We start from the raw sequence: 142,399 nt of genomic DNA, 5'->3' as shown, positions 1-142,399 counted from the left end.
CCTAGGTTTGCTACTGGTTGACTGGTGTCCGACAAAGTGGGTGGAGTTCCCGATTTTTTGGGAGATCAGAAACAATATTTGCATTGCTCTTGGCCTGATTGGAAGCAACGCAGAAGGTGTTGCGTCAGGAGGGCGTGGCCTGGCTAACAAAACATATAAGGTGGAGGTTTTTTTTCTTTAGTCCCAAGAGAAAGGGGTTCCCATCCCGTTGCTCTCAATAGGTTCTCAATTACATGCGATTTACATCAGCCAGACACAGGAGAGTAGACAAGAGCATCTCTTGTGCTCAGGACTGGACTGGCCATCTGGCATAGCGGGCATTTCCCGGTGGGCCCCGCACCCTCATGGGCCCCTTTATTCAGAAATATTTTTTTAAAAACACTTTTTTTTTACATTGCTGAAAATAGGGGTCCACGAGGGTGCAGAGCCCACCGGTGATTCAGTTCTGCGCCGCTAATTATGAGGGGCCCCATATTGCCTAAAGTGCCCGGGCCCTATTTCTACCCCAGTCCAGCTCTGGATAGATACACTATCCCGGCGCGGCCCGGCATCATTAAAGCCCTTGGCTGAGGGCCCGGGTGCTGCCTGCCGGGGTGAAGTCATCGTCCAGTCATGTGTCCCCTGCTCCCTCCTGAGGTGATGACACAGGGGCACGATTGTGCCGAGTGGGCAGATTAGCTCCATTAGCGGAGGGGCAGGCAGGACTGCTCAGTGTTTCAGAGAGAGGGGCGTTGGTCTGAACAGGAGGGTAGGGGCAGGGGAGGGCAGGGGAGAGGGGCGTTGGTCTGGACAGAGAGAGGGGCGTTGGTCTAGACAGAGAGAGGGGCGTTGGTCTGGACAGAGGGGCAGGGGCAGGGGAGGGCAGGGGAGAGGGGCGTTGGTCTGGACAGAGGGGCAGGGGCAGGGGAGGGCAGGGGAGAGGGGCGTTGGTCTGGACAGAGGGGCAGGGGCAGGGGAGGGCAGGGGAGAGGGGCGTTGGTCTGGACAGAGAGAGGGGCGTTGGTCTGGTCTGGACAGGGAGAGGGGCGTTGGTCTGGTCTGGACAGGGGGCAGGACAGGGCAGAGGGCCATTGGTCTGGACAGGGGGTAGGCAGGGCAGAGCAGGACAGGGCAGGGCACGGGGGCAAAGAGACACCATTGGGTGAATGGTGTGAGATCAGGGGCAGAGCTATAGGGGGGGAAAGTAGGGAATTTGCTCCGGGACCCAGGGCCCACCTGTATTAGAGTTAGGGGCCTTATTTTGACCATGGCAGGGACCTACATGTGGTTTGCCCTGGGGGCCTGTGTGCGATTGCTCTGCCACTGGGTGGGGTGTGTATGTGTGTGTGTGTGTGTGTGTGTGTGTGTGTGTGTGTGTGTGTATGTGTGTGTGTGTGTGTGTGTGTTTGATGAATCGTTCAAGGCCATGCAGATGTGGAGTGGAGAGAGAGGGAGAGGGAGGGAGGGAGAGAGAGAGAGAGAGAGCGAGAGAGAGAGAGAGAGCGAGAGCGAGAGCGAGAGCGAGTGTGTGTATGTGTGTTTGCCAGGGCTTTCCTGTGGGTTACCTCGTCACTGTGGCAGAACATGGGGGTGAAGACGTTCTCCAGAAGAGACAAGACGTGTTCATAAGCTTCAAACAGGCACCGCATGGTCTGCAGCTTCACCACCTCACCATACGGACCCTCAGCGACTGATAGGGAGGGAAAAAGCAGCCACAAACCAATGACGTCCGTAACAATGTTGGGATCTTTGATGATGATGATCAATACCCGTAATCTCTCACAAGTGTATGAAATTGAAAAATAAAGAAGGGGTGGGGGTCCTATGCATAATAATAATAATAATAATAATAATTCATTTTATTTAAAAGCGCCTTTCAAAAAACTCAAGGACACTGTACAGAGAGAGGCAAAATAAAACAAGACAGATAAACAGATTGTAAACAAAACATAAATATATAGAAAATAAATAAAAAATAAAATAAAACAAAATACAGTTAAAGAATCATAAAGAATAGGCTAATTGAAATAGATGAGTTTTAAGTCTTGATTTGAACAGGGGTAAAGACTCAATGTTGCGGATGTCAGGGGGAAGCGCATTCCACAGCTGAGGAGCAGAGCAACTGAAAGCTCTGTTCCCCATGGTGCTGAGACGGGCAGAAGGGACAGAGAGGAGAATGGAGGAAGAGGAACGGAGGGGGCGGGAGGGAATAGCAATATGAATAAGATTAGATAGATAAGGAGGGGCAAGATTGTAGATAGCCTTGAAGGTGTGGAGAAGTATTTTAAAGTGAATTCTAAATTTGATAGGGAGCCAGTGGAGATGTTGGAGTGCAGGGGTAATATGGTGACAGGAAGGGGTTTTGGTTATGATGCGGGCAGCTGAGTTCTGGACCAGTTGGAGCTTGTGGAGAGATTTTTGAGGGAGACCAAAGAGGAGAGAATTACAATAATCAATGCGAGAGGTGACAAGACTGTGTATAAGGATGGAGGTAGAATGGGAGGTGAGAGAGGGGCGGAGACGGTTAATGTTGCGTAGGTGGAAATAGGCAGACCGTGTGATGTTATTAATGTGGGAGAGGAAGGATAGAGAGCCATCAAGCATGACACCCAAACTCTTAACTTGAGGGGAGGGGGAGACAGGAGAGCTATCAATTGAGAAGGAGAAACTATTTGCTTTGGATAAGGTGGATTTGGTGCCTATAAGTAGGACTTCAGTTTTGTTCGAATTCAGTTTCAAAAAATTTGAGGTGAACCAGGATTTGATTTCAGAAAGACAGGTGGTGAGGGAGGGGGGAGGGAGAGTGTCAGAGGGTTTTCCAGATAAATAGAGCTGGGTGTCATCAGCATAGCAATGGAAATTAATATTGAATTTGCGGAGGATATTACCAAGGGGAAGGAGATAGGTGATGAACAGGAGGGGCCCCAGAACAGAACCTTGAGGCACACCAGAGGTGACAGGGGAGGGCTTGGATTTAAAAGACTTCATAGATGTTACGCATAGATGTTACGCATAGCCTTGGTCCTGGGGATTGATGTAATGTTGAAGCTATACACTTCCCCCATATATTCAATACAGTAAAAAAAATGAGTTTTAAAAATATGAAAGATACAGCACTTCAAAACTCTCCTGAAAACAAATTGATATGAATTGATATGAAAAGACAGTCTACCCCAGAATACAACAAATTTACACTTCAAAAGTCAAATCGGCTCCTTACTGTTCCTGATTTCTTCCACAATGAAAGGGTCAAAGCGAATCTTGTCAATGCTCTCATCCAGACAGTAGGTCGTGTAGATCTTCTTTACCTCCTCGTGGAGCATCAGCTTTTCAGCATCCGTCAGTTCAGGACACAAGATCTTGTCATTGAACTCCTCTGTAATAAAAGGGGAAATGTAAAATCTAGAGTTAGCGTCCATTTTGGCAAGCCATGGTGGTCAAGAAGAGTTTGTTGTTTAAAATTTCTCAGGTGCGCTAGATCAGATGATCAATTCAATTCTCCTCGCTCCTCATTGATCAGTTTATAATTTGGCGCCTTTTAAAAGTTTTCTGTTTTGTTCCCAACTCTTGGCTTGTCTCTTCGCAACCCACCGTCTCCCCAGTAACACCATGTCATGCTATTTCTTGTCGTGTTGCCTGCTATGTTCATGCGGGGATTATTTGCTCTAGTAATCTTAAATTAGGTGAACATTCCCTACGCTGCTGCTGTCCCTCAATCTCTATTTTCCTTGGTGCTCATGGAAAACCAGGGTACTCCTCTGAACGACGCCAAAACCAATTCAAAACTATTCAATTAAGAAATTGCGTTCAGAATTTCTTGTCTTGTTGCGTTTTATTGACTGTAATGGACCTGACAGAAAGAGTATTTACAAGCTTAGGTCATAAAGTGACTCATGTCACAGAGTAACAAGTCATAACATCCAACATTCAGCTGTAACTCTGTGTGAAGCCTGTGAAGACTTTTCTTACAAAAGCTTTCCTTCATAACAAAAGTAACTCATCACTAATCTTTTTTTTTACCTGCATACTCACATTTGTGAGACATTTTGGATGAAAGCATCTGCTAAATGTAACAATGTAATGATTCAAATGTTGAATAATAGAGACTAATTAGAGACTCGGAACCATACCTGTCAACCATCCCTAATTTCCCGGGAAACTCCCTAATTTTGACTCATTTCCCGGTTTCTTCCCGATTTGACATTTTTCCCGGAAATATCCCAAATTTTCACATCATCAAAAAACACTGTCAATCTCTGGTAATTATCCCCACGGCCCTGTCAGATAGTCCGACGAGCCACACCCCCTTTTGAAGAGAGACTGAGAGGATCTTGCTTATCAAGCTACCTGCCAGTAGATTGTATGCCAGATGCCACCAAGAATTGAAGTTCCTTGAAAATACGAGCGAATCATGTGATTAACCTAATCACAACCTGCACCAGCACAAAGTTTTTGCACGAGCCCCAGACAACTATAGCGACAAAACAACATGGAGAAACTAATATTTCATTGTTTTTCACTGCTCATTTAAAACTTGCGCTGGGGGATTTTAGACATGATTCGTCTTCACACGCGAACTGTTGTGAAGAGTAGAGTAGAACGCACCGTCTCTATTGCCCCGTTGACTGTCATGATTTGGCCTATAGAAAATTTCCAGAATTTTGTCTTAAAATATGGGGATTTCGGTTGCTCAAAGTTGACAGGTATGCCCGGAACTGCCAATATTCTTATTGCTGCTTATTGTGCATCCACTGTTTTCCACAGCATGGCGCTGTGTGATGACTCAGAGGGCACCACCTCACCTACGGTCAGGCAGAACTGCAGCACGTGCACGGCCCCCTCCTGCTTCAGGAAGTTCATGAAGCGGAACAGCAGGTCCTGCTGCTCACGGATCTCCTTCAACTCCAACTTTAGCACCTGTGGACAACATGAGAAACCAGTCAAGCCTAGCACCCACCAGTGTTGATGATGACACACCTGTGGGTGTAACCACACTACTACCATATTGAAGTGCAAGTTTGTGGTTAGGTTAAGTTCATATTCAGTCACAATCAGGTTAGGTCGCACATAGGGTTTTCAGGCTGACCAGAACGGAGCCGGTGCCAGTGCCCGCACCAGTTGCGTTCAGCACTAAAGTGCTCATTTGCGAACAGCCCGTGTTCATACCGGGCTCTGACCCTTTTCCGCACGTGACTGTGTTACCCGGATGAACCTGCTGACGGCCACCTTGTCGTGACGGTTCGCGGAGAAAAACCAAGTATTATGCGGTTCGCATTGCGAACCAACTTTACGGTTCGCGAACGCTAATTTCTGTGGCGTGAACACGACGGCTGGTTCGCGATTAGGTGCAGGACAGGCACCGGCGCGGTTCTCAGTCGGCCTGAATGCGCCCACAGTGGCAAGATGGATTGTAAAGTTTACACACCTCTTGAAACTACAGAACAGCATTTATTTGCCTTTTCATTAGTACTATATCGGACGTTTTTACAAACATAAGCACCCACCTTTCTTTCTAATACCACTTGACCACCAATGAAAATGTATTGTATGCGTGACGCTGAAAGTGAACCACTCACTGAGACTTTATTGTTGCGGACATCAGAGTACTTCTGCAGGAATGGCACCAGGGCTGAGGCTTCCTCTGTGGCCTCCTCTGGCTGCGCGCGCACACACACACACACACACACACACACACACACACACACACACACACACACACACACACAGTATTATAAAGACGATATTACCATACAAACATACAATGACATCTATTGACACATGTACTCAGAAAGATGACAGGCAGGCACCTCAACTTTTTCCACTTACCGGAGAATTGTCAATAAATATCAGTAGTAGGTGATTGACTGTATCCTAGTGGAGTAAACAAAACAAATGTATAATCAAAAAATCATTGTTATACTTAAGACTTATCATGACTACATCGAAACAAATATTTGACAAAGACTCTGTCTTTTAAATGTCTAGCATGACCAAGCCATCACAATAAAGGCTTTTTAACTTTTTCTAAAGGAGAGTGCCTGGGATTATCTTCAGTTTTTCCCTATCCAAAGAGCACCTCAACCAAACTTTTTCAGAGTCCAGGAAGCACTCCTAAACAAACTATTTTTGAATGTGACAAAGTAAGTTTTAGTAGTTCGGGGGTCTCTTACAGGGTCTGCCAGGTAGTCCATGGAGGGAAGGAAGACCGAACCAGACAGCACCTCCCTCATCAAAAAGGTTAAGGACCTGTTCAAAAACAACATGGCTCATTGATCAAGAGTACATCTGTGTGTGCATTCCAATATGCACACCTACGTCCTCCACTTGTGCTTGTGGCCTTGCATTTTGCTGAAGCCCAGCCTCCGTGGAGAAAACAATAAAGTTTCCTCACTGTCAGCCTAGCTACAACAATGTTTGAGGGACTGTTCTTCATTCACCATCCCGATTGCAAATGAGGAAATTACATTAGAAATGTGGTTTGGCAAGATACTGAATTAATTTTCTGTCGTCAGTGACGTCATCATGAGGTCATAAGCAGGCAAGTGAGCAAGGGAGGACGGAAGTCTGCATATTGGAATCCACCCTGGGTGCGTTCCAATATGCGACCTTGCTTCCTCCACTTGTGCTTGTGGCCTCGTACCAGGAAGTAATATGTCATGATGACATCACTGACAACAGCATTATATTTCAATATCTTACAAAAGCTCAATTGTGAAGTCTTTTTCTCATTTGCAATTGGGATGGTGAATGAAAAACAGTCCCCCAAAAGAGGTTGTGGCTAGGCTGACAGCTGGGAAACTTCATTGTTTTCTCCACGGAGGAGGGGCCAGGAGGCAGGGCGAGGCCACAAGCACAAGTGGAGGAAGCAAGGTCGCATATTGGAACACACTCCTTGTGTCTCAGATGGTGCACTTGTGCACTTCGGGCGCTATGTTTTAGTGCGTAATTACTAATTAATACGTCATACGCACTGAAACATGAACACTGAAGTGCACCATTTGAGATCCAGCATAAGCGTTTTGAGAGATAAACATAACAGTGGAAAACATACAGGCTATTTTTTTTACACTTGTGTATAAGCTGTAGTGTCATTCTTCCACCTCTAAGAAGGTGTGCACGCTAGCAAAGCCAGACTTATGGACTGCTTTATAGTCGATTCAAAGATAGGAGTGCAAATCAAGAGAAGCTAAGACAAATCTTTTCATGTGAAAAAAATAGGCTTACCTGCAGTCGGTTGCCTTTGGCGGCAGGATGTAGGGGAAGAGCATCTCGGTCAGCTTCCTCAGGTACAGCAGCTCGTCCCTGCGGCTGCGGAGCGCTACATGCAGGTCGGGCCCATACTCTTCCAGAGCAGCCTGCTGGAGGTACTCCGTGTTCTTCACTGTGCAAGTAGAGAAGGAATCGAAAGGAGCTTCCAACACAAAGCTCGACAAAGAACTTTCCATTCTGGTAATAGAATATTCATCAAAGACAGCTGAAGAGAACTGTCCCTGAATCCAAAATGGATCAACTGACTCAGATTTGTAAATGGATTTGCTTTTCTTAAAGCATAGATTATCACCAGGCACCAACCTTTCTGCCTCGCTTTGGCAATGATTTCAATGTGCTTCATGGCAGCTTTCAGTAGTTTCTGTGTGATGAGCGAAGGGACGTTCACCTGAAAATGATGCAACGGAGTCGCATAATAAATCAAACAGGATGCCGAAAATATTACTTTTTATGTGATGAAGTGATTATAGGGTTTCACTACCTCTAAGAATGTGATGCGAACATAACTGACTGGGGTCATTTGACATGACATCAGACACTTTGAGGATTTAATTATACTTAGTCTGCCTTGCTAGTGGCAATGTAGAACCCCAAAACAGCATTTGCATGAATCTGGCTCCAATATTAACCCATTTAAGCCTGGAGTGACAAATACGCTGCATTCAGGCTCTTGAGATTTGAGGGTTTTTTTTATTAATAATGTGGGTATGTTAGAGCTGAATGAACACATTCTAATCCAAAATGAGGGCCCTTTTAAATGCAACTTGTTTCATATTTGTATGTGCTTCAGAGGTTGAGATATTTAGGTTTTAATAGGCAGCACCTTTTCCCATAAAGGGTTTAGGGAGAAACAGACTAAGAAAGTCTTAATTAATAGGGTAGGACACAATATATCAATTAGATCAATTTAAGTCACACAGAGATGGTTTTGACATTTGAAAGCTCCTCTCTGTCTCTACAAATTACACAAACTGCATTGGAACACACCAGTTATCCGAGGATGAATATTTGAGATATTGGGACATTGAAAATTGAATATAAAAAAGCTATATTTTAAAATGGCCATGCAACCAAGCCTAGCGTGCAATGTCGTAAAAAATGCTAGAAATGTTGTTTTTTGGTTCTTGAGTCATTTCAGAGATTATGTGACTGAAAGGTTGAAAGGAGTTAATTAAAACTTTTCCGTTTCCTTCTTGATATTCATGCAAATACAGTTCTGCGGTTCTACCTTGTCACTAAAAAGGCACACTAAGTATTATTGAAATATGTATGTGCCAGTCCCCAAAGTGTCCGATTTCACATGAAATGGTCCACTGATAAATTAGCATGCAATACGTACTACATAACTAAAATTGCTTTTTAAAATTACCTTCTGTATCCGTCGTACCAACACTGCAGCAAAAAAGCGTAGGGTGACTCTCAACTCATCCACAAAGGCTTCATCATCTGTGATATCTCTGCCAAAGAAAGATTTGTTGTTCAGATCTACTCTACGACATCTAATCAAGAGCCATTACTTTTTATTAAAAACAGAACTATTGGGCTTATGGGCCTACCTGTACCATGGATATACGAAATTTTCCAAGACCAGCTCCAAAATCTGATAAACAGAATATGGTTAAAATCTTGACTTGACTTGACTTTTTGTGCTACTTAAACTGATATACTTACTATGTAATCAGGTATGCTTTCTCAGATATTGTATGCCATTTATTATATTTTTTAATGTAGCTTCTCCTGATTATGATGCAGCAAAGAAAAATGTTTGCACACTTAAATCTGTTTTGTTCTTTTACTTGCCAAGCTTTTGGCTAAAGACATTCCTCTGGCACCGTGCAGCATGGCACAAACGCGTACAACATATATTTCTCTTTTAATTTTCAACGTTTGTTTATGCCTTTTGGTCATGATATCTTTGACACATTTTGGTCACAGATATGTAAAATACATCATATCTCTGCATTTGTAGGGTAAAATGAGGCTAGTATACCATATTGTTGAGGCCTGGATAGGTAAATGTTCTCTGCATTATAGAGGTGATTTCTTTGCATTATAGAAGTGATTTTCCACCAGTTTACTGTATGTAAAAGACCATTAATAAGTAAAGCTCTGACCTCTGATAGGGATGCATCCACCTTGGAGTGGACCTTAAGATCGAGCCACGGTTGGTAGTTTTCTAAAAGTAACGTTGGCCTGCAAAAGACCATGGATTAGTATGGAGGGTCAATTATTAACCTTGAATGCACATTCAATGTGTCTAAAGGCTCTTTTCCACTGCCGGTTTTCTGGTAGGCCTACAGCTCGACACAGCGCGACTCAGCTGCCACTTTTTGCTTTTTGATTGGGCATGACACAGCTCAATTGTAAAGCAAAAAGTGGCAGCCGAGTCACGCTGTGTCGAGAGCTGTAGGCCTACCAGAAAACCGGCAGTGGAGAAGAGCCTTAAGAGGGGTTGAAAAAGTAAAAACCCTGGCAAAAATTTGCTTCAATTAGCTGTGAATCAGATGATCATAATGATCACTCCAGACAGACAGATCAGTGATATCTCCAGGGGTGAAAGTAGTTTTCGTTTCTTACCTGTGCTACAACAAGCACATCAAGCATCTGTAGAGGATAATGTCAACATGGACCTAAGTACATTGTGACAAAAAACTTCCGAAACACAACTTTCAAAAAGGGCATTTTTTTTGTTCAGTAGGGCAAAGGGGCAGGAGCTTTAGCATCACCTTGTCCTAATCTGTGCACAGCTATGCTACTATCAGTTTCAAATGCATTGAATGAAAGGCGTCTGGTGTCATATGAAAAGGCCCATGGTCATCTCTATTAATAATAACTTTCAACGCTGTTAAAAAGGTAAAAACCCCGGCACAAATTTGACCCCCTCCCCCCCTTTTTTGTTTACTTTTTACTTTCTGTGTGAATTCCAATATGCGGACTTCCGTCCTCCCTTGCTCACTTGCCTGCTTGTGACCTCATGATGATGTCACCGACGACAGAAAACGAATTCAATATCTTGCAAAAACAAAATTCTACAGGGAATGTTTCCTCATTTGCAATTGGTATGGCGAATGAAGAACAGTCCCTTAAAAATTGTTGCGGATAGGCTGACAGCAGGGAAACTTCATTGTTTTCTCCACACAGGCGGGGCGTGTCAGCCAAATGCGAGGCCACAAGCACAAGTGAAGGACGGAAGTCCGCATATTGGAACGCACCCGCTGAACACAGCCTTCACCTCTGCACATGATGACTTTGAACCGTGTTAAACCTCACCCTTAACAGATGTGTTGTAAACAGCAGCTGTCTCACCTGTGTCTTTTGCACTTTATCTTGCCACATACTGCACAGCTGTGACCAAGTGGAAATAGTTCCTGTTGGTCTTGCTGTTGCAAAAAAACGAAAAAACAAAAAAAAAACGGGTTCAAGCAGGTCAAATGGTCAAATATTGTACTTTGCCTCCATTTAACTATTAGCCATGTGCTCAATCATAGCAGCCCCACTGGGGAAATCCCAATGTGTGTAAAATTCAAATAAAGCTCAAAGTCCTTGAATAGATATTATGCCCATACATTGGGCACTGCACACGATACTATAAATTTAATCTGGAAAATGTGCTTAATTAGGCCTAAGCTTCATTACAGCAAAGGAATAAATAAAAATATCAGTGTAATAACAAATACATTTTTCAGATTTAGGCCTACCGCAATAAATTACTAAACAGATAGGTCATGTAGGCCTATAATTTATCACTGTTTGTGTTTTGAAGAATTGAGATCTAATAAGCATATAGAGCTCGAAAGTCCCGCCCCTTAGTTCCGCGTTTCACGGGACCTAAGCTGACCATCTAACAACATGGTAGAGAGTAAATATCTTCTGATCTCAGTCATGATATGCGCTGGGCTACAAATATGCTGTTTAAGAGGCTAGATAAAGATTATTAATGCAGAAGTATCAATGTTTTGTTCCGAGGCCGTCGGCATGAAAAATGTGAAGAAACACAGCTTTCTAAAAAGTTTGGGGGTTCATACGAAAAATTAAGCAAAAATATCAGAAACAACATACATGGAGCTCGTGGCACAACTCGAAGGGGATCGAAATATCATTTTAATACCGCCATTGGATTACATGCTACGATTTTCGGCTAAAAACGCCGTTGAGGTCCCATGAAATCGGGGGAAGTGACGTCACTTTCGAGCTCTATAGTCCACCAAGGCACCAACTTCAATGTTGTGTAAGCCTACATGGTGGTCATTGTTTTGCATCAGATGACAAATTTGCTTTGTACAGTAGGCCCCTAAGGAGCTTTCTGTGGAATTAACTGGGTAGGCTGGTCATCCCTTTTAAATGTGTTGGTCTCGCACCAGGATGGTGATCACTGATTTGTTATTTAAATTTGTCTTTAAGTTGGAACATGGTCTCTTTTTTCCCTTATAGTGTGCAAAGCCCAATGCATTAATGGACAGGGAAACAATCAATGATGCATTCATGAGCTTTACACACACTGCTGGGACTTTCCCCGGAGGACTGCTCTTTTGTACATCTCAGTATAAACCCATATTGATGTGGGCTACCAACCTTTACTGTTGGCTTTATTGACGAGAATATGTTTGGCAGCAGAGTGTCTGGTCCCAGTGAGCAATAGAACGTCACAACTCCAGCCAGGAAGGACCAAAACACCATGATAATGTGAATGTATCTAAAAACAAGACAAATATTACATCGTCATATCATTGATGAGAGAGCATTTAAAGAAAGCAGATGTTGTAGAAGGGCATATACCTATTCAGGAGAAGAGTAGATAGAAGCAAAATAAGCAGAAGGAAGCAGAAGACTGGATACTGCCGCCCAGCTTCTTTGATGAGGTCCAGCCTCAGCCTCCGTCTCACAGCTGACAAGCGTGCCTTGATTCCTGTCATTTTCATTCCTGCCGAGGAGCCAGGTACACATGGATGCGTTTGCATAAAGAATATGCGACTGTAGAACTAATATGCGCGTGTTCTTGCAGCAATGCAAGTGTGCATAATAACGGTCTGCTATTGGCAATGCTGTAAAGCTGCATCTTTAATCCGGCCATTTCATTATGAGACGTCACGGGTCCGGATGGATGTAATCAAGGTTTTTCTTCAAAACATAATTAATCTGATCACAGTCCACAGTCGAATAACTACCATTTAGATATACGTATTTGTTTACCTACCACTTCACAAATCCACGGAAAAGATGTTCTCTGTAGTGATCACGGCATTTTGCTGACCAAAAATGGCTAAGCTAAGAGGTTAGCTGGCAAGGCTTGGCAGCTGAACATTGCCGTTCTCCCCATCTGGCGCGCGTAGCCTACCCAAAGCGCTTAGATTCTCTTGTGCGCTTAGTAATAATAACACTACACTGTTATGATGCAGCATAGTGACACTACCACGCAGATCAGAGGCGGCATGTTATTTCTTGTCACGGGGTTTACAGTCGTGTTCCTCGCTGATGTCACCTCCGGTCTTTTGACTTGCCGCTACTGTACCAATGGCCCTGAGTAACCCAGTCATGACTGACACCATTCAGTTAAACGAAAGGGATGGATACCATGTGAAAATGCATTTCCCCCTTACACGTGACTTGACAGTATCTTCACAATCTATGGTCGTCGTTACTTTGCATATTTCACTTAACAAGGAATACACAAACTGTTAAATGTCTACCAGAGTAAACAGTTTAGGGACACAGATAAAAATCAAACAACTTTATTACAAAAATAAGTTACACTCAACCTCATTGTACAGTATAAAACATTTATTTGCAGGAATGCAAAAACGTTGTTGGCCACCAACAATAGTTTAAAACTGCTAACATCTTTTTCAAAAGGTTGTATGGATACAGCTTTATTGACAGGGAGTTAATACCTGTGTACAAAACCGGGTGTATGGTTCAGTCTTCCTTTTTGGCTAAACATGGAATAGAAACCATAGCTGCAGCATCCCTTTTTCCGTTGAATGACCCCATACGATGCCAGTCAACTGAACTGCACCTGTGTATTATTCCCTGACGGACTAAGACACAAGCCTTATTTCAGCCAAAAAGAGGCCAAAAGCACAGTCGGCTGAAGAGCGGGAGTGTAATTACCAGTTGTTCATGATTAAGATTTTTTTGTTGTTTTTCTAAAACCTCAAGACAAGATGGGACGATTCCATGGTGCTGGACATAATTGTTTGTTTTCTTTTTTTTCTTTTCTTTAAACTGTGACCGTCACAATGTTCCACTGCTATGGATGATAACGTAAAAAATAAAAACCAAAAAAAAAAAAAAAGTAAAAACCTGTCAGGCTGAAGGAAGAAAAGGGACACTGCAGGGCTTTTCTCAAAAGCACTGAGGTGCCTCTGTGATGTTTTGCGAGCCATTACAAAAAAAAGTAACATCTTAATCCAAACTATTTTACAATCATACACCAGTAACTACAGCTGAATAAGCAAGGCAGCTAATTCAGTTAAAAAATACGATGAAAGCAAGGCTTGTTTATGCTCATCTGATGAGATTTTGCATGCCCAGTTAGACTGTTTGCAGTGTCAGAGCGGCAGCTAGAGGACTATATTACATTAAGTACATCTTCCTAGCTGCCGCCTTTGTGCATATTTATAATGGTAAACAAGCCTTGCTTTCATCTATATAAGTTTCCCTATATACAGTACAGGCAGGGTAGTTGATTCCTCTGTACTGAGGTAGTACACCAACCCTTTAAAGACAAGTTCTGAAAAGAACCACTTTCCTGGAATGCCTGACTTATCCATGCAAGATGGTTACACCAAAAACCTGCAGTTTCTTTTTTTAATTACTTAATTTTCTTAAAATTCAATATCAATTTTGATTAAACATGGATATTTCTGACAATAAAATTGCAATTAGCACAAAAATATACAATAGCATCAAGCTCCTTTGAGCCACTTCAAACTTAAAAACTTTAAAAACAAAAAGTGCAAAATTCATTTGACATTTCAGCATCCTTTAGGATGACTGAACTTCAATGATTTGAAATGGCATCCTTTGGGGCTTTGGGGGCGGGGCAGGGGCAGGGACAGGGGGGTGGTCTTGGGGCATTTGACAGAGGGTGGCATGTTTATATCATATTTTTTTGTTTTCTTTTCTTTTAAAAATGCAAGGCTTCCATCATTGACAACAGTAAGTCCAAGCACGAAGCTTTCTGATTTTTTCCGTTGATTCTTAGGGTGGCAGTATGGGAGATATGCTTCTGTAAGGCTGGAAAATCATTGGACCATTGCGTTGACCTTACCATCATATCACTGGCAGCTTCCGGTGTAACCCCATGTAACAAGTCAGTCTTCATAACTGGTCAGGACCAGCTTCCACCCCTTTTCCCTGCTGAGGAGACACACAAGGAGTTAGGAGTTAGCTTCCACCATAGTTTCAGTGCTTACCACACACACGCAGAGACGAAGTATAAGTGAATGAACACGTAATGCTGAATAAATGGAATGCCAGCATGACATGATATACACAGACCACACATTCAGAGATAACATGAAGGGAATAGCAAAGGAGAGAACTCATGAGCAGGCATGAACAGTCTTGGCAACTATGTACATATATGGCCACTTTTTTTTTTTTTAAATCACATGCATGTGGCAAACACCCATGGACATGACATTCCTAAAAGAAGCACCTGTGACGCACAACTCAAGTGACCGAGTGATAATTAAGGTGGGGGAATGAACGATGGGATATAATGTGACAGCATGCTACCAAGTAGCAAAAGCAAACCTTTGGTCCATTCCTTCCACACGGTGCCTTCGACAAGTATGCAAAAACGGGAAAAATCGCCAGAATAAAAAAAGTTTCAAATCAGTAGTAGAACATTTCTCAGTAGACTGAACTATAGCTGTTATATGTGTAGCCAACGCACAGAAGGCGCAAAAATCAAAAGAATGATGAAATTGATAAGAAAATGAAATTTATCCTATGGTTGACATGTCCCATCTTAGAGCCACTCCACATATCTGCCCATCTTCAATGGTAACAATCATCTTTTCAGAGAGAGCTCAGGATTCTGCTGTCGAATTCCCCCCCCCCCCCCCCCAAAAAAATGTGACATCTTGCCATTTTTTGGACAGCAAATAAGTCAGAATGTATAAAAACACTCTACAGTTGCTAATAAACCTCCCAGTCTGAGCCTCCAGTTATCCCAAATAGAGAAAGACCAAAAAAAAAAAAAAAGATACAATGTCAGCCGGGGACCTTTCGCTAGTACCAAAACCTCGCCCAGTCAGAGTGATAAGAGTCTGCCGTCAGCGCAGAGACCTTGCCGGGCCACGACGCCCATGAGCCCTCCCCACCCCAGAGTCCACCATCACCTACCACACGGCCTCTCTGCTGGTTGCCGCCCCTGGAGCCGCGCGAGCCCCTACTGGTCCCAGGACCTCCTCCTCCGCGCTGAGACAGGCCTCCCCGTCCCCTGGGCGTGGCGCTGGCTCCCCCCCTGCCCCGGGACATGGAGGGCCCGCGGGCGCCTCGGCCTCCTCCTCCTCTGCCCCGCCCTGTGGCCTGGAAGTCGTCGTAGCCGTAGTAGGGGTCCTCGTAGCCCCCACGGTAGTTATGATAGTCATAGCCGTAGTAATTGTAATAATCTTCATAGCCGTAGTAGTCGTGAGGGTAGGAGTAGCCGCCTCGGGCACCGCCTCCACGTCCTCGGCCTCTCGTCGGCGGAGGCATGTGCGGTGGGGCGTAGTAATAATACTCGTCATACCTGCGGACGACAAAATACCATGACACTTGTTTTTACAAGAAAATCTTGCATTCATACATACATTACACTCAAAGGTGCACTGTGTAGGATGTGGCCAGAGTAGGTATTGCCACTACCCTGCTCATTGAAAATGTGCTGCTAATTGCCAAATATATTTTCATGAACATTTACTAGGTAATGAACCAATATTTACTAGTACGACCAATGTACAGCAATTTTTGCAACTAAAAATGGCTATTTCTTGACATTTAAAATAGCGGACCATGGGGAAGATCCCCTTTTCATGTATGACAAGTGCAATTCTGTCAAAAAGGTAACACTTGTGAATGGGCAATATTACGCAGTGCACCTTTAAGCCAAAATGTCTGCAACACATCGCAAATGCCTCGCGGATATTTTGCCCCCGTCAGACACACTGCGCGCAACTAAAAAAAAAGTAACCCTCTGCAGAGCTTCGCAGACAACCGCAGAGCAGATTTTACTTCCAAGAGAAAGGTATAACTCAATCATTTAACTAAAGGGAGGGGTAATATGAGCTTATTTCCAAAAATGGTACAGTATCGCTTACATCTGTGTCTTTGCTGCCTGTCTCTGAGCCTTGCGCTCTTTCCTCTTCTGGTCTGGGGGCTTGGCGAAAACTATTTCGATTGGTTCTCCCTCCAGCTCCTTGCCATTCATTTCAGACAGCGCCTGTAAACAATACAGAAGAGCCAAAAAAAACAAAAAGTGTTACAAACACCAGATTTCCCATAACAGACAGCAATCAAAGTTCCAAAAGGAAATAAGAAGCACCTTGACAGCTCCTTCTCTGTCCTCGAAGTGGATGAAGGCGTAGTCTTTCAGCTTCTTCACCCGTTCCAGTTTACCAAACTGGCTGAACGTCTTTTCAAGTATATCTTCTGTTACAGTACTTGCAAGGTTTCGCACGAATAAAACCTTCACCTAAGAAAACAAAGGGAAACGAGAGAAATCAGACACCAGAAGCATTCTGCTGAAATCACATCTATGCTGCTGACTGGTGCCTAGTGACTGAGGTCAGCCCTCATGGGCATGTCCTCCATGACCTACTGAACTTCTCACCTTGGCCATGACCTCTGGGTCAGGGTCCTCAATGGGGTCGGCCCACTCCACGGTCACCACGTTGCCCCAGACCTTGACTTTGCCGCTCATCAGCCTGCGGCGCGCCTGGGCGGCAGTCTTGTGGTCTTCGTACTCCAGGAAGCAGAAGCCCCTGTTCTTCTTCTTGTCATCTGGCTGGTGGTACAGGATGACGTCGTTAAGACCCTCTTTGGAGAGGAGACAGAAGGGGAAGAATAAGGTGGTTAATCGATAAGCAAAGCAACACTTCCAAAGACAAACCCTGGCACTCACATCTTCACAATTAAAAATAACAACACCCACATTATTCAGTACTAGCACAGAACATTTTATTTTTCACAGTTCCTAAGAACAAAATGCAACTAACTGGAGTGTGTGTGTACTAAACATGCGATAGCTTACCGGTGACTTTCGCGAACTCCTCCACAATCTGATCTTTTGTTTTGCTCTTCGGGATCGAGCCGACAAACAGCCTGTTATTGGCTACCGAGATGCACACGCCGATGTGTTTGCCAGGTCGGATTTCACTGTTGTTACACTGTGAAGTATCAAAGACAGCAAACAGCCCGTCATCAAAACACTGCCCTGTGATCTTTTATTCAAAAAAACAACCTGCATTGTAGACTGGGCAACCAACAGTTGTCAGCTACTGCATGCACACAACAGGGTAAAGCCTCACCAGTTTGACAGCTGCCTGTGCAGCCTCTTTAGTGCAGAAGGTGACAAAGGCATAGCCTCTGTTCAGGCCACTCAGTGGGTCCATCATCAGACGCAGGTCCCAGATGGGTCCAGCCTTCTCAAACAGGGGGACCAGCTCGTCCTCAAAGAGATCCCTGGGGATTTTGCCCACAAATATCTGGCAATAAAAAGGCAGGGGACAAACGTTAACGTCCACACAGTAATTCAGTGTTTTTCCCCTCATCGATGTGCCACAAACGCAAAAATAAACCCCATTTCAAAAGGGACAGTCCTTCAGATCTTTGAAAATCAGAGCATCAGTAACAGCAGTAACTCCAGGCTAGCATGGAATTAATCTAAACAAGACACGCAACGTTTGTTCGGCAGCGAGAGCGTGCAGCGCCCTCTCACACACACACAGCTGTTGCTCACCTCCGTGCCGACAGTCGGCTGCGCTCCTGTGTGGGTAGACTCTGGAGGTGGGCCGCCATACTTCCTCTGACCCGTCGTCACATCAAGTGTGTAACCAGTCCTCTCAAGAAGAGCCTGAGGGCCGAACAACATCATTAAGATTCATACTATATTGGTCTGTTTGTTTAGTTAGTTGTAATGTGCACTCAATACTCCCACTGACAACCAAACAGGAGGCAAATATAGGGTTCAAGACTAATTATGAGCATGTGCAACGGCCACCAGCAAGCTTACTTTAATTTTAGTTTCATCTGGTCCTTTACTGGATTCTGACACTTTGGTCCCCTGCTTCTCCCTCTGTCTGTATGTCTTCATCACTCCACACAGAAAGGCACTTTTGTTCTGTTCAGGTGACAGAGGTATACGCATTACTGGATGTAGACAAGAATGCAGGCAGAGGCTCACAGTGTACGTCAGTCAATGCATATCGCATGCTGTAAATGATAACACAACGGATTGTCCTTCTCATCAATACTTGCAATGAAAAAGAACACGACAAAAGCATGTGTCTGGCATCAATTTGACGACTTGGGAAGGTCTGAATCTCAAAACGGTTACTGTCTAGAATGACTCAGCTTAAGGCTCCGTCACCTTTTAAGGGAAAGTCATCTTGCACCATCAGGTCACATTTTCATAAATAAATACCAAGGAAGTAGCACATATGAGTAGTTAAAATCAAGTATGTGCACTACCTGAACATGTGAGAGATCGCTATCCTTAAACTGTAGTAGTACTTGCAGGGCACCCTCCTCGTTGAATTCCTTCAAGGCTTCGATTGCACGGTCATCTAGATCACTGTGTGATACCAACCCTGAAGAATAGATAGAAATAGAAATACAAAAAAAGAAGCTAATTTTACAACAGTTGAACCAATCTGGTTTCCTATATCTATATCATAACCTGTTCAACCTGAAAACCATGCCATGTGTCTCTCTCTCTCCCTCGCTCATGATCTGAGACACACCCACCAGGTGAAAATCAGGTGGGCACGACATGCTTGACGTACTGAGGAACGCTCCATGGCACTCTGCATAGCTAACGTACATGTGTAAAAAAGGTGGATTTACATTGACAGTTCGCTCAATTCATTTTTCCGCAACTTGTCCTTCACCTGTTCCACAAACAGCTGCATGCATTATGTGTTTAGAAAAGTCAGCACATGTGCATAAGGCAAAATGAAAGGGCCATCTTCGTCCAGTTCTCAGTTAATCCATTGACATCATATGAAGGAGCCGTTTTGCCTTATATTTTGACAACAAACCGGATATGTTTCAAATGTGTAATCCCCATGGCTTCACATGACTGTGCACTTTCAAGACCTTCAATTTTGTTGTTTTTTCAATTTTAACACTGCAGTACCCATTTTGGTAGGAAACCACAAAAAGTTGCTTGAAAGTCAAGAAAAATATTCCATTAATCCAAGATCGTATTCTGGGAATAACATGCAATTAGAAACAACAAAATGCGAAATGTATGTGGTTGAAGCTGGATGTTTTGGTGGGCCTTACCTGCTATGTAAATTTCGTCTAGTTTTTCAGCAACTTTTTTTGGTAAACCAGCGTCTAATAAAGTCTGGAAGTGCTCTGAATGGGTAACTGCAGCAGTGGTCTCCATTGGTTCTTCAGTACCGTTGCCATTTATATGCTCTGTGGCCATGTCTCCAGATCTGCACAGATGCAATCAGCCAAATTAATCCAAAACTGGACAAAGGTGAGGTGCTCTGTAATTGAATCCATGCTGGGAAGTGTAGAGAGTATCCATTGACCAGCGTTTTATACACTGATGCTGGGGATGGCACACCCACATTACAAGTTACTGGTGTCTCTACCTGCACCTTGCAAAACATATGGCTTGACAGAACATTTATGGATCAAGTTATAAAGCAAACATGACACGTCCCCCTTCAACTCCGATTGCTTAACATGTTCTTGAGCTTACAATGAAAGCGTGTCTCCTAGAAAGTGACTCACATATTCCATCAAAACACAACACTCAAGTCCGCTAACAATATCACGCAAGAACACTTTCAGCACGCGCCAAATACATTTCAAACAAGCTGGAGATGCACGCTCAAGTACCTGATGTCTGCCTGCAAATGACGCTTGCACCGGGAGAAATTGACGGGGTAAGGTAAGGGCTGTAGCACTCCCTGGCTGCTAATACACGTGTTCCTTTAGCACAGTTTCCGGTGATGTTACTTTGCTAGCGAGCATGTGCCGCGCCACAATGTACGGTAATGTTAGCATTCCAAGTTGTTAGCTTGTCAAATTCTAAGATCAATGCATAGATTCCGTTAAGTGCACATTGGGAGGGGTTGGCTACTTTGTGTACTCAGTACATTGGGTATGCTTGTGCAAACACGACTATGTTGATTGCAGAGCAAATTGGTAGCTTAATCCAATTAGTTGGCTAAATTGCACGGACTGCTTTTGTATTTCCATCAAGCTGCACCCCTTGCATCACATCAACTTAGTCACAGAAAGTGTTTGGGCATTCTGCTGGTACTCCCCTTCTCTAGGGCGAGTGCAACCACAAACCATGCGAGAGCCTCCGCTAACCTTAGCATCTACAAGCTGCACAAACTGACTGGACACCTAAACGGTTAGCTGCACTACACGCAAACGCTAGCAAAATTGAACACTCACCAAGCTAGCTACAGTAACTTGGGCAGGCAATGAACCCACATAGCGAGCTAACTACGTGTGCAATACTACTTAGTAGGCGGTGTCTGGTAGAAAAACAAGCCATCTCAAGACAACCTTGTGCACCGTGGCGTCAATATCATGACTCTACATTACACACACCACCCCAGACAACTCGCCATTGAAATGCCGGACAACTTTATGAAGTTTGCAAGCTGATGTTGTTAGCCAGCTAGCAAATGTAAGAAAACTGCATTGCTAGCTTGCTAACACTAGCTTACTTATCCTAGTTTCCAGTGGCCACATGACCTTCTGCTGAAAACAATTCCCAACCTTTAGTGCGTCTCCCAAATTCAACACCCTCGTTCGTGATTACTTTATACACCTACGGGAAATAGTTAGTCGCTTCGACTGTGAACGAGTTTGCCAACGTGCCGCCACATAGGGGAGTCCATTTTCAAAAAGCCGGTCTGGAGAAAGGTCCCAACCAGTTCCCACTTTGTTTGAAAACACAACATATCCTGGACTTGACGATAACTACAAAACAGTTCGTGTGACCAATGCGTACGTTTTTTTATCATACCTGATAATAGACCACAGTGTTGTACTGAAAGGGAGGGAATAGAGAAAAAAAGAGTCGAAATCCCCGCCGCTGCTCCGGCTCCACTCTTTCACTCTGGAGGATGTAAAATGGCGGCTACATTCACGCCGCGAGTTTTCCCATCTACGGGGTTTCTCAAACACGTATGCATGGAGTAGCTTTTTCAGCTTTGTAACAAATCAAGAGCGATTACAAAATATACCACTAGGAGGAATCATTGTATCAAAACACATCAAGTGTGTCTGCAGTGCATATAACTTCAGTCCTCAGCAGCTTGGTCTAAAAGAGGTAGGCCTACAACAACAAAAGGAAAAGACACTAAAGGACAACACTAATGTAATACAAAGAAGAAGCTGAACACATCTTAAATAAACAGCTGTTGGGTCTATGAAAATGTATAGGTCTAGTAGACTAATAACCCAAAACAATCAGCAGACGTTCAGCTGATAGTTCTGCTTCTGTTCCAAACTTCACACAGTATTCAACTCTTGATGTTAGTTTGCAGCGTTGATATTGGACGTCCCTTGATAGGCCAAGTATACAGAATATAGCAGTCTGCTGTACTTTCCCAAGTTACTATAATTGTTGTGGGTTGCAAATGTTGTGGCCCACAGAGGCCCCTCTCTCAGAGACATTAGGCTTATTCGATCTGCTGCAACGTCCACATGCACATGCAGAGAGCAATGCATTTTTGGATGAAAATGTTGCATGATGGTTGTCCGACAAATTTCAGTCATGTTTCGGCAACAAGGTGACTTGTCACATGGTGTCAAACTATCACAGGATCAACACGACTGCAGATGGACCGAGTGTGACGGGGATGTTCCTGCACAGTTTGTCCCCCTTGGGGAGGCAAACCTGTCGCCTCGTCAACTACATCTGTTCGGCGATGGGAGGCACACGAGCACGCTGAGCTAAAGGGCCGGTCCGATGGCCCAACGCTCTCTCTCTAGGTCGTCCTCAGACGAGCCTTCCATCGTTGCTTCTAGTCATCCCGATTCTCCATACATCTTTTCAGTTCGCTGGTACTCTGATCTCCCTCGTCTTTCTTGAGTAGCCTATGTCCACATATGTTACTGTGGGACGTCCTCTTAACCGGGACCCTCGTGATGGTTCCCACAGCACCAGTTTGCTGGCTGGCAGTTCTTGGTGCCTTTGGCAACCTGTCACGCACTAGCTTTGCATCAGTGGTGGCAGATGCCTTGCCCTCAGCAAGCGTGCTTTCCTCACTCGATGTTGACACTGCTACAGATTCGCTCAGCTCCACACTGACCTCCTGCCTCGACAACCTGTGCCCACTAGTCACTAAACCTGCAAGACCTTCACAACCACGACCATGGCTGACAGAGACCATCCGAGCTCTACGTACCACCCTCAGAGCGGCAGAAAGGAAATGGCGCAAAACCCGCAACCCATCTGACCTCGAAAAACTTAGATCTCTACTAGCCTCCTTCTCCGCTTCTGTAACAGCTGCCAAGACGACCTACTACAACGACAAGATCAGCAACACTACAGACCCACGTAAGTTGTTTTCTACATTCAAGTCACTGCTCAACCCTCCCCCCTCCTCCGCCCACAGACCTGAACCCAGACAACTTTGCCACTTTCTTCACGGAAAAGACGGCAAATATTAGCAAGCAATTCTGTGAGCCGCCCTCCCGCCCAGAAGACACCCCCCTGGAAAACACGCAGACTCCTGCAACACTCCATGAATTCACTCTGCTCTCTGAAGAAGACGTTTCCAAACTCATCACAAGAAGCCGTCCTACTACCTGCCTACTAGACCCAGTGCCCACGAACCTTCTTCAAGACATTGCCCAAACAGTGGTCCCAGCAATCACATCCATCATGAACTCCTCACTCTCCTCCGGCACTGTCCCCTCCGCCTTCAAACAAGCAAGGGTGACACCACTACTGAAGAAGCCTACACTGAACCCTGCTCATGTTGAAAACTACAGACCTGTCTCACTGCTTCCCTTCCTATCCAAGACGCTAGAAAGGGCAGTAGCAAAGCAGGTCACCAACTTCCTAAACCAGAACGGATTACTGGACCCAAAACAATCTGGTTTCAGAAGTGGACATTCAACTGAAACTGCGTTACTCTCAGTGACTGAAGCTCTAAGGACTGCAAGAACGGAAGGATTATCTTCGGTCCTCATACTACTAGACCTGTCTGCAGCCTTTGACACAGTCAACCACAAGATCCTCCTGAGGATACTCACAGCCATGGGAATCACAGCCGTTGTCCACTCATGGTTCAACTCCTACCTCTCTGGACGCACCTTCAGTGTGTCATGGCAAGGGAAGCTGTCTACGACTCACACCCTCTCCACAGGCGTACCCCAAGGATCAGTGCTGGGACCCCTTCTGTTTGCAATATACACCTCCTCCCTGGGACGTGTCATTCAAACACATGGGTTCTCCTACCACTGCTATGCTGATGACACCCAGATGTACCTGTCGTTCCGTCCAGAGGACACCACGGTTTCGGAACGCATCTCTGCCTGCCTCACCGATTTGTCAACATGGATGAAGGACCACCACCTACAGCTGAACCTGGCCAAGACAGAGCTCCTGGTGATCCCAGCTAAAGAGTCGCTCAGTCACAACATCAACCTCAAGATAGGCTCCACCATCGTGACCCCAAACAAAGTCGCCAAAAACCTTGGCGTCATGATTGATGATGAGCTATCATGCTCCAACTACATCAACTCGGTCACCCGGACCTGTCGACTCCAGATGTCCAACGTACGGAATATCAGACCTGTGCTGACACAATATTCTACACAACGACTGGTCCAGGCCACGGTCCTGTCCCGCGTTGACTACTGCAACTCACTCATGACAGGTCTACCTGCTTGTGCGCTGCCTCTGCAGCCTCTGCAGATGATCCAGAATGCGGCGGCACGGTTGATATTCAATCAACCCAAAAGGACCCATGTTACTCCTCTATTTATTGAGTTGCACTGGTTACCGATCGCCGCCCGGATCAAGCACAAGGCATTGACCCTTGCCTACAAAACCATCACAGGAACGGCCCCAGCTTATCTGAAGGACCTACTAACGCCTTATGTTACTGGACGAGAACTGCGCTCATCCAGCACAAGCCGCCTGGCTCTGCCATCCAGTCGCTCTAGGTACTCCCAGTCAAGATTGTTCTCCGTTGTGGTACCCAAGTGGTGGAACAGTCTCCCAGAGGCAGCAAGACTAAGCACATCTCTTGCAGCCTTCAAGAAACAACTAAAGACATTCCTCTTTCGAGAGAATCTACTAGACTAATGCTTGAACTGGTCTTGCCCCAGGGCAGACTCCTGACATGATGTTTAGTTTAGTTTAGTTTAGTTTAGTTTGTGTGTGTGTGTGTGTGTGTGTATGTGTTTGTGTGTGTGTGTACTCGTTATTTACTCTTTATGATAAAAAAAACTAACCCTCTTTGCAACTGCACTTGTTGTTCTGTATATCTCCTGTGCACTTTATTTGCTTGTGATGTTGGCTTGATTATGTCCTCTTTTGAAAGTCGCTTTGGTTATAAAGCGTCTGCCAAATGCAATGTAATGTAATGTAATGTAATGTCCTACAAGTCTCATTCTCCTTACAGCAATCTTCTCGCTCACCCTTTTTATTCCGCCATACAGGGTTTCGTTGGTTATATGTGCGCTATTGCAGATGTTAAGCACTGCACAAAGCATCCTGATATAGCACCCATCAAGGGACTTCTCTAGGGTTGGCTTAAGGGTCCAGCATTCACTGCCATAAAGGAGAAATTACTCTACTGAAGAAGAAGAAGCTAACTTTGACGGGGGAGATTGGAGTTCCATACACTGGCCATACCGTTCAGGGCCCTCCATGCAAGTGCCTTCCTCACTTTAAGATCTTACTCAGTTGAGTTGACCCATGAGCCCAGGTATTTGAAGTCGTCGACTTCTTTCAGCACAGTGCCTCCTGCTGTAGTAAGAGGTTGATGTTCTGGTGGAATGTAGGTAATGACCTCAGTTTTCTTGGTCTTTAGCCTGAGGCCGACCTTGGTGCACTCTAGCTCTACCCTGTTCAGTAGTGTTTGTGCTTGTTCCACGTTGTCATCCGCATAGTCAAGGTCTGTGAGGACCACTGCAGGGTATCGACTCGACCTCCCTGGAGATAGTGTGAAGCCAAGTTCCTGCTCTCGCCCACTGATTGCCTTCTTGAGCGCATAGTCAAGGACTATGATGAAGAGGAAGGGGGCCAGTGTATCCCCCTGCATAACTCCAGCCAGGATGCCAAACTCTTCACTGTTGCCGTCTGGGGTCACCACCCTGGCCCTTGGTCCCTCGACATGGACTATTGCTCGGAGTAGGTTGGGGGGGAATACTGTATGCCTTCAGGATCTTCACCATCATGCCTGGGTGGATAGAGTCAAATGCCTTTTTGAAGTCTATGAAGCACAGTACTGCTGTCAGGTTGTTCTTCCTCAACTCCTCAATCATTCTCCTTAGTGCCAAGATCTGGGATGTAGTGGTGCGTCCCTCTCGAAAGCCGTTCTGGTTCGTCCTCAGAAGAGGGTCGATTGCCTGCCGGACCCTGTTTAGGATCATGCGGTTGTATACTTTCGCAGTGATGCATGTCAGGCTGATGCCTTGATAGTTGTCCGGCTTCGAGAGGTCCCCAGATTTAGGCACTGGCACAATGTTTGATAGAGACAGACCACATATCAGGCAGCCGATTGTGCAGCAGGGCAAGGTTGCAGCACTCCAAATTGATGTCATCCATGTTACCACACTGTCACTCTCTGCTAGTCGGCCTCCGTTACACTCTCCCCCCTAAACCTTACTCCCATTCCTGGTCAATGGGATCACTGTGACGGAGGTGTTCCTGCACAGTTTGTCTCCCTCGGGCCGCAAACCTGCTACCTTGTCAACTACATCGGTTTGACCATGGGAGGCAAAGTACGAGTGCGCTGAGCTAAAGGGACGGTCCGATAACCCAACGCTACCGCACTGTATTGAGGTTTCGGGAGGAATGTTTACTAACGTTCCACGCCACTCTCTGCTAGTTGGCCGCCGTTACACTACCAACTCCTGCAGTTGCTTATCCCCGTTGATGCTCGTCTACATACTCTGTGGAGACGCACCCCTGAACTGGCTGGCCAAAAGTTTACTCACGTCTGTGTAGGCAGGCACGTTGCCCCACACCCCTAAAAAAGTTTACAAAAGTGTCCCCCTGAAATTTTTACCGTCCGTGTGTAACGGAGGCTAACTAGCAGAGTTGGCGTGGAACGTTGGTAAAACCTCCCTCCCATAGCTTCATACAGTCTCGTGCCGTTAGACCGAGAGACTAGTCTCTTGGCCCAGCGGTATCGTACTGTGTCTCCCATTGCCGGACCGTTGTAGTTGACAAGGTCGCACGTTCGATCCCCAAGGGGGCTGAACAGGTGCAAGATGACCTCAGTCACAGTGGTGCCGTTCGACCTGGATTGGGAGTGAGGTTTAAGGGGGAGAGTGTAACGGAGGCTAACTAGCAGAGTTGGCGTGGAACGTTGGTAAAACCTCCCTCTGATAGCCTCATACAGTCTCATGCCGTTGGGCCGAGAGACTAGTCTCTTAGCCCAGCGGTATCGTACTGTGTCTCCCATTGCCGGACCGCTGTAGTTGATGAGGTCGCACGTTGATCACATGTCTAAACAAGTAGTAGTGACCATTGGTTTATCAATGTTGCAGGTCGTGCAGTGACCAGACATCAAGGGTAGCTCCACGCCAGCCTAGGCTGCTTTTCTGTTGTCTGTCTTCTTTCCAACTCTGTGTGGATGGCTTTGGGATACAAGTGAAAGCAGTAGCCTAGCTGACGACCTATCAGCATTGCCTCCTCAGCCTGTTTATTGTGTAACCTTGAGTTTGTTTTGTCTGTTCTGTTTTCTGTGAAGGATTATAGCACAGGTGGCAATGTGACTGCATACCCCTTCCTTTGTCTCTTTAACTTTTATTTTATTTATTTTTATTGATGGCTTGGGCTACTGGATACCTGTAGGAAGGGCTTAGCTTCAAGCCTTCAACTAGCCCTAGTTGTATTCAGTTGTCGTGTGTGTGAGTGTGTGTCTGGCACCTGCAAGTGTGTTTGTGTGTGTTTGTGGGTGCAAATAGTAACAATACTATTAGCAACAATGGCTATTCAAACCCAGGTGTAAATTACAAAAATGGCTATTCAATCCCGGGTGTAAGTTAAATAGCAAAAATGGCTATTCACATCCGGTTGTAAATAGCAAAAATCTCTATTCACACCGGGGTGCAAATAGCAATAATGGCTATTCATGCCCGGGTGCAAATAGCAACAATGGCTTTTCACAATTCACACGCGTGTAGCATTTTTTAATAGCAACAATGCAGAGGCGATTCCTTCATGAGTAGGCCTACAAGGGAGGCGGAGCCTCCTGTACGAAACAGTGTTATTTTTGAGTAATCCTTTATCCAACATTGCTATTTCATATCAGTCTCCATAGATGCATGTGCTCAACTTGATAAAAGCAGGCAGTAATAACATTCTGTGGTTCATGTAACGTCTGCTTGAAGTTTTTTTTCCTTCATGACAACGCAGTGAGTGGAGTCTCACTGGACTTCAATGGCATGTATGAATAGTGCTTAGTCAATGGCAAAATGCTTAACGCTCATTGGTTATTGTTTAGCCTAGCGCAGCCAGACCCGTTTGCTAGCTGTTTGCGGTCGCTAGGGGCGTCTAGATTTCTAGGCTAGTTATTGTTCAGATATTTTTTTGATTTGAATTTTCTTTTCTTTCTTTTTTTGTGTGAATCATCTTTTCATTTCTTTTTTTTTCTAAGTCTGTCTCTTTTCCTTTTTTTTGAAAGTGTTATCAGACTTATTTTTTGTGAATTGTATTTTTTTTTCATGTTCACAGGTTTAAAACAGTTTTCACAGGTCCATTGTTGCTGTTGGTCTCATGACACGTCCTGATCTTGTGCTGGAAAGTGGTGTGCGTGTAGTATCAGTGTCTGGTTGTGAATGTTCAGGTTTAGTGTCTGTAGGGTCAAACCTGTGTTGCGGTTGAATCTCCTCCATGCTGGTGCTGTCCTCGGCCGTAGGAAGAAGGTGACGCCTGTTGCGCCGAAGATGCTGTCCTTCACTGGTGACGATGTTGTACGACCGTGGTGTGTCGGCTGGCTGGATGACAGCCGCAGGTTTCCACCTGCCGTCTGGAAGCTGATGACGGATGGTGGCACCGGCAGGAAGTGTAGGCAGTGCTTTGGCGTTCCTGTCGTAGTAGTGCTTCTGTCGCCGTTGACACAGCTCTCTCCTGGTGCGCACTGTGTCGCGGCAGGCGAGCTCTGGCTGCAGCTGTTTCGCGGTGGAGGGCAGGACTGAGCGCAGATGCCGGCTCATCAGCAGCTGTGCTGGTGACTTCAGTCCATCCACTGGAGTGTTGCGGTACTCCAGTAAACTGAGGTAAGGGTCTGACTTTTGTGCGTGCGCTTTGTCCATGATGGCTTTGACTGTTTGCACAGTCTTCTCGGCCAGCCCGTTGCTCTGTGGGTACAGGGGGCTGCTGGTGATGTGCTCAAAGTCCCATGCATGACTGAAGGCCTTGTAGTCCTGAGCGCTGTAGCATGGTCCATTGTCACTGACAACGGTCTGAGGTATGCCCAACCTGGCGAATGTTATTTTCAGCTTCTTGATGACTGCTGAGGCTGTGAGGCTGTTGATATTTTCTACCTCAAAGAATCGGCTGTAGTAGTCCACTGTTACGATATACTCACTATTGTTCCAGGTGAAGAGGTCTGTGGTTATACTACTACCTGCCAGGGCCGCTCTGAGATGGGATGTGCGATCATGGGCTCTCTCTGGGTTGAGTTCCGGCGCTCGAGGCAGATGAGGCATTTTCCGACCATCAACTCAATGGCTTTCCGCAAGTCTGGCAAGAACATTACATCTCGTGCCCTCTGATAACATTTCTCCATGCCCAAGTGTCCTGAGTGTATCAGTGTTAACATTTCAGTCCTGAGTGAGTGTGGCACAATGATTTTCTCACCTTTCAGCAGGACGCCGTCAGCCTCTGAGATTTCGTCGCGGTGGTTCCAGTACTCCATGATGTCAGGTGAGCACTTTTTTCTTGCTTCAGGCCATCCGGAGTGAATGACCTGTCTCAGTAGTGAGAGCTGCTTGTCTTGGGCTGAGGCCATCCTGATTTGTGCCATTTTCCGGTCGCTCACGGGGGCGTTCCGGACAACTGTGTGAATGTGATTGTCCATTCCCTCACACAGAGACTGTTCATCACATGCGATTGACTTCCTGGAAAGTGTGTCGGCAACTGGGATTTGCTTTCCAGGCTTGTGTATGATGTTGATGTCATACCTTTGTAGTTGCAGGATCATGCACTGCAGTCGTGGTGGTGCTGCTGACAGTGGCTTGCGCATAATTGACTCAAGTGGCCTGTGGTCCGACTCGACTGTCACCTGACGTCCGTACAGGTACTGGTGGAATTTCCTGCATCCGAAGAGTACTGCATACAGCTCCTTCTCGATCTCTAATTAATTTGTTGCCTTCCTTCAGCAGCTGTCGGAGCAGTTCTTATGTTTCTGACAGTTTGGGAGCGAAGCGGGAGAGGTAGGTGACCATGCCCAATATGGTCTCAAGCTCTGCTTTGTTGTTTGGTGGTGGCATCTCGTTTATGGCTTTGATCTTGCTGGAGTCGGGTTTGATCCCGTCTCGCGTCAGCTTGTGCCCGAAGTAGCTCACCTCTGGAACGCAGATGATGTTCTTCTCCCTGTTCAGCTTTATCCCCCTCTCTCTCGTCCTCTCGAGCAGTGTGCGCAGGTTGGCGCCGTGTTCTTCTCTCGTGCGTCTGTACACCAAGATGTCATCGACGACCGCTGCGACGCCTGGGAGCCCCTCATACACCTCGTCCACTCTCCGCTGGAACTCGTCTTGCGCTGAGATGATGCCGAAGGGAAACCTGATGAATCGATATCTCCCGAAGACGGTGTTGAAGGTGGTCAACATCGACGACTCATGGCTGAGCTTGATTGCCCAGTATCCGGATCTGGCGTCCAGCACTCTGAAGAAGTTGGCTCCAGCCAGTCGTGGTGTGATGTCGTCCAGCGTTGGTAATGGGGTCGCTGGATGGCTTTGTTCAGAGGTTGGGGGTCTAAGCACACTCTCAGCTGTCTTGGACTTTTCAACTACGACTTATGCATTTACCCACTCGGTAGGTTCAGTCACTTTTTGTATTACCCCCAGCCTCTTCATCTTGTGTAGCTCGCAGTCGCTCGCAGTGCATACGGGATGCGGCGGGGTGGACACACCACTGGTGTGACATCTGGCTTCAGGCGTAGGGTACACTCACCGAGGAACAGTCCGATGCCGTCGAAAACGTCTGCGAACTCCTCCGTAATGCTGGTGTGGGGCTGCGCAGTGGCCATGTGTACCAACTTGACCATGTTGAGATCTAGGCAAGCCCGCATTCCGAGAACAGGTGTTGAGTTCTTTGCGTGGACGATGTCGAAGCCTAGCGTGACTGCTTTGTCCTTGTACCTGCAGGTGAGTCTTCACGAACCCTCGATGTCCAGCCTCTGTCCGCCGTACCCGGAGACAGCACCTGCTGTCCTCTCGCCGTCCGTCGTTCGTCCCTGCCGTTGTCGATCTGGCTTGTAGGCGTACGCGGGCTTTCTGCTAACTACATGGGCGGAATGGCTGACTGCGCTAGTGCTAGCAGTGTGGCTATCATCCATTGAACGTAGCTGTTGGTGGGATAGCTTGTGCGTTCTTGCTATGTCGATAGCTTGCTCTAACTTTAGCCCAGAACCGTGGCATAACAGTTTTTCACGCACCTTATGGGAGTTGGTGCCAACACAATCCTGTCCCGAATCATGTCGTCCTCATCACGAAAGTTACAGTCTTTAATCATCAGTCTCAAGTCCATAATAAACTGCTCAATGCCTTCCCCTTCCCCTTGCACTCGCTGATGGAACTGGTAGCGTGCAAAGATGGGGTTAGCTTTTGGCTTTACGTACGTGTCAAATTTTGTCGTAGAAAGTCTTTATTTTCTTCCTCTGGTCTGCTGTAAGTGTCCAGGTGCTGTAGACATCCCTGCCTTTCTCTCCGATCCACAGGAGTAGATAGCTGCACTTTTCCTCTTCAGTTTTTTCCCGGAACGGTCCGCTGAACATTAGCTCGACATGCTGACGAAACTTTTTCCATATCTGAGGTAAGTTTGATGAATCCCAGTCCATTCGAGGCACAGGCACGTTGAAGTGGTCCATTTTCGTCAACAGAAAATGTAACACTAACTATTCTGACACCATGTAATATTCAGTTTTTTTCCTTCATGACAACGCAGTTAGTGGAGTCTCACTGGCAAAATGCTAAACGGTCATTGGTTATTGTCCAGATATTTTTTTGATTTGGAGGACTGAGCCTCAGTGGAAGTGAAGGGAGATGGGCATGAGTGCCATCGGGACAGGAGACTGAAGCTCCGACTTGTGATTGGGTGAACCCTGAAAAAAAAAATCTGTGTCAGTAGTTGACATGCGTAGGCCTAGATGTTATTAATTTGACTGAGAAGTCTCGTCATGGTAACCAGTGATATTCATTGAGGTATATTCCAGTTTTGTGTACATATTCATGTAAACCTAGTGTTGCGAATAAAGTCTTAATAGTGGCACGTCCTTATCCTTTTTAATCTCCCAATTTCAAAATTTGAGGTTGCCAACTTTTCGAGGGGGCTAGCTCGCAAGAAAGCTAGAGAGCTATGCAAAATGCCAAGTGTAATATTCTGTTGTGTCTATTGACATATAAGTGTCCAAATAAACAAACAGTAAACGAAGTGATCACTGATCTCAATCTAACTGATTTATTAACTGGTAAAATACACTGGGCCGCCAGGGGCGCACTCAATATGTAAGTGTAACAGGGCGCACTGTCTGTTCAGTAAGGTGTGTCCCTCAGCAGTTCCCATACCCCAATGACGTCACGGGACTCAGGTAGCCGCTCAGTGGCTAATCCGTAATTGGTGGCTATGTCATTGTTTTTATAAAATCAGATGAATTAGACCGGCTCATTGGAGCCTTCCCGGTGTGCCAGTATTCGCTGATGATGCCCGGTGCCTTTGCTACGGGTGCAGCAAGGTATGTGTGATCACAGTTTTGTCCAAATGATTGCAACCATCTAGAGATGTGTATTTAAACATATATTGTTCATTCTTAGGAGCCAGAGTTCCCGTGGCGTCTAACCCCATTCTTGTGGCTTCCCCCCGCCCTCTCAGTGTTGTGGAGGTGAGCTTGTAAAGATCCCTTGTCATATGCGTAGCTCATGTTAAACATTGTCCACTGTATGTAACATTTACTGATTCCGTGTGTGTGTTCACCTGTTTCCAGACACCTCAGAGTACGTCGAGGGTCTCTGTGGGCAGACTGCTTGCGGCAGCTGCTCACCGCTGTTTTGCCTTTACGAAATTGTTTAGCCTTTCTGTTTTGTTTGTTTGTTTAATTTTCTTTTGCCTGTCCGCCGCTTTAGCTTGTCACTTGTCATTATACGGGGTTTGGCTGTCACAGTTCTAGGCCTATGTACGCTGCTCTAGTCGGGCAGGGCCATACAGTAGACTAGTTTTGAGTGTGATTATACGGATTTATTCTGTGTGTAGTGGATATCCACACTTATTGTCATTTAATCACTTACATAGCGTAGTGAGCCTATGAGCGTGTGTGTGACTGGCGTTTACCATAGGCCCTTGGTTTCGTGCACGAGTGGTGAACTAATTTATTCTCAACTAGTAAGCCTGCCCGGCTGGCCTAGCTCGGTGAACCCCTTTTATCCTGTGGCAGCCAACCCCGTTCCAATGAACATTACTGTTTTTATCCCAGCGGCGCAGGTTTTTAACTATTGACTTTGTATTAATAAAGAAAATATTGTTATTCCTTTAAACAAAGGTACGTCTCTTGTGCATTCTATCCGAACCTGTTGTGCCTTATTGGTTGAAATCAAAATATACTCTGGGGTGGAAGTCCCCCAGTGGCGTAGTCGTGCAATTACAAGTATCAGTTTGATGATCATTATTTTTGGAAAAGTAACATCTAAAGGTCCACTCTGCTACATTTGGCCTATAGTCGGCAGAGATAGATGTATCAAAGAGACGTGTCCTTTTTTAGCTTTGAGTTTATTTAGATTTTTTTGAAAGGCTGGTTGTAATTAGGGGCAAAACAGCGGTGGGCACAGCGTGGGGTGCCGAGCAGCAGAACACTGTCACCATCTCCCTGTGCATTGTTGTGGCTTTCCTGACCAACATGGAAGACGATTCCCAGGAGTGGCTGGAGATAAAGAACACCATGAGGCGGCAACAGGAGCAGTTGCAACAGATATCACAGTGGGTGGATGCTCTGCATCGGTCTCCACCAAGGTCGCAGGCAAGCCCCATCATATGTTGGCGGTGCCAGGAACCGGGACATTTTGCACGGGACTGTGATGGGGTACGAGCGCCATCCCGAGCACAGCCATCACCGACAGCACATCGGGGGGGCAATGGACGGCCTTCCCCTCGTCAACCCACGGGAGCACGGCCGTCTCCAGAGCAGAGGAGTCGCTGTTCGGGTGGGGTGTGGCTGGGCGTGAGGAGCTGGCCACCCATGTCCACTCCCTCAAGTTCATACTGTGTCCTCCTGCAATGTGCGTGCATGTGTGTGTGCGTCGCCTTGATGGTGATGACCCAATTGTTTTCCACGTCATAGATGGAGTGGTGACCCAGGTTGGTGTGCGTACGGATGTGCGCACGCCAGGGAGTGTATGCATGTGCGTGCGTTTGCCTGTGTCTGAATGCTGCCTGCGTGTATGCACCTGCCTTCCCACATGCTTGTGCTTACCAGTGTGAATGGGTGCGTCTGCCCTGTGTATGTGCTGTGGAACCACCCGTGTGATTTGTCCAGAGTGAGACTGTTCTCTGACTGGAGTGTAGGCCTATGCGTGTGCGTGCGTTTGCCTGTGTCTGTCTGCGGGTGAAAGCTACCTGTGTGAGCGTGTAAAGGAATGGTCACCCTGTGACCCGATACCCTAGGATGGTTGGTTAGCATCGGGGTGGGTTAGTTGTAGTGTGTTTTTGTGTCGTCGGGATGACGACAAGAACGCTGGGGGAAAATGTAACAGGGCGCACTGTCTGTTCAGTAAGGTGTGTCCCTCAGCAGTTCCCATACCCCAATGACGTCACGGGACTCAGGTAGCCGCTCAGTGGCTAATCCGTAATTGGTGGCTATGTCATTGCTTTTATAAAATCAGATGAATTAGACCGGCTCATTGGAGCCTTCCCGGTGTGCCGGTATTCGCTGATGATGCCCGGTGCCTTTGCTACGGCTGCAGCAAGGTATGTGTGATCACAGTTTTGTCCAGATGATTGCAACCATCTAGAGATGTGTATTTAAACATATATTGTTCATTCTTAGGAGCCAGAGTTCCCGTGGCGTCTAAACCCAGTCTTGTGGCTTCCCCCCGCCCTCTCAGTGTTGTGGAGGTGAGCTTGTAAAGATCCCTTGTCATATGCGTAGCTCATGTTAAACATTGTCCACTGTATGTAACATGTACTGATTCCGTGTGTGTGTTCACCTGTTTCCAGACACCTCAGAGTACGTCGAGGGTCTCTGTGGGCAGACTGCTTGCGGCAGCTGCTCACCGCTGTTTTGCCTTTACGAAATTGTTTAGCCTTTCTGTTTTGTTTGTTTGTTTAATTTTCTTTTGCCTGTCCGCCGCTTTAGCTTGTCACTTGTCATTATACGGGGTTTGGCTGTCACAGTTCTAGGCCTATGTACGCTGCTCTAGTCGGGCAGGGCCATACAGTAGACTAGTTTTGAGTGTGATTATACGGATTTATTCTGTGTGTAGTGGATATCCACACTTATTGTCATTTAATCACTTACATAGCGTAGTGAGCCTATGAGCGTGTGTGTGACTGGCGTTTACCATAGGCCCTTGGTTTCGTGCACGAGTGGTGAACTAATTTATTCTCAACTAGTAAGCCTGCCCGGCTGGCCTAGCTCGGTGAACCCCTTTTATCCTGTGGCAGCCAACCCCGTTCCAATGAACATTACTGTTTTTATCCCAGCGGCGCAGGTTTTTAACTATTGACTTTGTATTAATAAAGAAAATATTGTTATTCCTTTAAACAAAGGTACGTCTCTTGTGCATTCTATCCGAACCTGTTGTGCCTTATTGGTTGAAATCAAAATATACTCTGGGGTGGAAGTCCCCCAGTGGCGTAGTCCTGCAATTACAAGTATCAGTTTGATGATCATTATTTTAGGAAAAGTAACATCTAAAGGTCCACTCTGCTACATTAGGCAGGCACATACATTGCATTGACATGGTGGGGGCACAACGTAAACATGCATATGTTACACCAAGCATTGTGGATTAAATTCTGGCGAATTCCAGTCGTCCTGATGAGGAGAAAATGAATATCAAGGAGCAGAGCAGAGCATTGCCTAATATTGACTTGGTGAAAAAGGTAGGGAAGAACAACAGTTTCTTTTGAGCTTTCGTGGTGTGTGATCAACTGGTTAACTGCAAAGTCCCGTGAATGACGAGTCCTTGCCTACTGTGTTGGCAATGTCTAGTAAATAATTAAAGATTTGGCGCCCCCTAGTGGTAAGCTGTGCACCCAGTAATGAACAAAGACAACGAAGACAAATTCAGTCACATCATTATGTGGCGGAGGTAGGCCTAATGATAATAAAAATATTTGTATTTTTATTTTTTAAATAACATTTCCCTATGAATACAAGGTGGATAATGATTTATTGAATTACCGGTAGATATTGTGATAGCACCAGCTCTCTGTGAGAATCCCCACCACAGGTCAGTTCCTGTATTTATTCCAGAACAGACTGCTGCAAGATTTCTCACAAAGAGCTACACTCAAACCCCCCCCCCCCCCTTTTTTCCGTTCTGGACATGTTTGACAGACTGCCAGCCACCACTGCAACAATGGCTAGGCCTATTCACATTCGGGTGCAAATAATAACAATACTATTAGCAACAATGGCTATTCAAACCCGGGTGTAAATAACAAAAATGGCTATTCAATCCCGGGTGTAAATAGCAAAAAATGGCTATTCACATCCGGTTGTAAATAGCAACAATGTGTATTCACACCCGGGTGCAAATAGCAACAATAGCTATTCACACCCGGGTGTAAATATCAACTATGGCTATTCAAACCCGGATGCAAATAGCAAGAAAGGTTATTAAACAATGGCTATTCACAGCCGGGTGCAAATAGAAAAAAATGGCTATTCACACCTGGGTGCAAATAGCAACAATGGTTATTAGAAACAATGGCTATTCACACCCGGGTGTAAATAGCAAAAATGGCCATTAGCAACAATGGCTATTCACACCTGGGTGCAAATAGCAACAATAGCTATTCACACCCTGGTGTAAATAGCAACAATGACTATTCACACCTGGGTGTAAATAGCAACAATGGCTATTAGCAACAATGGATATCCACACCCGGATGCAAATAGCAACAATGGCTATTAGTAACTATGGCTATTCATAACCAGGTGCAGTGTTGGGTGCAACACGTTACAAGTAACGGCGTTACAGTAGTGTAACTACTTTTTTGGATAAAAGTAGTGTAATGCGTTACTACTGAAATTTCGGTAACCAAACGCTGTTCTTTTTCAAATGTGGAGGGTCGTTACTTTTGCGATTGGACAGATAACTGACCCCCTCTCTCTCAGACACATATGGAGATCTATTCGGAGGAAGAGAAAGGTGACACCTCTCCTTCTCACAGTTTCACTGGTTTTGAAGATGAGGAGCACTGATGAACCGTGTGTGCATTTATTAATCCCAATATCCGAGGGCTCCTATTTCGAGACAAGTGTGGTTTGAAACATTTTCGGAGCTTGCGCTATTGTGGAGCTTGCATATCATAAAGTCACCCAATTGTAATGGGTGGGCTGCAGGGTGCCTGTTGTATTTCGCCACAAGATAGCTGCTCATTGCTTATTTCCCCGTTTTGGGTAAAATGCGGGCTTTTTTTTGCAATTATGCCAACCAACAAGCTTAGGAAGATTGCCCTCGAACACTGTTTCGAAGACGTGTCGATCAGAATAACCTGCATGTTTGCTGATATGAATATCTCCGTGTTTTGAAAAGTTGGCCTCGCAATGTCAGTTAGCGCACAGACTCACCAGATTTTTTTTAAATCCTGGAGATCCATCCAAATATAACATAAAAGTAACGACTAACGCAAAAAGTTACTTTCCACCACGGGTAAGTAAAGTAAGGCACTACTTTTTTGAGTAGGTAACCAATAACGAGCACACACTACTTTTAAAAAGTAACTTCCCCATCACTGCCTGGGTGCAAGTAACAATGGCTATTAGAAACAATTGTGCAACAACGGCTATGAACACCATAGCAACAATGGCTATTTACACAACAATGTAAATTACAACAATGGCTATGTCTCAAATCACGCACTTGTGTCAGTGCATAGTGCACACAGTGCACTGAGGTCTTATGGAATATGGATAGTGTCGTGGAAAATGTTGAGCTCTATGCACTGTGCCCTCGCTGGAAGTGACTGCTGGGCATGGCATTAACTTGCCAAAAAATTAGTTCGCTTGTTTACAATTCACAGTGTCTGGTGCTTGTATTTACATTTCCTTCACCCCAAAGGGCAACAATCATACAACACTTTGGTTGGCATGAAAAGGTTGGTGCCCCATCAACATTACTTACAGAATTAGGAGACTGTTGACTCTTCTACTGAACTGAAGGCCACATTTCCTCTGTGTCATTGTCAACATGGCCGCCGTTTAGTGCGTGCAGTGTCCATCTTTCAAGCACTGCATTTTTCCGCCATTTTTAGAGGATCGCCCTGGCACTTTCAGTGCACTGGCTCAACTGAAATTTTCAGCGTGAGCGCCCTAGGCACTGAAACACAATGCCCGAAGTGCACAAGTGCATGATTTGAGACACAGCCAATGTCTACTCACACCCGGGTGGAAATAGCAAAAATGGCTATTCATACCCGGGTGCAAATAGCAGCAATGGCTATTTACACCTGGGTGCAAATAGTAACAGTGGCTATTCACACGCGGGTAGCATTTTTAAATAGCAACAATGGCTATTCACCTTCGGGTCACATCCGGGTGTAAATACTGTAGCAACAATGTCTATTCACACCCGGGTGCAAATAACAAAAATGGCTATTCACACCCGGGTGTAATTAGCAACAATGGCTATTCACAAGCATGTGTAAATAGCAACATTGGTTACTGACACCCGCGTGTAAATAACAATAATGGCTATTCACACGCGAGTGCAAATAGCAAAAATGGCTATTCACATCCGGGTGTAAATAGCAACAATGTCTATTCACACCCGGGTGCAAATAGCAACAATGGCTATTCACATCCGGGTGTAATTAGTAACAATGGCTATTAGCAACAATGTCTATTCACACCCGGGTGCAAATAGCAACAATGGCTATTCACATCCGGGTGTAATTAGTAACAATGGCTATTCACACCTGGGTGCAAATAGCAACAATGGCTATTCACACCCGGGTGCAAATAGCAACAATGGCTATTCACACCCAGGTGCAAATAGCAACAATGGCTATTAGCAACAATGGATATTCACACCCGGTTGCAAATAGCAACAATGACTATTAGCAACTATGGCTATTCAAAGCCGGATGCAAATAGCAACAATGGCTATTAGAAACAATGGCTATTCACACCCTGGTGCAAATAGCAAAAATGGCTACTAGCAACAATGGCTATGCACACGCGGATGCAAATTGAAAAAAATGGCTATTCACACCTCGGTGCAAATAGCAACAATGGCTATTACCAACAATGGATATTTACACCCGGATGCAAATAACAATAATGGTTATTACCAACAATGGATATTTACACCCGGATGCAAATAACAATAATGGTTATTAGAAACAATGGCTGTTCACACCGGGTGCAATAGCAAAAATGGCTATTAGCAACAATGGCTATTCACACCCGGGTGCAAATAGCAACAATGGCTATTCACATCCGGGTGCAAATAGCGATACCTTCTCACAGCCAGTGCAAATAGCAACAATGGCTATTCACACCCGAGAAAATGCAAAACAATATGGGATTACCCAGGCTATAACAAACCATCTCCTACTTCTATCATCTCTACTACAACTGAATTCCAGGGGGTGTGTATAAGTGAAAGGGGGTGGGTGGAATATGTGTGTGTTTGTTTGGGCAGACATTGCCAACATGTGATGTCATATTCAAGGCAAACTTGCATTGGTCCATTTTCTTGAAGCTACTAAAAAAGAGAAAATACTCCAAATAGTTGGTTTTGGCAGTGGTCCTATCTCAATGCCCTTTGTTCTAGCCTTGAGGACGTGAAACGCCCAGTGATTGGAGACTCCTTGGTGAACTCTGCGGTGTATCCAATCACTGGGCATTTCACATCTTAGCAAGGCTAGAACATTGGGCATTGAGATAGGGCCACTGCAGAGGGGATTAACTCACCGGTGATTCTGAAGCCTAGTTAGTGTTCGCAAGCAAGTCAATGGATGTCAATGGATGTCAATAGGGTTTTCACTTGCCCGCGTTCGCCCCCTAGTGGGCACCCAACAGGAACTGCAAAAGCCTACTGGCTACAATGGGAACCAATGAGAGTGAAGCTTCTCTATTCAAATTTCTTGTGGCAATCCAACAGTGATTGCACACCTCCATCGCTGCCCCGCCCCCAATGAAAGAAAATGCCACCCTGAGGAAAATGTATGTAACATGCTAAGAAAAATGTGTTATTAACATAATAGTGTGGTATTAAAACAGTCAAACATGTTAATTTCACTATATCTCTTTTTTTTTGCAACATTGCAGTATTTCAATGTTTTTGTTGTCAAATTCCGATTAGAGGAGAGGAAGGTGGAGGCACTCTGGTGATGCCTTCATCAGCCGTCCTGGGAATTGAATGTTCGTCGTGCACTGGCTCATTGCTTGCATTTAATGGAGAGTCCCAGCCATTTGAAAGTAAAAGTGAAAGCCCCTTGGAAAACTCCAACTGCCATTGTCATTGTGACACTGCACTCCACAGCACACAAGTAAACACTGCACACAACAAAATTGCATTTATGCCTCACCCGTGCAAGGGGGCAGCCCTCAATTCATTCTTTTCTTCCTTTTATATGCTGTCTTGTATGGTGATGTCATGTTTGTCTTGTGTCCTGTGTGGACCCCAGGAAGAGTAGCTGATGTGTCTATAAAGTATCAAAATATCATATCAATGGCGCCCCAAGGGAGCAGTGCGGCGGGACACCATGCTCAGGGTACCTCAGTCATGGAAGAGGATGGGGGAGAGCACTGGTTGATTACTCCCCCCACCAACTTGGGGGATCGGGAGTCGAGCTGGCAACCTTTGGGCTACCAGTGACGCCCTAACCGCTTACCCATGACTGCCCATATGGAATATAGTCAACATCTTTGATCTATGACATCTATGATGACAGTAGGATTCCATACATCCGATGAAACAAGATTGCCCAGTTGAACAGTGTTTCCGAGGAAACATTCTGCTTCGTGTGACCTGTTCTCGACAATGAGCCATTTCCTTGTTCCAAACTACCGCGGTGGCTGCTATTGCCATTAAAAATGCATGTGACATTTAATAAATGTTTCATTTTCATTGGTGTCTAGTCTGTGTAACTATGTACCTCGAAAGCAACAGACACGTCAAGTTTATTCCTTGTATTGAAGGCAGTTCGAACTGTCTGCGTACTGCGTTGACGTGTAGGCGACAGGCTGCAAAGAGAGTATAACCAGCCCTTAAGTCGATGGTAGAGAGAACAGTAACACTGCATGTTGAAATTGGCCGGATTCCCCTTTAAGCAATTAGAACGCTTGTTGTTCCTACTCAGAGCCCTCAGCTTTGCCTGTGGTGAGACCCCAGAGTATTCATCTCATTGGCAGGCTTTTGTCGGGCTACAGGAAAGCCATTCTGGGGCTGACATTCTATCCAATACGATATACCAGTAACTGTAGGCCTAAAAAAATACATATTAATGATCTAAACAAACTGCTCAACATCTTGGACATTGGATATTATCTCACACCGTCCTCCAACAGAAGAGTCTGTTGAGCTGGAGGCTGAGGGCACTGAAATGCAGAACTGGCAGACTGGGGAAATCGTATGTGCCAAGAGCCATCCAGCTCTAATTTGTCAATTAAGGACAAAGACTAACACAGTGACTTGTCTGTGTAGTGTTCCCTCTTGTTTATTTTCATCTATTTTTATTTGTCAATTTAGGACAAAGACTAACACAGTGACTTGTCTGTGTAGTGTTCCCTCTTATTTATTTTTATCAATTTTTATCTACACAGAGCAACCTGAAACATGAATTTGCCCTTGGGGATAAATAAAATGGGTGTGTGTGTGTGTGTGTGTGTGTGTGTGTGTGTGTGTGTGTGTGTGTGTGTGTGTGTGTGTGTGTGTGTGTGTGTGTGTCTTTGTTTGAGTGTGTGTGAAGGGGGATGGTGTAGTATGTATGTATGTATGTATGTATGTATGTATGTATGTATGTATGTATGTATGTATGTATCTATCTACAAACCCTAACTCCGGTGAAGTTGGGACGTTTGGTAAACTGTGAATAAAATCAAAATGCTATCATTTTCAAAACATTCAATCCATTCATGGAGAATAGTGAAAATATATATAATATATATTGGCTGTAGTCTCACTCTAGCACTCCAAGAATTACAGCTATTGAAAATGGACCATATTAAGAATGCTTCATGTATGCAAATGATAGAGGGGTTTAACATTCGCCTATGCACCCGAGCCCACTTGAAATAGAACCAGAAGACATGGGAAACTGCCCTTTGCTTACAGAAGTCGCAGAAGTCAATTCTTTTTGAAAATAATAGAGTCTTGCATCCTGTGCTACAGTGAAAATGGATCATCCAAATTGTTAAATACAGTGCTGAATGATATAAATGGGTTTAAAACACCATGAAAAGCCACTCATGCATTATATTTTGAAGTGAAATCTTCAACTACAGCCACATAGTAAGGACAAATTACATTCTCTACTATGTTTTAACAGTTTAACTCCATCATGAGGACCAGCAGGTGATAAAATGGTGGGCTTTTGGTCAAGACCTGCATGTCACACTGTAAGCACTAAAGACAGGAAGACATTGCAAAACATAACAAGGAATACACCCACCATTAAGCTGGTGAAATCATGTAGGAATTAACACTGTTTTTTATATAAAACCATCTCATCGGTTAATGTACAGTATTTAACTGTTAAGTGTTGTCTTTTGTTCTGTTTTTAGTCTTTCTCGACATTTGCTGCCTTTCATTGCCCCCATCCCAACTCTTTTGAGACGTGTTGTTTTTACATATTCATGAATATCCCCCAAAACAATAATTTTGGTCAGTTTTGATGGTTGATATGTTTTCTTTGTACCGTTCTCCATCTAATGTAAGAATCAGACGTTTTGAAAATGGCAGTTTTTTGTTATTATTCACAATTTACCTTGTGTCCCAACTTCTATTGAGTTGGGGTTTGTATCTATCTATCTATCTATCTATCTATCTATCTATCTATCTATCTATCTATCTATCTATCTATCTATCTATCTATGTTGAAATATTACAGCTCATCATACAATAGTCAATCCAAAGGTAAAAAAGGTCTTGGACTGAAAAACAATTCATTTTTAAACTATCATTTAATCATGGCTTTTCTACTTTGATGATGTCTAACATGTCACCCTTCTACCGTTAATGCTGAAAATAAGGTCTAAGGGCCAACACAATATCTTCCCCCAAATATCTTACCTCCAATATCTTATACCTCCCGTTAGCTGTTGACCTAATTTTCGCTGACGCCCCGGCCGCATCTGTAGGCCTAGAGAAAATAAAGTTTCCTCGCTGTTAGCCTATACGCTCAACAACTTTTGAAGGCTTTTCCCCATTCATAACTCTCATTGCAAATGAATACGAATGACCTTCATTGTAGGCTACTTTTGCGAGATATTGAATAAAACTTCTATTCTGCCCTACAAAGGCAAATTGTAGTAACAACGCTGACATTGAAACTGAGAAAAATGCCTTCAAAGCCCTGATATTAGGTTGGATATTCCTGCAGATATCTGCAAAACGGGACATATTTGGACCATAAGGCTTTGTCATAAGATCAAGGAGGTGTAATGAAGACCATTTTCAGTCTAAACTCAAGCTTGACAAAATTATGTAGGCCTACCGGTAGTTAGTTACTGCACTTTGCCTTTGTAGGGAAGTAGGGAAGTATTGTCAACAGGGCACGATGCCATCCCCCTAAAATGAAAATGATCTAAAATCACCCCCCTCTAAAACAGGCATCCCTCTTTAACATATTGTGTTAAAATCACACTTTTAATAACTACATTTTAATTCTCCCAGGGGACAAACCCCCTAACCCCCAATAATCAGATTCCATCTCTGACCACCCCCACGCCCTACTTTCATTTTACAACTCGACCACTGATTGTCAATGACGTCTTGCCTCACATCACAAGGCCACAAGCAAAAGGAGAGGACAGGAGGTTAGATATTGAGTTTGACCCTAGTGCCACACATTGAGAAGGCTGGCTGGCTGTTTGGCCAAACAGGAACAGGCAGACTTGCTGAAGGGCATTTTAAGTGGCCTGACATTCACCTGATTCCTTTGCCACCTAGTTTATATTCTGCTCACATACAGAAGCATCCATGTATGAGGTTGTTTGCACTTGATGTAAGCAATTCTCTGGGTGCAGGTTGCCAGTAATTGAGTTTCCAATATGCCTCCACCCTAATCACCACAGCTATGGGGTCTTTCATATAGGGGCTTAAATTTGAATTTCCTCATTAGCAATTCAGATTATCATCTGATAATAACCGTGATTTTATTCAGCTCTACAATAGGCTAGGCCTATAGGCCTATATCAAACGAACAGGGGATGCTCTATTCATTATGCCAAAGTGCATGTTCATTAGAAAGCCATTAGCCAACCTTTAGTTCTTTAGGTCTTTAGTTCAATCTTTAGTTTCAAATGCATAATTTATTATCCAAAGTGAGAATGGAAAATGAACGGCTATATTATTGTTGTTGTTGTTGTTGTTGTTGTTGTTGTTGTTGTAATTATTATTAGGCCTACAATTAATGTTGTTATTATTGCTTAATTATTTGAGTCTGTGATTCAGCTGCCTGTAGGCCTATCAATCGTGGTTGCCATTTGAAGTAGGGGTTTTTATAAGTGATGATCAGAGTTATAACAGGAGCCCCTGGAATGCGGCTCCGCCTCCTCACCTCGTCAATGCAAGGTCCCATTTGGGGCATTCATCCCTCAAACGGGCATCCTGAAATGGTGCTGACTGGAGGATAGCAGCTTCACCCCCCAAACACAGGCGACATTTCTCCGCTCAGCTTCACCGTCTTCGAAGTTCCCATCGCGAACTTCTACGATTTCACCAAGAGGGAAGAGGCAACAAAACAGCGAGTCCATCGTACCGATTTCAATTTGGACACTTTCCCACTCTCTCCAGGATTACTGAATGACATTACCAACCGCTGCGCGGTGCGCGCGCAAATTCCAGTGTGGATTTGATTGAACAGATGCTGCTGGCTGACCGGGTAGAGCGCTAGTGTCGAAGTAGATCACGGCAAGTCTTGCATCTGGAGAGACTACAGACGGTTTGGGATGAACGCGATGGAATGTGAATGAAGAGGTGCTGCGTCAAGACAACTGATGCTGCTGATTTTACCTATCGTCATCTGCTATCTACCGGTGTTCAAGGTACACACCTTTTGTGATGCTGCTGGTGCAGCATGTCGCCTAGAGAGGTACAAAGAATTACGATAGCCTGTTCTATTACATCAAGCCTTTGGTGTGCTTAGAGAGCGGTTGTAACCTTTTGCGTGAACTTTAAAGACTGCACACAAATCCGCTGGTCGTAGAGAGTTATTGGACGCGTGGGTTTCATTTGAATTAGAATTGTTTAATTAAACTTAGATACCCAGATATTCAGCGAATGCTGCAAGTATTGTTTCCAGCCTCCATGCACCTGCATGCCAGCTATTGTTTTACGAATCTATTGACTTGAATGGGCTGTTAATGAAGGGAGATTATTGGAATTTGGGTCACATTCCAGACACTTTACGTAGTTTTTTCACATGAGGTGTGAATGATATTCTAAATAGACTATGTGTGTGGGAAAGGTTAGGGCTATGACATCCTCTGCATTGTAACCATACTATAGGCTATGGGTTTGACAGGCACCAGTTATAATGGGTAGCTATTTTCATAGACATCTCCTCTCAGGGCACTTTCTTGCAGTCAGACTTGGGACACAGTGTGGAAATAGACCTGTCTGTGTGATTGTGATTGATGGTTCATCAAAATGCCACTCAGCCCACTCTCTGGCTGAACAAAATTTAGCTACATGGTGATGATCAGAATTATCAGTAGCCTAAGTATGCCCCCTTGAGCAAAAAAAACAAAAAAACAGCAAAACTACAAAATCTGTTTGTGCAGGACTTCACACATTGCTGCCTGCTGCAATTAAAGTAATTTGTAACAGCGTTATTATTGGTAGGCCTATTTCGAAGGCAGCACCATGCCCCCTATGCTAACCACTGAGTTTTCCTATAGCCCATTTGAGTGTGAAATCGAGCAGCTGGCCCAGTAAAAAGTAACCATCAGCTCCCTGGGGAGGAGGAGTGCATGCAGTGCAAAAACAAAAAAAGAGAAGAAGAAAAAAATCCAAGACAGACATTGTTTGCATTGAGGGAAATTCTGTTGCGTATTCTGTTCTACTTTCTTTTGTTGCTATTGAAAAGCAGTGACAAAGGGGAAGGGGAAATTTTGTGTAGAAACAAAATCATATTAAAACTTGTTTACCTGATAATGTGCACTTAGTACAAGATTTTCTACCTTAACTTTTGTAAGTTGCAGTTTGTGTGTTGCAGATACAGTAATACCAAAATGAAGACAAATGTCACTAGAATACCAAATGGGCAGGTCCATCTCTATATTCCAGAATGTGTTTATGTATGACCATCACGTTTCAGAGACTGACGTTTTTCTTCAGGTAACCGAAAGGTGGTAACTTGAAAGGACGACAGATCCAGCGCTGGAATGATTGCAATGACAGTATTGGGCTGCATGCAAATCAGTGTGTCGCCCTGATTGATGTTTTCCCGTTTTGATATATGATAATTTTTTCATTATTTTTTCACAGGGTCGTATGACAAGGACGATTAAAGGAGGAGGGGGAAATATGCAACTAAGCAAAATCGCCCCAACGCAGCTGCCGCTCATGGATTGGCCCTAGTGGCAATGATGAACATTAGCAGCAACTGTTCAGCATCAGCGGCAGAGCAGAAGCCACTTGACGCGAGGACATTATTGATCGTGGGCCTCCTGATCGCCCTGACCTTGGCGACAGCTCTCCTAAACTGCACTGTCATCTTGGCAATCTGCACCACCAGGAAACTCCATCTGCCGGCCAATTACCTAATATGCTCGCTGGCGGTCACCGACCTCCTGGTGGCCACGCTGGTGATGCCCCTCAGCATCCTCTACATCGCCACGGAGATCTGGATGCTGGGTTACGTGGTCTGTGAGGCGTGGCTGAGCATGGACATGATCTGCTGCACCTGCTCCATCCTCCACCTGTGCGCCATCGCCGTGGACCGCCACTGGTCCATCACCCGCGCCCTGGAGTACACCTGCAGGCGCACCGCCCGCATCACCGCTGTCATGGTGACAGTGGTGTGGACGCTCTCCATCCTCATCTCCGTGCCACCACTCTTCTGGAGGGTGGATCGCTGCGCCACTCAGTGCACCATTGAGCACGACCACGTCAGCTACACCATCTACTCCACCTTCGGAGCGTTCTACATCCCCATGGCCCTGATGCTGATCCTGTACTGTAGGATCTTTGTGGCTGCTAAGACTTTGTATCAGAAGCGTAGCGTTGGCGGCGGCACCAATCTTTGTGCCAACGGAGAGGCCCATGAACACTACCCCAGCGTTCAGTTTGTCTGCGTGTCCCAGATGTCCCCTGTGCCTAATAATCCTGGAAAACCGGTAGAGCTTGTGGCGAGCAAAGACATTGATACCCCCAGTCCAAATGCCTCGCCAAGGACTCTGGAGGATGATAAAGAAAGGAGTCACCTGTACTCTGTCCGAGAGCGGAGAGCGGCCCAAACGCTGGGGCTCATTCTGGGAGCCTTTGTGCTTTGCTGGCTGCCTTTCTTTGTCAAGGAGCTGATGGTCGGATTTGGGCTTTTTCAGCCGACGCAGCACGTGTCCAACTTTCTCACTTGGCTCGGTTACGCCAACTCTCTCATAAACCCGCTGCTCTACACGAGTTTTAATGAAGACTTTAAACAGGCCTTTAAAAAATTACTGCAGTGCAAAAAACCATGAGTGATATAAGGACGCTCTATAAGTCGGACAGCTAATCTCTTGTCAAAGCTGAAGCTTTTAGCTGTGCTATTTCCGTGTTATTTGAGATTTGTTGACACAAATTGCCTTATACTGTTACAAAAGTAGAAACAGATGTCAAGGATTGCATTACTGTAGTCATTTAAATGTATGTCTCTATGAAATGCTCTCTATAAAACTAAAAATCTGAGACCGTCTGTGTAATTTCTTTTTCTTGTGCTGGCTGAAGTGATGCTATAACTGTGAAACCTCTACCACACATTTGAAAGAAAAAGGCTGGGAAAGTCTGGCTATCACAACTGCAAAGCTTAGTTTGACCAACCTCTCAAACTAAATTATGTTGGAGCTGAATTTAAGCTGTGTCTAGATTAAGGATGCAAATTATCGATTAATTATTAGTTGATTGACCTTATCTAAATTAAAATTAATATCTTTATTTAATTATTTAATCCAAAAGTGATTGAAATGTTCCCACTCTTTACACCCATATTCACACACACTTTGCCATGTCTATTTTACATGGGTGGCATGCCAGTCTAGTTGGCGATTAATGGCAGTTGATTTGTTTTAATAGACTAAAGACACTTAATCAATCAATTGTTGTCATCCCTAGTCTAGATGTCTCTGTACTGTATGTTACTGGCCAAAAACTTCAAGACCAGTCATGTGATATGTGTCAGAGACGATCTAACAACTTAGCAACAGTATTTCTGTATGTGTGCTGTGATTTAGATTTTCACTCGAATCATTGCATTAAACAATGACGGTGTGTCTTCTATATTTCCTATGCCGCTGCCTCAACGGTGCAAGAGTAGAAACTTGATTTTCATTGGCTACTTTTCGGGGAAGATAACTGATGTGGAAGAGACAGTCAGCTTGGCCAGTCTTGACGCACATCACAGACCTTTCTGCATCACAGGAAGTATTGCATCGGCCAAGCCCATTTTCCATTTAATTTTCTGCATGAGCGTCAGAAGTAAATCTCTACATTCCATTTTCCATTTGGAATAACTTCTGGGTCAAGTGCATTTCCAAATATCAGCCTAGGGCTATGTATGGTACACCACATGGACATGGTGGAGGATAAATAACGACGACACTGCATTTGCATTTTTCTTTTTGTGATCCTTTTCTTACAAAGACAATTCATCTTATCCATTTTAATGTTTGACATAGACATTAACTCCATACATAAAAACAAATCTGATGGGAATAAACTTTCCGTGTCATGACAACAGCCCTAGTTGCCTGGAAACGGTTGCTCCCCATCCATCAGACATGTGGCCTTCACTTCCTATCAGTGAAATCAAACCAGGGCTTGCCAATAAGGTTGTATCAGACTGATGGGGGAAAATGACTTTTTGAACCGCTGAGCTTCATACAGTATTCACTTCTCATTCACTTAAAGGATTATGGGTCAGGAAGACAGTGAGTGAGTCATGCTGATCGCGGCACTAAACAGCGCGTGGATGAAGGTCTTTCTCTAATCCATCTGCAAGAGGAGAAGCGCTGGGTATAAAAGTGGTTGGCAGGGACTCTGTAAACTCACTCTCAACGACAGCAGGTGAAGACCAAAGGTGATGTATACTGTGTCTTTTTGTGAAGTTTTGAACTGAGGTTTATAAAGTAGAAGTACAAGTAAATTCATGATGTATGACAGTCAGTGGTCGAGTTGTAAAATCAAACCAAGCGGGGGGTGGGCAGAGATGTTTTCTGATTATTGGGGGTTTCTCCCCCGAGAAAATTTTGAAATTTTTAAAATGAATGTTAAAAGTGCAATTTGTGAAGAATGGATGCTTGTTTTAGAGGGGGTGAGTTTTGACCTATTTCATTGAGGGGGGTGATTTTAGACCATTTTCATTGTAGGGCCTGCGATCCCCCTACAACTCGAGCCCTGATGACAGTACATGATACAGTTCAAATACAGTAGTATTGCATTATATTACATGGTTGTTACACCAGTTATTCCACTGTGTAACGAATGAGGGTTTTTGCTTTTCTTTTACTTCTGCTCCTCTGGTTTTGACTGATGTAAATGTGGGAAATGTTTTGTATTGTGCATACTGACCCTCAACACTTTGCTCTCTCTCCTGCTTGTTTGATAGATACTAATGGTCATCATGATTGGTCCTCTTAAGTCATGTGTGGCATCCTGTGTGGTTCTACTAATGCTTATTCACATGGGTGACTTTTATCCCAATGGAAATATGGCAAGTAAGTAATGCTTGTAAAAGACTACATTTGTAATTGATTAAAAATGTACCAAGTCCATTCAGCTGCAAATAGCTGGGCACTACATATAATCATGATATGAAAACAATGGAAACACATTGATCTAAATTCAATTAAATACTAAGTCTGTGTCTAAGTCAAGTACTTTTGATGAGTTTAATCGCAAAATGACGTAAGCACCATTTTTTCATTTTGCATTTTATTATTGGAAATTACTGTTAAGAGGTCCTATCATCTTTGTCTTCATTCTTGCCATTCAAATATTTTGAGAGCTTTTTAAACCTATATAAAATGCCTTTTGCATTGCAATGCCCAATACAAAAATATAAATTTCACAAAATGTTCCAAAATGGATACGTCTTTCTGCAACAAAGCTCTTTGTTTATGAACATTGTTAGGTGTTACACAGAAAATGATGAAATACTAGAGAGAGAGAGAGAGAGAGAGAGAGAGGAGCAAGTTGTGGTATGACCTTGTGTGTGCTGTGTGTGGTGTATTTTATTCAGAGAGTTGTGAGTGTGAGCTGGTGAAGAACAACTTCTTCTCCAAGCGTGACGCTCCAATCTACCAGTGCATGGGATGCTGCTTCTCCAGAGCCTACCCTACGCCTTTGCGGTCCAAGGAAACGATGCCGGTCCCCAAAAACATCACCTCAGAGGCAACGTGCTGCGTGGCCAAAAACCCAAAAGATGTATGGCGTCTTTTGCTGAAGAGATTTATATAATGATTTTCAACACAAATGTGCTTTGGAACCTTTTTCATTCGAGGGGGGCCACTTCAAATTCATCAGAAGGCCGTAAAAGCCCTCCAAGGGCCGTACTAAAAACACAAACCAGGATTTCCCCCTGCACTTTAGACCTATATTGAAGGCAGCCACCTTTAAAATAGACCCCACCTTCTCTAGGTCCCCTGAATACTTACTTGTATTGCAAATGTAATTTCTAAGATTCTTTTACAAAATTTGTCATATTTTATGTGAAGCTGCATAAAATTAAAATTACATCGGGGGCCGGATAAAACAGCCTCAAGGGCCCTTGAGACATAGGTTCCCCACCCCTGCCTTAGTACAATGTAATGCAGGTGGTTCTAGAATGTTCTAGAAGGGCAGCCAGCGTGGACCGGGCCCGTTATGGCCCTTCTACTGAAGAAACGATTTAAATATCCATTTATAATTAAAACAAATGTAAAGCTTAAAATAGTATGGAACAGAAATTCGATGAACTTATACCAAATGTGTCTCTAAAAACTCATTGGCCCCACCTCGACCAGCTCCCTGGTAATGTTGGTCTAGAATCGCCACTGTATAAAGCCTAGAACCCAGAATGGTTCTAATGTAAAAGCGCCTTGTGTTTTGACAATACCCTACTCATTGACATATCTGTAATATTGAAATATAATATTGACAATTCTTTGAATAATATTAACATATTCTTTTCATGTCTCCTAGGTGATAATCGATGGTCATCTATTGAAGAATCACACAGACTGCTACTGCGGCTCATGTCACTATCACAAGTCTTATTAGAAACTTATGAGAGGTTTATGAGAAAGACTCTGTCCTCCTAATGTAGACCAATAAAGTCATTCAATGCACCATATTGCCATTTTAATTCTGAGTAGTCATTTTTCAACCCCCTTTCCATTTTATGTTTTTCATTGTTGATGTTATTTTAAATTAATAAAAGGTAGATTGAAACATGCATATTAAAGTGTATTTCTGCTTCTTGCTTGGTTGTTTTTTGGCCTGTTTTTCGCCCAGTTAAAATAGGTTAACAGATGGGATGCCAAAATGTGGGGTAGGCCCATGACAGAGACATTCTCCAAAACTCATATTGCTTTTGCTCATTCTAACCCAAATATTAGCTGACAAATATACATGATGTGTGCATGGTTAAAATTGAGTCTTTTCTCCCAAATTCAATGGAAAGTGGTGGGCAAGGTTACAAGCTTTGCTCTATGTGGCTCAGTGGGTCATTCGAACACCCCCACGCCCATGCGTCACTGTGCGTGAACGAGTACGTGAAGGTCTATCCGATCCGAACGGGGCCGTGATTGTTGTGAAGATGGCGGAGGAGGAGGCAGAGAGGGAGAGCAACACAAGGGAAGTAATTGTGGCCCTCCGCAAACGTTTCCAGGAATTGATCACAGCATTGAAAGAGAGTTCGGAATCGCCAGTGGATGCCTCGTCTAGCTTTTGCCAAGAGTTTTGCCAGGTCTGCAGTATTTCCCATAACGCTACAAAGACCGCAAGCTTTCTGATTGATGATGTTGCTCTCTGAGCTAGCACGCTAGCTAGTTAGCCTGCTATCTTGATTGCTAACCATCAAATGACCGACTGCAAAAAATATCCCGCTTGATGTATGGTTGAAATTCACGGTGTTGTTAATGCATAATGAAATGGTTACCATAACCATTTTGAAGTACCTACAATCCGCGATTGTTCTTCAAAGAGCGCAGTTTACTCAAGAAGTTCTGAATGTTAATTTTGATAACTGCCCAAATTTACTGGTACCAGGTTTTGGCCACTGCTCCCGTTCCCTGGCCGAGCGAGCTAGACGCTAGCTAGCTTTTTGTGCAAAAATGTACTAATTGCATGGTTGACTTGTGACTTAATGCAGAACGCATGAAACATTAGTCACCACTCTCCTTGAGGTGCCGAAATATTGCAAACGAAAGTTATTGCACAGAGTTTGCAAATTGCAATTTGATATGGCTTGGGCAGCCATCAGAGACAACGGGAATTTTGCTTTGACATATTATGGCTTGCCTGACCCGACGTGTGTTGCTAATGACCAGGGATAATACACTATACAGATTGGTTAAAGCCGGGGCATTGATGCAAGATAAACATTAAGACATTTCAAGCTCATATTGAAAGCACAATGTTTCAGTCTTCAGATTAATTTGCATCAGCAGAGCAGACGAGAAATCTCAGTAAATTGCATGGTGGGGTGGGCAGTGGCCTTAATTAGCATCTGTAGGAAAGGCCACTTGAAGATCATTGGCTATGATGGAGTCCAGATGTACACCATTTTGGCTTTACATGCACATTTACATTTACATGCACGGTATTAAAAGCACTAAAGTGTTTAGAAGTTTTTCTAAAATTATTCAGAAATAAGACGTGGAACACATTACAGATATTAATTACACTGGTGTTGTGTACATTATGCACTTGTTTTTTGCAATTTGCTCTGGTAATATACTTTTTGGAATATTTCTGTCAAAAGTTGAACAAACTTGGCCATGTGCATCATCAGGTCCTGGTAGAACATGGGAGTCGTTGGAAGACGGAGGAAGATCGCCTGCCTCTGTTGGAGATGTACACAGTGGCCATCCTCAGCTATGCAGAGGCCACCCCATCACTCTCACCTGAATGTGAACAGTCGTCCCTTGTACTTGAGAAATTAGGCCTGTAAGTGGGGTTTTTTTTTTTAATAATTATTTGTAAATTAGTCAGACAATACCATGCACATGGTGTGTTTGCTGTGTGTGTGGGTACACATTTTCATTTGCATTGACAATAACATGGTGTCTAAAACACTGCATTTCGTTCAGCTAATTAAAGTTCCTAAAATTTGCACATCAAAAGCAAAAGTATTACAGAGTATATCAAAACAGATTAGGAACCTCGCAATGTTGTGCCTGTTCAGTTTTACGCCGTTCATGGGCCCTCCTCCGACTGGGCAGTCATGGGTAAGCGGTTAGAGCGTCAGACTTGTAACCCAAAGTTTGCCGGTTTGATTCCCGACCCGCCAGGTTGGTGGGGGGGAGTAATCAACCAGTGCTCTCCCCCATCCCCCTCCATGACTGAGGTACCCTGAGCATGGTACCGTCCTGCCGCACTGCTCCCTTGGGGCGCCATTGAGGGCTGCACCCTTGCACGGTTGAGGCATAAATGCAATTTCGCTGTGTGCAGTATTCACTTGTGTGCTGTGGAGTGCTGTGTCACAATGACAGTGGGAGTTGAAGTTTCCCTATGGGGCTTTCACTTTTTCACTTTCACTCTGTCGAAAACACTGCATTTCTGTCAGCTAATTAAAGTTACTCAAATTTGCACATGAAAAGCAAAGGTATTACAGATATATTAAAACAGATTAGGAACTTGGCAATGTTGTGCATGTTCAGTTTCACTTTTTCACTTTCCCTCCTCTGGTCTGTTCTGCAGGAACTGCATGGAGCTGCTGCTGTCGCAGTCTGAGATGATCCCCAGTGCCTTATGGGAACGCTTCCGGTCATCTGTGAAGGTCAGACTTGGCACTTTATATACGTATAAACGGCCATCCGGGTACTTTGTTCGTGAATGTGCGTTGCGCCCCTTTTTGGGGGAAAACAAACCGAATGTCTCATTAATTTACATGCAACTTTGGCTAGCCTAAATTAACACCTTCCATGCTTCACCCACGGCTGTTTGGCTATATATATATTTGAGTAGCAGGTAACACAACATGTTTTCAGCATGTTGAGCGTGAACAACGCTTGTCTTCAGGTCCTTGTCTTTCGTTTATCCTTTCCCAACACCACCAATTGACTTGCATTGGCTTATCCCCCAATGTTTTCTTCCAAAAAGGGGCGTAACGCATATGGCACACCTCACACCTTTCACAACTTTGTAGTTATGTTAAATTTGCTCATGGACATGGAAACCGGCATATCATAAGATGGGTGGCAAGGGATCTTGCTTTTCAAGACACTGTCTTTAAAACTAATGTCATTCTGGTGTGTGTGTGTGTGTGTGTGTGTGTTTGCGCGTATGTCTGCAGGTGGCACATGGCATTCTGCAAGGGAGTGGGAACTCTCAGCTTCAGCCACTGTCAGCTGTTGCAGCCGAAAGTGGGATCTGGACAAATTCTACTCTGAACAGCATCCTGTCCAACGAGTTGCCTGAAACAGAAAAAAGTAAAGCCTTTTCAAGAATTTTGTAAATAAATCAGGTTTTTTTTCCCCCAACAATCACTTTGTGCATCATATGCTCTTTTGGGTTTTCCAATCCAATATCATCACTTATCAATCATCAGTTATCATCAATTATTTTTCTTGTACATTCTGCCTCACTGTCATTTGTAACTAATTGGTCCAAGTGATCTTGTTAGCCAGTAGAATGGTGTAAATTATTGGCCTATCCCACCTTGTTACAGCCATTAGGAAGTTGTACAAAGCCAAAGTGTAATAACTACAATTATTTTTCTTCTCTGCGTTTGTTTTTCAGTTAACGAGTACCTGGCTTCAGAGGGTCCAGCTCTCATTGACATGCGCATCAAGCACCTTATAAAACAGAATGAAGTAGAGAAGGCCGCCCGGCTGGCCAAGGTCTGCACAGAGTTTCCTGAGTTTTCGGGAAAACGAAACTTCAAACAAGCCTACCTGGTATGCCTTTGTGCAACAAGTTCAGAGGAACACCTGAAGAAAGAGGTGAGTTTGTGGCAATGTGAATTAGGGCTGCACAATTAATCGAAAATTATCGTCAATCGTGATTTAATCGTGATATCGAAATTGTGATTTCAGTCAGGATTTAATCGTAGCATTAGTGCCATCCTTGAAGCCAGAACATACTATTTCATTTTGGTATAATTTAAAAGAAATGTGATTAATAATCATGATTCTGATTTTGACCCAAATAATCGTGATGATTTTTTCCATAATTGTGCAGCCCTAATGTGAATGTCCAATTAAATTTGTGTGAGTTGAATCAAGATTTTGCAGAATGTAGAACTTGACTGGTGGTAACCAAACTTTGATCATATCTGTCGATTTGTTTATGTGTAGCTATGTATGCATAGTCACTCATAGCATTGCATTGCGCAGCATCAAGTGATCCCGGATTACATAACTAAGCCATGATGAAACTAAGGGTGATATTTTTTGAGCAATGTTTCTAGGCAACAACACTTTCAGATGTTGTTTTGACCGTTTATCAAGATCACTTGAATTTATCAAGAAAATTTATCAGCAACCAATCTTGATGTTTCCCGGCAACAATGCTCCAAAAGTTGCCCTGTGTTAGCCTGATTATAATCGACTTTCAAATCTCTTTGAGACTTGGTCTGACCAAGAGCATAACAATTAACATTTCCCAAACGGCATGGTTGACCCACCTCCCTTGGTTTGCTTCTGGTTGTTTGCTACCGAAAAAAGTGGGAGGAGTTCCCGTTTTTTCTGGAGCTCAGAAATTATATTTGTATTGCTCTTGGCCTGACTAGAAGCAACGCTGAAGGTGTTGCGTCTCTAGGAGGGTGCGACCTGGCTAGCCCTGTGTATCAGATTCATTCGTGTCTGGCTGCAGCATCACAGCTCTGGGTTGTGATCAGGGCTCTAAATTAAGACATGCCAACTGGCCAAATGTTGGTGAAAATTCAGTTTGGCTACTAGGAAAGAAAACTTACCAACCACTTTGACCCATCAATGCGTGTATGTCTGGCCAAGATTAACGTCTACTAGCCATTTTGGCTAGTGATGAAAAAAGTTAATTTAGAGCTCTGTGTTGTGTTCACAGATTGCTGAGGTGGACTGCAAAGACGCCTTGGACATGATCTGTAACCTGGAGTCAGACGGCAATGAGAAGGGGGCCTTCAGCATGTGCTCAGCGTTTCTTAAAAGACAGCTTGTCCAAGGGGATGTGTACTGTGCCTGGTGAGTCTTGATCTGCGTTTTTTTCCTCCTTTTTTCCCCAACGATAAAAAAATGGCCTTTTAAATGAGGTCACAGCTTTTCTCTTTTTTTTTCCTCAGTGGGCTTGGGATAAGGTCCAGTGGAGATGGTGCTTAAAATTCGGTCAAGATATGTGACCTATTTCAGCTGTGCCACATATACTGTATACATATATATTTGAACATGAAACATGCATTGTTATTCAAGCAGTGTATTGTTTCCAAAAAAAAAGGCACAAAGTTACTTTTGCTTGACACACACTCTCTCTCTCTCTCTCTCTCTCTCTCTCTCTCTCTCTCTCTCGCTGAGATAATCCACTAAGGAATTGGTGGTGGGTTTCATCAAGGTGACCCAGCGGAAGGGTCAGAGTGGATGGCTGGCTTATTCCAGTGTAGCTAGCGGTGTGGTGTCCATGGTTTTGTTGTCACATTCAGGCTACTCAACCCAATAGTTTTGTGTTCTGGGTCAGACAGGCTATGCAAATGTGCTAGGAACTTTACAGACTCTCTCAGAGATGCTAAAAACATCACCACTGCACTGTGCTTTATTCTTGTATGAGTTATAAAAGTTAAGAATTGTCACAAGGTTGAGAAATAAACAGTCAGCAGTTTTGGAAGTCAAAGCAACTTTTCAGTGCTTACTTTTCCCCCCTTCATTACATTTTGCTTTATGTGCAGTCCGGTTTAAGGAGCCAGTTTCAAGCAGTGTTCAGCATGCTTCATTTTCTTATCTTTTTCAGTCAGCAATTATCAGCCAATACAACACGGCTTATTTCATGTTGTACCCTCATAATGCACACTTTTCCATCAGTGGACTGTTCTAATAAGCGTTGCACTACACTATATTACTACACCACTATGACAACACACAGAGTCCATGTCCATGTCCCCGTTATAAATGTGGTGATGCCATAATGGCAACGACCAAGTGGTAATGCGTTTCTGAAGTTTGTGTGATGTCATAGTGGTGTAGTAATATAGTGTAGTCAGTAGTGTAGTGTAGTTTCCAGTGGATGGAAACTACTCAGGTCTTTGTGTGACTAGATACAATACATCCAACGGTAATATGCAGTAAGCATCTTTCTTCGTATGATCTCATTATCGTAATTCCCTAAGCTGTGTAACAGGGACTTGTCAAGGAGATAATGCTCTGCTGAATATCCCACAGAATCCTGCGAGGTGTTTAATGATCAGCAGCACCACACCAAATTCTGGCCTACCGCTTTGAATAAGGCTGAGGCCACAGTTTGTTCAAAGTTAAACGATTTAAAAGAAACGTAGCAAAGAATATATGCCATTATTACTGCATACGCAAACAGACTTTTTTAAAATTATTATTATATTTGACAATCTGTTGAAATTATTTGGCAATCACAGTCACAGTCCTGAACACAGAGATGTTGTTAGTCAGCCATATTTGCACTAGTCTAGAAGACGTTTGACCAACCTAAACAATACAGAAAAGCAGCGACCACAAGTAAAGTTGGCTGTGGCAGGCCTGCGAGTAAAGAGAGGAGGGATAGTGAGTAAGAGAAGAGATTAAAACAGGTTGGCCCATTGCCCAAAAAATAGGTTGGCCTACATTTTTTTTAGTAGACAACGTCCTATTCGCAGCTAAATGTAATGAAATTAGAGGACACCTGCTCCCATCCAAATCAGCAGCAGATGAATTAGTTACTGTGTATTTGTTACCATGGAGAGAGGGGGGGTGGGAGACAGAAGGGGGGAGGGAAAAGAGGTAATGATCCTCCTTGACAGACAAAATGAAAGCTGAAACTTGTGAATTGAGGGAGAGCATGTCCAGATTAATGTTTTGCACTTGTATTTGGCCGCTATTCCTGTTGCTTTTTGAGTGTTGCATTTCCTTTCCAAGTCGGTATTTATTTATTTTCTCCTTTCTCTTCTGTTTACTGTCTTTGCTCCCCCCTCTCTCTCTCTCTCTCTCTCTCTCTCTCTCTCTCTCTCTCTCTCTCTCTCTCTCTCTCTCTCATGCTCTCACTTGACAACCCCCCCACACACCCACACACATGCACACACACCTGTGCGCTCTCTCTCGCTCTGTCTTTCTTTCTCTCTCTCCCTCTTTCTCTCTCTCTCTCTCTCTCTCTCTCCCTCTTTCTCTCTCCCTCTCTCTCACTCTGACACACACATCTGTGCAGCTTCTTTTGTGAATAAAACACAGTAGTTGGTTTCAGATAAGATTTAGGTTGCTTGATTGTTTTTGTGCATGCTTGTACATTTGACCATTTTTGACAATTGATGTAGGCTAACATTTATGTTCACTTGAGAGTTCAAATTCTAAATTTCTGCACAATTATGACCTTGGCATTTAAAAAAAAATCCTCCCTACAGCCGTGCCTGTCTCTTACACTACTGTTCTGCTATTGTAGGTTGTTATTAGTTGAACTGTCCCAATGTTACTGATCGCAACTTGAAGATTTGAACAGATTTTCCCTATTTTTCACCAGTATTTGTCTTCTTCGTTGTTGGGAGATAAAGTACGCAAGGAAGTTGCGTGGTTTATGTGGGTTGGTTGGTCCGTCAGAAATTGGTTTGCTCTTTGACAAAAGTCACTTGAGTGTGTTTGCACTAATTTACCATAGTGCATATCCTGAGAATCTCTTGTTTTTTTTTTGTTTTTTCCCAGAAATACAACATAAACTTACCACAAAGAATTGTGATTATTCTCAGTACCTTGGTGTTTATTCCATAGACCCTGACTACAGCAAGCCAGTTGAGCCTTTATCACAGTAGAGTAGTGTTACCAAACAGCCTAAAATGTCACTTGATGTTTGTGCTGTTTTTCATTACAAGAGTAGGCTATAACTTTAGTATTCAGGCATGCGGTCTGTGCAGATTACTGTGTCATGTTGTACTTGCTGTATTGTGGCTGTGAAGATGCTGAAAAGTACACCACAAACCTATGTGAGGTTTGTGTTTTGGTGGTGGTGTCTTGAGGTTGTTTGTCTATTTCATGTGGCCTACTCGACAGGTTGAACTTTGTCTAAATTTCATGTGGGCTATCCAAATGTTATGCCCCAAATATTTTATTGACATAATATCTGAGTGTTTGTATACATAGCCTACTGTTACTGCCAGTATAGCCAGTTGTAATAAGCATGTATTAAACAGCAGGCACACTATTTTTTTTATATTTTCACAATATTTGTCTACCACTGTGATTCTGAAACTTACTGTGGCCTGTTGGAGGTCATTTCAAAATTAATTAGCATTTTGTCTGGACTGAAGCTGCATCAGCAGTGGGATTTATCATTCTGTGTTCATAATGAGAATTTTATGACTCACATGAGATTGTTTAAAACAGATGACGTAACCCTGCTCCTGTATCACTTGGTCAGCTCCTGCATTGCACATTTATGACTACCTTAAAAACCTTTTCATCTAAGACATCAAAACTACTGCTAGAAACTTTTTCTTTTAAGCAATATGTAAACGTTTCTTGTTAAATCTGTTTCATGAACTTAACCTCCTGTTGAAAAAATATAAATGGAAAGCATGTCTCACAGTTAATCAATGTGAGGGTGAACAAGTCATTATAGTCGAGGTAAAATAATCACGTCAGATGTTTTCTGTACAAAAAAATATATTTTATTGTAATATACAATATATATTTTCTCTTCTTATCCTCCTTGTAGGGAACTGACGCTGCTGTGGAGTAAGCTGCTGATGAGGCTGGAGTCTTCGCAGGCCTTCCTGGACCAGTGCCGAGCGCTAGTAGTGCAGGCCACCAGTGTCTACCACATACTGCTCCTCATCAAAGTCATCCAGTCTGAAGTAAGTAGTTTCAAAGAGTTAGTAGCTGTAGCAGTAGTAACTTAATTTGGCCTTGGTGCGTAATTATTTGTAACGTTATTACACATTGCAAATCCACACATGCCTTCATTCCTGCAAAATATTACAAGAAATACATTTTTAAGATGATCAATAAAGTAGAAATACAGGATTAAAAGTTCTATTCAGTTACTGACACTGCCTGAAATGTTGTTGTTGCTTTCTCTCTTTCTCCCAGGTTGAAAATGCTGGACTTCCATTGTGCATTGAAATGTGCATCCAGGCCTTGAAGATGGGAGATGGGAGTGATGGCGAGGACAGCCAGGCCACCATATGCAAGACCATCTCCTGCCTGATGCCCACCGACCTGGAGGTGAAACGCGCGTGCCAGCTCACCGAGTTCCTCCAGAAGCCCACCGTGGACGCGTACTATGCTGTGGAAGCACTCTACAACGAACCAGACCAAAAGCTAGAGGAGGAGGAGTCGTCGTCGTCTTCGTCGTCGTCGCTGCCCATCCCCATCCCCAACTCCCTGCGCTGCGATTTGCTGTTGGCCTTGAAGACACGGTGGCCTTTCGACCCAGAATTCTGGGACTGGAAAACGCTAAAACGGAACTGCTTGACACTGATGGGCGACGAGGCCTCGATAGTGTCTTCCATCGATGAACTCAATGACAATGACAACGACGACGAGGCAGAAGGGAAGGAGGACACAGAGAGCGGGCATAGCTTCATGGACATGGTGATGAGCCCCTCTGTAGTAGATCCAAACGATCTTATCGCTGAGAGAAAGAAGAAAAGGGAAATCAAGAAACTGAGAGAGCAGGGCTTTGTCTCTGCACGGTTTAGAAACTGGCAGGCGTACATGCAGTATTGTGTATTGTGTGATAAAGAGTTTCTTGGTCACAGAATTGTAAAGCATGCACTAAAACATGTCCAAGACGGATTATTCCGATGTCCGATATGCGCACAGTCCTTCGAGACCCGACAAGTTCTCGAACCACATGTTGCTCAGCATGTGAAGCAGTCAAGCAAGGAACGACTAGCTGCTATGAACGTCACCAACAAGAAGCTACCAAAATCTCCCACAAAGTCCCCCATAAAGGATTACATTTTGAAAAAGTCTCCCAAAATCAAAGTGAATCCTGAGGAAAAACTCCAACAAGCAGAGTCAAACACTCCAAACAGCAGTCCAATTAAGGTTACTTCTCCGAAACAAGACAACCAACGTGTTGCATGTGTGGCAGAAAATACTGAGGATTGTTCTTGCCCCGTTACCAGCTGCCAGAAGGTCTTTAAATATTTCAGGAACCTTGTGGCCCACATGAGAGTGCATAAAGACGATGAAGAGGCGAAGTGTTTCCTTGAGACTCACTGCCAAAAGACCATTTGTCAGTATTGCCGGCGGCAGTTTGTCAACATGACTCACCTGAACGATCACTTGAAAATGCACAGTGGCGAAAAGCCGTACTATTGCATTCAGCTAAATTGCAAAGCTGCTTTCTCCTCCCATGCCGAGCTGCTCATGCACAGAAAACTGCACACCCGGTTTGAGGCCCAGTGCGTGTTTCCAGACTGCGGCCGACTCTTCACCGAAACCTACCAGCTGTACGACCACGAAGCGCAGCATTACATAATGTTCACCTGTAAAGTGACGACCTGTGGTAAGATCTTCTACTCGCAGGCACTTTTAACCGCACACCTGAAGGAGCATGTTAAACAGGAGATGTCCTCCACATTTATCTCAGAAGAGGTAGAACCGAATGTGACGCAGGGACCTGAAAATTCTCCAAGCAAACCTGAGGACGAAGCCACAGTGGAATCTGCCTCAGTTAAAATCAAGCACTCCGTTGAAAGCATGCTGAATGAAAACTCTGCTGCTGCTGTTGCAGTTGAAGTCAGTGCTGCTCCTCCTACCACAGATGTAGCCAGTGCACCGAGCGTCACCGAGCCAGAGGCCCCAGCTGCGGTTGTGCCTGCTGTTCAGCCTTCAAAACCGGCAGCTCCACAGGAGTTGAACCTCAAGGGCCCTTTACCCCTTACGCAGCCTTGTTCTGTGCAACTGAAGCCGATCCCAATCACCTCCTTGGAAGCTGTAGGTTGTTCTAGGTCTGAACTACAGCCTCCGACAATAATCCAGGACAAGAAACTCTTTTCGTGTCCGAAAGGCGAGTCTTTCATGGCAGAAATCAAACGAGAGCAGACACTTGGCTCTTCAGTCCCTACGCAAAGCCGCACCAGTCCAAGTGATGATAAACTAACCCACGTCTGCCCATTTGAGGCATGCACTCGAAGGTATTCCACATCGAAAAGTCTGGCAAGGCACGTCAAAAAAGTGCACTCCGAGGCTTTTGAGGAATGGAAACTGTCGAACAGGTACAAGCGGCTTGCCCGCATGTCAGTTAGGAAGCAACTGCATCTAAACATGCAGAGATCACCTACAAAGCAGGGTCGGAGGATGAGCACTACAGGTCTTGCATCTCCACGAAAGAATGCAAGCATAAGCCAGTCTCCTTATTCAGCACAAAGTGACGCTGTACTCTCACCATCCTCCTTTTCTCCCAACTCTATATCTAACAGTTCCATGCCCTTTTATTCCAGTTTCTGTTCACAGTCAGAAAACTCTTTTTGCGACACTTTGCAAAATCCAGATGGACTGATACATTCAGACATTTCTCAGCTGTGGAATTCACCTACAGCAAACGGTTTCAGCTGTGACTACACCCAACAGAGTGGATGGAAGCCAAAAGTTGAACCTGATGACTTTCCAGACTTCCCAGACTTCTCGTTTCCGTCTGAGATGGAGAGGGCTCCGGTTGCACAGGTGATATGTGACACTACAGTACCACACACCACAGTCCCGAGTGACAATGGGAACATGCCCCCCGTGATGAGACAAGACTCCAGTGTGATGACTCAAGCATCAAAGTACATATCTAGCTCTCTCATGGTCTTACATTCACCAGACAGCGGGCAACAGTGCGATATCCCACAGCCAGACAGAAACGTGGGCCACATGTTGCAACCCATGCAGAGTCATCATGATGGAAACGTCTCATCGGGCCAAAGTCTCCATTCATATTCATCACATATGCCTGCTCAACTGCACACTCCATCAGTGGAAACATTAGGGACCAGTAACAAGTCCATGACCTTTGACCCCCCTCACGATCCATATGTCAGTAACTCGGAGGTTAACAATATTGCTAATCTTAACTCAACGCCTTACAAGAACCACACTAATGATTTGACAACCACTCTGCAGAGCTCAGCAGAGGTCCTTAACTGCTCTAATAATTCTTATTTCAGTAACACAAGGGAAACGTCGTCAAATTCACAATTGCACGACATGGATTATAATGTCACCACATTGCAAAGTGCAACAAGCGCAGACTCCAAAGACAAAAAAGAAACATCAACTGACGAGGTGAAGAAACAGAAAAAGGTACGGTCATCTAAGAGGACGAAATGGCCTGCCATTATAAAAGATGGCAAGGTGATCTGCCGTAGATGTTACAGAGAGTTTTCCAGCACAAAATCTCTTGGTGGTCATCTGTCAAAACGGTCCCAGTGTAAACCTTTTGATGAAGTGGACTTGAATGCGGATTTGCCAACATCTTTCCTTGATTTCTTGAACGATCCTGACGTTTTAACTGTCTATCAGCCATCAGCTACTCCAACTCCAACTCCAACTATTAAGACTGAAGGAGGCTATAATGGTAAACCAGACGGGTCATGCATGTATAATCAGACCACAGAGTCAAACTACTTGCAAAACGGTAGCTATCCAGAAATTTACGAATCAACTTACAACATGAGTTATCCAAAACAAGAGCCTGGTATCGCCCCTTCATCATGCATGGCTGACTCAGTACAGCCCACATCGATTGGTCAGAGTAGATCTGTTCCCACGGCAGCTGAGTCTCACCCTTTACCTGTGAACACTGGCCAGAGCAGAAACTCTGAGGTAAACGCAGACTCAAGACCGATGCAGACTCGCAGCACAACTTTAAAGGACTCCGTAGCAAAGACGATGGATGTGACGACCACAAATAATAAAGAAGACTTCAAAATGTTGGAGATACAGAAAGCCTTGCAACGACTGGCTTTGAACGATGCAGCGTTACAGGATTCTCTGAAAGCCAATGAGAACTCCTCCTTAAATGCATCAAAAACTGCGGATCCTGCTAAGGAAAGACCAAATGAAACTGTGCTGCCGAGAACTCCTATAAAGGAGGTTGACCTGAATGCCAATAAACCATTTGTATGTGAAAAAGATGGCTGTTCCTATGGTGCAATGACAAAAGAAGCATTATTTAAGCATCTGTACAAAAGTCACGACTACACAGATGACATGATCAATGAGTTGAAGAAATACCCGGACAAATTTTGTCCTTACAGCTGTCATATATGTGCAAAGAATTTCACAAGAACAACTGGTCTCCGAATACACTATATGAACGTTCACCGCCTGGCCAAGGATGAAATACCCAAGATAAAGGCAAACAAGGGCTTTCGAATCCTCAAAGCCTCGACACTAGGTAACATATCCTTAGCCTATAAATCTGTTAATTGTGTCGACAGCCAGTGCAATGGCTTGAAGGTGGAAAAACAGGAGTTAGTCCAAACTAAAACTGAACATTTCAGCCAGTCAGCCAGTCAGTCCCCTGAGAAGCTGCATTGTTTAGGAGTCACTAGGCAAGGAAGTCAAGATGCAGCATCTAGCACCGTCCATTCATCAGTGGCCAGCTCTGTGCATTCCCCAACACAGCCATCAACAGCAGGGCCACTCCAGCCAGTCAGTAGTAATGAGAGGACCACAGAGGGACATGTCACGATAGACCCACAAACTTCCACAAAGACCCACAAAGTCCCAGACTGCAAAGACATGAAGATAATTAAAGCTGAGGCAGGTAGCCCACAACATCCAGAAAGTAACATGGACTCAACCAATGTTCGCAGTCCTACCAGCATCCATAGTCCAGCTAGCATCCATAGTCCAGAGCGTAAAATTGGCACAGCCAATGTCCGTAGTCCAGCCAGAGTCTATAGCCCAGAGCGTAAAATTGGCACAGTCCATGTCCATGTCCGTAGTCCAACCAGCATCCACAGTCCAGCCAGAGTCTGTAGCCCAGAACGTAAAATGGACGCAGCTAGTATGAGTGATGTGTCTTGCTCATTCAGACCTTACAGGTGTGTACACAAAGGGTGCTCAGCAGCGTTTTCCGTTGCACACAACTTGACTCTCCATTACAGAGCGGTGCATCAGATAGAACATGTTGCTGACCGTGGTGCAGCATCAAGCGTTGCAACATCAAGCGATTGTGCTGACAGCACACTGAAAGTTACAGAATTGGAGTGCCAAGTAGAAAACTGTTTGAAAGTGTTCCCAAAACCCACTGCCTTGTTTAGACATTACCTGTTCTATCACAGATTCACTGTCCAAAAATCAAATACCCTGCTGACAGGCGTAGATGTAGGAACCTTTCCTTGCGACCAGAACAAGTGCCCCGCATCCTTCACGTCGTTCTTGAAATACATTGACCATGTCAAAGACGATCACAAGGCAATAAAATTATCTGAAGGCGGCGACGGGTCCTCTGCAAAGGTGGACTTGTCGTTCAAGTGCGACTGTGAGGGATGTGATCGTAGCTACACCACAAAGTCTAATCTTCTCCGACATCTAATGAAGAAGCATGAGGAGGTGTATGAGGAAATAATTAAGACAAAAAGCACCATGAACGATCTGACAGACAAGAAAATGAAACAAGGACTTAGTCCTAATAATGGAAAAGAGAACATGGTGAACAGCAAATTGAAAATGAAAAAGAAAAACTCCAAGAAGAAAGGAAAAGTATCACTCAATCACTGGACAAGCTTTGGCAAGCCGTCACTGAAATCTATGGATGAAGCCTCCGCCATGTGCACCAGAAGGTTTTCGTTGCAATACCCATGCATGATAAAGGGCTGTGATTCAGTTTCAAGTGCTGAGCGGAATATTTTTAAACATTACGCCACCCACGGTCTCACCGAGCGATACATTGAGGATCAGAGAAGTCAGTTCATATTCTGTAAGAAATGCCCACGGTCCAGAAACATAGACTCAGATGGGACATCAACAGAGAGTTCTGAGGATGAGGAAAGCGACAACGATGAAAGCTCGGGTGAATTGGCAGATAGCACACTTGAATCCTCTTCGCTAGCTGGGAGCCCAGACACAATGTCGCCTGAAAAAAGGCTAATTGAAAGTGAAAATGACCAAACGACACCTGATGAGATGGAGAAATGCAAGACGGGCTGTCCCCCAAGTGAAGTCCACACAGCTGAAAATGCAATAAAAGGACTGGAACCAAACACTAATGAAAAGCAGACAGATGATATGGCGGACTCTGAGGAAATGCTTCTGTCATTATTAGAGGACTCGACCGATTCTCTTAAAAGAAAAGCAGTTGAGAGTAGCAAAACGGAAACCCCCCCCAAAAAGCAGCGCACTCTTCAACAGCAGTCCCCTATCATAATGGACGAAACGCTGAACGACTACGACTACATTACAAGTAGTGAAAATCTTGTTAATTTCAGAAACCCCTTAAACATCAAATCTGTGAATAACGTTAAGATAGTGATGGACAAAGCTTTTTCTAACGGTGCTGATCTCCTACTGAAACAGCTTCAGGATATGCGTCCAATGGTCATACTGAAAAAGTGGCTCTATAGTTGATGCTTTATTTGTAAGCTTGACGTCTCCATTCATATGCCTTGCACTCAGGACTAGATATGCTGCAGAGTGGTACATAACAAAAACAAACACCTGATCCATAATTTTCTTAACAGGAAATTAATTGCAAGTAGGTCATTGTTATTGGACAACTGTCTTAGGTTTTTAAATAGGAAAATTATGTCGACAGATTTTGCTATATCATTATACAGTATATGTTGGTGGAAAAGTCCAAGGAGCAGGTAGTATGTAGGGGTTAGTCCTAGAAACACATTTTTATGAAGCTTCTTTTTAAAAGTATAATTTTGTTTAAAGAATACAAAAGGACATTTTGATATATCCCTATGGGATTTATATTCAAGTTCGGATTTATATTCAACTTCTCCTCTTGTTTGGTATGTATTTATTTTTTACATTAATGTAGTGGCTGTAAATTTTACTTGTCTTCCACAAAGTATTCAATAAAAATGGAAATGTTTGCTTTTGTAAACTTTGTTTACATTTCTTACCACAAACACCAGCAGTGTGTATGGTGAATTGTGTAATGACTTTGACTGCACTGTGTAATTAAATGTGTTTATTATCATATTCAAGTTTTCATCTCATTTCATACATATTCCTCTCTAACACAAAACGTTCAGTGAAATTACGATGGGCTGTGGCTAATTATTGGGAAATATAATCCTAAAAGTGAAAAGGAGATATTGCTAATAATTAAGGTATACAAGTATTAGAGAGGCGGGTGGGCTCAGAACAAGCAAGTTTATTGCCATCACCATTAAGGCACCGGCTAGATATGACTGCAGCCTAGGGGCCCCACCTGCCAGGATGCCACCAGTTGGGCAAAGGGATCGATACAATTGGAGAAATGAAACAACATGCTGTATTCGGCCCTGCTGTGGCCATCTGACAGGGCACTCGCCTGCCATGCGGCTGACCCGGGTCCTTTGCCAACCCCTCCCCGTCTCTCTCCCCATTCGCTTCCTGTCTACCTCTCGTACTGTCCTGTCCATAATAAAGTCTAAAAGACAACAAAAAATCTCTTTTCAAGCAACTTTTTGACATTGAACCTTGAACCAAAGAGCACCCACAAGAATATTTTTTTCATCTTTCTAAAGGGACTGAGCACGCCTCTGACTTACAGACAAAAAATATCTTAACAGCATCTTGTTTCTTTTTTTTTTTTTTTTCATAACCTAGTCTGCTGTATCAGGTACAGTTTTAAATCTTATTAATACTAGTCTGTGGCTGGAATTATGTTGCAGTCTAATTATTATTTTGAACGAAAATTGACTTCCATGGAGGCCTAACCTGTAGCCTTGGGGCCCTGGGCCCTCTTAATCCTGCACTGATTTCTGTATTTCTTGGAAACATCTCAGCATTAAGTGGGTGCGTAGGATACTGGATTCTGGGGTCAGGTGGCATAATTTGCTGCCAGAAATGTTGCTGTGTGTGTAGTAGTAGTAGAAGTTTGAAATTGATCCGCCGCCTGGATATTGTTTAATATCATATCAAGGGAGTCTCTCCTACATGGGATATTTTGTATAATTCATTATGCATATTAATGAGTTAATTCGAAGCCGAGACCCGCCCCCAAGAGGGGATAGGGTGACTTTATAAATAGACAAGAGAACAGACCAATCACGTTAGGCACTGGCGTCTCGATTCTGGTGACGTTTACGCTGTCGCGGGAAACTCACGAGGAAGTATCAGCACCAGTGAGTTGACCAAGAAACCTGTGGGAACTGCATTTATCAATTAATAACTGTTATTTTCTATAAACCAGAGGACCATAACTGCTCAAAACATTGAAGTTATGGCGACATCGTCCGTATCGAAGGTAAGTAGGCCACTTATTTATGTGGCTGAGCGTGAATCAACTGCTGTTGTGCCTTCTTGCCTGTTAAATTGAGATACACATCTGTGATGCATAAACTTGACACGTTATTCTTGTACCTTCGTCACTAGGGCTGTTTTGTTTTCAAGCCAAGTTCTAAAAAGAAGAAGAAAACAGCAACAACTTTTGGTAGGTATAAGAACTGCAACTTTCTGCTCCACCTCCAAAATAGGAGTTGAGCCGTGTTCGAAATGAAAAGCTCCGTGTACCCCTATCCGTTTCACAGACGACCATTTCGCTAAGAGTACTGATGATGGCGAGACTGCCTCAACACGACTGGACATCTGTCAGAAACTTTGGGACATGACAAAATCTGAGACGGGGGTAAGCACAAGTTCCAGAGCCCCCATGCTTGTGTGCATGCTTGTTGATTCTGGAGCCTATTCAAAAAAACATAAACCATCTACTTCTATAATAAGTGTAGACTCTTCGATCAAGACATGGCTATGGGTTACTTTCATTACTAGATTTAGCACTTGCTTGGAGTTAACATACCCTGTTTTTCTGGAAAATTCATATTGGGTGAACTATATTCTAAATACATTCAGACGTCTACTCATAGAAGATGAAACATTTGAGTCCCATTATGTTGACTGCAATGGTCCAGAAACATTAATTGCAGGATGCTGTATTTATACTTTGATTTGAAGTTATTTGTCAAATTGAAATATAGTAGGCTACACAGCAGCAGTATATGTACCCCACCCCACCCTCATTTCAGTTCAGGCAAGAGGAGTTTTCAATGTAGGCCTACAATGTTCAATGCACACACCCCAAAGATTGGAATTGATACTCAACAACTGGGATTGTCTGGCACTGGTAGTTTAACATTCTAACAGCCTTGTTACATTGTCCAACGCCATATCTTGTCTCCACAGATGTTGCAAGACGAGCTCAACAAAAAGATCTTAGACAGCTTGCTGGACTTCATCAAAAAGTGTGCCTCAAACTTCCAGTCACAAGCCAATGACTGGGCATCTCTCATGAGGGCCAGTGAGATTCCTACGGCTGCTTTGGTGCTAGGTAAGAGAGAAGGACTCACTTGGGGGAGGTGGCCTTGCAAGATTGTTGGCAATGCATATACATGGGTTCACAGTGTTTATAAGCACGATGTTGTGAGGAGGGGCAAAACGCTGGCAGCCAACCATGTGAGCTACATTTTTGACCAACAGCGGTTTCCAACAATCAGAGGTTGCGTTGTGCGCAGCTAGTGTCGTGCAGCCAGGAGAGAACAAAAATGTAGAACCCATGTATTCAGGATCCAGTCAGTCTGCACATCACTAACTGCATGCAAATAAACACTCTACCGAAAGTGAAATCCTTTGTTAAATAACACAATTTGCATACAGAAATAAGTCATGTGTGTATTTAACACCATGTGCCTAAAGAAGAATCTTTTGTGAAAAAATGTATACTGTGTACATTCATAAATACACACATCACTACCGGGAGGGGGGGGGGTCACGTGGTTATCTAAAACTATAATTCATCTTCCCTAATTAGGGGTGAACGTACCTGACCATGACATGACGTTCCAGAGTCTCTCCGAGCTCTTGCAGCAGTCTGTGACCCCATTCGTGGTGTCTGTGCAAGCCAAAGAGTGTGCAGGTGTGTATGCCCTTATTATAACTGTGTGTGGCTTTGACAGTCTGTTAATGCGCTCTCTCTCTCTCTGTCTCTTTCCTCCAAGTGCATTCTGAATAGTGAAGAGCATGCTTTTTGTTGAAAATAATGTCATCCAAGACCAGGCTTGCGTGTTTCAAAGTGACTGTTGTAGTGGAGAGGCGGTCTTACATCGTGGCAATACAAAATCAAGAAAGACCTCTCAGGATGGGGTCACTGTAAATGTTTGCACTGTTTTGTGGCAGGCTGTAAAACCATTAATACCCATCTTTTGTAGGGGCATAATTTTTCAGGTTTTCAAGTCAAGTCATGGCAAGTCGACTTTATTGTCAATTTCTTTACATGCACTGGTCATACAAAGAATTGAAATTATGTTTCTTACTTTTCCATGCAGACATAGACATACTTTTACTAAGTGTGACATTCAGTGTTGAATATAGAATATCTTTTTATTTGTCATTGTGACGAGAACAACGAAATTGAGTATTCCTTGTTGAAGCAATAATAAAGAATTTAAAAAAGAAAGAAAAGTATGTATACACTATGCTTTGGTAGCATAATTATATGCTGTAATGACCGCTGGGAACAAACCGTTTTTTAGTCTGTTTGTCCTTGTTTTCATAGACCTGTATCTCTTGCCAAATAGTAGCAGTTCAAAGACCACAAATGGTGTTCCCATTCGTTAAGCACGTTATTCATCAAGAGATTATAAAGTGAAAGGTGATGTTTGAATACTTACCATCCTTGTACCACTCTCCAGCTTTGAAGCACCTGATGCAGAAGGTCCTGGAGAGGCTGATGGGTGTGGATGTCGCGATGGATGATGATGAGGAGGAAGATGGAGGCCAGCGCAGTGCCCCGACCCACCAGAAGAGGGTGCACTGCTCCCTTGGTTCACTCTGCGAGTGGTACAATTCAGTCACAAAGGTAAGCGTGGTTGGAAATGTACAATGTACTACCTTTTCAAATATTGCACTGGAAACGCATGTTGTGCTTATGTTTTGCTGCACACCTAATTGCTCCTTTAAGGGACAATAATGTTGAAGTTGAGGCATGTTGAGGTTAAAAAAACACTTCTATGCTTTTAGAAGCTAAAAGACCCACATAAAACAGTTACAGAAAGTATGTCTGTAGGCATCATGATTTTGTCTTTATTGTGTTCTTTTCCCCCCCCCAAGAAATTGGTGGCATCTCCAGGCAAGAAGCGTAGCTCCACTGCTATGGATATGCCCTCCAAGCCACCCATAGTAGTCATCTTCAAAGACCTGGAAGCCTTCAGCCCTCGAGTACTGCAGGACTTCATTGTCATCTGCAGGTAAGCTTATTAAAGTGAAAGCCCATTGGTAAACTCCAACTCCCATTGTCATTGTGACACAGCACATAAGTGAATGCTTCACACAACGAAATTGCATTTATGCCTGACCAGTGCAAGGGGGCAGCCCTCAATGGCGACCCAAGGGAGCAGTGCGGCGGGACAGTACCATGCTCAGGGTACCTCAGTCATGGAGGAGGATGGGGGAGAGCACTGGTTAATTATTCCCCCCACCAACCTGGCGGGTCGGGAGTCGAACCGGCAACATTTGGGCTACAAGTCTGACGCCCTAACCGCTTACCCATGGCTGCCCTTATTGTGGAACTGAACAAAGATAAAATTGGATAATAAAATGAATAAATAGAAGTAAAGCATTTCCTTCATTTCCTCTCAGGAGAGTTTAGATAGTGTGTTAGACCTGAAGCTGAACCCTATCATTATTCCGTTTTATTTGTTGTTTACCAAACGGTGAGTGGAAGAATATACAATGGTGGAGAAAAGATAGGAAAATGTGTTTAGAAATGATGACTGCCAACTGGACTCACTGAAAACTGAATAAAGTAGAAAGTACTGGAAACGCATTGAAGTATGAATAAAGAAGCTGAACCCTGTGTATTGCCACCTGGGGAGTATTCCAAGAAGCCGGCTCAGTAGTAAACTAGGTTAAGTTAACCTTGAGATTGGGGTAAATCACCCAATAGAAGAGCCTGGAGTCCTCATTTTCTTAACTAAATGACACATGTGGACTATCTATTATCAGATTTACCACTTCCTGTAGCTTCATTTGTCCAGGTTTCGCACTTAACCATGTTCTTGGAATACCCCTCTGTTCTCTCCTCAGTCGCTATGTCCAGAAGCTTCCGTTGATGTTCGTTTTCGGCATCGCCACGTCCCCCAGTACCATCCAGCACATGCTGCCCCACTCCGTCTCCTCCCTCCTCTGCATCGAGCTCTTTCAGTCGCTCTCCTGCACACAACACCTGGCAACGGTCATTGACAAGGTGCCCCCCCATTGTTCTTCATCATTTTTTTTGTTCTCACTTGTTTTTGTTTTGCTAAATGCATGTGGGCTCTGGACAACCATAATGGTCTTTGATTGTGAAGAGAATGAAATCACTGTTTGAGTATTTGGCAAGGTTCATACCCTAGCCTAGCTGATTTGGAGGAAAGTGAATATGCAACTTTGACTATCCTCTCAAAATGTATAATAAAGAACAAATCAGTTGGCTCCTTGCAAATAATAATAATAATCCTTTGTTATATTACATAATGCCTATGTGTTTCAACTTTAAAGACTTTGAGAGCCCAGTCCCCCTGAGGGAAAGTGGGGGAAGGGTGACACTTCTGGTCCGTTTGCCTATAAATAAATAAAAACATAAAGAATTCTTTGGAACATAGTGCTTTGACGTCACTAATGGCAGCCTCTGAAATATTACTGTCCTGAGCTGGGTGTGCTTCATGAATAATAATGTCATAAAACTATTCCTCCTTTTTCCAGCTTGTCCTAAATCCAGACTTTCCCTTCAAACTCACTGGCAAAGTGCTGCAGGTGCTGGTCAGCATCTTCCTCTATCATGACTTCTCAGTTCGCAACTTTATCAAAGGTTTTCAGGTGAGTGTGGCCTGGGGACTCTCAACAACCTAACACACTAGGGGTGTAAATTATTATCAAAATGTATCAATATATCGCGATAGGGCATTCTTATGTATCAAAAGTAATCTAATCGCATTGAAAAATAAGATCTCGATATTGAATCGTATCGTCATGAGGCTGTGATTTACACCCCTACAACACCCTCCCATCTCTTTTAGATTCATTTTTCTTCTTTGACAACTGAGTGTGTGTATGTATGCAGGTGTGTGCCAATGAGTATGTTGGATTTATGTAGTGGTAATCAGTGCATGCTGGTTGACGCCTTCATTTTGGGATGAATAAAGTATCTCTGTTGCTACTACTGTGCTCAGGTATAGTTCAGACATATGTTTCTTGTCACTGAACACATGCTGTGTTCACAGTGCACACACAGCTATACTCTGTGTGTCAGACATGGGGCCTATACCAGAGATTCTTAACCATAGGGCCGCAGTCAACTTTCAGTTTCGCACCATTGGGCCGCTTGGACCGTGGGACCGCTTATCAAATAGACTAGTGTGCGTCTTCCCTCAACCGCAACTAAAATGACTACACCCCGTATTTGTGTTGTTGGGGGGAGATTAATTAAGAACAAGACAGTAACACAGCCTGTGATTGTAACACCCTTTGCAGTGGGCTATTTGGAAAAAGAGAAATTACCAGCCGGTTACGGTTCCCAGCTGATTTGGCGACGTCTTCTGTGTCCTAATAGGCTATCCTCACATTTTAGTAGTTAGAAATAGGTGTTCAACGGTAAGGCTACTCAAAATAACTAGTCTAGTTACTGAATCTTTATCCCTTTTATACTTGTCCACGTGTCCCCAACATGACCGTCACGAATTTTGCGTGATACTGGAAAGTTTTCCGTCCAGCGCTGGAATTTCTGTTGTTCCCGCGCTGCGTTTCCACTAGAAAAGCGTCTTAAATTTACGATCAGCAGATTCATTACAAAGCACAAGTCAAGAGCTGTCACGCAAACTTTGAGCTGTCAGAGAGGCATTCAAATGTGTGAATGACTCTGGCTTGCTATTTCTATCAATATTAGGCCTATAAGCCTATATCATAATATAATTTAGCCTAATATAATGTCATATAATCAGGGCTCTAAATTAACTTTTTCCACCACCAGCCAATTTGGCTAGTAGACATTTTTTCTTACTAGCCAAATGGAAGGTCAACTAGCCATTTTTTTCTCACCAAAATAAACCATGCGTTAATTATGTTGCTTTTAATTATTTTATTAAACTAGGCTATGTCCTCAACACAGATAAACAATATAAATATTATACTCAATATTATTTTTCATTCCATTTCCATATACTGCACAGACAGCCAAACACTAGCCTATTACCTCACACACCATCACCCAAACCTCATACAGTATAGGCCTACAACTCACACAAACACAGCATGCCTTCAACACTAATGTCACACACATACCAGACTTTCAACATACACTATAAACACACACACAACCAAACACTGCAAAACCACAAATCCCCTACACAGCATCACTTCACACACAGTGGGCCAAATACCATGGACAATGCACAGAAGACAGGTGAAGGGGAGAAGAGATGAAGGGAGGAGAAGGAGACGGAGAGGACAGGAGACACCCGCGCGCGCACACACACACACACACACACCTACACAGTGCGTGAATGATGTCTGCATTGTATGTTTATGCTGCTGCTGCGTGACACCTTCAAGTTCCTCCAGGTCAAATTAATATTAGCTTTACTTACGATGCGCTTGGAATGACAATTATCGTTATGCTATGTCAATATCCAATAACACCACGGACACCATGCTTACTTTGTTACTTTCTTCGCTAGTTTTTGTTATCATTTTTCACTTACTCGTATATCCATGTCAAACTCGTGCAGGGTCTATGGCGTGGGCGTTATTAGGAAACGACAACTCCATCGTTTGTAGTTGCGAGGACCTCGCAAATATCAGACGGCTTCTGACGGCAACGACACTGTTTTGACAATCAGCTGTCCTGTCCCTCCACTCCTCACGCCGTTTTCGCTCCACCAATTCTCTTTTTCACCGTCACAACAGTTACTTTGCATTCATCGTCACATAACCGTGCTTTAACCACTGCCACATTATTTTTCATCTGACCAAAACCTACAAAACCAAAGTAATCCGCGCTAGTCCGCTCATTGAACATATTTTATCAACACTAGTTCCAGCGCGCGGGTATCAAACACGCAGCCAATGGATGTGAGGCTGCCTTATTGTGATTAACGGTCAGCCAATGGGTGTGGGCTACATCATGACGGTAGGACTACTGTTCATGGGTAATGTAGGCGACGTTTTAACGTTCATCAGACGGCAGCTACAGATCTGTGCGGGCAGCTGTCTAACGTTCAGTCGGGCGCGCGCTACCGGCCAATTTGGCTAGTGGATGATATCTTCTACCAGCCAAAATGATTTTTCACCCGCATTTGGCGTGTTGGCGTGCGTTAATTTAGAGCCCTGTACATGGGTAATATGGGCCCCGGGACACTGTGCACTGGAAAAAATGGGCCTCGACGTCAAAAAGGTTAAGAATCCCTGGCCTATACTACAGTAAGAAGCTGGTTCAGGAGTAAACCAGGTTAAGTTAATTAGATGATTTACTGTACCTCTTAAAGTGGGACTATTCAGGATTAAATTAATCACTATCCCGAGTCAGCTGGTGCTTATTTGAGTCAATAGTAAGTGAACGATGACTCTTGCAACCACTTTCCCGATCCGCTGTCGGAGAACCCCGAATGTAACTTTTGACAGAGCAACCCGGTCGAGTGTCGTGGGAAACGCTTCTCATACAAAAAAACCCCAAAAACACTTTACATACGGCCAGATACATATATTCATATTTTTTCTATCAACTGCTGGAATTCTTTGATGAAAACATCTCACAGTGAGCTTACTTTAGCAGCATTTTTCATGACAGTGCAGATTTTGAGACCGGCATGCCACGGGCACCACACAAACTACATAATCCTACATTGTGCCCCTTTAACTTCACCTGGTTTACTCCTGAATCAGCTTCTTGGTGTAGTCCCATGGTTGTTTGTCAGTTGCAATCATGTGTAACAACATGCGTGATGTGATGAGCTTGTACTGTGTTCTGCTCAGCTGGCCCTGGTGGAGCACTTCCATTCGCAGCCCCTCAGCGTGTTCTGCTGCTCCAAGAGAGAGGCACTGGCCCGTGCCCAGACGCTCAGCCATGAGGACGTGGAGAAGGTCCGACAGCTGCCTTCATTTATGAGGTGCGTATACACACTTGAAAACATTCAACCCTTCAGTGGCAACTTCTATCTAGACTATTTCCGGCCCAAAAATATGTCTGCTAAATGTTTGTGTACAGTTGATGTGTAACTAGGAGTAAGATGCATTCATGCTGCTCAGAATTACATACCAATGTTATAGGGTGTGTTCTATGTTCTTGAGTTAAAGCACTCACTTTTTATTGGAAAGGAAGAAATATCTTAGTAAAATTGTAGATATTCCTCTGTTCCCTTTTAACCAGAATAACTAATATTGAGTAGAGTAGAGTAGAGTAACTTTATTGATTCAGGTATCCAGTAGCTTACATAAATACACAAATGCCCACCTGGACATTTCAAGACACAAATGACACAGGAATAGTCAGGGAGGGGGAAATAAAATAGTAGATACTAAATGTAAAAAAGGTAAATGTGCAAAAAGACATTCTGTGAGTTGGGATAGACCAATGCAGCAAAATACTCTGTCAGTTAAGGTACACAATCTTAACATGACCTGGAACAAGTGTTGATGGATACATCTATGATATAGTATAGTATGTAGAAATAGGCAGTGTACAGAGTATGATGGGGTTGAAAAGTCTCACAATGTCACAGTAAAGTACAGGTAAGTGTATTAGACACACACACACACACACACACACACACACACACACACACACACACACACACACACACACACACACACACACACACACACACACACACAAAGATGTTCCCCAGTAACTGGGCCAGCTCCGACAGATCACAGTCTTTGTAAGTATGCAGTATAGCAGTATAGCATAATATTGAGTAACCATGATATCCCCATGATAATCGAGGCCCATTTTGCTTTTGCAGGTATGTGGAATCTCAGGAGCCACAGAAACAAGTGGAGCTGCTGACCAATGACCAGTGTGTGAAGGTAACAGCCAAGTAGCATTCTATGTTAACCGAACAGTGATGTCTTGCTGCTCAAATAGCTGAGAATGTTAACCAACCTGCCTTTGGAAACATTTCAGGAAGTGTGTCAGAGTTTGCTGAAAGGCCTCAGGAAGTATCACAAGAACTACTACCCCATCCTCAGATGCCTGCACACCCTCACATCCTCTCTGCCCAAGTACCCTCTGGGAAAACAGGTGCAGTTTAAATTCAAAATGTTTTCGGGGAGCATGAAATAATTTTTCAAATAGATTATAATATTCTAATGATTATGGGGCAGCTGTGGCCTAATGGGTAGGGAATTTGTCCTGGAACCAAAAGTTTGCAAGTCCCGATATGATATCCTAATACCTAAAATAACCAACTGGTTTTCAATTAAAGTGTCAATTAAGTGTAATGTATTACTAATGAGGTTTCCACTTTCCCATATCAGATCAGAGAGCTGCACATATCTTGTTTGGAGAGGAATGTTTGGGAAACTGAAGAGTACGACAATGCAATGCAGCTTCTCAAGTGAGTCAGCGTGCTAACACTCCAGTGTTTACAGACACTGGCTGTTTCTCAATGTCAAGTGTATGAGCCTTGGAAGTGTGTCAGCCTAATTAGTCACGCCCAGTGATTGGATACTCCGCAGAGTTCACCAAAGACTATCCAATCACTGGGCGAAAGCTGATACACTGGGAAGGGTGCACACTAGACTTTGAGAAATAGCCACTATGCCTGTTTTAGATTTTCTGAAGATAACACATTTTTGTCTCTTCTCAGAATGCTGGCCAAAGATGAGCTTGTGGCCGTCTTACAGAAGTGTGTGGTGATTCTGAGTTCCAGCCAGTCAAAGAAAATGAAGGCAGCCCATGAGCAGCTGCAGAACTACTTGGCGAAGTTTGATCAGCTTGACAGTATGTGTTCATATGTGCAGGCAGTTTTTTTACCCATTTTCCTCGACATACTTGCAATCAACCCATTTGTGAGGTGTGATGCATATCATGAACCATCAAAACACTTAATTTTTTGTTTGTTTGATTTTTTTTTATTAGGTCTCTCAGCAGAGGAGCTCATGCAAGATGCTGCTGCATCTCCAGAAAAAGACCTTCAAAAGAAGACGGATCTTTACCAGCTTCAAAAGGTACAGCACAATTTATGGTAGAAATAACACCGCATTCAAATAGAATCCAAACAGACACTCAGAGCAGTGTGATTTGAAGGACCGATGTTTTTCTAACACGACTCTCAAAACATCTTTTATCAGACTCTACTAGAAATGAAGGAAACGAGGAGAACCAAAAAGAAGACTCCTTTTGAGGTGCTCCGGAATCAAATTCTTGAATTTGTGGACAGTCTTGTAAAGTAAGGAGCTCCTTCATCTACAATACAGTATTTGCACACCAGTTAATAATTACAACAACAAAAACATCTGTTTCGGTGGTGGTCAGAGTGCAATAGATTTTATTGTATCTTTTTCTAAAGTAGTGATAGGTCACCGATCGTCTGTTTAGAAGGTGCAGGATTCAGATGAAATTTCTGTATAAAAAGGAGACAAGTAGGTAGCAGGCTTCACTCAGGTTTCTTGATAACTTTTAAGGGTGCTGTCCCAAATGAATACTTAGAATCAAAGAAAAGGGGGGCGCACATTGCATCAATTTTTTCTTTATTTTTCTGTATAAAAAGGAGACAATCCGCACTCTTCAGGTCTTTTATTTGCACAAAGAAAGAGCTGAAGTGTGCGTATTGTCTCCTTTTTATACAGAAATTGTATTTTTTCCCCCCAGATTATACCTGGTTCCTCCTGAGACACAGCCACTGAGTGAGGTTTGCTACTACGGTGCCTCTGGAGTCCTAAGGAGACACCTGAACGCCACCCCTCGCACCTCCATTCAAACTGCCCTCAGCAATCCCTACTGCTACCTACAGGTAAAGTGTAATTGACAAGACTCATTTGAGGCGCATCTCAAAAGCATATTTGCTCGCCAGTGAGATGGAATGGAAAAACTGCATATACTCCTATTTCTGAACTTTTGGACGGGTCACAGGTCCAATTGCATCACATGAACACCACGCTGTGCGTAGCAAAATCGCTTGTCATTGAAAATGTACAGGGCAGCGCAATGTGATGGTCCAGTTGATTTGTTGTGGATCAGTACCCTAAGAAGTCTCTACACTGTTGGTTTACAGAATGAGGATCTGAAGACAGATGGCAGTGCTGTCTCTAACGCAGCTCCAGACATCTGCATTGTGTACAAACTCCATCTTGAGTGTGGAAGGCTAATCAACCTCTTTGACTGGTTGGAGGTAGGTTTGATGCATTCATGTCAACATCATTGACTTACTGAAAACATTTATTTTATTTAACCCTTCTTTAATCAGGAAGTGGTCCCGTTGTGTTACAATGTGTGCGTTCCAATATGCGACCTTGCGTCCTCCACTTGTGCTTGTGGCCTCGTACCAGGAAGTAATAAGTCATGATGACATCAGTCAACAGCATTATGGCCGTGTCTCAAATGCCGCACTTGTGCACTTCGGGCACTGTTTTTCAGTGCCTAGGGCGCTCATGCTGAAAATTTCAATTGAGCCAGTGCCGGGATGATCCCCTAACAATGGCGGGAAAATGCAGTGCTTGAATGATGGACACTGCACGCACTAAACGGCGGCCATGTTGACAATGACACGGAGGTAATGTGGCATTCAGTTCAGTAGAAGAGTTTGGCCAAGAGTCTCCTACTTCTGTGAGTAATGTTGATGGGACACCAACCTTTTCATGCCAACCAAAGTATTGTATGTGTGATTGTTGTCCTTTGGGGTGAAGGACATGGAAATGGAAGCACCAGACGCTGTGCATTGTAAACAGTAGCCAACTCATATGTTGGCGAGCTAATGCCATGCTCAGCCGTCACTTCCAGCAAGGGCACAGTGTATAGCGCTCAACATTTTCCACGACACTATGCACTAAAGACCTCAGTGCACTGTGTGCACTGACTGTCAGTGCACTGATAAAAGTGTGTCATTTGAGACAGCCTGAATTTCAATATCTCGCAAAAGCTCAATCATTTCTCCAGAGTTGGGGCATCAGCAAAATGTGAGGCCACAAGCACAAGTGGAGGACGCAAGGTTGCATATTGGAATGCACTCAATGACTCTGCCAGGGATTCCTGGCCAAGACAGGTGGGGGGTCAGCTGGTCCCACAACTTATTCCTGCTGCTCCATGTTCCCATATTTTTAACAAATTATTCAAATATAGGCCCTATGTTCCACAACTCCATGTTCCCTTATTTCTGAATATACTAAGAGAACATGCCTTTCTCCTCGCCATGGAACATGGGGCCTAAATTTTGAATTAATTTATAGAAATGGGTAAACATGGAGTAGCAGGTATATGCTGTGGGACCAATGGGCCTAAAAAATAATGTTAAGTCTTAGTGTTGTGGGAACATCGACACGCTTCCACAGGCGGCTAACAACATACTGCTAAAAACATTGACACATTTGAAGTAACCACATAATTTCTTGACAAGGCACCAGATTACTTATTGGAGGTTTTTTTCCCCCCTTTAGGCATACTCCACAGTTGTCAGTGCGGGCGAGGGCAAGGATCCTGAGTCCAGCGATTATGGCAAGGTGGATGAACTAAAGCAGTATCCTTTCAGAAGTTACTCAACGTTCCAGTTTCAGATTCCAGATTCTGCACCAACACTGGCTTTAACTGTATCTATGCAGCTTTGGATAATTAGTGTATGTATCCTGTTAAATACCAGACACTCAAGTTAACTCATACAAAGGAAATCCCCCTCTTCTGTGTGACGACCCCGAATGCCATGGGATGCTGAAGTCTCCGAACAGTTCATAGGCCTTAGAATTCAAACATTTTGATTTGAATGTAATAACGGACAGACCAAACCTTTTTCTGATCCACCTCGCCTTTCCCCCTAGATCACTCATTCTGTACCTCAGAATTAATGCTAACCAATGGTGTGATTGACAACTTCAATTGTCAAGCCATTTGTGAGTTCTGTGCGTACAAAAATGGGCAATTACCTGGACTACACAAGAAGTTGTGTGCTGGCTGGCTGCTTGCTTTGATTCATGTCAAACATGTGAGGCACACATTGTAGTCTATTACCTAGTCTCGCAAAAAAAAACAAAAAAAACTTGCCTGCCGAAGACGAGTGGTTTTCCAACACCTCTCGAAATCTTTTGAATTCACTACCATCACATGTGAAACCCAGAGTACATGTCAAATGGAATTAGGATTTAGCTTAACTCACTCCATTCACTTCTATTCAAAATGTTGCATACTTGTTCAACCAATTTCAGATCTGACTATTGCAATGCCCTCCACCTTTCTCAGTCTTCCTTAACCTTGATTTCAGCGCTCGATTTATCCAAGCTGTGTCAGAGCTGGAGTTCCTGGGATTCGTCAAGTCCACAAAGCAAAAGGCAGATCATGTAGCACGACTCACTTGGGGAGGGTGCTGATTTTTCACACGAGTGGAAAAAGCCTAGATTCTAAAATAATGACAAGCGCTGTATAAACATCTGTATTAAAAAGTTTTATTGTTTACATGTCATCTATGTAAGCAGGAAAAATGAACAGGATAAAGATCAAATAAATATGAGATGGTATTGTTTGATTCAATGTTTTCTTGCAGTTGCTTGTTACAGTACAATGTATTTAAGGCTCACACTACCCATAACAGCAAGTTTCAATCTTCACTGCCGTAACATTAGAAGTGAGACTTCTTCCCCGAATTTATAGCGCAACCACGGCTTGAACCAGAAATGGCCATCACAATACTTCGGTCTGCATGTTTACAAACTAGGCATTGCCCTTTGAAGGGAACAAGGGGAGGGAGGGGAGTGTGGTATTGACCTAGGATACCTTTTTCTGATCATATCAACCTGCATTCATTAAAATGGCTGATCAGTAAAATGTTACATGGCATTCTGAATAACTTCGATATACAAGTAACAAAAATAATATAAAACACAAAAGGATGTGGAATGCCAAGACTAAAATATCTGAGAAAAAGGCTTTACAGCAAGTGATAGGTAGGCCACTGGTAGAAAAAAAAAATCAGGAAGGGTCCAAAACATAGCCGTACACCAAGAGGCACCTAAAATGCTTACGGAGAGGGCGTAAAACCACTGACTTTAGCTTTTAAGTAGCCTTTGCCAACATGTGAAATATGGCACTTTATTTTCAATCAAACACAGTCTCTGGCATCGATGCCGTCAGAGGATAATTTCCAATCAGTCACAGCAGTACATCAGCTTGTGTCCTAGTGGTGGATGGGTCTGTCTCAGGAAACATCTACAGAAAAAATAGAATATTTAAATTACGACCTTGTATTGCAATGCATTTGGGTTTGTCTGTCTAAAGCCAGGCGTACCCCTACTACTAGTACTACTCGTACTCCTACTACTCCTTGACCTGTGTTACATGTGTTTTGAAATGTTCATGTCCACGTGGGCATTATGTGTATTTATGTTCAAGTTACTTGACATCTTAATTCCCCCTGGAGAGCAATGAAGCTACTCTACTATTCTTAAGAAAATGGTACTTAAGGTACTTACAACTTGCAGGTTGCTCCTCAAAGCGTCGCATTAACTGGTCGTGCGTGAACTTCACGAAGGTATCATATTGTTCTGTGTAAGACGATAAGAATAATAGCGTATGTCAGCAATGCAGTGGAATATTTTGATGGGGGAAATTCTGTCTTCTAATGGAGAATCACTCTACCTGCGAGTTTGGAAGTCATCATCTCCTCGTATTCTTCACGGACCTTCTCCTCTCGTTCCTTGATAAGACGCTCACAGATCATGCCCACCTGCCTGAGCGTGAACAGCGGCTGCTCTTTCCTTGTGGGAGAGACCGAACCTGAAGACGCCCCTATGGAAGTAGGCGGAAAAGGGTGTTTTGACTTAAATGTGCAACTCATATGAACTGCGTGGTTTATTGGTTAAACATCTAAATGTCTCTGGTGGAAGGTTAGCTCACCTTGAAGACCGCAGCCACCTAAAAAGGACAGGCCGGGTTGTGACTCGGGCGAAGAGCCCTCACCAGACGGCTGGAAAGTACCGTCGAAATGCTTCCTCTTTTGCATTCTCTTGTACTCCTGCTTGATGTTATGGAGAATTTGCTCTGTGGGCAGAAATCAAAATGGTTACTCGAGATGTCAATATCCGTCGGACAACGACGGTGATGGAAAATGTGTCATGCGAGCATTCACTGTCCTTTTAAACGCCACTTCAAAATCTACACAACACTGAACGAGTCATGACAATGGATTGAAATTCAAATGATAGTAAAACCACCAGACCATAGTTCGTGCCGGACAAATCAGTCCATTTCGACATGGGCCTTGTTTAACTATTCAAAGAACAGACGTTTAAGGGCCTGTTGTTAACTAACCCGCGTGGCTTACCTAAAACGGCTGCAGGTTAACGCACCGTGCATCAGCTGAGGTTAGTTAAGGCCCGGTATCTAACACTGAAGACGAATTTGCTTCGCCATGACAACGTAGTTGTGGATTAGTTAGTTGTCAATAACTTGACGTATTTCCACCATTTTATCAACCTACATGCCAGCCCGATGACTTGCGAGTGTTAGCCAGCTGCAACTATTTTGATTCATTTAACAGGAGGAGCCGTAGCATTACCAAGCTATGCTAGCTTGGTTATCTGGGATACCAACCTGTTGTGAGTTTCGAGGAGACCTCTCCGAATGGGGAAGGCTCATTTCGCAAGTATTTCCTTGGTGATGATGTCGATGGCGATACAGGAATACACCTTCTCCTTTTGGGTGAAGTGGGATTCATCAAAGGATCAAAATCCATTGTCCTTTTCAGAGTAGCTCCACACGCCATGGTTAGCTGACTAGCACAGGCCCAAGAGCACTAAAGAGCAAAACGCCTTGCGTAGTCGTGTCTTGCCCAATAAAATGACCTTACCATATGATTGAGTCCATCCAGTTAAAAACTACTAACCTCAACACGTCTTCTAATATTAGTTTCAATTGGCCTGCAACTTACGACCCGACGAAACAACTAACGCGTTTGACTGCCAACTTCACACTATAACCAGCCTCGTTAGCTTACCGTTAACTACGATAATGCTACTCGCTAGCCAATGTTAGCCAAAGAAAACTCCTCTTAATCCCAAGAAAATAAGATAGACGGGTCAAGGTATTTCCACCCACATTGACTCCTACTTTTGTTCCCTACTCAAACTCCGTATGATTGATCTTTTAGTCGACCTGACTGTCGATGACGATAAACCAACGAGGATTTTCAGAGAACAATTTTTGTTTTGGACGTCAACATAGCTCCACCGTTTCCTGCGTTGTGGTGACGTAAAATTTGAACTGATGGGCATGCGCAGTCAACTATCTGGTAGATGTAGTCCAGTCGGTCCTCTCCTGACTCCAGCAGCTCTCCAAATAACTTGTTTCAGTAACTTTCTGAGGGTAATATATATTATGAATATCAAATGAAAATAAGGGCTGTTGTCTGTGTGCTTGTAACAAAAACAAAATCTCAACATCAGCACGACGTTTTGACTTTCCTTGTGAGTATTATTATCCCCAACAAATTCTGCCCCGATCATTTTTAAAACTCCTTTTATTCCCTGCATGCATGACATGCAGCAGACCATATTCCCACAGCAAAATGATCCAAAATCTTCACTAATAAATGACGCAAAGCTATTATTCACATAGACTAGTTCTCTGTGATAGATATGCTAGCTAGATAGAAAGATAGAGAGATAGAGAGATAGAGAGAGATAGAGACTGTCTGATTGTATCTTTATTAGGCCTATGCAAAACATTATTTTGTTTCTCGAAACAAGCTCAATTTTTGCAGACTCCATAACAACAGATGTCGCCATAATCAACAATGCTATACTAACAAAATAGGCAAACCAATGAAGAAGTTGGTTTGAGACAGTAAACAATTCAATTCAATTCAAGTCAAAATGCTGAACTTGCATTAGCCCGTCACTGCCTCGTACAGACCTCCTTTCTGTGCCTTTCATTTGACTTTGGGGTATTTTATCTGCGCTTGGTGACGATGTCTTCCGACACTAGACAAAAACTAAAGTCGGACATTATTAGCACCATAGACGGGGCAAAGGTTATATTGCAGACCTTAAGTCAAGAGATATGGAGCTGTCCAGAGCTGGCGTACCAGGAAAAACAGGCACACGACACTCTAGTGCGTTTCTTCTCAAACCAGCCAGGATGGAAAGTCGAAAGTAATTTCATCCTCGAAACAGCATTGCGGGCAACGTGGGGTCCCTTTGGTGGTACAGAAGACGATGAAACTGTGAATGTAGGATATCTGTGTGAATACGATGCCTTGCCAGGTATTGGTCACGCGTGCGGACACAATTTGATAGCAGAGGTTGGAGCCGCTGCAGCGCTGGGATTGAAAAGTGCCATAGAGCGCCAACCCAACTGTGCTGTGCGCGTGAAGGTATGACCTGACCTGTGACCTGTCAACATGATCTCAGATTTCCGTGGAAGGGACAGGGATCTTTATCAGGCTGGACCGGTCATGGATAAGCTGTCTTCAGGATATAGGCTGTATGTAATGCATTGTGTATAGAATCAAACAACCTGGGTAGGCAGCTACAGCATACAGCCAGACCCAGTGAAAGTTTTGTCTCCTCTATCCCATGGTGTGAAAAGCTCTCAATGTGCTCAATATTCAAAATGACACTATCACACCTGATAGAAACATGTCACTGAGGGTGGTAGGGGATCTATAGCCCTTGTGCCCATACTGTATTACTGTAGCCTATGTCCATTTACACATGTATGTAGGCTACTAGATATACACACAGGCAACACAATGACAAATAAAGAATTTGAATTAAGTAAGGCTTATGAATAAATTACAGTGTCCTTAAATTGGGCAAGATCAGAGTTGGCAAATCAGCCCCTGGGGGCCGAATTAGGTCCACTTGGTTATTTTGTTTGGCCAGCGAGATCATTCCAAATGTGTGTTACAGTTGGCATACACCAAATTATAATTATTAATACGAGTAAGCCCAGAGCAGTAACATCTCATAGCCTATACAACAGAATATGTGCAGACACATGTATCATATACGATCTTAATGGGGGTTTGTGAAATTTGCCTTTGAATATGACATGCGTGCATGCATAATTTTAGTCCATTTTTTAAAAATTGATCATGAGTTCGGCCAGCAATTTTGTCCATTATTTAGATTTTTGCCCACTGTGAATTTTGAGTTTTGACACCCCTGGGTTAGATAATTGTGTGTGTGTGTGCGTGCGTGCGTGTGTAACCTGACGTATTACTGCGCACTGCGTTCCCCTCGGGGGCGCAAACTCGCCACCACGTCTATGGGAGTCACAGTACGATACCGCTGGACCAAGAGACTAGTCTCCCAGTCCAACGGCATCGACACTGTATGAGGCTTTTGGGAGGGAGGTTTTACTAACGTTCCACGCCAACTCTGCTAGTTAGCCTCCGTTACACGTGTATGCCAAAGGCAGAGAGGCGCAGAGGGTGGTACATATGTCTCATGTTTGTTTATATTGAAGGTTACTGTACTGGGAACTCCAGCTGAGGAGGATGGGGGAGGCAAAGTGGACCTGATCCAGGCTGGAGCCTTCCAAGACATGGACGTAGTCTTCATGGCCCACCCTGCTCAGGAAGACGTGTCCTTCAGCCCATGCATCGCCATAACAGAGTGAGAAAAGCCCGGAGTGTGTGTGTGTGTGTGCAGGGAAGCCAACAGGGAGGGACAAAGGGGTCAGTTGTCCCGGGCCCAGGGAGAAAGGAGGCCCAGAATTGGGTCCTCATTATTTTGTATGTATTGGATCGGGGTCCCTTTCAAATGACTTTGTCCCGGGCCCGGTAAAAGCTGTCAGTGGCCCTGTGTGTGTGTGTGTGTGTGTGTGTGTGTGTGTGTGTGTGTGTGTGTGTGTGTGTGTGTATGCTTGTGTGAAGTGAACAGTATACTGTATATTCCCCCCTCTTTACATCACAATAGTCAACGGATTTGTGTGAAGCAAGCCGCTGTTATCATAATTGGAAAGCTCTGTAATTTCCCTCTCAGCTGCACTGTGAAGTACCGCGGCAAAGCTTCACACGCGGCCGCCTACCCCTGGGAGGGGATTAACGCGCTGGATGCGGCCGTGCTGGCGTACAACAACCTGGCGGTGCTGAGGCAACAGCTCAAACCTGACTGGAGGCTGCACGGTAAAGCAAAGCAAAGGCCTGCCGCTGGGTTACATTTACAACATCTCTACATTCTTCTTACGCTCTCTCTCTCTCTCTTTCACTTTCAATTATTCTTCAGCTGTAATCTTCTTACTTCTTCTTCAAGTCCGCATATTACACATTTCTCCGTGCTGCACATTGTGTGATGGTAAACGGGGGGGTTGGGGGCGGTGGATGAAAATAGAGCTGAGTATGAGATGCAGTAAATGATTCTCTTCTTTCATGGTGTGAGATTTTAAAGATATCATATCAAGTTTTTTTGTAAATCTTTCTAAATCTTTAGCATTTTACCCTACATTTTATGTGTAGTCTCCAAAATGATCAATCCCTGAACGGGCGGGGGGTTGGGGGCGGTGGATGAAAATAGAGCTGAGTATGAGATGCAGTAAATGATTCTCTTCTTTCATGGTGTGAGATTTTAAAGATATCATATCAAGTTTTTTTGTAAATCTTTCTAAATCTTTAGCATTTTACCCTACATTTTATGTGTAGTCTCCAAAATGATCAATCCCTGAAAATATCCCTGAGAGAAAGTAATCCATACAGAAGGAACTATATTTCCTATTTACAAAGGAACAAGAAAAAGCATTTTCACATAACTTTTCTCTCCTTTTCCAAAATAAACAGTGACATCTTAAGAACATCAGTATTGAGGGAAACTATTTGTCCAATTATATGAAATATTAAAGAGAAGGGATTGGCTTTTGAGAAGCATGTCATTTTTAGTTCAATACTTTGAATACTTAAGTCTTTCAACAAGAGTTGTTATCTGAGCAAAGACATACAGAATGTTTAAGATGATCAGAGGTTTTATGTTATTTTTATGTATACACAAGGAAACCGGAAAGGTAATCCTATGAGCATGCAATGTCAATGGTTATCCAAGGTTGTCTTTAAGGACACAAGACTTGTGGCTTAAATATTGTATACCTTTCGGATCTCTTAAATATAGGCTACATGTAGTATATACTTGTGTCCTGCCCAGGTATAATCAAACATGGAGGGGAGAAGCCCAACATTATCCCGGACTACACTGAGATGGAGTTTTACCTGCGAACGCCAATGCTCAATGATCTCTCTGAGCTCAAAACTAAGGCAGAGGCTTGCTTCAAATCCGCAGCCTTGGCAACTGGTTGCCAAGTAAGTTGTAGTGTGAAGTTAAGGCTTGCTATGATATTATAAAGTTACACAACATGCCTTGTATTATACATATGAATCTTTTTTTTCCAAGGTTGAGATAACGTACCCAAACCATGCCTATGCAAACATTCTTCGAAATACCATACTGGAAAACCTCTACAAAGAGAATGGGAAAACACTGGGAATGGAATTCAAGGACAACCCAAACCAGTTTGCTGGTAAATAAAATGAAACTCATTTCCCAACAACGTGACAAGTACAGGTATATGAAATGTATTTCAGTCACTGAAGCATGATGACATTGTTTTACAGGATCCACTGACTTTGGAAATGTGTCTTATTTGCTCCCTGGTATCCATCCTTTCTTCTCCATTGGATCCAAGGCTCTGAATCACACTGCACAGTATACAGAAGCAGCAGGTAAGCCACCAATCACATACTACAACAGCTTGGGCACGGGGTTGATGGCATGCACGTGCTACAGAGAGTGTTCAGTTGTCCTTTTCACACCAGAAGGTCTGCAGGCTCATGTCTAACACAGCCTGTTCAGTACCGCCCTGGAGAAAAAAAAATATAGGAAGACAATGGGACCCCGCTTACAGCATACTCAAGCCTGCGATGAGAATATAGACTTGGGTTCTATTTCCAAGTTGATGAGCGGACTTGTCCGGGCAGCGTGCAGAGACACAACTACTTGGTATGAAAGGAATACTGTTTTCATGTTCTTTTCTGTTTTATTTTCTAATCTTTGTGAACTGAGTACAAGAAGTTTTCAGTCAGGCCTGTGCAAACAAGCATAATGCGAAAGAGCCGTAACATTGCCATCGCCACAAAACAAAGTCACATTTGTGGTTGAGTAGATTTGAGTAGTGCATGTGATATGACAGTTATGGATACTTAAGATTCTGTCCTACCAAATGTCACATAATATGTGGTTTAGCAAATTGACATGTCTGTATGTTGGAAGCTCTTACCTAACAGCTACTGTAACTACCCAATCGAGTGGGGTTTTTTTGTACATTGGTGTTTTGTGATGGCCACCACTGTCTGACAAAAGAACATGGACATTTCAATAATAATTGCTTTTTTGCTTGTAAGCGATGGCTCCCTTCAATCAGTGTCCAGGGAAACAGCATTATTCCCCTTGGACAAACCATTAAAAACAGAGCAATGAGGGGAAACTGGGACAGGTGGCAACACTACCATTTCAAAACCATTTTACCAAGTTTAAAAGATTTTATCTAACAACTATCCATGATGGCTCAGGTGCAGAGGAAGCCCAGCCGTACACCCTTCGCACAGCCAAGGCGATGGCTATGACGGCCGTGGACGTTCTGTTTGGGGAAGGCCTTCTGCAGAGGGTGAAGGAGGAGTTCACTCAGGCCATTCAGAAGGAGGCCTGAGGACTGAGGAGAGGAGGACACTTGGTTTGAGACCATGTTGGTGAGACTGACATTAGTTCATCTTTGACACACTCACTGTGCGCTTGAGGTCTTATATCTCATTGAAGACTGTCAGACTTGACGATGTTCTCTCACCAAACTCCACGCAAACCAATCAAACATGATTTGGGGAAAAAAATATATTTTTTCAGTGCAATTCTTGTAAATAAAGGTAAATTCCCATGGCAGATCTTAATTATATCATAATACGTATGTGCTTGATTTTCACATCAGACATCACAACAGGTTTCAGAAAACTTTACATTTATTTGCTACATCTACACTGTGTAAAAAGCTTTTCAAGTGCTAAGACCATGTTACCGTGTATCATTGTGATTAATTGTCTACACAGCCACTGTGTTCTGTGTAGAGTGTTGTGGGTAAATACTCATTTTGAAAACCCTCACCTCACATCTTTTAGTTTGTGGCTGAAATTATTAATCAGGTACACATTGTATTTAGATATTTATGGTACTAAACTGAAACATTAAACTATGGATTCATTGGTTAACTGGTTAGCTTTACAATTGTTTTACAGAACATTTTGTACTGTTATGTTTGTATGCTACTTCAGCATTCAAAAAATGAATGTCATCGTCAGTCATAACGGGCAGTCATGGGTGAGCGGTTAGGGCATCAGACTTGCATCCCAGAGGTTGCCGGTTCGACTCCCGACCCGCCAGGTTGGTGGGGGGAGTAATCAACCAGTGCTCGCCCCTATCCTCCTCCATGACTGAGGTACCCTGAGCATGGTACCGTCCCACCGCACTGCTCCCCATGGGGCGCCACTGAGGGCTGCCCCCTTGCACGGGTGAGGCATAAATGCAATTTCGTTGTGTGCAGTGTGCAGTGTTCACTTGTGTGCTGTGGAGTGCTGTGTCACAATGACAATGGGAGTTGGAGTTTCCCAATGGGCTTTCACTCTTTCAGTCAGAGGTCAGTCAGCAGCAGCTTACATGGATTATTTCAGTGAAACTTTACCAACTGTTTGCAAAGTGCCAAATGACATCTCAGCCATTTGTAATCCAAGCCTGAGCCATCAGCCATTTGCATCTGTCAAGGTCCTTCTATGTCCTTCCTTTTGTACCAATATTATGTACACAAAATGGTAAGCCTTCTCGGTTCGAAACAAAAAAAAGTAGTTCAGAAAATCAACTCTTCAAAGAGTTTAGTTTACTCCACATAGTTTTTTTTTTTCGAAGATCTTCTTTTGAAGTGAAAAAAGAAGAAGGCAATAAATAATATTCAGCTTCAGATGGATGGAATGCTGAAAAAAACTCCCAGTGGAACTTCCTGGTCCCTGAAGTGCAAAGTATTGTTCAAAAATCTAACAAAAAAACAAATATAATCCTCATATCCTCTGCCTAGGAGTAGATGGACCAGTAGATGATGTTGAAGAGGGTGTAGGCACCAGGGAAGACCACCCTCGAGTACTTGTCTATGGCATGGGTGTCGATCCAGATGTTGATGTAGGGCCTGGCGCCCTTCAGCTGAGTGGTGGTCTGATTGTCTGCCAGGGTGAACTGGGCCAAGATGCGCTCCTGGCGCCCGCCGTTCTCCCCCGGCATCCCGTAGGTCCCCGTGTTGGGGTCCATGGTGGGGTCCATGCTGGGGTCCACGTCGCTGTAGCTCGGGTTCATCATCATGTCGTCCGGATTGGCTATGCCACACGTACAGGGCAGCTGTGACAGAGGTGCAGAAGACTTACGAAATGCACTTGGGTTTTTTTGTTTGTTTTTTTACCTTTATTTTTACCAGGAATGATTGACCCATTTAGATTAAAAATCTATTTTTCAAGGGTGTCCTGGCTAAGTGGCAGGCATGTTCAATGTTCAAACATCAGTTTTTTGTGTAACAATCAATGATGCTGATGAACAGAGGTGTATAAAGTAGAAGTAGAAGTACCATCATAGTGTATCTTCCTCATTAGGTACCATGGAATAACAGGTGTATACTGTAAACTACGCAAGATCAGGTACTAGCTTTGTGATTACATTAATAAGAGTACTTCTACCTCTACATTATACACCTCTGCGGATGAATAACCGATTATTTATGATGAGTGTAATTTTTCTGCTGTGTACATGGAAGGGTGTGTAGGTATGGTACCCACATAATATGTGTGATGGCACTATTTTCAATAAAGTGTGAAATCTCACCCGATCTCTGAGCTTTCTCTCTCTTCGTTCTTGTACGGTGGAGAGGTAGTTTACCGCTGCGTACTCTATCACCGAAAGGAATACAAACACAAAGCTGACCCAGAGGTATATGTCCACAGCTTTGATGTAGGACACTCGAGGCATGGAGGCGTTGACCCCAGTGATGATGGTGGACATGGTCAGCACAGTCGTTATTCCTGAGAGAATTTGCACACGTCACACACAGAATTTCAATTTCAGTATTTGTACATAATACAGGTAAACACACATTGGGACTTCGAATAGGGAGCACAGTATGCTATAGGCTATACTGTAGGGTATACTGTATATAGTACATTAGGCTAGGGCTGCACGATTATGGAAAAAATCATAATCACAATTATTTTGGTCAAAATCATAATCACGATTATTAATCACGATTATTGATTTTTGCAGATTTTTTTGAAAATTATAACAAGATGAAATATAACCAAGAATGAATTACATACGGGATGAGCAAAATAAAATGTATTGTAATAATTATGTAAAGGCAATAGCATAAAACTTAAGTGGACAGATTTCTGGCCAGAAACACTAGCCTGTCAGTATGTTCTGGCTTCAAGGACGCTCTCAAAAGTAGGTCACTATTGCCACGATTAAATCATGATTAAAATCATGAGTTTGATTTCACTATTTTATCACGATTTTGATTATTTTTCGATTAATTGCCCTACATTAGGCTGCAGCATGAAGGCAAGACAATATAAAGATTGTAAATATTAATAATCAGAAGTTTCAACCACTGATGATACATGAGCAGTTAAACACCCATGCAATATTCAGTTGCTGAAACTTTCCATTCCTGTTGTTCTCTTGTGTTGATATAGTAAATGATTTTCCCCTAATGTGTGCATATTGTATCAACACTCTTGCCTAAGAGCCTTACGTCTTTTCTTTTCATTCTTTTCACGTTTCATAAGTTGTTGTTTTTTTGTTAAAGATATTTTTTGGGCTTTTGTGCCTTTATTTTGTGACAGGATAGTGAAGGACAGACAGTAAACGAGTGAGAAGAGAGAGATGGGGACGGATCTGTAAATGACCCGGGGCGGAATCAAACACCTGGAATTGTAACCCAGTGTCCTACTGTCAGGCCACGTTAGGCCCTTAATAAGTGCCTGTTGAAGAAAACGTGCGTGTTGGAGGTAACATTGGGCTCAGGAGCCTCTTACCCAGGGCCCTAAATTTAAAAAAATTCTCCATCAGCCAAAATGGCTAGTAGATGATAATCTTACCAGCCAAACACACACTCACTAATGGGTCAAAGTGGCTAGTAAGTTGGTCTTTTCTACCAGCCAAACTGAAATTTCAACAGCATTTGGCCAGTTGGCTGGTGTTAATTTTGAGCCCTGCTCTTACCTAAAGGTACCCTGGCAGGCACTGCCCTGCGGTCGATCCAGAAGGATACCCACGACAGCATAACCATCAGTGTCGCTGGGAAATACGTCTGAAGTAGGAAGAAGAAAATGTGCCGCCGCAAAGTGAAGTGGATGTACAGACGATTGTACCAGCCTGTGAAGCGGAGAGAAAAAGTGTTAGGGACACTCAGTTGTTTAGGTACAAGGAAATGGTCACAGTCCCTGGAGCAATGTGGGGTTGCTCAAGGGCACTTCAGATGGATTAAGAGGTAGGGAGATGTAAGGATGGGTTTAAATCTGTAACCCTCAGATTGAAAGCCCAGCTCCCTAACCATTGGGCCTCTTGATCTTTAAAACAAGTCTGACAGGCAAATAAAGATGGATCCGTCTATGCACTCTGCCGCCTTGTGGACACAGGAGGGAATTACAATTTAAGGAATGCGTTTCAGACGGACCGACCGACCAACGGACGGACATACCCTTTTATAGAGATGCTAGGACGCATCTAAAAAACAATACTGGTTACTTTAAGTTAGTATTGTTTTAGCTGGTCACCTGTGCTGCTGTAGAAGGCGAGCTTTGTGGTGGTGTGGAACTTCTGGATGCGGAACTGGGACAGGGAGATGCGATCGTCTGTGTTGAGCGACTCATTCCCCTTTTTCCAGTAGAGCATGAGGTCGTCATCCGTGTACGCATCTGAGGGAAAGGAACGGTAATCATTTATGCCTCTTTTCCACTGCTGGCTTTCTGGTAGGCCTACAGCTCGACACAACGCGACTAGGCCGCCACTTTTTGCTATTCGATTAAGCTGTGTCGTGCCTAATCAAAAAGCAAAAAGTGGCGGCCGACTCGCGCTGTGTTGAGCTGTAGGCCTACCAGAAAACCAGCAGTGGAAAAGAGGCATTCGTTTCAAAGAACGATTACGCCAACATTGCTGAGGATGTTCTGATGAGTTGACATGACAGTGAAAGACACACTTGGAAAGTCCTGTTGTCATGGTGACACAGACACACTGTGCACATAATGAAATTGCATTTATGCCTCACAAATGCCAAGTGGGTAGCCCAACTGGTGCAGTAAAGGAGAAGAGTTGGGGTATGTAATGGTACCATGCACAGGATACCTCAGTCATGAAGGAGCATGGGGGCGAGCGCTGGTTAATCACTCCTCCGACTTTATCGCGGTGTCAGGAATCGAATCAGCATCCCAACTTTATACATATTTGGGGGCTTTTTGCCTTTATTTTGAGACAGGACAGTGAAGACATGACCGGAAGAAAATGGGGAGAGAGAGATGGGGAAGGTCCGGCAAAGGACCCGGGCTGGGAATCGAACTCGGGTCTGCCGTGTAGCAGACTAGTGTCCTACCATTAGCGCCACGGTAGGGCCATGAGTGACATTTTAAAATAGTTTATAACATGTCACTACTCACAGCTTTCGATCTCCAGGGAGCATGTCTGTGTGTCCAAAGGGAAACGACTCAGGTCCATGTTGCACATTGCAGTCACCGTGACCCTGAAAAGTAGATATTTAAATTTAAAAAAAGAGTTAGTCATGGCATTTTACACCATTCCCTCAACTGATAGCCCATTGTAGCCTGGAGACACATATACGCTGCATTCAGGTTCATGAGATTTGAGGGATTTTATTAAAAATGTGGGTATGTTAGGGATGAATGAACACATTCTAATGCAAAATGAGGGTCCTAGCTTTTAAATGCAACTTATTTCATGTTTGTATGTGCTTCGGAGGTTGAGAAATTTAGGATTTAATAGGCGGAGGGCACCCTTTCCCAAAAAGGGCTGAGGCTAAAATGGGTTAACTTTGTAGCCATGTATAATGTGAGACACATTCCCCTTGCTCTTTCAAGATCGTGTCATTGAAATCTCCTTTGATGGCACAGCCAATTGATTTAGTGAAGTGCTGGAGCTGTGGGCTGTGTCGTGTGCATCACCATATTCATGGAACACCGTGAGCGGAATGTTTCCATTTATGACGGAATGTCACTTGGCACTTGGGCCCTGCTGCTCTCTGTCCCTTACAGCGATCAGCTCAGCTGTGTGAATTATATAATTCAATCCGTTTGCGGAACAACATTGGCAGGAGATGACATATTGTGCTGTATATGTTCAGTATCACTCCACTAATCAGCCCATCTGTTCAGTCAGAGCATACTCGAAATTAAAAATTTACCAAATCCCACATTTTGCTAGAAAGTGAGAGAAAGGGTTTCCCTGTGTCTGCCTCTGCCTCTCTGCACCCCTATCTACTTCTCTCTCTACTTCTCTCTCTCTCTCTCTCTCTCTCTCTCTCTCTCTCTCTCTCTCTCTCTCTCTCTCTCTCTCTCTCTCAAATTCAAATTCAAATTGTGCTGTATTAGCATTGCTGTTACTATACAGTGTTGCCATAGCATGCAAATATGCAAATAACAAGACAAAAGTGTGAATGGTGTTACTCTCTCTCTCTCTCTCTCTCTCTCTCTCTCTCTCTCTCTCTCTCTCTCTCTCTCTCTCTCTCTCTCTCTCTCTCTCTCCAACTATCTCCTGTGTATGCATCTGTCTGTAAGATCATGAGGAAGACTTGGATGTGTTGTGCCACATTGTGCTAATGTACTCGGTCTACATGGCCATGGAGATCCAGGTCTGGCCTTGGTGACTTCCCAAACCAACCCCATCTATCTCCTGCACTTGCTACCTATATGTTCTTCACTATCCTATTGGGAAAAAAACGCACAAAATACTAGCCTCGCGAGCCATCCGTCCGCCAAAGGATTGGGTCCACTACGGTATTGTAGAAAACAGCCCAGAAAACAGCCAATAAGCGAATAAGCGCCTCACGTGGGGGGAAAAGGGGGAGGACGCTCATGACGATGGCGAAAACGTCTGCGCCAATTTGAGTTTGAGTAACTGTCGGCAATTGGGTGAGAGCTGTCCAATCATTTCAAACCCTAACTGAGTGCAAACTGACTGCAACCGCGTCAGATCACACAAACTCCAGACCATGAATACGAAATGAAATGGTAGTATTATGGGATGGTCAGGACCAGGCTAACAAAATACTCCCCAAAGAAAACAATGAGGAAATGCTATTCAGGAAGAGACCTCAGGCTGTAGAGGACATTGCCATCAGGATAGACTCGGAGCATGACGTTGTCTGTCGTGGTGTCATGGATGAAGGATCTCTTGGAGTGGACGAAGAACATGTCGGGGACCCAGATCTTCTTCACCAGTCGGCTGTCGAAGGTCAGGCTCTGGTTGTTGGTGCTCTGGAACGCCAGACGCTCGTCCTTCCAGTAGTGCCTCAGATACAGGGTCATGGTGAAGTCCTGGTGGAGAGATGCAGGATATTGGCTACGTTTACATGACATTTTTCATTCAGAATTAGTCATTCAGAATTAAATAGTTTTGTCAAGTTTACATGCTGTTTACAGGACGTTTTCAAAGCAGAATTAAGCTTTATTCAGAGTTAAATGGAGTTAATTCTGAATTAAATGTCTCATGTAAACATAGCCATTATTGCAGAAGTGTCATTGACTGTGTGAGCATTCCAAATGGGGTCAAGACCTAACCATCTGTTGCTGGTGTGAAAATGTAAAAATATTTGTGCACTGAATTTAAAAGACATTTTCAATGCTAGAAGTCTTGCCCCTGTGGAAGATTACTAATTTAACGAAGCAATACCAAAGTTCTTCCTGTATAAGTTACGTCACTACGCCGCCATCTTGTTGACGCCTTCGGGGTGCTATTTCGCGATTAGTGAGACCAGATCTGAGAGTCAATGGGAAAAATGAATGGGGAAACTGAGTGCAGGACGGGAAGAAGGGTTGTGAAAACCATATGGTTGAAACCATCGTGAAAAAAATGATCAATCTAGACTACTTGGTTGTGTCGTACGAGTCAAAATAAAGCTTTTTAAGCCACTTTTCTCACAGTTTTTTTGACAGAGCGCAGGCGCAGTAGTTCCATAACGGCACGAGAGCAACGGCTTTTCACAACTGAGCATGCGCAACATTTCGCGTGCGCCGATGCAGCCAGATGATTGGATCACTGGCAACGCAGCTCAGCAGGCACATTGGCTCTTGTTACCAGAAAGGCGGGAATACTATTAACATAGCCTGATTATCATCAACTTTCAAATCTCCTTGAGACTTGGTCTGACCAAGAGCATAACATTTAACATTTCCCAAACGGCATAGATGACCCGCCTCCCTTAGTTTGCTACAGGTTGTTTGCCTCCCGACAAAGTTCCCAATTTTTCTGGAGTTCAGAAACGATATTTGTATTCCTCCTGGCCTGACTAGAAGTAACGCTGGAGGTGTTGCGTCAATAGGAGGGTGCGGCCTCGCTACTATTAACATATAATATGAACAGTTAAAAAGGGAACCCTATCAGCGGCAAGACCTTAGAACCGTCCTAACCTTTCCACCCCTGGTTGCGCCCTTTCTGGGGTTTAAACATACACTGTTTTTTGGATAATGGACAGTTTTAGGGTACTTGCCATGTCCACTTCAGATATGGTGTCAAGACTTTCCACCTGGACGTCCACACCCACTGGAATAGGAGGCCCTAGAGCAAGAGAAGAATATACCATGTCAATAAAAAGTACATTCAAAATGGCCAGATGTGGCAACTGTATGGTACGGGGAAAAAATAACCAGAGATAGTATGACTCTATTGTTCTTGTTCTTGAATTATCTCTGTTTTAACTGTTGTAGATTCTATTATAAGTTCTGCATACTCTTCCATCACCACTGACATCAAATATAATTTTACATTCCACCCCTTCTACCATTCTTTCTGACTGATAAGTTAACAGTCGTTATTATTTTGTGTAACATTGTTGACATTTTCTCCAGCTGTGTAAAATCCACAGTATTTTATCCTGGAACTTTCAGGAAAGCGTCTGGATTTGCAGTTGCGGATTTCTGTCCTATTTATTTTCCTGTGTCTTTCATCGGTCACAAATGCAATTGGGTCACAATGGATCAAACTTGCTGTTTTTGTTTTGCAACTGACATCTGGATCCCTTGGAGTGTTTTTTTTTCATGCATCATTTCTTTTGCATGGACATGGATGTGGACAGGGAAGCGAAGAGAAGGCTAGAAGGGGTCATTTGTCAGTGTCATCCGCTCTACAGATTAGACAGGCAGACTTATATCATATGGCCATGTCTCCAAGCAAAGCAGGACAGCAAGTTTTCCTTTCTTGTTCAGGCTTTAAAGAAATCTTACACCATGGGCGTCTAAGACTTTTAACCCATTAAAGATGCTGTCTGAGCTTAATGCTTAACACCCCGAAACATCTTCAAACAAATGTAGTTTTAATTAAAGTGGGACATTTACATTTTCAATGACCTGCTGGTATCTTTTCTTTCATAATAAGGCCAAACATATTTTTAAATTTTGAAATGAATTTCTCAAATTACATTACGTTGGACTAGCTGATACCTTTATCCAAAGCGATATTTATATAGGTAGACTACAGGGTACTGATTACAGTCCATGAAGCAATGAGCAAAGTTAGTACCTTGCTCAAAGGCACGTCAGCCATAGGATTCGATGCTCCCGTCCTCAGATTTATAGACCTAATCACTAGACCACGGCTGCCCCAAATGTGCAGTGTTTGCTAAATCACTGCTCCATGAAGAGAGTCGCTGTTTTCTCATCACTGAAGTGCACCAAATGTACAGGGTTTGCTTTTGCCAAGTCAAAACATCACAAGGAGAGTGGCTGTGTTCTAATCTCTGACTTTGCAAATCCCAGGCCACCAAACAAAGAAAAATCGAAACGTAGCACTACTACAACAGTTTGTTGCTGCCCCCTCTTTTGTAACCCCATCGAAAACCTTTAATTGACTATGCTTGCACCAGCCGTAACCCAAATCAACAAAAAATAGTCCAACAAGTAGTTCAACAAAACACTATAGCACAGCATTCCGAGAAGCATTTGACACAAACACAAAATCATCCGTGAAGTCAGAGAGTTTAATCTGGTGACATGGGTGACCCTTGGCCTTGGGTCACTCTTGTCGCGGCACTATAGTGTTCTTTTAGTGCTTTATCCTCTTGATCAGCTCCATGCTACATCTGTTCATCCCTACGTATGTTTACGTTGCATATTGCCTCTATATGCAGGAGCAGGGAAGCCGGCAGGGGGGGCAAAGGGGTCATTTGCCTCGGGCCCAGGGCCCAAAATTGGATTTTCATTACATTGTATGTATTGGATGGGGGACCCTTTCAAATGACTTTGTCCTGGGCCCAGCAAAAGCTGTCAGTGACCCTGTGCAGGAGGACATGCATCTACCCATCTGTCAAGATCTCTCCTGACATCCATTACAACCGTGGTCCAGTCCAAATGCAGCTGACTCGACATTAGCAGAGATATCACAAGGCTTACTGTATGTGTTATGTTTTGAAATCGTCCATGCCTTCATGGCTTTGACACTGATATCATACACTTTATACCCTTAATCACATACATGTATTTTCCTTGAATGGCAATACATTAGGTAACTTGACAATGGCTGTTCTGTGAAATCAACACAGATGTATGGTTATATATAACCAAAAACAGAATGAGATATGGTTAGATGAAGGACTCATTGAAATTAAGACTAGACAAATGTGGTGTATTTGAACAGAAGAAACCCATCTGTATGATATAGTGACTGTGGAATGTTGCCATACAGCAGGTTTGATGATACATGCATTGTGCTTGTTCTGTGTGTTTTCAGAATATGTACTGCATAACTACTGTATGTGCAGTGCAGTCTATCAGTTTGAAGTATTCATTTTGTTTGGACAAGATGCTATCTATAAGAGATAGCCCTCACCAGTTTTACTTATCGGAGTGATATTGGTTACGGGTCAGTGAGGTCAGCAGTAGAACACATCAGGTCGGCGCAACGACAGCCAGTGCCACTATTGTATGGATTTTTTGCTTGTTTGTTTTTAGTGGACTATCTAAGAAGTCATTTCCAGTCTATGACAAATTGGCTGTGATTCTCCTTCATCCAGGTCATGTTAGTGAAAAGGGTTTAGTTGTAAGCAACTGGACTTCTTGGAGCTTCCACGTTATGTTTCTTATTCAAGACACTTCATCAGTTCTGGTCAATGTAAAAGGATATGGTGAGGAAAGAGACTTCAAGTTGCTTATAGCTCATCCCCTTCAGATCCATGACCTATTTCAGTATGGTTTACATACAGTATTTGAGCATTTGACTAGGCATGACTAGACATAGTCAAATGGCGACATGAAAGCAACACAGTGGAAATAAACTGTCTTGAAACACAGTTAGAGATGGTAGGATATAGATAGTTCAAGATGCAGTTGGCATGATTTTTGTTCATATTTGCTTGAGCTATCATAGGATGTACATAGCCTATAATCATGTTTGCAAAAATGGGCATCTCAGAAGAGTCCTGTGTGATTTTAAAGCAAAACTGAGCTTCAGAGCTTGGTATTATGGTAGCCAAAGTAAATGATAAATGTCTGCAACACTGTTAATGCTCCCAGTTGTTCCCAGTTGTTTTAATGGCACATGTGCCATTAAAACAACTGGGAGCATTAACAGGGTTGCGGACATTTATCATTTACTTCAGTTATTTTGTTTTGTCCAGCACCTGTGCCACTGATGTGCGCACATTCTCTGCTTTCTTTATTATGGTAGCCAACCTTGGCAAGTGTTTTGTGGTCTGCTTGTTGTTGTTGGAGCAACAAATGGTATTTAGGAATGCTGGTATGCAACAGGTGTTTTAGAGGTGCATGTGACACTTGTCGACAAGGTATGTAACATGACCTCTGTTTACTGTAGCCGCCAGGGTGTGTGTGGTTGAGGTACCGTACCAATGCTTTAGTTCAGCAGGTTAGATGGCATTCATTACATAGGTGGCATAAATCATTCTGTAATGTGTGGTTCTGTGGCTGTTATATGACACTATCCTTCCCCTGCAACACACTCTCTCTCTCTCTCTCTCTCTCTCTCTCTCTCTCTCTCTCTCTCTCTCTCTCTCTCTCTCTCGCACGCACTCACACACACTCACACACACACACACACGCACACACACACTCTCTCTCTCTCTCTCTCACACACACACACACACACACACAAACACTGCCATTCATTAAAGCTTCTTCACATAGTGTACATGCTGCCATTTATTGCTATATTGCCTCTGCCTGGTTATTCTTCATTTTCTTATTTCCATACTACATTCATGAGAAATGACACTTGTTGGTTTTGTTAGTAACATTACCTCCGAAAGCTGGTCTCATAGTGAAGTCGTGGTCGTCTATTCTCAGCAGCTGCTCTGATTTGGTAACTGGTGATTTTGTCATGTCTGGACTCCTTCTGAAGATTGGACTGTGAATTGAAGATAGAATGTCATCGTAGAGTAGAGTATCATTTATTGAAATTAAGGTGTCTAGCATACATATATAAATACAAAGACACAAAGACATCACACACAACATTGCACATTCACCATACATATATTCACAAGGTCAGATCTCTCTATCACACTCACACACACACACACACACACACACACACACACACACACGCACACACACTCACACACACACACACACACACACACACATCTTAGAGCTGCATATCAGAGTCATAAAGATTAGATTAGTCTTCTGTACTGCCACTAACCATTAACAAAGATTATAGATCAATAAATGGTTCCAAACTGAAACGGAGGGCTGTCTCACCTGCCAGGCTTGTAAGATGTTTCTCCTTCTGATGACGCCTCTCGTCTTGGTCTGTTAGGGAAAGAATCAGACATTATTTTGACAGTATGACAAACACAGAACATCACCCTTTCATGCAGATAGCATTGCCACGGTTGTGACACACTGTTCAATGAAAAAGCTGAACTAGAGCACAACATCATTGTTATGACATTTGCAGGCAGTGTAAAGTAACAAATTGAGACTTGGTCATAAGCATTTAGGTAATGATTTAGATCAAAATAGATGCATGAAGGGGTTACTGTAGGGACACATACTGTAGCAGGCGAAATGAGCGAGACGAAGAGAGGCAAAATTCATTGTTCCATTCTGACAGCTCAACTGTCATCAGGTCGCCACGGTGAATCAAATGGTATGAAACAGTTATGCTGGTGATTTGATTGGCCGCCACAGGCGAAATTTGCTCCTCCATTTGTATAATATTAAACTTGGTTGAATAATTTTGCTTCGCTTCACTCCTGTTTGCTTGCCTTCGCCTCCCTCATAGGAATGAATGGCAAAGTTTACTTCACCTGGCCAAATTCGAGTCAACGTATGTGCCCCTAGCGTTAGGCTGACACTTTTATCCAAAGTAACAGCTATTGGTTACAGTCCCTGAAGCAATGTGGTGTTAGGCGCCTTGCTCAAGGGCACTTTAGCCAGTGATGTGGGGTTCAAACTTGCATCTTTCTGATTCTATGACCAATGCTCTAAACATTATGCCACAGGTTACCCAAGTCAGACTGATCTTGCAGAATTCCGTGAAATGAAAATGGAGCATTGGGACACAAAATCTGTTGCAGTTTCACGGATCATGTTGCCCAAGATCATGTGAGATCATGTTGCCCAAGCACAATTTAATAGTGCTTTTGTGTGTGGTTTTTTTGGTGCTGTGGGAGCTGCTGCATCTGGGACCAAAGACAATCGAGGCTGATGCAGTGTGTCACTTAATGAAAATGTCTTAAAAGTGTACTGTGTAGTGGGAGCCTGAGAAGGTATTGCAACTATGCTGCTCATTGAATTTACAAATTAATATTTACTACCATGACCAAAGTACGTTTTGCAGCTCAAAATGGCAGACATGGAGAAGATCCACCTTTTCATGCATGAAAAGTACAATTTTCTCGCTCATAATGGGTACTTAGAATTTGATGGTGGTGGTAGCCTAAGTACAGCTCCAGGCCACTTTATTAGAATAGCATGAAAAAGTTGACTTATTTCCATAATTCCATCAATAATGTTAAACTGTCATGGATTATAGATTCATGGCCCAGTTCAAGAGAGAGTCCTAACTAAGTATTGAACTTTGCATGTTATGTAGAAAGTACCAAATTTCAACTGATTTGATGTGCACTGATGTGAAACGAATTTTGATGAAGAAAATTGTGATTTTATTACAATATTCTAATAATGCGAATTTCCCAATTCATGGGTTTTTTGAGCTGGAAGGCCAAATTATGTAAAAAGAAAAACTTGAATGATTGGAATAGTTAAACAACTGGGCCATGCATCTACAATCCATGACAGTTTAACATTATTGATGGAATTATGGAAATAAATCAACTTTTTCATGCTATTCTAATAAAGTGGCCTGGAGCTGTATTTGTAAAAAGAGTTAAAATGTGATAATGGGCAGCATGACTTCTGTAAAGAAACTGTTAAAAAATATTACAGTGCACCTTTAAAGCAACGTTAAGTCACTTTCATTTCTGGTCCCCCAACGGGTCGGGGGCAGAATTGTCTCTCACACAGAATAGAGATGGGGCAACACCTCTGAACTTGCTCAGCAAATTCAGACGTGCCTTTCAGGGTGATTCCCCAGCACACAATGCGAACATCACATCACTCTACTCTACATTTTCAATGAGAAGATTTTTTTTCTGCCCAGTAGGTGACTGTGGGTATGCAACAGAGTTGTATTAAAAGATAACTTCTGCCAGTTTCGACATGCAGTTGTAATGCTCACACTACACTGGGCTTGTCGGTACTTGGGATTTTTTTTAATGTATTTTTTTACTTCAGCCTTTTCCGAGATCCGGGTCATTTTAATGGGGGCAGAGTTTGTTTACATTTAAGAAAAACATCTTGATTTATTCCCAATAACATCCAAAAAGTTATACAACATCAGCAGACAACTAGAAAACAGACACACCTTTGGGATAATATTTGGAGCAGGCCTATGTTAAGAAGGTTTTTAATGTAAACAAACAATCTGCCCCCATTAGAATAGCTCAAATCTTGGAAAGGGCTGAGCCGAGAAAGGCAGCATGACCGGGTACTGACAAGTCAATGGCAACGTGAGCAATACAACAGCACATTGAAATTGGCAGAAGTGCTTCTTTAAGTAGAAGTAGAAGTACTCTTACAGATGTAATAACAACTCTAGTAGTGGGCTATTACAAAGTTGAAACCATGTAATATCATACTACTAATGTAATTGCATGTAAGTACTTCTACCTTATAGCCTCCTGACTACCAGCAGTTCATTTTTGTCCATTCCAGAGGACATTTGTAAACCGCAATATCTCCCACCCCATACACACTACTGTGCTAACTCCCAATGGTCTTTGAAGAGGACATTCAGAGCTTTCCAATGATACCATGTGTGTAGGGGTGGGGTTTTGGGAACTTTCTATTTCTTTGCTAGGAAAATGGTGTCCATTAAAAATAGGCCGCTTTTGGCTAAAGGGAAAGTAAATGCATAATACTTTAAAGTGGGAAATTATTGTCTTAAAACATCATCTTTATATGTTATTTCAATCTCTTCAGAGCACAATTAAACCATTTCTAAATTAATGTAACATTATTTAATTCCCATATTTAGGCGTTAAAGAAATGTCCTCTAAAATGGACATTGGTAGTGACATCTTCCATTTTGTTAGTATTTTTCTAGTCAGAAAGTCAGTATCAGAATCAGAAGGAGAGACACTTTACAGCATATAATTGATAAATAATCCTAGATGTGATGTTTGAGGAAGATGCTGAAGGTTCAGAGACCTCTAATTTCAAGCAGGAAAAGTAGAATCAGAATAAGCAGAACGTTTCCTATTGATGCATTTGTCGCCCCATGTGGAGCATGACTCTGATGTGTGTCTGAACTTTGCAGGACAATATTTCAACCAAAAATTAAATTAAGACTAAATTAATCCTATAGATATGAACACATGTTTGTTCCAGAGACAATAACCCATATTTCACACATCAGAACTATAAAATTAGAGTTGAGGGACCACATGTCATTCAAGCTTCAACTGCAAGTCCAGTTGCTTAAAACAAAATTGCTTTGACTTGAGATGACCTGCTTGAATGATAATGGTCACAGACACATCCAGTTTCCACCTCAAACCAATAAAACACTCATTGTAAACTCATAAATGCTCAAATTGTCTAATTATTAAACTGATTGTTATGCTTTTTCATCCAGATTGATTGATAGCAATTAAGGTACATTTTCAATGTGCGGCCTTCCCATGTCCACTGTAATGGACACATTAAATCTTTAAAATAAAAAATAAAAATTCGAAAAAAATGTTGTCAATCTCATTTTTTGCCTTCAAACAATTGGGGGAGTGAAAAAAAACAAAGATTTTAAAACTTTTTTTCCCCTGGTAGTCAGGAGGATAGGCCTACAACTCTGGTATGCAATGTGATGCGATCAGCCCTTGTGGCAGCCCTTGCTCCGTGTCTGCCATGCCCAAACATTTGTAAATCTCCAAGTTTATGCAAATTTGCTTTGCTCATGGCCTTATCACGAAGCAGGTGGCCAATAACCGAACAAAATCCAAAGGCGGGCTCGAGCAGTACGTCCACTCACAACACAGAGCAGAATCATATATCGCTAATGTGACGGAGGTCATCTTGCACTTGTTCACCCCCCTCGGGGATCGAACGTGCGACCTCGTCAACTACAACGGTTCGGCAATGGGAGACACAGTACGATACCGCTGGGCCAAGAGACAAGTCTCTCGGCCCCACGGCACGAGACTGTATGAGGCTATCGGAGGGAGGTTTACCAATGTTCCACGCCAACTCTGTGCTAGTTAGCCTCCATTACACTCTCCCCCTTAAACCTCACTCCCATCCGGGTCACGGCACCACTGTGACGGAGGTCATCTTGCACCTGTTCACCCCCCTCGGGGATCGAACGTGCGACCTCGTCAACTACAACGGTTCGGCAATGGGAGACACAGTACGATACCGCTGGGCCAAGAGACAAGTCTCTCGGCCCCACGGCACGAGACTGTATGAGGCTATCGGAGGGAGGTTTACCAACGTTCCACGCCAACTCTGTGCTAGTTAGCCTCCGTTACACTAAGCCAGTTATCAAAACATTTTGGTGTTGTGATGTGAAGTTTGCATCACTTACTACCTGGTGGAACCACCGTTACAAGTTGATGGACCACTGAAATATCTTTTGAAACACTATTAGAAGTTTGCAAAATATTGATATGGGGCTGATTTAATGTGATACATGCACACATGAAGAACAAGTTCTGTTCTGTTCCTAGTAGCACAAGTAGAACGACAGCAGCAGCAATTCTCCTTATGAAATGTTGTCTGTATGCACCTGCTTCCATCCTTCATGTCTTTTTGTGCTAATGAAGAGTTTATTTGCAAAACATTTTGTAGAATGTTGGGAAATTTACATTTTTGTATTGGGATTCCATTGCTTGCATTGCAAAATGCATTTTAAAGAGGTTGGAATGAGTATGTTCTCAAAATATTTGAATGGCAATTCACACATAGGTGATAGGCCCTCTGAACAGTCATTTTCAATAAGGTTGCAAATGTCAAATATGGTGGATACACCGTTGTGCAAATAAACTCTACATATTATAATAATATACAGTATCTAATGGCTGCCAATTACAAATACCGTATTTAGTCTTTCAGTGTCAGTCAAATAGGCCTGCTGCACATTTGATTCTTTCAGAGAATATTGTAGGCTGATTAAGGCTTTTTTTCCATCATGATAATTTAGGCCGATTAGTTTTATTTTTATATCGTATTCCATATATATATACTGTGTGTGTGTGTGTGCGTGTGTGTGTATTTGTCAAACACACGGCAGATGTTGACATAAAAAAGTTACCTCCCCATCCGTTTTGGTGACCATGATGAGCTTTTTTTAGAGGACCTCGAAAATGGCCATTAGGCCCACTAATGATCCATACCTCCAGAGGCATTTTGCTCCTGTCCCAGAGCTAGCGGCATGCTTGTAAAAGCTCGCCTTTTGTTAGCTAGTGCTAAGTAGGTCAACGTGGATGAATTTGAAAAACCCAAAACTGGATTAATGCCGGCCGGCACAGGGGAGGGGCGAGCAAGGAGGAGGGGAGGCGCACGGGCACGGGCACAGGCTCGGCGTGACTCGCAGGCACACTGACTTGAGCGCGTGGTCACTGTGCCACAAAGTGACATTTGATATTTATCTGCTCCGACAACGGCGGGACTCCGGGCCAGGGGGGGCTCGATGGCTGCCGCTGCTGCTTCTCTCTGCCGGCCCCAGCACAGCAGCTGGTTACTAATCCGCTTGGCAGAAAGGTCTTTTCAATCCTTTCCCTCTGGCCCAGAGAACAGACTGTCTGTCTGCCCGAATCCTCGTGTTTCCCCTCACTGTGCTGTGCGTGCCTCACGGTTGCAGTGCAAGTGCAGTGCAGCACAGGTCACGGTCACTGTAAAACCACCACCATCATCATCATCACCACCACCATCATCTCCGTGACCTGTGATGGTATTGGACACCCGTAATGTTTTGCTCCAGGCAATGGCATCTGTGTGGGTAGGGTACTGTATGTTATGTTGTGGATGCACAGCACAGGTATTTGAAATGCATGGAGGAAGGCTTAACGGTTCTTGGCAAAGCCACCCTGTTCACTGCACGCCTTTGCTGCCAGAAACTCCAGCTGGTCGTAGAATATTATAGCCTGCCCTCTTTCACCTGTGTTACTGAATCCACAATTGGAAGGCTCGATAGAGATGGGTGGCATTGGCCCTACAGTGGCGCTAATGGTAGGGCACTCGTCTGCTATACGCGGCTGACCCGGGTTCAATTCCAGCCCGGGTCCTTTGCCAGACCTTCCCCGTCTCTCTCTCCCAACTCGCTTCCTGTCATTGCTTCACCGTCCTATTGAAATAAAAGGCAAAAAAGCCCAATATACTGTATATATAGAAATGGGTGGCATCACTCAGCTGCACAAGTATGTGTGGTGGATGCTCTTGCATCAGTGAACTGGTTGGTATCAGTTGCGCTTCAAGTCCTTCAAGACCACATCTCATTTCATCACGGAGATTATATCATTACTTCACTACATCCTAAGACAAAGACTTGTCAAGAGTGGGTCAATACAAACACTAGCATACTCTAGTATGTAAAGCAGTGATTCTCAAAGTGTGGTCCGGGGACCACTTGTGGTCCGCGACAGCGCTCAGGTGGTCCGCGAGGGGATCTCTACTTCTCCAAGAGAAGCTAGCAGTAAACTATATTTGTAACATTATTACAAAGCTAAACATAGCTGAAGTATTATTTTCACCACAATAGGATGGGCTTGTAATGTGAATAATAGTAAGGGGTATCTTTAGCAGTATCAAATTAGCACCCGTGAACTGTCAATTCAGTTGACAGGTGGTCCCTGAAGATTTTTTGGGGGGACAAAGTGGTCCTCGGTCTGAAAAAGTTTGAGAAACACTGATGTAAAGCTATACAATGCAACTCTCTGAGTTCCCATTTCTGTCTTTATTTAACCTGTTTTGCTTGGGCTCAAACACCATTTTGGCCCATGTAAGTCAGTGCTCTGGTGATGGACGTGGCTTGTGCCGAAACACGTTTTGTTGGACTGTACCTGTTACAATGAACGACAAAATACAGGTATGCTATCCTTCAAAGTTTGTACCTAATGTAATAAGTCAGCCACACTCAACAGAGCTGCCATTAGGAATCTTGGGTCCCATAAAAGACTACAGCTTTAGCACGGCAGTAGGCCTACTAAAACATGACAATTGACCCCCTTGTCAATGGCAAGCCCTCAAAATCATTCTTTAGAATCACCCTAACCTTCCCCCCCAGTACTAAAGCTGCCACTTGATATCCCAAACCTACATCTACCTCCACTACCTTTATCATGACTCTTTATATCCATGCCATATGGACTGATGGAAACTTGAACAGGCTTGCTTTAAGATCAAATCAAATGTTTTTTTTCCATTCTATGAAACACAGACAAGAATCTTAAATGGATTGGAGATACAGTAGTCCTAAAACATGACAATTGACCCCAAAGGCCCCCTTGCCAATGGCAGGCCCTCCGAACCATTCTTTAGAATCACCCTAACCTTTCCCCCCCAGTGGTAAAGCAGCCATATGGACTGATGGAAACTTGAACAGCCTTTAAGATCAAATCAAATGTTTTTTTTTTTCATTCTATGAAACACAGACAAGAACCTTAAATGAATTGGAGATACGGCGCATGGAAGCTTAGACGGTATGTGACTAGATTCAAACAGACGTGCCAATAAAAAAACCTGAACCCATTTCCAGAAATGCTTTCAGCAATTGAAACACACCCGCATAAGTCACTTACTACAGTGGAGGAATACAGATTTATGTATTTGCATGTAAATTTCTCAGTTCACCTAGATCAAGGTGGCACCACACTGTGCACAGCTCGGAGTCGGACAGTGATAAAAAAAGTAGGTCTCTATTTGTATGCACAAACGAAGGGATTTGCCTTCCACATTACTGGGCCCTGTTTGTGGCCCGGGGAGAATTCCTGGTCATAACCTCCATGCACAGCAGGTCAGCTGCCCACCGCTAACCCCTTTAAAACAAATCACATAATGCTAAGTCGCTTTTCAACGCTGGCATGTGATGGAACTGAATGGTTAAACATGAAGTTGAATGTGCTCTTCTGACTGTCGGTGTGTGTGTGTGTGTGTTTTTAGTTATTTTTAAGCGACACCACTTCTGTTGTGTCTGAAAAATAAAGACCAAACGAAACTTGGTCACAACAGCCAAAGGAAAGAAAACAAAACAAACAAACAAACAAACAGGTCAATATACGGTACTGTAATCCTTTGCACAAGCAACACTCCTGTAATGTGCATTGTCATCCCCATTAACGATGATGGCACAAATTAAAGCCACCATGAAGACATCCATCCACTCTCACACAGTACCTGCTCTGTCTGTAGGGCTCCGGTTTGCTTCCCCGATGACGTGCAGTGACTCCTAGCAGGCAGATACAGACCAGCAGCAGCACAGCCTCCATCTGCATGGTGCCCCTGCCTGCTCCTCACCAGAGAAGAGTTCCAGAGAAGACACCAAGAAAAACCACACACACACACACTCTCTCTCTCTCTCTCTGTCTCTTTCTTTCTCTCAAGCACACAAAAGAAGACAAAAAACTAGAACTTGCAGAAGTCCTAAGAGCGCAACACTACGCGGCACGCCGGTTAAAATAGCTCCCAGGTCCAGGGACATGCTCTTCAGTTGCACAGCGACTACAGCCCAGCTAGAGCGGCATCTCCCTCTCTCTCTCTCACTCTCTCTCTCATCCCTCATTCTCTGCCTCTCTCTCCATCTCTCTCAGTCTGTCTCTCTATCCCCGTGCTCTGTAAACATCCACAGTGGTTAATCTCTCTGACAGTGGTGGGGTGGGGTAGGGTAGGGGAGGGAGGATAGATAGATAGAGAGAGGAAGAGAGCGAGTTAGGCAGAAGAGAAAAAAAAGCAATTTTGACTAAACCCACAAATCCCCCCTGGCGTCAGATGGCACAGATTTGATCCCTCCAGTGGTGGATGTGCATCAGTCCATACAGCAGCAGCAGCAGTAGTAGTAGGGAACAGTAGCAGTGGTGTGGCAGGGAACAGTAGTGATAGCAGCAGCAGCTTCGGTGGACACAGTAACATCAGCAGCAGCAGTAGCAGTAGCAGCACCGCCCAACGTTGTCTCCGGCTACATCCACATCCACACAGACAATCCAGCAGCAATCCCCAGAATGGCACAGCTGGCGTGGCGTGCCGCCTCAGCTCAGCAGCCTGGAGGTCAGGGCCTGGAGAGTCTGACGCCCAGTGACGCCCGTCTGTCATGCTGTCATGACTCGAGGGGGTGGTGGTGATGGTGCTCGTCTGGAGATGTTTTCTCAAAAAAGATGCCCCCCTCCAAGTCATCCCTTCCCTTTGCCATCCTCTTTCCCCATCTCATTTCTCTTTCTCTTTTTCCTCCTCCTTCTCTCCCTTGTCCATCTGTATCTGAAAGGGTTGTGTGAGGAGGATAATGTATGTATTCAGTGTAAATGAATGACTCACATTACATTGACTGAAGATTATCTTTCTTTTTGAGGTAGCTAGTGTGTTTCTCTGCTGGCAGGAAAAATGAATGAAAAAAAGACATTTTGCCATGTCCTCAATTGTTTTTTTGTTTTTTTCCCAAGCTAAACAGTTGGATTAAGAGATCACGAAATTGGGTTAGAGTCAATTTTAAAATTGGTGTAACGTGCAGCGTTTTTGATGTTTGATATTTTTGGCTGTAGTTGGGGATCTCTGCCTGCCACCGGTGACCTATTTCAAGTGAAGGGGATCTGAGTGGCAGCTGAGTGTATCATCTACGGGGCCAAGGGTCACGCGTCATTGCACACAAGTATGCATAGGAACGCATCCTCGGCAGGGCTGGACTGGCGGAGAAATAGGGCCCGAGCACTTCTGGGTTAAAGGGGCCCCTCATAATTAACGATGCTGAACTGACTCCCTGGTGGGCCCCGCACCCTCGTGGGGCCCTATTTTCAGAACTGTAAAAACAGATGCACCCTCGTGGGCCCCTATTTTCTGAAATGTAAAAATATATAGTAAAAATATATATACACTGTATTTCTTTACATTTGTGAAAATAGGGGCCCACGAGGGTGCAGGGCCCACCGAGAAATGCCTGCTATGCCAGATGGCCAGTCCAGCCCTGATCCTGGGAAGAGGTGCTGCTTCTTACAGCTAGGGCTCTCTTAAAATAAGTCACATTTCCAAACTGGCCTTTAAAACAATATGTAGGCCTATGAGGAAAGGACAGGAAATAGCCGCGGGCCAGAACCGAGCCCGGGTACCCGGGGCAATGGCACGGCCTCCCAGCCCACCAAGCCACTGCACACCGCAAATAATAAGTACATTTAACCCCTTAGTGCAGAGCCTATGTTGTAATCTTACTGTCACCAAAATTGTAATGGCTATGTATGTCTTAATCTGTTACTTAAGGCTCTCGGTACTGTCATAGCATTGTTGTTATGATGTAGTTAAGTAGGCCTATTTTCAGCAAATAGTGAATAGGCCCGCCGGCGACCCCATCTGCAGTAAGAGGCTACTCTCTAATATTTACAAGAATCATAGTGCATGGTTTTGGATTGAAAGCTGTCCTTTCCACGTGGCCAGACCAAACTATGTGCAGTACATCCTCGACTCCTCCGAATGTGTCAGTGTCTTGTCAGTGTGTGCCATCTACTGGGGGTGTGACAGGATTTTTCTGCTCAGAGCAAATCACTGAGAGTGCTGCCATGCCATTCCACTGACAGCGGAGCTCCCTCGTCAAGCTAGCCTGTGATCAGGGCCGTAACGAGACATTTTCAAATACTGAGGTAAAATACTGCGTGCTGTACTGCATGCTGTACATTTAGAATGCTTCAAACACTTCAGTCAAACTCTTCAGTTTGTTTTCATTAATCACTGTCTTGAGGATAAATGGGGGTGGCTTATACAGACTGAATTTATCATAGCTGATCATAGATCGATTTTCATCATAGATAAATTTCATTTTTTTTTTAAACAATACTGAGGACATGACCTCTGTGTCCTCAATGGTAGTTACGGCCATGCCTGTGATCTCTGTTGATGTCCATCGCCTATGTACACAGAAGCATACCCAAAGGACAGTTATTACAAATCTGAAATTCATCCTGTAAATATATATATATTTTTTGTGAAAGGTGTGTATATATGTTGTAATGGATAAGGAAGGACCAGTATGTAGATGTCCCTATGTGTATGAGCAGTCAGGTGAGGTTATGTGCTTTCAACTGATTGATTTCCTAATCCAGCCTTGGCAATAACGTCCTCCAAATGACCTTCCTGACCCTGGGTGACCTCGAGGGCAAGAACACCAAAGGGGTTCAAAAATATATTCATTTTAAGGCTTGGAAAATGGACATGGTCAAGATATACTATAGTACATCCTTTTGGTGTGAGAACAACAGGGTCAGGGATGTTTATCGTATAGTATAGTATAGTATAGTATTTAAATGGCTGAAAAGATGTGTAAAATTCTTAGATATCAGTTTATCCATATATAAATAAATACATTTAAAAGGCGTAAAAATATTTATGCTATAAACTAACAAAAAACATAAAAAATATATATATTATATGTTTACATATGTTTTGTCTTCCTGTACCCTGTAATGTATTTTGTGAATGTGTTGAAAAAAAAAAAATCATGAACCAATTGAATTAATAATCAAATAGCTGAATAACTGTATATGAATGAATAGATGCATGGAAGAGTTTCTTGACATACAGAGATTCCTGGCTCATTATATTTTTTAAGAAACATTGTTATTCTGCATTCCTTAGACACTAAAGCCTTTCTCAGAGAAAGGCCAGGGGATATCCTGGTGATTTGAATCTGTGGGTTGAACTTCAGGAGCCTTAATAGTGGAAAGTAGGGATGCACGATGTATCGGCCGATATTTGATAGGGCCTATTTCTCAACATATTGGACATCGGTCCAATGGGTAAAACTGGGCCGATATTAACGCTGATGTTTTTTTTTTAATATGTTACGGTTCTTAATCTTATTGGTTCTAGTCATGGAGGTAGTATAAGAACTGGAGAGAGTGAATAAGTCCCGCCTCCAGTCATTTCAATCGGAAATGCTAGGCTTGTGAATTCAGCCAAAATTGAACAAAATTTCCAGCTTCAAAGATGTTTACTCAGCCAATTACGTGCCACGTTAATGACTGACTTACGGTTGACCAGGAAGATATATGGAAGACGGGCATTGGATGCATGGAGGTGCCCAACCACACACCTGTATAGGTATGTGTGTGCCCAACACTAAACTCGCGCATCCACCAATCGCATCCACCCTCTTTGAGCGAAGTGGCGTCGGAAATTAGCAAATTTGTGAGAATTGCGATGAGGAAGTGCCTTGCTAATCAGCGAAGGTAATCAACCAAATCCTGACCCCCTGGTTCTAGTAGGCTATGTATGTATTTTAAAATATTGGACTTGACAGTGACTTTCATTGTTTGTTCTGTTTTTTTTTTAAACTAATTTTATCACAGGAAGTTGTTTTTGGAAATAAAAGAGGACATTCAAAAATTCAGTTTGCATCATTGTCAGTCTGCAGTAAATGTTATTATCTTAAAAAAACAAAAAAAACAAAAAAAACATTGGTATCGGTTAATACTGGTTATCGGCCAAAACCTCAATATCAATATCGGATATTGCTATCAGACAAAATGTTCACATCGGTGCATCCCTAGTGGAAAGCTCTTAGATTTTATGTGGTACATTACAGACCTGGAAATGATCCATAGGATTAGAAAGCAGAAGCAGAAAGCACACATCCTAGCCACCTCCTGTTACTTTCCGTTTCGCCACACGGTGGCGTACAAGTCCAACTTAACATGCCACTGTCTCATGTTGCCTGATGCCAAAACTCCCGGAGATGTCACCCACTCCAAGTCTAAATTACATCTATGGAAAACCTGATTTTGACACGCTGCAAATTTATAGTGAGTTTACCAATTACATCATCTTTTTAAAAAGTTCAGCTGATAACATAGCACGTGTTCATTATCAAAATTTGGCCCACAATCTCAGCATCACATCTCCTGAATAGTGATGGGCAACCTGTTCTCAGACACTAAAATTTTGTAACATATTTGTTAAGGGGGGTGCCGTGGCATACTGCACTAATTAACCTGCAGTCTGTACTTTGCCAAGAGACTTTTTCATGGATATTTACCAACAACAACTAATTTGAAGTAGGTGAATTCAGTTAAATTGACTTAGTTTTTTGCATAAGCGAATGGCCCAAAGTGGCTCAATTGACCTGAATTCACCATATTCTTACTGTTTTTAAAATCTACATTTGTATGTAGGCCTACATGACAGAAGGTTCAACTTTAACATTTGAGCAACTATCTTAGCAAATGTTTTGATGACAAATTCACAGTTATTAGTGTATTCTATCACTTATCTGTTTCTGTTAGTGTGAACAGGGAGGGGGAAACACATATTAGACCACTGGGAACTGTTTGGAATCCAATCCATCTGTCTTAGCATAAATAGGTTTGGTTTACAAAGTCAGGACTCAGGTCAATTACAAATTGAGTCCTGATTGACCTGTAGATAGCTTCATCCCTTCAGCTGTCCAATGCCTTGCAGTGTGTGTGTGTGTGTGTGTGTGTGTGTGTGTGTGTGTGTGTGTGTGTGTGTGTGTGTGTGTGTGTGTGTGTGTGTGTGTGTGTGTGTGTGTGCATGTGTGCATGTGCGCGCGTGTAGTCTGTAGTCAATCACCATGAAGCAGACGAGTCAATTATACGTCTGCTCTGCTGTTAATTACCCACCAGCTGAGGAGTGTCTTGGCGAGATTTGGAAAATCAATCCTTTTTCATCAGACTTAGGTGATGCAACCTTGCGCCCTCATCCTCTCTCACTGTGCTAACCTACATGAGACCCGAACTGCTCTATCGACTTAGAAAGAGCCGCTCCTGTTTCATCTCTTTTACGTAACACCTATGTACCAACCCACTACTGGTATTCATCAGACCTAAGTGCAAGGACCTTCAACACTCCTTTATTGTGAACCGTTGTCACCACTTAAAATGTGTACTTTACATTACATGTATGCAGGGTTCCCACTCTAATTCAGATGTAAAATTCCATGATTTTCCATGACTTTTCAGACCCAAAAAACAGATTTTCCATGACCACTTCCATGAAAAGTAATGACGTTTAAAAGTTCTTAAAAGTGTGAAAACTGAACATTATCTTCACCACTACAGTTGACGCCCACCCAGACTTCGGTGGGCTTATTGCATTGTAGAATGTTTTGCACAATAAAGCGCAAAACCAAGCAGTCTCTGGCGAAGCGTTGTAGTATTACCAGTAAGAAACAAGGTTATACACATCAAGCAAAAACGTTTTTGCTTTTACACAACTTGTTCCATTTGTAACTGAGTGCTGAGGAAGGTCAGTAGACCGAAAGCTTGGCCTATCATTAAAAAGAACACATAGTGGATTTAAGTGTGAAGACATTTTTCTTTCAATTTTACACAACTGTTAAGAAAATTCCATGACATTCCATGACTGTGCATGCAAAATGGTAAAATTCCATGACATTTCACGATATTCCAGAAATTCCATGACCCGTGGGAACCCTGTGTATGTTGATCCTTCCATTCACCATAATAGGGAGTAATCCTCTCCTTCCCCATTCCCAACATCACCCCCCATAACCCTGATCATTACTACCTGAATATTAGCTTGCTACCATTACAGATTGACTAAAGCCCCTTATCTAAACACCATTTTTTTCTCAAGCAAAGTAACATCAGTTAAAATCCTTAAAATAGGTGAACTTAGTTAATATCCTTGCTTCAACAAGTGCAAGGAGAACAGGGGCAGGAATGCAGTCATAGGTATGGTATATATCAACCATCTGTCACCACTCTCTTGCTTGTACTTATGTCGAACCCAGGTCGCCGGTGTAGTAGTGCAGTGCCCAGCCGATTGAGCCACGGCTGGGCGACTTATTTCATTAATATTTCAATACCCAACCCACAGCGATTACAGAAGGCCCGGCCATGACCACTGTCTGTCTCCCCTCACCTTGCTTTCTACACCAGCTGGGTAGAACAATCCAATACCAAAGCAGAAACAGTAACCAAACTAAACCGAAACCATCCATCGAACAACGTTTGAGTGGTGTGGTGATTTCTTGCTCAACTTCTTTTTTTCCCTTTGAACCTTCAAGTCACTGTAGTTCTTTCAAAAATTACAAAGCGGATTCCAAAAAAGTTGGGACATTTTGTATTTTGTGAATAAAATCAAAACGCTGGCATTTTCAAAACATTCAATATGTTAACAAGGTAGAACATTATGTACAGACAACATATCAGTTGTTAAAGTCAAGCATAATTATTGTTTTGAGGTAATTATGTGATCATTTAAAATTTCACTCTTGCAACAAATCCCAAAAAAGTTGGGACAGGGCCAATAAAATGCTTTTTATATTGGATAAGACTAAACACAACACAAGGGATGATACTGAACAGTTAAATACTTTGACTGATGACATAATTTTATTCAAAAATTAGATATTTTGATGAACGAGACATGATTTCAGCAGCTCAACTGATATGTATGTTCTTCAACTTGTTTAGCTTTTATTATGCTGAATATGTGGCATATCCTGACTGCAAGAAAACAATTTTGTGACCTGTTTACTCTTATGATGGAACCACACTGTTGGAACATAGTAGAGATTGAAATTTGTCACCATTATGGGGCAATATCTAAAGGCGGTGCTCCAAAATATAATGCCTTGGTAGCTATGTCTGCTGTTTAAAGACTGTATGTGTCATTCAACATTCATAGTAATGCTCTACATGAGTAAGAAGACCCTAACCAAGTCACCTGTGCACCCCCTTACCATCATAAATGCTGTCTTTCAGACTGACCACTAAATCAAGCTGTAGTATTCATTTTCTATATAACCTGGAGGGTGCATGACTCCATCATTTTCAAAAAGGAGTAAATATTTTCCATTCTGTAATCAGAGGACAGTTTCACATGTCTCCTAGGTCCATATAATTAGCTTTTCCGCATGCAACACTATTTAATGTCTGCATCACATGCATTAATCAAATGTTGTGTTTATGGTCATTTTTTCGAGAGCTGTCATAGTTGGAGTGTCATAGTTTGCTGATTGACCACGAGTATGTCATGATCTCATAACTCGTGCGATGATTAGAGAGAACTCTATATTACTGAAATAGGCCCTATATGCCTGCAATTTTGATCATTCAATCTTTCTGTGTAATAGATCAGTAATTAGTCCCTCAAAATCTTCGCTGCTGAGTGCCACATCCTCTATGTGATGGTATTTTATTTGTGCATTCATGTTGGCAGTCAATGTAGTTCCTTTTAAAATATTCTCCCTCGTGTAATTTTTAGAATTATCCAACTATTACAACATGTTTTGGCCCTGTCCCAACTTTTTTGAGATTTGTTGCATGGGTCAAATTTTAAATGATCACATAATTACCTCAAAACAATAATACTGCCTGACTTTAACAACTGATATGTTGTCTGTACATAATGCTCTACCTTATTAACATATTAGATGTTTTTAAAATGCCAGCATTTTGATTTTATTCACAAAATACAAAGTGTCTCAACTTTTTTGGAATCCGCTTTGTAAATTAAACATCCCTTTCATCACCACTTGGTTTGCTGAGATTTTGTCCTGACTTCCCATATACCCAGGGCCGGATTAACGCACAGGCTAGATATGGCTGCAGTCTAGGGGCCCCCATCTGCCAGGGGGGGCCCTGATTGACCAAAAGTGAAAATTGCAGAATTGTGGCATGATGTAATATTGAAAAAAAACATCTGTCCTGTTGATTACAGTTGATAATTGTTGTCGTTAATTCCTAGCTCGTAATTACGTCACTATCTATGTTAATTTGTTGCGAAATTTCCCTTCCGGGGGGCCCCACAGCAACTTGTGGCCTAGGGGCCCCAGGCCATGTTAATCCAGCCCTGCATATACCAGAACCTCAGTAGCTGTTTGATGCATTTTAATTACCTCAACTTCAAACATAAAATAAAATCCAATGTTGAATCCAGCCAAGACACCATTCTTTCAGTGGTTGGAAGGTGTGATGTTTACCGGTGTCAAAGCATAGCCAAACAAAGATTGAGTGAAAAAAAAAAGAATTTGAAATGTGTGGCCAAATAACCCCAAAATAAACCTAGGTGCCACTTGCAATGTTTAAGACATTTTGACGCTTGGTTAACCTTGCAGCTCCAAGCAGAGGCACAGGGCCTGAGGCTGTGTGTGCGTTGCTTCTGTCTCACTTTCTTCTCCATGGAAATTAGTGACACTCCTGCTCTGGAAATCAGTAAAGTGGTTTCGACAGGGGTTGACATGAGGACAAGCTTGTTGAGGCATCTGAAGTTTGAAGCAAGCATGTCATCTGGGAAATAAACAGCAATGTGTGAACTTCTTTGAAACTTGACTGAAATCAAAATCATTAAAAAAATCACTTGAGTGTGTTACTGAATGCCTCTTCCTACAGTAGCAAACCTTCATCGCCAACTCTTCAGAAAAGTTCACATACAGACACAGAACTTTTAGATTCTGCATGTCATATGACATTATTCATAACTTCAACAATGGTAGCTATACAGTATAGACATTTATAAATCATGGCTTCCCAACTGTTTCCCGTGCATGAAAAAAAACAGAGAAAGCCAAGAGATTCAGTTTCCCATAGTGTCATCCATAGGGGGGCACTCAAAATCTAATAATGATGGACTCGACTGAGACTCTATTTGATAACTTCAGCTGTTTGCTTGCTGCTAGCTGAACATGATCACTACTCCTTGTGTGTTCTTTGCACAATCAGAGCATATTGTTTATTCATCAAAAGAATGGAACATGCCAGCATATATAATTTGACGTACTGTGTATGTGGCACAATAGCATAAATAGTAGCTCTACTTGGTGCCAAGTCAGTGATTTTGTTGGTAGTAGTAAACAGTGAAGTCATCTCTTATTTTCTCGGTGAGAAGATAATAAAGTGTCTTGTTTTTGACATCAAACTGTATCACCCCCCACTGAAACATTTCACCTTTTGTTGCCAAACAACAGGACACTAATTGGCCTGGACTATGATCTGAGATGCCAATTTAAAACAAACGGCCATGGGCCCTCACAGAATGTGGCCTTTGCGTAATTGACCAGAAACAGTGTTGGGGCTTGGGTCAGGTCCCATTTCCATAGCGAGACAAAAGTGATCCTCCTGACATTTGTGAGGTATTGTGCGTATGATGGGTTGACTTTTTCACGTCTGTGTCACTAAGAAGCTCGGTTGTGCATGAGCTTGGCTGTCATTGGCTGTCATTGTGTTTCCTACCTGCTGTCCTGTGGTGCTCTAGCCTGGTTTTACCAGACCATATTAATCACTGTACTTCGCAATTCATTTTTGGTCTGGATCCTCGATGCCCTGGAGCACTTGGGTGGGAGGAGTGAGCTCAGCTCTGATTTGAAATGAGTGACAGTGGTGTAGTCTACTTTTTTATGGTGGGTATACTGTATATTTGAGATTTTTTTTGAAGTGGGTATACTGTATATATTTGTGCTATTCAAAACCATGGATCAGTCAATTTTAAGTGGGTATACTGAAATCCCTGAAATTTAGAAGTGGGTATACTCCGTATACCTGCGTTCTACTTAGACTACACCACTGAGTGGTGACTCTGATGCATTCGTAACCTACATGACTTGGCCTGAATATTTCACCACAAAATGTTGTAGGATTTCAGTTCTTATTTTTTGGATTGTAGTCTTTCTTGTCTGTGATTGATTGGTGATTGCCAACAAACAGAGAAAGCCATTTTTTCTTTAGGAAGTAAAAGTAAAGAGGGAAGAGTTGTTGTAGGATTTAAGTTCAAGATTTTGCCTTTGTCCTAAATAACCCTATTATTTTTTCATGCTTTGAAGTTTGTTGTTTATCATGCTTTGATATTCATTGTTTATTTTCTATGGACTATTTTGTCTGAACATTTGGGTGAAGTAAGGGTCACAGTGTGAGGAAATATAAATATATCCACAATGATCTGAGAAGTCAGACATGATGGTTTCCGTTTCCGTCCCTAATGTCGAACCTGCTGACGTGTTTACACCAAAAGTTTGCTGTTATCAGAATGGCAATGACCGAGCCACCATTGCCTCTTTTCCACTGTCCGTTTACATATCACAGGGTCCACATGGACCCAGTAATAGTAGTGTATAGTACATCTACACAATACACAAGAACATCCATTGCCAGTTTGCCACAATAACAGAGATGTACCATCATGAAGCTGAGAACCTGTTGAAAAGGTTAGAATCTGCAAGAACTATTCCAGGTACTCAAAAACTACACAGCTTCTGCCCATTGTCAATGGACACAGTGGAAGTTAGGCCATTTTCAGCATTCAGAGAAGGCAGAGTTGAAAGAGTGAGCTCAGTAAAGGAATGTGTTACATTTTCAAGCATCAAAGGGTATGTTGTAGCTGTATATGATGGCAACTGGTGGCTAGCATGTGTTGAGGAATGTATGCCGAGCACTGGAGAGGTGAAACTGAACTTCCTGCATCCTCATGGACCATCTCCATCCTTCACTTTTCCCTTCAGACCAGATAGACTTGTCATGGATCATCAGGATGTGCTTCTGGTAGTGGAACCTGTAACTGCAACGGGACGTACTTATAAATTATCTACAAAAGACACAGCTGCTGCTTCAAATGCACTGGTAGAGTACAAAATGAGAGTGTAGCCATTGATTATCTCTTTAAAGTACGGTAAAGGGAAGATGGCACAGGTACACAGAGAAGGAATGTTCAAACATTCACATATCATCATTTGGTGTGTATAAATGGACATCTGCCTTAGTTTCTGAAACCTGGGACCATGGACACTGACCATTTTTGTTTTGTTTTTGTTTTGTCATGTGATGCTACTATGGTATTACCATATTATTAGTAAGTGGTCTGTATGATGCCATATTTGTGAGTCAAATTCTCTCTGAAATGAATAACGAACCGAACACCAGCATTTGAGGTATTGCTCATGACATTGCCGGCTACGTTTGGACAAGGAACTGGCCATTTTAAAATATAGCTTTTTTAGATATTCAATTTTTAATTTTTCAATTAATCATAATTCATATTCTGAGAGTAGTTGTATTCTAAGCTGATTGTGTAATATGTAGAGCCAGAAAAGAGCTTTCAAACAACACCACAGGCATCTTTTTGTGACTAACACTGACTGATATATTCAAGGCTGAATGTATAGTGTCCTACCCTCACATGTGAACCTTTCCTAGTCTGTTTCTCCCTTAATATTAGTGTCAGATTCAAACCAATGCAGTTCTGGGGTGCTACCTTGCTACTAAAAAGGCACACCAAGTATGATTGAAATCCGGGTCGGTCGGGTCCCAAAGTGTCTGATTTCACGTGAAATGACCCCTTTGTCCTAAAAAAAACCCTTATTTTTTCATGCTTTGAAGTTTGTTGTTTATCATGCTTTGATATTCGTTGTTTATTTTCTTTAGATTGTGTTTATTTTGTCATTTGGGTGAAGTAAAGGTCACAGTGTGGGGAAATACAGTATAAATACATCCACAAAGATCTGAGAAGTGAGCCATGGTGGTTTCCGTTTCCGTCGCTAATGTCGAACCTACTGACGTGTTTATTACACCAAAATGTGAGCGTTCGGGAACCAAAACTTTACGACCTGAAAAGTACTTGTGTTTTTCTCCGTGAATATTTACGACATGGGGGTGCTGTGGCACATTGTGCTAAGCCCCCCACATTTGGGCTTGCAGGCCCACCGACGGGGACCCCGGTTCGAGTCCGGCCAAGGTCATTTCCCGATCCTCCCCTGTATCTCTGTCCCATTCGCTTCGACTGTCCTGTCAAATAACGGCATAAAAGCCTCTTAATATATATATATATATATATATGAAGAATGGTTACGACAACATAACACTACTATAATACAATACAATATAATACATTATATATTTTTTAATTGTCACACTTCCATGACCTTTTCTTTGATGATATCCCTCGCTGTTTTTACAGTGACATAAAAGTTAATCACACGCATAGAGCAAATAAACCATGCTTACATAATGATGTTTGAGTTTGAGTACAAAATCATGTGAAAAGTCACCACCCCCATCCCCACCCCATACCTGTGCATACAATGTAATGGGGACCCAATCGTGTCAAATGAATCATGACATCTGCGATTCTAAGTCAGTCGGTTGACAGAACAGTGATGAACAACTGACAGGTAGCGACTGGAAGGGGGAGACGGGGATGGGCCAAGAAACGGCCTAGGCCGGACTCGAATCCCGGTTCTTATACGCATGAACGGCGTGACATGTGCCATGTGTGATACGCCCCTTTTTGGGGGAAAACATTGGGGGACAAGCCACTGCAAGTCAATTGGTGGTGTTGGGAAAGAAAAAAACGAAAGACAAGGGGCCTCATTTATAAAACGTTGCGGAAGAAATGCGCCAAAAGATGGCGCACGCACGAAACTCAGGATGTGCGTGCGCAAGAAAATATTCAGATTTATAAAGCATGGCGCACGCACGTTCCACGTCGATTTCCCTTTATAAATCCCAACTGACTCTGAAGTTGTGGCACATGTGCGCACCTGTGGACACACCCATAATTATCTATGAATATTCAGTGAAACGCCCAAAATGAATATTTATATCCGTGGACGGCGTGCGGAAAGCAGACGAGATAGCCTATTTATCACATGTGGAGCAAACCGTTTTATTAGATAGGCCTAGAGCAGTGGTTCCCAACCTTTTTCTTAAGGGACCCATGTTTTTACTACTGTAAGCAGCTTTGGTGACCCAACCACGCGAGCGCCCGCACGAGACGGAGTCACAAGATGCCCTCCGTTTCCTGCGAAAACTTATTTTAGTTATTTTATTCCTCAATTGGTCTTTGGTCAAATATAGAATAAATGTTTAATGTAGCACTTACAATTTGTTGCGTCTATGCATTTATTAGTTAAATGCTTTGTCTTTTATTCAACATGGGCTATATATATTTAAAACGAAACCCCTTAAAATCAAGAGGGCTCCGCGACCCCCTGTGGATCTTTGGCGACCCATAAGGGGGGTCCCGACCCATAGGTTGGGAACCACTGGCCTAGAGAACGTTGGGCAATGTGGAGCAGTTAAGTTTGGGAAGTCGTACAAAAAACAAAATCCCTCGAATTGCAGCATGTGGATGGTTATGTTCACAAGTCACGCTATACCAGAAGTAAAAATAAATAAAATAAGGATGCATGGACATGAACCTGCCAAGTCATGGACATGTAGTATTAATTGAGTTGTGAACAAGGGGAAAAATAGCTGCGTCAAGGAAACATCTCACATGGCATGTCCCCATGTGAAATTCACCGGTAGAAAATCTATTCGCTGTCTCATGGCACCATATGCACCGGGTTTACCGTTGGTCACTGCGCGCAGCTGTCTGCTTTCAGTTCAAAGCGACGCCCCAACTGTCGATCTACACATCCACAGACAGCATAGCATCTATGGGCATTTTCTAGTCTGTATTTATTTAATGTGTGTATTATAAACGTGCATTATCAGTCTATAAGGCCAGCAGTATTATAAATGCTGTACCTCTCTGCTCATTTGCTGACGCATCGCATGAAAAAGAAATGGCATGCAACAACAGAAACGAAGCTGTCAATCAGTATGGCACTTGGCTGTATGCTTGTCTGTATGCCGAATGGCTGAGAAAATCAACCATTATCTTTCTATTAGTACAGCTGCACGTGGGACTCGAGCAGGTGATTCTGCAACTGGCTTAAATGTTGGCGTAATTCCTTGCAGAGTCGGAACGCACAAACGATTATAGCCCACAGATATACGTGAGTGATTTGGGTATTTCCAAATGTAATGTACCCTAAATATAAAATTTGAAGCGTCGGTTACTTCCTTACAAAACATGCATGTGACTATGAATAGGCCAGATAGGCCTACTAATTATTTTCCACCATTACCAAACAAACAACAAACAATCACGTTTTTCGTTGCGAGCTGGATTAATGTTAAAGTGGCTATCGTGATACGTGACCTCCGTTTTCCCCCCTACCAATTTCGGGTCGTTCTTCCAGCTACCTCCCGAGGTCGCGCTTTCCGCGTTTGGTCTTTTGTTTAGGGCGTACGCATGGGTAAAACTTTGCGTGGAGCTGCGCATGTTTACCGCCAAGTTCTTTTTCTATAAATACAAAACCTTGCGGTGAACTTGGCGTGCGCAGTCTTTTGTGCGTACCCGTTATAAATGAGGCCCAAGGACCTGAAGACTAGCGTTGCCGAAGTCGTGTTGTAGCTGATGTAGGATGTAAGTTAATGAGACATTTGGTTTGTTTTCCCCCAAAAAGGGGCGTAACGTAGCCTGGGAACTCCCATACTGCCTTTAGTTCTACACAATCGTTTCGATCTGAAAGACACTTGTGATTAGGTCTGGTGTTAACCAGGCAAGGCGTAACGCACATTCATGAGCAAAGTACCTGGATGGCCGTTCATACGTATTGGCAGCCTGCATGGCATGGGTCTCAGCACAGTGCGCCACAGCATCCCCCCCCCAACATTTCTTTTTTTAAATATATGTTTTGTTTTGTTTTTTACTGTATTTATGATAGTATAGTGAAGATGGTGACAGGAAGTGAGTGGGGAGAGAGAGACGGGGAAGGAGCGGTAAAGAACCCGGGCAGGGAATCGAACCCAGGTCGGCCGCATAGTGGACAAGTGCACTGCCGTTAGGCTACGGTAGAACCCCAACATTTCTTTTTGACCCAGACTGTTCCACACCCTTGTATGCCCATCCAGTGACGTCTACAAACAATTTGTGCCCTGATGGTCTATTTAGTCAACTTTTGTGAATACCTCCTGCAGTATAAATTGATAACACAAGGAGCAGATTTGGTTTTTCGTCTCATTTGATAAAATGCTTTGGTGCAAACACGTCATAAAGAACTAAATATTCTACAGCAGCACATAAAATTCCTTCAGTTAAAGTCACTCAACCGCGAACCAATAATGCAATCTTGGAATCACATCTCAAGATAGATGGAGAGATAGATAGAGGGGGGTGGAGAGAGATAGAGAGTTTCCAATTTCACCCATGTGTGTCGTGAGGTACGCCAGCTGTACAGCAGCAAGCTTTTTTCCCCGCTGTGGTATTACAGAAGACTGCTTAGCGCTTACTCTTGCTCTCAGTTACCTAGAGCTCAGCAGAGTGTGTGAATTATTCACGGCCCAGTAGCCCCTCTCTGAGAGAGAGAGAGAGAGAGAGAGAGAGAGAGAGAGAGAGAGAGAGAGAGAGAGAGAGAGAGAGAGAGAGAGAGAGAGAGAAGCGGACCACACAGGCAGAGAGAGAGAATGTTTGAATATACACCAGGGCCTCAGTTCACTAAAATTTCGCTCATGCCTTCAGTTGAAAATAATAAAATATCCTGAACACCAACAGCAGTAAGAAACATAAGCACCAAACACTGGAAAGAATTGAGATGAGAAGTGAATCACTCTGTATGATTTTGACTTTCACTATCTATCTGTATGACTTTGACTATGACTGTTTGTCTACTTCTAATGCTGTAGAAGAGTTTAGTGACTACTTCACTCACTTTCTGACCAAGTCTGTCTCTACAACAGCCACTGTGGTGAGGAAGGCAGTCCAACCTCTGTCTGACTGTATTCAGACGGCTCAGCCTTGCAAATAACACAGCAAATGACTTCCTGGTGACTCCGGGCACGGGCTCTCCCGAGATAGGGGTGGCTGACATTTCTCAAGTGTGAAGTACACTGGGGGGTACATTGCCCTTTCATGTTACGTTGAGTCTGGGCCATAAAACCTGAGGCATGGCCGTAACTACCATTGAGGACACAGAAGTCATGTCCTCTGTATTTCTTTCAGGAATGTAAAATGTATCTATGATGAAAATCAATATATGATCAACAATGATAAATTCAGACTGTATGCCACTTCCATTCATCCTCAAGGCAGTGATTAATGAAAACAAACTTCAGTTTGACTAAAGTGTTTAAAGCATTCTACATATATAGTATGCAGTACAGCACACAGTATTTGACCTCGGTATTTGAAAATGTCTAGTTACGGCCCTGACCTGAGGTTTAACCGAATCAACCCGAAGGTTAGAGGAGCGGACTCCTTGGGAGGCCGTAATTGCAAATGGCAGCTAGAGGAAACCTCGTGTCGTGTCAGGACTTTCCCGGAAACAGAAGTAATGGAGCATTTCCACTCAAAATCAATAGCCATTAATGCACTCAGGGCGCCGTGTGGTACTAGGGACACCGAGGTACACACCAGGGCTGGACTGGGGGAGAAATAAGGCCTGAGCACTTTTGGCTCAAAAGGGGCCCCTCATAATTAACGGGGCAGAACTGACTCACTTTTTAAATGTTTAACTTTTTAACATTTCTGAAAATAGGGGACCACGAGGGTGCAGGGCCCACCAGGAAATGCCCGTTATGCCAGATGGCCAGTCCAGCCCTGGTACACACACAGGGATGAAGCAGACCACTGCCTCTAAAACATGCAGATTTTTAATGTCCAGAATATTTTTTTTAATCACAGACCAACCCTTTCCAAAAAAACAAACCCAAACAGAAGCACTTTTCGTTTTATTTGAGATTCAGAAATCTCCAGTTGACTTGAAGACTTCAAAAAACGTAAATGTTTTTGCTGGGCCCTTTTAGTATGCAATGTTGAATCAACTAATGGTACACCCTCAATTAGCACAGGGTGACTGACTCTCCAGACCTTATTGTACTTAAGTCTAACTGCTCTCTAATAAACTCAGAGCACCCAAGTCTGGGCAACTTGAACTACCATAAAATCACAGTCGTGGAAAGTTCGGATTAAGGCTAATATTTAATTCTGACAGTGTAGCTTCACAAAGCAGCTTATATTGACAGAACACTGACTAAAAATATAAAGGATCTGTGGATGTCTATGGTTTCAGAAACTGCTTCAAGTCATGTGCTACTGCGCAAATTAAAAGACGCTATCGACAAGGAGCACAATTTTATATAATGTTATATGTAAAGTTGACAAATTTAATTGTTTCCCACTTCACTCAACTTGTCCAACTTCACCACACTTCTAGTTGTTTTCCACTCTAAGATTAAGATTATATTCAGTAGTTATTGACTAACAATATTTTTAGCTTGACCTCATTAAAATCCATGATCACATCGATTGGAAGATTAGGAGTAACACAGTGGTAAATATTGTACATTGTATGTTTCTGATTTCTTTAGATTCAAAGTCAACATTCCTACAATACACCTAAGGTTGTGGTGAACTGACTGCTGACTTTTCAGCCGCCCGCCCTCATTACTCTGACGTCTGGCGCTCAGGGCAGGAACATCCCGCACCTGACAACCTCTCCATGACCTTTGACCTCCTCTATATGACATGAGGGGCTTAATCACACACCGCCACTGAGGGATCTGCCTTAATTTAGTCATTATGGGCCAACCGCATAAATTCTGTAATTTTTTTTCTCTGATGTCACTTAAGGTTTCCATTGGGTGCTCAAAATCTCTTATTTCAAGTATTTATTTCCAGAAAAGCTTCCAACAGCTGCCTTATTTCCCTTTTCCAGTGTTGATTAGATGGCAAGCAAGGGAACATCTGTTGGCTCTTGTTTGTTTCCAATACCTCCAGATAAATCATCCGTGAAATATTATTTCCTTTGATGAATACGTCCTGAGGGTTTGCCTTCATTACTCTGTTGCTTGGAATGCTTTTTTTTAGCTTTTTTTTTACACATGCATGCACACACACACACACACACACACACACACACACACACACACACACACACACACACACACACACACACACACACACACACACACACACACACACACACACACACACACACAAACACCTACCAAACACAAGTAATATTTATTTCCCACAAAATTGTTTACATTAGACTATTCAGCAGTTCTCCCACATGTTTCAGGTCGAAAGCCCAGTATCTTCTCTTTTAATTTGGCTTTCTTCCTGCCCAGTGCTCCTCCAACCGCTTTCGGGTGTTCCCTTTCCCAGAAGAAGCCATACAACATTCCTTAGTAGACAAGAGCCCATTTGGCCATTCAGTGGAGGGCTTTACTCAGGTGAATCTAGTTTTACTCAGGGCAATCTTGTTTCATTGGATGTATGGAATCCTATTGTCATCATATATGTCATAGATCAAAGATGTTGACCATATTCCATAACAGGGCTGGACTGGCCATCTGGCATACCGGGCATTTCCTGGTAGGCCAGAAAATAGGGGCCCACGAGGGTGCAGGGCCCACCGGTGAGTCAGTTCTGCACCACTAAGTATGAGGGGGCCCTTTAACCCAAAAGTGCCCGGGCCCTATATCCCCCTCAGGCCAGCCCTGTTCCATAATTGTTGGATGTAGGATGCAGACAAGTGATAGTGCAAACAATGTCTAAAAAATTGAGCTGTCATTTCCGATTTCACAAAGACCATTATTATGCATTGATATTATAGTGATATAATATAGTCGTGGTCAAAAGTCAGATGAATGCTCTGACAGGATAATTTGATACTGTGAGACAAAAATAAGCAATCGACTTCAATGGCACTGGGATGGAGTAGAAAACCGAACAGAAACAGACTAATGGGTCTACCTCTTTTCTGATGAATGAATTCATGACAAATCAAAAATGGCTTTTCACAGCTCAGTTATACAACACAATACAATACAATACAATACAATCTGTATTTGCATGTATATAGCGCAATATAACAACTAAAGTTGTCTCAAAGTGCTTTCAAAATACACATACACACTCTTTCCCAAATTCACACACCAGCTCTGGAGGCTGCCGCACGGCACCAATTGTCCGGGGTTAATGTGAGTGAATATTTGGCTTTGAATGTGGTGGGGACATACGTGCCATAGGACTAATTAAAAACATTTTGAAGCCTTCAAATTCAGGTAGGAGCTCCAGGTAAGAGTTCCCACCCGTTGGAGAGTGGTGCAACCTCATAATTTCTCAGCACCACAGTACGTTACTTATATATTAACTGCACTGATTGAAAGGTTGCCCGAAATGTCACCACCCATTTTAGCAGGAGGCATGTCAATGACATGTCACCAGACACCTATTTGGCAGTCTGTAAATGAAGTAATTACACACCCCGCTTCTCCATTTGCACCAAAGGCCCTTCTTCGTGCTCGTGCTCATCCACAGCCGACACCATATGTGAGATATATACAGTATGACAGTGACATTTAATAGGCAGACTGGCTCACCTGGGATGGTAGAGGGCTGGTGACATTTGAGCAATGCAATTACCCCCGCGCGTCAGTCGGCATAAAGCCAGCCGTCCCTTCATGTTGCTCTGCTAATTAAGAGACATGGGCCTGTTACAAAGGCATTTCATAAGCTGCTGACTGACTCTGCCAGTATGTAGCCTATAAATGCTCAGACGAAAACCATCTTGCATTGCTTGATGAAGGCAGTCATGGCGAATTATTTGTGGTGAATGAGTACCAGAATTACGTACTGGTACATGGCCCATGGGAATGAAGGACGATGAGTAGCTCAACACGGAAGTGGAGTCTAAAGGAATGACATCATCTTCCTGATGAGCAGGGCTGAACTGGGGGAGAAATAGGGCCGCGGCACTTTAGGCTTAGAGGGGCCCCCTCATAATTAAAGGCGCAGGACTGACTCACCGGTGGGCCCTGCACATTTTTTTTTTATATTTCTGAAAATAGGGGCCCCCAAGGGTGTGGGCCCACCAGGAAATGTCCGCTGTGCCAGATGGCCAGTCCAGTGCTGCTGATGAGTAGGTCCAGGATGTGGTGGCCTGAAGCACACGTTAGCTTCACCAGTACTCCATGAAGTCTGTCTGGAGAAGAGTACAAACATTACTATGTATTGAAGAATACAAACTACTCTAGTCTGAAGTGCAAAAAATTGACATTGATGATGTTGAGGGAGTTACATTAAGCTTGTTTTTAATGAAGCAAGCAGTGATGAGGCCTACCGGCAATTGTATTAAAAGTTATCAAAGTTGAAGTGTCACAGAAGTTAGGAATGAAGCCATGAAAGTAACGATCCAAAGTAGCCTAGACATGGCCATGCTCGCTATTAACTTTCTTTCTTTTAAAAATATTTATATATTTTGGTCTTTTACGACTTTATTTGACAGGACAATTTGAGAGGTGGACAGGAAGCGAATGGGGAGAGAGTGGTCGGCAAATGACCCGGGCCGGGAATCGAACCCGGGTCAGCCACATGGTAGACGATTCCCCTACCGTTTGGCCACGGCAGGGCCATCGCCATTAACTTTCTAATCCTGTTCATTTCCACACAGACTGATGGGGTGACTTTGACGCGACCAATGACGCTGAATGAGAACTACCATTCATTGACCTTTCGCCAAGACAGTAATGTTGTAATGACCATGGCCCATTTATGCTTCATCACAGCAGTGCTTTTCATCGTGCTGAAGGTCACCACAGCAGCATGTTGTTGTGTTCAGATCGAGGCAGACGGTTGGAGCTTTGAGGTCAGAATAGACTCAATGGAACAAATAAATTATAGCTGATGAGAACCTCCTCAGAAGACACAATTGTCTTCCACTGACTAAAAAGATAGTTATAAAATTCAAATCAATTATTTAATTCTGTATGTTGCTAATTACCTTTGTTACCATCAAGTCCAATCAAATGCATTAGTTCCCCAAAGGAGATATTACTGAGTCTGTAGCCAGGTATTAAAATACACACATAATACACCAGATAATAAATCACATCATCATAGACCAATACAGACACCAACCACTACAGAGACAGACAGAAACCAATACACAAGATAAGAACAACCCTACAACAAGACCTTAATAAGATCACAGACCTACACTGCATCACTGTGCATAACTAAAAACAATAGGATTATCTTTGTAATGCTCTGTCTGGATGGCATGGTATTTACGAAGAGCTTCTTTAAAGATACTGAAAAAAGTGGTCTACTTTGGTGTTAGAATTGTGGCTTGCCAGATCTTCACCAACAAAGGCCATAGGGGTGTACAAATAGGAACGAGGTGGTGCTAAAGCACTGCCCATTTGACCTACTGGGCAAAAGGCCCTTTTTGAACATTAAAAAAAAGTCACAATGTACTGTGGTTGACATGATCATCTACAAATGCTTGACGATCAAAAGTATGTGACAATAATGCTCCGATACAGCCTCAATAGCCTAGTAAGGCAGTCGGAAGTTTCACATGCCTCCTGCCCTCCGTTGAGCATATGTCCCCCAAAATATCTGTTCACGCCACTGACAAAGGCTGATGATCTATTTGGGCTGCTTGAGCCATAGCATATATTACAATGCCCTAATGTCAATTTGGGAAGCTTGAACTATAGCATATATTACAGTGCCCTAATACTAGTGAAATACCTCATGCTAAACATAATTCATTCAGACAAAACACATGCTTTTAAAATATGGCTATTGACTTTATGCGAAGAACTGACAGCATGATGTAAGTTGAACTGCTCCAAACTTCCCCTTTAAGTGCAAAGTTCTCCTTTAAGTGACAATTTAACATTTACACTTGATGTAATCAGGACTGTATGGTCCCAAGTGTAGCTAATACATGCACTTTAGTGTCAGAGCTTGTGTGTGCTCATCCTACATCAAATGGATCTATGTCCACTAGGGCTGCACAATATATCGAAAATGTACCGATATCGCGATATCAAGAGTGGCGATATGCGTATCGCGGCAATAAATTAATTATCGCTAACAAGTAAAACATTTCTGTGTAGTCCAATCTCTAGCTGAATATCAACAAATGCACAAGAAGCCCGCTATGACCAAAGCCACGCCCCCCACACAGACCAAAAAATTTGTGACAAGAAAAACACTCAGCTAAATATCGTTAAATATCGATATCGAGGTATTGCATGCTGTTATCCAGTATTGATTTTTTTTCTGATATCGTGCATCCCTAATGTCCACCACCTTTACCATTACATAACAACACTGTATTGCATCTCATGTGGTTATAAAGGTGTAATATACACCATATAGGAATTACAGATGCCTTAGCAAATTCAGATATTCTAACAGATTTGTTAATTGTGAATCTTATCTGCACTGAATTCCCATTCACTTCGATGGCAGGCAGAATCCTCCAACTCTAAGTTCTTTCCAAACCCAGAAGATTCCCACTGTTTTCCCCCTGAATCTTTAATATCTTGCCTGTCATGCACCTGACAACATATTCTCATTCTCTCTGCTTTCATCTTTACTGTGACTGATGCTATAGAGGGATTTGTTCGCTAGTTTTAGTAATATTTAATAATTGCCTGAGCTGACACAGAATGTGGAGGTATAGGCCTAATTTGACATAATATATGCACATGGATTTAAATCCATCATATCTATATATATAGCGTTTAAAATTGCTTTTGTACCACATATCCCGGTTGATTATACTGGCAAAATATGTTACAGGTCTAAAGGCGATGTTAAAAGCTACATATAGTGTACTTTAAGAATAAAAGAAAACTGGTAGAATGTGAGGAGTTGAAATTTATGACTTCATTTACAAAGAAAAAATCAGAATGTCTGCCAAGCAATATTTTTGCTTCTCCTCTCATATTGAGGCTCGGTAAATGTGCTTTTGCATATGATTGGTATGCACATTATTAAGTGGGTTTGAAACTTCCCAACTTAGAGCGTGGCTCGGGCCGGTTTTTTCTGTCCGAGCCCGGCCCTCAGCCGACAGAAAAGTGATCAACCCCGACCCGAGCCCGAGACTAATTAAAATGTTTGTGTCCGAACCCGTCCGAAGCCCGAGACCACTGTAATAACAACAGAACCTGTGTTATTACAGTCCAGAATTTTCTATGTGGCCTCCTTCATACTCAAAATAGCACGTGATAAATAGGCAACTAGGATGAGGCAATTTGCTGTAGCCTAATTTAGTTACGCACGCATAGTAAGTATAAACACACGCATACATGTGACAGCGCACCTTATGTTTCTTTCGGTTAGACCAGAGATGTTGGGTGCTGTGATCAAATGCATGGGAGGGGCGTGAGAGGATAAGAAAGGCGAAAACTAACGAATACGGTTTGGATGCAGTCAGCGCGGCTATGGACGCATTTGTTAAGTTACTGTTAGTGCAAATAAATCCCCGCGAGCCGGTGAATATGCCACTCCTTGTCGTTAAGAAGGATGGGCTATAAGTTCACCCCGAAGAACAGTAGCCTGTTCGGCCCTCCAAGAGAATGTCATTTCCCTGATGTCCATGCGGTCAATATAAAATCAGGAAAGGTTGCACGCGCATAGTTACAACTGTAGGCTACAGTAAAAGTGACAAGAATTAAGAACCTACGTGAAGGACATGAAATGTCACAGCGGACAAAGTAGTAACAGGAAACCTCTTCGCCCCTACCTTAGGCAACTCCACGTAGCGTGTGCGTCTTCTTTAATCCATATTATGCTCCTTGCTACCCCTTGCTGGAAATGTAATCCTTGGCGAGCAATGCAGTGACAAACTTCGTCATTTTATGTGACAGCACCGAAGGCATGCTAAAACATGGCCTACACTAGGCCTACAACAAAAGACCACGCGTTCACTGACAAGTGTATTTGGGCTTATTAAGAAAGCAAGTTGACTCGGCATTCCTGCTCGGCTGACTGGGAGTGAGCGTCCATGTTGCCACTGGTAACTGGCGCGTGCATACAGCCAATAATAATCACTCGCACGAGTAGCCTACCAACATTTTCATTTATGCATATTCAATTACTTATTTTTTAATCACAAAACTGCCGTTTGCATGAACTGAAACGTTTCCTCTGATTGCTTACAATTTTCACAATGTCTGTTTGGTTCAAGCCCGAGCCCGACCCGAGTCCGACAGATATTCTATTTTTTTTGTCCGAGTCCGGCCCGGCCCGTCGGGTTCCGACCCGGCCCGTCGGGCTTCGGTCGGGTTGCCATGCTCTGTCCCAACTAGGCATGCCAGCAGCCAGGGTAGCTGGTTAATTTGCCTACCAGTCCCTTTGGAGTATACATACGGGGATACCTGTGAGGCAAAGCACCAAGCCAATATGCGAGTGGAGTGTACACACACACACACAAACACAAACATACACACACACTACACACACACACACACACACACACACACACACACACACACACACACACACACACACACACACACACACACACACACACACACACACACACACACACACGGTTGAAAAATTCATCCTGAAAGGCATGCTGTAATATTTGCCCAGCCTCCTGTCTGTCTGTTTGTCTGTCTGTCTCTCTCTCTCTCTTTCTCTCACTCTGTCTGTCTCTCTCTCACTCTGTCTCTTTCTCTGTCTGTCTCTTCCTGTCTGTGTTTATGTGCATAGTATACCACATACCTCCCCTCATTGCAATGTTGTGTAACTGTGAAGTGGACGTTACAGCTGCGCTAGCTTGGCCATCCTCTCCCTTGACACTGGCCCCATCTGCACATACGGAGCCTTACACTTCCCCTTCCAGGTTGGACTGGCCATCTGGCATAGCAGGCATTTCCCAGTGGGCCCCTATTTTCAGAAATGTAAAATGTGAAATGTGCATTTCTGAAAATAGGGGCCCACGAGGGTGCGGGGCCCCACCAGTGAGTCAGTTCTGCACCCCTAGTTATGAGGGGGGGGGGGGGCCTTTAAAGGTACACTGTGCAGGAAATGTTCAAAAAAGGTACTGCAACTATGCTGCTCATTGAAACTGGGCTGGCTATTGCCAAATTCGATATTTACATGAAAGTTTACTAAGTAATAAACAAACATTTCCTAGTATGATCCAAGTAGAGTCATTTTTGCAGCTAAAAATGGCTATTTTTGGAAATTCAAAATGGCGGACCATGGAGAAGATCCCCCATTTCATGTATGAAAAGTGCAATTTTTTCAGTCATAATGAATACTTTGAAATTGGTGGTGGTGGTAAGTGTTCATGAAAAAGGTAACATTAGTGAGTGGGCAGCATGAATTCTGGAAATAAACAACTAAAAATCTCACACAGTGTCCCTTTAAGCCAAAAGTGCCAGGGCCCTATTTATCCCCCAGTACAACCCTATCCCCTTGACATCCTCCTCCTCCACACTGAGCACCACCACCACCATCATTATTATTATTATTATAGCAGTATTAATAGCCCCACCCCCCTTCCCCAGCATCCACCACTTCCCCCCGCCAGGTAGGAAGGTAGCCATAGTCCAAAGGAACGAACGCCTGAGATGGTATGATGATGGTGGCAGCACAGAAGTCTCTAAGGAGTTCCACACATGGAGACGCACGCCGATGAGGAGACGCAAGGCGGATTAATTATTCAATATTCAATGTCTCGCACTGCCATAGGGTTGCACACCACTCCTCTCTGGCAATATAATAATAAGAAGGAGCTTGTTTACATTCGCCCAGCTCCATAGTCATTGAAGACCCAATTTTAATTTCCTTGCTTGTCATTATTATTTTTTTGCTCCTGGAGGTTTGGAAGTGAGTGGGTGACTATGACGGCAGGGTCTAATTGAAATTGTGTATGTGTCCTCCCAGAAGAGGATGCAACTGCTCGCCATCCCTGCTGCAACTCCTACTGTACCCCTCCGCTTCTGTGTGATGGTCACACACACACACACACACACACACACACACACACACACACACACACACACACACACACACACACACACGCACGCGCACGCGCACGCGCACGCGTGCACACACACACACACACACACACACACACACACACACACACACACACACACACACACACACACACACACACACACACACACACACACACACACACACCACCTTTTCACGTATAGATTCTCAGGTCCCCATGACAGATTATGTACAAGGAAGTTTTACTACACTGGGAGGAAGACATTGTGAGGGACACGAGTGACGATGTTGTGGCCCGTTTGCGCTCACCAGCGGGCCCGTTCACGCATTGCTGAAAAGACTCAACTATATCCAAATGACATTACCGAAAGACTCTGCGCAAAGGGGTTAATAAATGAAAGCAGTGGTTGTGTTCTTTCGGGGAGGAGGCATTTTAAATCCTGTCACTAGAGGGCGATGTTCTGAGCTTTGATGCTGCAGTGTCCCTTGGCATTAATTAGTCATAGTGAGTAATGACGCCGATGCATAAAATATACCCAAAGTATTATTTTGATATCAGTCTTCTTCCTTTAAATAGTCTGGCTATGGAAAGCACACGCAGCATGATTTCAAAGAACATAAAGGGAATATTTAGACTGCAATTAGAGGCCTAAAATCCGTGGAAAAAAAAGATAAAAGAATTCCTGGAAATTTGATAAGGGGTTTTAAGACACTAAATTAGGATTTCCCAAAGAGCTGCTTGTTCTGCATCAGAATGTAGGTCTGAGGAGAAAAAAAAATCTGTGGCCATAAAAAGAACTACAATGGCTTCAAGAGCCTTTTGGATTACACGCTTGTAAGTAAGAAAGGGGGGGAAATCCTAGCTTTCAAAATGTACAGTGTAAATCTTGCCACGTATTCCTTCCATCTGTTCCTTTGCTTAAAACAGGCGATTAACCAACTGATGCTCCAGAGGAGTCTTATTAATTAGCATCAGATGCTTTGTTGAAGCAGAGGATGAAACCATTCAAACAAAGATATGACAGACAGGGTATAAAAGAAGGAAAAAAACACTGCACACCATTCATCTTTTTATAGCGCCTGCTTTTGTCAGGTTCACTCAGTGTATGATTCAAGAGACACCACACTGGACACACATTAGTAACCTTAGTGTCATGTGCGCCCACTCACTCACAGTCCCAGCTGATAACTATAGGACTACAGTAGAAGCGACTGATAAGGGGGGGAGGGTTAATAAGGAGTCATTCCGGAATCAATATGATGTAAGATTCTTAGCTGCTATGTCTATGAGCTGCCAATCGGAATGAATCGAATTCAATTACGAATTTTTACAAAGTCATGTCCATTTCGCAGCCCGGAAATGGTCCCACTTTGTTGCATTGGTGATGTGTAAAACGATGTATCTTTGACAGTATAGGCTACTTCCTTAATCCTGGGATTCCCACCTATACTGTGTATGGGAAATGGAGGTGGGGTGGGCATCTTCATTTCCATCTTCAATTCTCATCTGTTTTCCAGAGGCAGAGTGTAGTGTATGTATTTCTCTATCCAAGAGCTCCACAGTCTGTAAGCAGGGCTGGACTGGGGGAGAAATAGGCCCCGGTCACTTTTGGCTTAAAGGGGCCCCTCATAATTAGCGGCGCAGAACTGACTCACCGGTCGGTCCCGCACCCTGGTGGGCCCCTATTTTCAGAAATGTAAAAAAAAAATTATATACACGACACGTATATATTTTTAAATTTCTGACAAAAGGGGTCCACGAGGGTGCAGGGCCCACCGGGAAATGCCCGATATGCCAGATGGCCAGTCCAGCCCTGTCTGTTACGCTCGGCTCACATTTCACTGAAGTCAGCGCTGCCGTATCAGAGCAGGGGCCCCGCCATCTGCCAGGGTGTCAAAATAAATGCAAAGGGGTATTTAACAGCTCCACACTCCAGATTTTAATGACATCTGGAAAAGTGGCGTACACAACAGAAAAGGAGATGCCAGTAAATTTGCCCAACACTCGTCTGTGAAACAATAATGCCTATATGTTTACAGCTGAAAGCTAAAAAAGAAGGGGGGGGGGGGCAAAGCTTATTAAATTGATTTATCACCATGTCTTTTTTATTTTTGATTTGTGTATTGACTGTAATAGTTGCAATCTAACACTTTTCCTCCTCCCGCACACACACACAAACACACACACACACACACACACACACACACACACACACACACACACACACACACACACACACACACACACACACACACACACACACACACACACACACACACACACACACACCTTTTTTCATTGATTTCCCTTCTTTTTGTCATTCAGCATATTACTGTGCCAGTGAGGGCTGCTTAGTGTGAGGTGGAGGTTTCTTTGGGGTGGCGGGTGGGAGAGTGAGAGAGAGGAGGAGGAGAGATGGAGAGATGGAGAGGGAGGCAGGGAGGAAAAGAGAGGAGAGGGAGGAGGAAGGGGCGATGCCAGCTTTGCAAGCAGGCGTTTATTCGGGGCAACAGATGAGCTGAATGCAGACATTAACCGTCACCATGTTATATAACAGCCAGTGCACTGCACACCCTAGTTGCAACACCAAAAAAATAAAAAAATAAAACCTTGCCGTGCGTGGAGGAGATCTAGTGCTTCTCCCTTTAAATGCATCAGCGCTTTGATTTTTTCAACAGTTTCTTGTCACTATCAATCAGCTCTTTGAATGAAAGCCCTCGGCTTAACTTGGGCAACACCCCCCAACCAAAAATCATGTCATGTTCAACAGAAACCCGCCACCCTCTGTGCTGCAAATGAGAGCTGTAAAAGTGTGTCTTGGGACCTGCTAATGTATTCTACGACTTCTAAGGTGTAACTTCACTCAGAGTTGTTCAGATGGCCTGGAGGTGCAGAGCCCTCCGTGTCTCTCTGGGAAATCAGCCACGCTGTCTGTCTATCTGTCTGTATAGCCTTCCATCTCATCCCAACTCGTCTCTTCTTGTCTTGCCTTGCCTCGTCTCATCTCAATCCATTCATCCCAGCTGAAACAGCAGATGTGGCCTGATGCATGCAATCCCTCCTCTCCGCTCCTCTCCCCTCGTCTCCGCTCCTTTGCTGTTTTGCAAGGTGCTTTTGGAGGGCTTCATCTAAGTGACTGGTGCTGAGTGGTGCAGAACAAGACTTAAGCTTTGCTGACGAAAGACAGAGCCATTTAGCAAGATCCAACCAGGGTCAGGCGTTGGTTGAAGGGCTGTGCTAACACCCCCACCCCCCATCCCCCCCAGTAGCCTATATTGTATTGTTTGACCCTTGAGCATCAATTGTTTCTGTTGCCTCAGGAAATAGTATACTCAGTTTGTATCTGTCTGCTTTATTTTCATGTAAGAAATAATCTTCTTGCTTTAGAACTTTCTCTTTTGAGTTGAAACTTGCTGATATCATGATCAAGAGAAAAACTCACAATGAAATTCCACATATGGACCTCGGGCCCTGTCATGGCCAACCGGTAGGGCACTCGTCTGCCACGCGGCTGACTGGGGTTCGATTCCTGGCCCGGGTTATTTGCCAACCCCTCCCCGTCTCTCTCCCCATTCGCTTCCTGTCCACCTCTCAAACTGTCCTGTCAAATGAAGTCATAAAAGACCAAAGAAAATCTTTTTTTTTTTAAAGAAAGAAATTCCACATATGGACCACCAAAATGCAGCTCTGTCACCTCTTCAAAGGAGATTGTTAATGAGATTTTGGATATTTCATGGGCGACGTACTCTGCTCAATTAGATTGCTGGCTGCCGTGACTAAGCAAACCCATACAATAGGAGGCATTCAATCGATATATTGAGTAACTGTACGCCACTGTGAGTCAGTAGCAGTTAGTACAGTGGATGAGGCACTCTGCAGGGAGATGCTAATCCGCACTGTAAAATTGGTTATTCAAGCAGTCAAATGACATGTACTATGTCCAGTTCAAGACTTGATTTAATTAAGCTCTTATCCAGAATGCCCCATAACGAATCAAGAATGAATGCCACAGTAGAGCAATTTGAGGTAAAAGTGCATTTTTTTGTGCTGTTCCACAGAAACTGCCCTGCTGTGCCCCTAGGTCAGCGATCCTGCGGCCGAAAGTGCAGCCAGTGGCTTTCCAGGAATGATTAATGGTCATCGATCCCGAGTCGCGGGAAAAACTACAACCCCGACAGACCTGAAGCACACCTTCTCCGCCTCACCCATCCACCCACCCACCGACCCCTACATACCCATGCAACACACACAGGTACTGGCTTGGGAATACACTTGGTAAAACACTATGAGACAATGCTGTGCAAATATTCTAGGCCAGCCCCTTTAAAGGTGCACTGTGTAGAATGTGGCCAGAATGGGCAATGCAACTATGATGCTAATTGAAACTCTGCTGCCTCTTACCAAATTTGTTCTTTTCATGAATATTTACTAAATAATAAACCGTTATTTAGTATAACCAAATTACAAAGTATGTTTTGCAGCTAAATTCAAAATGGCGGACCATGGAGAAGATCCCCTTTTTCATGTATGAAAAGTGCAATTTTTCCAATCATAATGAATACTTAGAATTTGGAAGTGGTGGTAAGTATTCATGAAAAAGGTAACATTTGTGAATGGGCAGCATGAATTCTGGAAATAAACTACAAAAAATATTACACGGTGCACCTTTAAGACTAACGTACCTCACTCGTTCGATTACTTAAGACTATGGACAGTTTACATATTGCCTGTCATATGCAAAGTAT

General features: G+C 43.4%; 9 protein-coding genes across 11 annotated transcripts in view; 5 read left to right on the top strand and 4 right to left on the bottom strand.

Moving 5' to 3' along the window:
• LOC134435238 (sorting nexin-14-like) overlaps positions 1-12,776 on the bottom strand; it is a 23,226-nt gene extending 10,450 nt beyond the window's left edge. The window contains exons 1-15 of one of the 2 annotated variants that reach the window (XM_063184111.1): positions 12,443-12,776; positions 12,025-12,169; positions 11,821-11,941; positions 10,555-10,628; positions 9,363-9,441; positions 8,805-8,848; positions 8,618-8,705; positions 7,552-7,636; positions 7,204-7,360; positions 6,150-6,225; positions 5,806-5,850; positions 5,556-5,636; positions 4,782-4,896; positions 3,200-3,355; positions 1,545-1,669 (exon numbers count right to left, since the gene is read on the bottom strand). In XM_063184111.1, the coding sequence (XP_063040181.1) occupies positions 1,545-1,669; positions 3,200-3,355; positions 4,782-4,896; positions 5,556-5,636; positions 5,806-5,850; positions 6,150-6,225; positions 7,204-7,360; positions 7,552-7,636; positions 8,618-8,705; positions 8,805-8,848; positions 9,363-9,441; positions 10,555-10,628; positions 11,821-11,941; positions 12,025-12,167 (1,389 nt within the window). In that variant the 5' untranslated portion in view covers positions 12,168-12,169; positions 12,443-12,776. The remainder of the gene's footprint in view (positions 1-1,544; positions 1,670-3,199; positions 3,356-4,781; positions 4,897-5,555; positions 5,637-5,805; positions 5,851-6,149; positions 6,226-7,203; positions 7,361-7,551; positions 7,637-8,617; positions 8,706-8,804; positions 8,849-9,362; positions 9,442-10,554; positions 10,629-11,820; positions 11,942-12,024; positions 12,170-12,442) is intronic. The other variant, XM_063184113.1, reaches the window with a different exon arrangement.
• A 185-nt stretch (positions 12,777-12,961) lies between these two features.
• On the bottom strand, positions 12,962-21,599 carry LOC134435237 (heterogeneous nuclear ribonucleoprotein Q-like). Of its 2 annotated transcripts, none has more exons than XM_063184109.1 (11): positions 19,744-21,599; positions 18,928-19,046; positions 18,470-18,577; positions 18,197-18,310; positions 17,766-17,942; positions 17,489-17,624; positions 17,069-17,274; positions 16,781-16,930; positions 16,557-16,678; positions 15,601-15,988; positions 12,962-14,607 (listed from the first exon to the last, which is right to left on the bottom strand). In XM_063184109.1, exons 1-11 carry the CDS (start codon positions 19,889-19,891, stop codon positions 14,569-14,571), a joined length of 1,707 nt encoding a protein of 568 aa, XP_063040179.1. In that variant the 5' UTR covers positions 19,892-21,599; the 3' UTR covers positions 12,962-14,568. The 2 variants fall into 2 exon arrangements, with proteins under 2 accessions (XP_063040179.1, XP_063040180.1); XM_063184110.1 differs by having other exon boundaries at positions 12,962-14,604.
• A 23,596-nt stretch (positions 21,600-45,195) lies between these two features.
• LOC134470108 (5-hydroxytryptamine receptor 1E-like) lies at positions 45,196-48,087 on the top strand. Its single transcript, XM_063224123.1, has 2 exons — positions 45,196-45,281; positions 46,726-48,087. The coding sequence occupies exon 2, from the start codon at positions 46,824-46,826 to the stop codon at positions 47,916-47,918; it is 1,095 nt and encodes a 364-aa protein (XP_063080193.1). The 5' UTR covers positions 45,196-45,281; positions 46,726-46,823; the 3' UTR covers positions 47,919-48,087.
• Positions 48,088-50,047: 1,960 nt separating this feature from the next.
• Positions 50,048-51,719, top strand: cga (glycoprotein hormones, alpha polypeptide). The gene is made up of 3 exons (XM_063224122.1): positions 50,048-50,150; positions 50,675-50,859; positions 51,616-51,719. Exons 1-3 carry the CDS (start codon positions 50,048-50,050, stop codon positions 51,691-51,693), a joined length of 366 nt encoding a protein of 121 aa, XP_063080192.1. The 3' UTR covers positions 51,694-51,719.
• Positions 51,720-52,216: 497 nt separating this feature from the next.
• On the top strand, positions 52,217-67,910 carry znf292a (zinc finger protein 292a). The gene is made up of 8 exons (XM_063184104.1): positions 52,217-52,381; positions 53,429-53,583; positions 54,337-54,415; positions 54,932-55,067; positions 55,378-55,580; positions 56,662-56,798; positions 60,472-60,610; positions 60,846-67,910. The coding sequence occupies exons 1-8, from the start codon at positions 52,232-52,234 to the stop codon at positions 67,323-67,325; spliced, it is 7,479 nt and encodes a 2,492-aa protein (XP_063040174.1). The 5' UTR covers positions 52,217-52,231; the 3' UTR covers positions 67,326-67,910.
• Positions 67,911-68,916: 1,006 nt separating this feature from the next.
• orc3 (origin recognition complex, subunit 3) lies at positions 68,917-82,612 on the top strand. Its single transcript, XM_063184105.1, has 20 exons — positions 68,917-69,162; positions 69,291-69,348; positions 69,446-69,543; positions 70,098-70,242; positions 70,723-70,827; positions 71,603-71,769; positions 72,021-72,157; positions 72,996-73,155; positions 73,653-73,766; positions 76,917-77,050; positions 77,906-77,969; positions 78,067-78,183; positions 78,420-78,499; positions 78,752-78,885; positions 79,024-79,112; positions 79,236-79,333; positions 79,756-79,897; positions 80,159-80,275; positions 81,537-81,616; positions 82,352-82,612. Exons 1-20 carry the CDS (start codon positions 69,139-69,141, stop codon positions 82,455-82,457), a joined length of 2,169 nt encoding a protein of 722 aa, XP_063040175.1. The 5' UTR covers positions 68,917-69,138; the 3' UTR covers positions 82,458-82,612.
• On the bottom strand, positions 82,519-85,339 carry akirin2 (akirin 2). The gene is made up of 5 exons (XM_063184108.1): positions 84,676-85,339; positions 83,980-84,123; positions 83,722-83,871; positions 83,556-83,627; positions 82,519-83,292 (listed from the first exon to the last, which is right to left on the bottom strand). Exons 1-5 carry the CDS (start codon positions 84,845-84,847, stop codon positions 83,282-83,284), a joined length of 549 nt encoding a protein of 182 aa, XP_063040178.1. The 5' UTR covers positions 84,848-85,339; the 3' UTR covers positions 82,519-83,281.
• A 507-nt stretch (positions 85,340-85,846) lies between these two features.
• Positions 85,847-91,012, top strand: LOC134435233 (peptidase M20 domain-containing protein 2-like). Its single transcript, XM_063184106.1, has 7 exons — positions 85,847-86,455; positions 87,553-87,701; positions 88,071-88,213; positions 89,220-89,374; positions 89,466-89,592; positions 89,687-89,794; positions 90,641-91,012. Exons 1-7 carry the CDS (start codon positions 86,051-86,053, stop codon positions 90,775-90,777), a joined length of 1,224 nt encoding a protein of 407 aa, XP_063040176.1. The 5' UTR covers positions 85,847-86,050; the 3' UTR covers positions 90,778-91,012.
• A 313-nt stretch (positions 91,013-91,325) lies between these two features.
• On the bottom strand, positions 91,326-103,097 carry LOC134435234 (gamma-aminobutyric acid receptor subunit rho-1-like). Its single transcript, XM_063184107.1, has 9 exons — positions 103,085-103,097; positions 102,622-102,728; positions 98,866-98,933; positions 97,470-97,693; positions 95,801-95,883; positions 94,925-95,065; positions 94,371-94,523; positions 92,976-93,172; positions 91,326-92,498 (listed from the first exon to the last, which is right to left on the bottom strand). The coding sequence occupies exons 2-9, from the start codon at positions 102,701-102,703 to the stop codon at positions 92,181-92,183; spliced, it is 1,266 nt and encodes a 421-aa protein (XP_063040177.1). The 5' UTR covers positions 102,704-102,728; positions 103,085-103,097; the 3' UTR covers positions 91,326-92,180.
• Between the last annotated feature and the right edge of the window lie 39,302 nt (positions 103,098-142,399).

This window comes from Engraulis encrasicolus, chromosome 19, assembly GCF_034702125.1.
Source record: "Engraulis encrasicolus isolate BLACKSEA-1 chromosome 19, IST_EnEncr_1.0, whole genome shotgun sequence".
Taxonomy (NCBI): Eukaryota; Metazoa; Chordata; class Actinopteri; order Clupeiformes; family Engraulidae; genus Engraulis; species Engraulis encrasicolus.
Note: the sequence above shows the minus strand (reverse complement) of the source record. Positions and strands in the feature narration are given on the sequence as shown.

Excerpts from the sequence above, each read along its gene's own strand:
- akirin2 (XM_063184108.1), bottom strand. The coding sequence starts at position 84,847 with ATGGCGTGTGGAGCTACTCTGAAAAGGACAATGGATTTTGATCCTTTG. Across the intron at positions 84,124-84,675 it reads CTCCTCGAAACTCACAACAG|AGCAAATTCTCCATAACATC; the intron begins GTTGGTATCCCA and ends TTCTGCCCACAG. Across the intron at positions 83,628-83,721 it reads GATGACTTCCAAACTCGCAG|AACAATATGATACCTTCGTG; the intron begins GTAGAGTGATTC and ends CGTCTTACACAG.
- LOC134435233 (XM_063184106.1), top strand. The coding sequence starts at position 86,051 with ATGTCTTCCGACACTAGACAAAAACTAAAGTCGGACATTATTAGCACC. Across the intron at positions 89,375-89,465 it reads CCTTGGCAACTGGTTGCCAA|GTTGAGATAACGTACCCAAA; the intron begins GTAAGTTGTAGT and ends TTTTTTTCCAAG. Across the intron at positions 89,593-89,686 it reads CAACCCAAACCAGTTTGCTG|GATCCACTGACTTTGGAAAT; the intron begins GTAAATAAAATG and ends ATTGTTTTACAG.
- znf292a (XM_063184104.1), top strand. The coding sequence starts at position 52,232 with ATGGCGGAGGAGGAGGCAGAGAGGGAGAGCAACACAAGGGAAGTAATT. Across the intron at positions 54,416-54,931 it reads GCTTCCGGTCATCTGTGAAG|GTGGCACATGGCATTCTGCA; the intron begins GTCAGACTTGGC and ends GTATGTCTGCAG. Across the intron at positions 56,799-60,471 it reads GGGGATGTGTACTGTGCCTG|GGAACTGACGCTGCTGTGGA; the intron begins GTGAGTCTTGAT and ends TCCTCCTTGTAG.
- cga (XM_063224122.1), top strand. The coding sequence starts at position 50,048 with ATGGTCATCATGATTGGTCCTCTTAAGTCATGTGTGGCATCCTGTGTG. Across the intron at positions 50,151-50,674 it reads TCCCAATGGAAATATGGCAA|AGAGTTGTGAGTGTGAGCTG; the intron begins GTAAGTAATGCT and ends TATTTTATTCAG. Across the intron at positions 50,860-51,615 it reads TGGCCAAAAACCCAAAAGAT|GTGATAATCGATGGTCATCT; the intron begins GTATGGCGTCTT and ends CATGTCTCCTAG.
- orc3 (XM_063184105.1), top strand. The coding sequence starts at position 69,139 with ATGGCGACATCGTCCGTATCGAAG. Across the intron at positions 69,544-70,097 it reads TGACAAAATCTGAGACGGGG|ATGTTGCAAGACGAGCTCAA; the intron begins GTAAGCACAAGT and ends TTGTCTCCACAG. Across the intron at positions 77,970-78,066 it reads CCAATGACCAGTGTGTGAAG|GAAGTGTGTCAGAGTTTGCT; the intron begins GTAACAGCCAAG and ends GAAACATTTCAG.
- LOC134435237 (XM_063184109.1), bottom strand. The coding sequence starts at position 19,891 with ATGGCCACAGAGCATATAAATGGCAACGGTACTGAAGAACCAATGGAG. Across the intron at positions 18,311-18,469 it reads CAGATGAAACTAAAATTAAA|GCTCTTCTTGAGAGGACTGG; the intron begins GTAAGCTTGCTG and ends TTCGGCCCTCAG. Across the intron at positions 14,608-15,600 it reads ACCAGCAGAGAGGCCGTGTG|CAGGGAAAAGGGGTGGAAGC; the intron begins GTAGGTGATGGT and ends GTGTCTCCTCAG.
- LOC134470108 (XM_063224123.1), top strand. The coding sequence starts at position 46,824 with ATGATGAACATTAGCAGCAACTGTTCAGCATCAGCGGCAGAGCAGAAG.
- LOC134435234 (XM_063184107.1), bottom strand. The coding sequence starts at position 102,703 with ATGACAAAATCACCAGTTACCAAATCAGAGCAGCTGCTGAGAATAGAC. Across the intron at positions 95,884-97,469 it reads AATGTCCTCTACAGCCTGAG|GGTCACGGTGACTGCAATGT; the intron begins GTCTCTTCCTGA and ends TCTACTTTTCAG. Across the intron at positions 95,066-95,800 it reads CTCCCTGGAGATCGAAAGCT|ATGCGTACACGGATGACGAC; the intron begins GTGAGTAGTGAC and ends CCTTTCCCTCAG.